Below are 144,179 nucleotides of genomic sequence, written 5' to 3'. Positions count from 1 at the left end.
AAGGTTCAGCGTCCTTGATCCTTTAAACAAACCTGTAGAGATTGTAGTAAAAGAAGATTTAATAACTCACTCAGGCAGTCTCTTTATTTTTTTTATTTGAAAAACTTACGGTATCTTGAAAAAGTAGCATGAACCTTGTCCACCAGAATATTTTCTTTGGCATTTGAAGCATAAATCTACTTAATTCTTATTAGTGTACAGGTTACCCAAAAACTCCCCTACGGAAAGTATTTGTTATAGTCTTCACCAGAAAACAGTATTGCGAAATTTTGAGATCTTTTGAGCTGTAGTCTCAACTCTAATCCTCAAGAAGAAAAGTTGATTATTATTCACTACCAATAGTAAAAATACCAACACTATCCCTAATACTCATTATAAAGAATTGTCTTTAAATATTTCACCCCTTACATGTGGAACCTGAAAAATCATATTTACTCTTTGGTTGTAGGTTTAATAAAACACTTCGAAAGTTTGAACATTATCGAGAAGTTATCTAAGATGCTAATCACAACCCCAACCTTCCTCAAGATCATTTCATTTTTTAGTTCTACTTACTATACCTGTAAGGTTTCCTTAACCTTGTTCGTCGAGGATGTATCAGGTATTTTGGGTAGAGTTTTAATATTATGTAATGAAGTGTCGGATGGCCTTTCCAATACTCAATGAACTCAGACCTTTAGTTAGAATAGAATTGCAAAATTGTGTAAACGGAAAGCTAAGGTCATCTGTTTCTTCTTGGTGGGTAACTTGTACAATGTACAGTTCTGTCAATAATGAAAATTTGCATGTAACTAAATTACCGTGCTTACAGGAAGTCAAACAAAGCTTTTACTCAATTTTGAGATGGTGTCTAGTCACACAGAACCAGTCAAGTTATACCGTTGAACGAAAAATAATCATTCAACGGTTATACGCTATAATACTGAAATATACCTATTCCATGATCCGGAATAAACCTTAAAACAGGAGACTATATGTACGAAGTTGACATTGCACGTATTATTTACGCGGCGTTTCTAAAGTTGGCTCGTTTATCAAAGGCCGTTGTTCGGTCCGTATAATTAGATTGATGTGCGGATGTTGATATCAGTCGGGCCGCCACTCGACTTCAAAGGGCCTGCTGAAGTAGAGCCACGCGGCAAATTGATGTTACATCAGCTTTGTGCATTTACGACAATCGTACAGCCAATTAACCATAATTTATTTACGGTGCTGCTTTTTATAATGTAATACTATAGTCGAGCTTCTTTAAAACACATTAACGAGGTTTATAGGATGCTATTTAAAATGTATAATTTCCTTTTAAAATCTTGCAGCCAAGTTGCTTATACAATGTGTCGACTTTAGTGACCTAACACATTTTAACGTTGTATTACATTGAACAGTGCAACTGCTGCAGTGCCTGTCAAACAGTATTGCACGTTTAATAAATCTTCTTTTATTAATACATCGAAACGAAACGTTACACTCACATATTGATTAATGATTATCTTGGTAGAGTTATAAATTCATGTGTAATGTCCGTTGATTTCAGCATCCTTTTTTGACCCATTTCAATACAATTTCAAGCAAACATATTTCGCTATTCTGTTTTCCGCCCATAGGCTAAAATTTTGCGCCGCTTTCAGATTGAAAATCAATAATCTTTATCAGGGCTGTTCACAATATTTGCTAATTATTATTGCTTGGCCTCAAAACGCGTTTGCGTTAAAGGATTTAAAATGTGGTGCATTTAAATATTTATCTGTACCGTAAAATTTAAGTTTCAACAGATTCCAATCTTCAATGCGTCAAAATTTTCAAAAATGTAACTTGAGCACCTTCTTGATTTTCATTTTCAACCCGTCTTCAATTTCTTCCATCAATAATAATTAATTTCACCTGATAATGGCGATTATCGCCGAAACTATAGTCGTGTTTTAATAGTACAACAATAAATGTATCAGGAAGGCTTTGAGATCCGATTTTCTTAATCTTTTATAACACTCAAGCCCATTCAGATGAACATTCTAGACAAAATATCCTAAAGGGGTCTTCATTTGCGCGTCTGCCCTATTCAAACGGAAATTCCACTTAATTTTCGAAAAACTTAAACAGCCAATAAAATTGACTAGCACCGATACTGGCCAATACACAATCCCTGGATACAGCACGTACACACTCAATTTTTCGAGATAAACTTGTTTAATTCTAACAATTTCTGCCAATGTATACAATTTTTTTAATGATCAAAATAACCACGTTATTTCTGAAACAATCACCTTTATCTTTCATAAATAAAAAGAAGACCTAATCAATCAACTCGAACTGTCATATTAGGGCTAACAAGCAACTTTATAACAAATGAAAATTAGAGATAGAACAATTTTTTAAACTTAAGAATTCTCAGAAATGCATTATCATTAAACAGAAAATACACAAATATAACCTTGACTACACGCTCGTATTGGGAAATTGTTTTGTGTTAAAAGGTAACCAGACCCACCATTAAACAAAGAAAACAAAATTTTGATGAACTTAATTAACATTTAAATACCCAAGTCCATTCTAAAAGAAGGGGTATGAAGCAAATAAATAAAATAAGTGCAAATAAAAATAAGTGCTTTTTTATTTTGTTACCTACTTATTGTTTCTCTGTTACGTAGATAGACACCTTAGTCATGACGCAAACAATGAGTTTATTTTAATTATTATACAAGTAGAGGTAAGACACGCCAAAATTTACAAGTCACAAAAATAATCTGCATAATCTATAATGGACCACACCAAACCTCAACGCTCCGAATAGTCCGTACATCATACTTCATACAACTAAAGCCAAGTCGTTTCCAAATTACATGCTTTAAAGTGCAAAATTTATTCAGTAACCTTTCATCCTGTTCTTTACGAAATAGCAAGAAACTTGAATTATCCTTGCAATTATTTTTGTGTTAAATTAAAGCTCTTAACTTCTCGGCATTTCCGTTATAAAATATTTCCTACATTTGCTAACAGCTAGAACAAATGATTTATTATTCTGCATGAATAGAACAAAGTGTATGGTTAGTAAACATCACACTAAAATTAATTACAGCTCTTTCCTTAAGTCGTAGATAAAATCTGAAAATCTGTCCTTTTGATTGTAAGTAATGCGGTGTTATTGTCACTCACTCGCCAACTTCACCTATCTGATGTTGCGCCATTTAAAATCGAAATAACTGAAATGTTGCGTTGCGAGCGGTCCATTTCACAGCACAATGTATACCATGGCAGGATGTAATTACCCCACGCTTGCTTCAAAGGAACTCCTTAAAAGCTACCATAAATTCTGGTAACACGGCACAGCAGGCTCAAAAGATAAATTGATTCAAATTCTTTGTTCTAATTAGAATATTTATAGTTCACTTTTTAAGCGTGTGGTGTTGGTTTCAAGCGAACCCATTTATAATAAAATCCTACATTAAAAACGAGGATTACTAGTAGCGACGACGTTTTACCTTACTTCGAAATGAGTGCGCGTAATAAAAGCGTCAGATAAACTTACTCGCTTACTCTTTAGAAAGGTTTTAGAAAACACTGCTCTGGAAAATCATCAGATAAACAAATAAATCAGGACTGGATATATTAGGGCACTTATTTTAATGGAATGCCCATTCATTTATCAAAGTCTCGGCAAGCCTCGCGCTCCGTGCTTGTTATGGAGACATAATTTATGAGAGAAGGAAATAGTTATTTCAATTTGAATCAAGTTTGAATCGGCAAAGCGTGCATAAGGGTGCTAAGGGCAGCCAAGACGGCCCGGCGAGGTAATTAAGAACTCGACTATGATCAATAGGGTCTAAACTCTGCATGCCCGCGGCGCTCGCCTCATTAATCCTCCGGTCCTTTATTAAAAGAATTGAAGAAATATGGGTGGAGCAGCCAGACATCCTCGTACCGATCTCTAACGCGTTACGTTTAATCAAGTGGCAAGGGCGCAATTGAATTAACGGGCTACGTGAGGGCGGAAACTTGTAAGTCGAAGAGCCATTAGTCTTTCAGAACAAATCAGCGCTTTGTCGCTCCATTACTAATTTCAGTTGTTATCCGACGTTTCTGTATGGCTCTTAATTCATCATCTTTTATATAACATTTCGAATCAACTTTGAAGTGTAGGGAGCAGCTTTTTATGACAATCAATGACATTTTCCCAATACTTATAATTTACTCCTATTTAATGGCAAGTGTAAAGCGAAAAATTGCAATGGGATTATAAATTTAAAAATTTCATTGAGAAAAATGTAGCTTATGAAGAAGGACCACTGTAATTAGTTTTTCAGTTGCTAATAACACAGAGTAAGTACTAAATAGGGAGATTGAACGCTTTACAAACCCGTGAATTTTTCCATTTTTCAAAAATTCTTATCTATCTTATCTTCTTTAACTTATGAAACCAGCCACTCTACTAACGAGGTCCAGTACCCAATGAACTACCGATTTTTTTTGCGTCAAGATTAATTTACTGCACTCAAATATTCTTGGTAAAGCTTAAATGTTTAATAAGAATGTAATTAACCATTTTGAAACCTGAAAAATGGACATGCGTTACGTAATTTACAAATATTTTTGTAAAATTACCTGTCATTTATGTTTTTATGTTTTTTTTTAAATATTCCTAAACCTTTTTGAATTTTGTGAGTGTTTGAAAACAAAAACACTTGTTAAATTATATATTTTGGTGTATTAAATCAAATACCCAAGCAGTAGGTAGGTATTTCGCCATTACGCGTCGTTTGGAAGAAGTTCTAGATTGCGAATTAGATACTGTAGCATCTTCATTAAGCCAAACTAGATTCAACGGTGAATAGTTTACGTTGGTAGTACCGTTGGTGGTCTGTGGCAGTATCCATCAAAATGAATCAAATAGGTATTACCATTGAGTAACTTCACTCAACGGTATTACACTTATGTAAATGTACAAAAATTACGATTTCATAAAAGGCATAAATTACATAAAAAAAACCGATCTCTTGTAAATATTTTATGTAACTTACAAATCGTTATTTTACAATACACATCATAGTCAGTGAAGAAGTGGGTTTCCCAGTGAAACAATCCTGAACAAATGTAAACCCGTACAGGGTGGGTGCCATACAGGCACAAAAGCCTATTTCTTGAAATAAAAACAAATGAATGCAGCCTTATTATGGGAAATAAAATGTTAAACAACTTTCATATAGAAAATTGTTGTATACATTCGATATTTACCGAGATATATACGATATTCCATACATAATGGGCACCCTGTACATAATCATTTCACTTCAATAACAAATTATTCAAGTAACCAATTCCGTATCATAGTAATATCAATACTATAACACTATAGTCCAAAACAGTAATCAAAACAGCTCGTCCTGTAAGACTTTGTTTCAAGAGAATCAATACAGTAAAGGAAGTAACTTGGAAATGTATAATCGATAAATGCAATAGAAAATCCTTAACAAGTAGTAGATATGGACAATGGGTCCACAAGCGGAATACTCGCTACAATAAATACATGCAACGATACAACAAGGGCATAAAGGTACACAAATAATGTAAGCTTAAATTAATGTTGAATGACCAACGTATATACGGTCATTAACAACCAAGGCACATTTTATATAAATTTATCTGCTTAAAAAAAGGAATAATCGAATTTCGGCAACTCGAAGTGGGTAATACTGCGGTCCTGGATGATGGATGGAAATCCACCACACTTGCCCAATTTGACGGTATCTTAATAGATCAAGGTATTAGTTTGTGGAATACTCAAATGTTAACGATGCTGTTTCGGTGTAGATAAGATATCCGGGAAAGAATTTTTTCAAATACCTACTATTGTGTATGTATACCTAAAACGGAACTCTACAATCACTATACATGGCGAATTTAGTCACCTACTCTAATTTTAAAGTGTAATTATCGTCACTCAACACGTAATTAAATCTAGATAGCTTAGTTAGAAGCGACTATAATTTAGAGTATCATCATAAGCATACTCGATTCCATTTAGTAAGGATAAGGAATGCAATTTTCACGTTATCTAGTAGTAGGAATATGATCTTCCGTTCGCAGACATGTCTACGTTTATTGGAACCATTTCCTGCACGACTTGGATCGTTACCGAACACTTAATTATGATTAATATCTCCTTTTCGTCGATATTGAACTCTATATTTCCATAAAGCCGATTAACGTCGCAATATCACGCCTATATACAACGCGCTTTTAAGAGTATCATAAACATCAAGAATTTAGGTAGCTCACAAAATATTTTACGAAGCGATGCTATCGCCTCCGTTATTTGCCAATAAAACTGGAGTTTGATAGTTATGAAAGTTGGGGAAAAGAACATTAGGGATGCTAATGAAATGGAAAACAAAACCATGAATATATCACCCAAGTCTCCTGCGCTATTAGTAGTTGTCACCATATGATTGATATTATATCCTTGTTACTTTTATTTTACATAACCATTGAGAATATATATTACATTCCTATTAACATTTTTACTCTCTCAGAAACCAGTAGATTGGTAGATACAAATTGCAACAAAAGGGCACATTTAGTATCACGAAGGTTAACATGTAATATGATGAAATCTACGTGATCAACACGACATTGGCAACTACATCGAATAGTTCACATAAGATAAACACCAAAATTGTTGTTCGTTTCCATTTTAAGCGATTTTCAGTTCGATTATGAGCTGTAAAACCAAAGAGATCCCTATTTGCAGTTTATTTGAATTACTCTTTCAGAAGGGGATATGAAGTAATCTTCACAATATAACGCGGAGGAGATTTTCTACGCTAAAAAATATTGATAGATTTTAAAGAACTTTATATTGGCTTTCATGTATCGAAAAACAGAGGGGTCGTTTAAGGCACCCCAAGAAATCCTTTTCGCATAAAATACATTTTTATGTTTTCGCATATTTCATAATTGATTACAGTAGGGGAGACATAACCGCCTAAATTGCCACATATTTCTTTTTTATTTTCCACGAAAACAAATGGGATACATTTATACTCAGATGAAGCGATTTTAAAATTGATTGTCTTTTAGAAGACACCTCGAAAATTATAGCCTACGCCACAAGAATCAGATAACGCCTCTCGCTATTATTAATTTGATCAATACCGTAAATCAAGGAACAGTATAAGCAGAAAGTGTGGATACGCTAGTCAAGTCGAAATTGTAGTTCCAGGAAACTATCATCATATTTCATGTGTATGTGGGCACAGAAAATGCATAAAATTGACTTGGACATTTTTGGCATAGCATTTTGATGGTTTTCCAACGAAAATGGATGCATTGAGGCTTGATCAAAGGTCACATAGTCGCCAAATATGTACAAATATCTTTTTTGGGAATCAAAGTGATGCGACCTCTTTTGTGCGTAATTGGTACACAAATTAGGATTTCATTACCTCTTCCTCAAAAACGATTGGTCTAAAAAAATCATATTTTTCTGATGGTAACCAAATTAATTGCTACTAAGCTACTTTGAATGACCTAGAAACAGATAAAGTTATTTGCAAAACGAAGAAATCAATTTTACTAATTCAGTTCTTTTGGAACAATGAAACCATTTTCCGAAAATCGGTACAACTGTAACGAGCGGTAATATTCAAGGTGTTCTTATTTTATGATCATATAAAAAAAATGAAGGTGATGACGATTTCTCAGAGATGAAACATCGAATAAAAAGTTAGAAGTGGCCATTTTGTGGAGCTTAAAAAGTGACAATGACAAAGTACCATTCGTTTTTTCTAATATCTTTTAAGATAAATACAAAAATTGGAAAAATTAAAAATTCGAAGAATTGCATTTGTTGGAAAATTTCGATAACGATAGACTGTCATTAGTGTTGGCATATAAACCTACTCTAGGTGGTGCAACTTTCTCCTAAGTTAAACCAACCCGTGTCTTTTCCCGTGTTCAAGATCACCATGCTGTGCATTATCTTAAACACGGTGTATACAGACCTGTTGTGTAAGGTACATGAGACACAGCCAGGCGGGGGGAGATACTGGCGAGTAATCTTATAGATAGTATGTACGTGCTTTGTCTTGTATTTGAGTCATTGCCGAACAGCAGTTGTTACTGTTAATAGCAATACTTGGTGGAAGCGGTCAATCGGGTAATTACTGGAAATAAGCTTGGAGCTAACGAATCTTGGAAATCACGAAAATGCCGAACGAAAGGGAAACGACAGCAACAGCAAACACGACGGCCATTCCATTCTTTGTAACAGCGCTAGCGTTATCTGTGCCCGGGAAATTTGATTTCTCGACTTCCGCAAATTTTCCAGTGTTGTTAATCGAATACAAGGGAATAAGAAGATGATAGGGCCACAGAAGGAAATAGCACAGTCAGGTAACACTGGAAAGGTCAATTCATCGAGTGAAGCTAATCGTCATGCGGATTTCGGGTCGAATTGCAGTTTCTGTGGTGATGGTAGGCATCGTGGATAGCAGTGTCTGGCCAACCAGGCAAAATGTTTACGCTGCGGCAAAAAAAGGTCATTGGAATGTTGGCTGAACCAGCAACGATCTGATAACAAGAAGAGGCTTAACTTAGTGCAAGAAGAGGAAGATGTTGAATCGTCACAGTTTATAGACTCGTTGTAAGTCCCATCCGTAGTCCACCGGGTGGCGACGCATGGTACGTTACGTAGAAATTACGGAATTACGGAATTAAATAAAATGTGTTCCGTTCCTAATACCCGATACCAAAAGTAGAAAGTACATTGGCAAAATTAAGAGGATCAAAGTGCTTTTCAAAGTTAGATGCGAATTCAGGATTTTATCAAATCAGAGCGCTTGCCTTTTGAAATTTCATGTGCTCCGGAGTATTTTAGTAGTAAATTTGTAAAAACAATTTCAAATATCAATGGAGTAGTTCATGTTGATGATTTGCTTATTCACAGCAGCACTAAAGAGGATCATGATAAAATTTTAGAACAAGTGCTTTCTAGAATAAAGGAAGAAGGGATTACCCTGAATAAAAATAAATGTTTGACAAGCGTGAATGAAGTAAAATTTTTGGGTCATGTAATTGGCCCCGGGGGAGTATCAATGGATCCAGAATGAGTAGTGGCAATTGCTAGGTTCCCAGAACCAACTTCAAAAAAGGAGGTTCGACAGGGATTAGGCATGATTAATTTTGTATCGAGATTTATTCCAACTAAGTCAGAATTGTTAGAGCCAATAAGTTTGTTGTTAAAAAAACGATAGTGCGTTTTATTGGGGCCAGGCTCAACAACGAGCATTAGACAAAATTAAAAAAACTATTTCAGCAAGATCTTGCATTAGCATTTTTCGATCCCTCAAAACCAACAATCATTAGTGCAGACGCAAGTTCATTTGGTTTGGGAAGTGTATTTTTGCAAAGAAATGCCTATGGGTCAAGAACTTTAACCTAGACAGAGAAAAGATGCTCAAATCGAGAAAGAGGCATTAGCATTAACATGGGCTTGCGAAAAATTTCAGGAATATATTATAGGTATTCCGGTTGTCTTAGAGACTGATCACAAGCCGTTTTTGCAAATTCTTCAAAGTACACAATTAGATAACTTAACACCTAGGTTGCAAAGATTCAGACTTAGACTGATGAGGTACGATATAGAGTAATACATACCTACTCCGGGTAAAGAATTAGTTGAAGCTTATATTAGATTGCTAATAAAACGCCCCAGCCAACACACTTACATTTAATAAACGGTTTTAAAGTGTTTTGAAAGGATAAATTCGGTATTGGTAGTATGGTATACGTATATAAACCAATTTTATTCCCTATGTTTAAAATACGATTTTTGTTCGTATATGTAAGCCATAGAGTTCACGTTCTACGTTGATAATATGTATATAAGTAACGTTCATTTAGCATTTATTTGATAAACGTATATACATAATACCACTTTGATTTACCATGCTGGAATATTGGTATATTTACTTCCTCCAAAATACGAATAAAAATTAGGCATATTCTACGTATCGAAATTACGTATTGTTGATGTCATAATCTAACAAAACTGGTATAAGAAACGTTGAAAATAAGTAGATAAATAAACGTTTTTAGTGTTAATCTGACAAACGTATATAATACGTTTTTAATTTACCATATCTCTACTGGAATATTGAGATTGGTATAAGGAATACGTATTTTATACGATCGCGTTCTTTCGTATTATATACGACCGCTTTATGCGTAAATTTATTTCTATAGACATTATAAAACTGTTTGGTTTGCACATTCCTTTACACTCACCTACGCATTTGCTTATGAGTTGTGTGATAGTTAAGTTCATTTCTTGATCCAAAAACGTTGCGGTATTTGGTAAGTTGACAATAATAGAATAGTTATTTACATTATTAGTGCGGGAACAGTTATTTTGCAGATGAGCGCGAAGTTTGGCTGCCCGAGTGCGCAACGCGCACGAGCGACGCATCTCGCGCGAATCAAGCAAATACTGTTCACGCACGTAACATGTATTCTATTTTTTGCACGGATTAATTAAATCGAATTTATATAAATTCAAATACTTTTCACGAGATTTTTGCGACTTATAATTCTTTTGAAAAAATCAAGTCCTCTATGCCGATAAAGTAGAAATCTAGAAATTTAAAATGTCAATTTAATGTTCAAAACTTCTGGTTTAAGCTTATTTTTGCCTGTGTACTACAGGGAATGTTGTAAAGTGTATTTATATTTTCTTTTTTACTCTTCCATCATACTACTTATTAGTTTATGATCCGCACTAAATAGATAATTTCGTTGAATTTTTAGGCACTAGTGCGCGAAAGTAGATAGTTAATTGTAAAATTGACGTTCCCGACGTTCGTGTTTTATTGGGAAAACGCGATTTAGAACGAAGGAGTGCAAAAATTACATTTTCTGATATTGATTTTCATTTGAACGTTGTAAAGAAGCACTATTCTGGACAGGAACCTGTATCGTCCTCGCAAAGTTGGCTACAGCTACTTTCAATAGATCGTAGCTGAAACTTATCTTTTTTGATCCTGCAGAGGGACGCTTCTACGACGTCAAACGGCACCATATATGCGAAGACGACAAGAATTGGAAACGACGCCTCTTATATGTACGCAAAAACCGAACGAATTAGAAACGAAGCTTGAGCCTGCAAACTTTACATGCCTCCGTATGGATACTGAGGCCCGTTAGCGGCGCCAATTACCGATACGAAGGAAGGAAGGATACCCAGGTTTACAAATAGGCAAAGAAGAAATGGACCCTGAATGTTTATGATGGACTTTGTAATTATTATACGATTTATATAATTTAGTTTTAGACCTTTCATTTGATTAAAAATATACAATCTACCAAGCACATATTGCATATAATTATTATATACGTTTATTAGCAGTACATTATCGACGAATTTAATACGAATAATGCGTAAGGATATTACTACGTATTCCGTATGCGAAATTGAAACGTATTCAGTAAACGCATATAAATCGTATATAAATGGGAATAATAAACACAATAATATTCTACAAGAATATAGCAATATCCGCCGGACATTTATACGTACTATACGAGTATACTAGTATATGATTACGTTTTTTAAACGTAGGGTTTTAGTCTACTATAAACGCGTTATATACGGAACTGTGTTGCTTGGGAAGTTACCAATCAAAGATAAATTTCTCGATAAAATTATTGAGGAACAAAAGGCGGATTTAGTATGTAGTAGATTAAAGGAATATTCACAAACTAAATGGCAAGACAAAAAGATCCTACCTGTAGAACTTTTCCCATATTATCAGTTTAGACATGGGATATCGTATAGTGAAAATCTTTTGTTGAAAGGGTCTAGAATTTAAAACTCGCCTTCATTACAGCTTCAATGTTTAAATTGTATAATGCAGGTCACCAACGAATTGTTAAGTGCAGGGAACGGGCAAAAATGTCAGTTTGAGGGATAGGACTGTTAAGTCAAATAGAAAACCTAATTAGAAATTGTCCAAATTGTGTAGAGGAAAGGATAAACATCAAGGAGACGTTAAAACAGACGAGAGCGTGTCAAAAAATAGCTGCAGACTTATTTAAGCATGATAATAGTTGTCACTTAATAGTCACAGACTATTATTCTAGATTTTTTGAGATATTTCAGTTATCAAAATTAACAGCTCAACAAATTATTTCCAAGTTGAAAGAGCTCTGCTCGCTATGGCATACCAGAAATTGTAAGATCGGGCAATGGTGGGCAGTTTAGGTCTGAATTTCAAAAATTTACCAATGAATTTAATTTTCAGTTTATAACTAGTAGTCCTCTCAATCAAATGGGCTAATTGAAGCAGAAGTGAAAATTGCAAAAAATGCAGGCATTCACCTTGCTTTGCTGGCATATCGCTCAACACCTTTGGAGAACGTTGACATTTGATGACATTTTGACATGTCCGAAAAACGGTGATAGCAAATAGCTCAAGCTAGGAAGGTAAAAATTCCTTTGAATGTAGAATACTCCGTTAGTAGTTTGGTTATGGAACCTTGGAACTAGGTGTGATTCTATTTTCATTACGTTTAGCATGTAAATCTTAAATTATGCGAATTAATTTGGAGTACATCCAAATCAGTTATTGGTTTCTATGCCAAACATTTCCGCGTATACTTTAGATTTTGTTAAAGTAATGTTTCCACTAAATCTTTGGTCAAGTACCAATAAATCAAATGATTATTATATAATATGTATAATTAATCAAATAAATGCGATCAGATTTAGAATATCTATACACACCGGGGCCACCATTGTATTGACCTATGTAAATGGTACCTACTCGTTGCAAAAACGACATGTAAATTAATGAACTTCGTTTTACCTAACGCCGTATCAAGTAAATGGCGTTCAATGGCAATTTGTTTATTTTCCCTTCGCGGTTGTTCGCGTGATTACTGAAATTTACGACTTTATTTGATAGTGTCGACAAGATATTTAATTAGAGGATCGATGTAGGTGCGGGCACTGTGGTCGGGTGCGGCCGAAGTCTACACGCTGGTAATTAAGGCGACACGAGATGAGACATTCGGCCGCCAAACAAGCGTGTTTCCGTTCATCCCCGACCTTTGAGGTAATTTATAGCTTAGAAACAGTTCGAAATCAAATTGCCCACATAAATCTCGACCGCCACCTTATTGATACGATACCGCAATAGGGAGACTATCGACTTGTTCAGTCAATTTAATCCGTTTGTTGGCGCAACCGAACTGGCTATAAATCACCGAAGCGGCATGATTCAATCAGTTTATAACTGTAAATCTATTTATTTCATTGCATCAAATGAACGTTGGCAAGTGACGATATTGGTCAAGGAATGCCAAGTCAGTGGAATGAAAATCTCGCATAGATCATTAGAAGTAAGTACTAAGTGGGCATTCTTTTACTGAAATTGAAGCGAATTTACCAAGCGGAATAAAACACGGTTCGCGAAACATTCCCTGAAGTAAATTTAATTGATTGAAACCTCGATGTGTTGCTAATGAAGGTTGGGACCGGTATTTCTTCTGATTTATGGCTACATACCGGTGGTCTGCCCATAATCGCCTACTTTAATGAAGATGACCATGCGGCCGCACCCAGTGATTAGAAGTGCCTCATCAAAATACAAAACATACAACGAAGTTTCTGTGTTCTAACAAATTTAGTTTTATGACGTATACAAATTATATCGTGTCCACGTACACTTTGTAATTGAATGTATTAATAAAAATTCAATTAAGCGCCATCGTTATTTAAATCATCCATTAGAAATCAACGTGGTAGTCATCTCAATTGTGAACGAAAAACGTTCATGTTAGAGGGGCACTACTCATTTCGTTACTTACATAATTATTCCCATTAATAATTCTTACCATATTTAAATATTACTAGCACTAATCACCCTTATAAACGATATGAAACGGAATATTAATTAGTGGGTCGTAGCGGTAGATTATTTTTCTTGGGCACATAAATCATGCTGATAAGTCACGCAGGGTATCAAAAGTGCCGAGTACCTAGCAATTGTTGAAATGGAAAGACTAAAATATGGTTTGGGTTTTATAAGGTCCAAGGTTGTAAAACATTAACTGAACAAAGGGCGTAATACCAAAGCTGCCTCGTTATCGGGATGATCATTATGTAATACGTACAATAAATGAGATCAAAAGCTGTTACGTGCTTCATAATATTTGCGAAATATACGTTACATGTACACTACTTCACAGTATGAAAAAAATGGACTGGGCAACGAGCAAAAAGCATACCCCCATATATCTAAAATTATGACTAGAAAGCACAAACGTAATAAATTACAAAGATAAGGTTTTTAAATCATAATTCTAATGCTTTTCTCCTACACGCAAATCATTATAACGTCGAATTTACATAATTATTCTCTACTTTTTTTAATTAAGATAGTAAACGCCTTATTTGGACTACACATGCGACTGTCATTCCATAATGAAGTTGTTAAGGATACCTATCAAACGGTACATGCTGGTAGATCACGCAATACAAGCTATACCAATTTATAAATGTTCCATATGGCACAGTAGCTCTATGAAGTTAAATTCCTATTTTTCGTTGTAGGTATACGATTTCGCAATGATAAATGGTTTCATTAGGTTGATGTTTAGTAAATTTATCCTTATTCCTTTCCTTTTATTGGCATAGAAGAACTCATTTTCGGAATACATTGCACCCTCATGACACGAAACATTGATTGACCCTTCCCGGATGTCTCGGATTAGAAAAATCCTGGTTAAAAATGGGAATCACGTCCTTACTACATCGTACTAGGGTAAGTTTTTTCTAAGTTGGAATTATGGATTATTACTATAATTGGCTATAATGGGTTTATATAGATCATGTCGGTCAATCGAATTGTACAAATTAGGGACATCTAACATCGGTTACTTGTAATGGTGTCATTAGTGCTTTACAAATTCTCAGAATATAGAACTTTGCGACCCAAAAATGTTCCTCACAAGTTTTTTTATTAGATATCGTAGAAAAAAACATTCAACCTATGGAGATATATAGGTAGGTATACCATATGTTAAGTTCCCAAAATGATAGTCATGTTTTTCTAAATTAGAACATTCTGAAAGGTATAACGGGAATTGCTGTTGGGTAAGATCAGCAACTATGCTAGCAAACACAGGTGCATCAGATCTGGTCACTGTTAAAAGAGCAGGTGTATGTCAAGTTCCATAGTAGAGACTTAGATTCAATGTTCGGTTTCCAAAAAAGTAGGAATTTATACACATATAATTTATGCTGATACAATGGACATGCTCTCATCATGTAGAACAAGAGGAAACGCGATTTCCATCGAAAAGAAACATTGGTTATCCCCATCCGGAAGTCTCGAATTAGAAAGATCCTGGTAAAAAACAGGACTAATTCATAAACTATTTTGCTATTTTGATATCTAGGTAATTACCATGCATGCATTCTCGCTCAGGAAGGTGTCAATGCGGTCGAAAGTTCACGGAAATTGACGAAACAGTTTAAGGAAGAGATGTTTTCAAAAGCTCGAGTATTTGCATGACTCAAACAATTCGCAGAGAGACGTAAGCGCGTCGAGAACGAAAACCACGATCTCCGACCGAGCATCGGTATCACAGGCAACAGTATTTGTCGCGTTTGACAACTTCTTGAGATCACTGAATATGCAAAATGATAAGTTATGGTAGCACTTTTTTATGACAGACAAGGTTAGAGTTGAGAAAAGTGTCTGCAAGGTGGGTTCCTCGCCGTTTGATGGGATTGTTCTCCAAGAAATCGCCCGTCCTCATACCGCAACCCTGACCCAATAAAAATGGAAGCAACTCGGTTGGAAAACACTGGAACATCTTCCCTATAGTCCAGACCTTTAACCCTGTGATTTTCATTTTTCGGACGTTCTGGGAGCTCAAAGATTCAACCATGACGCTGAGTCGGAAGCCTCTGTGCGCAATCGACTGTTGACACGACAAAGTTCGTGCTACGAAGACGGGATATTGAATTCTCTGGGAAAAATCTGTTTCGAAAGCGGGAGAATATGTAGAAAAATAACCTGTAATTGTTTTTTTAAATGTATAATAAAAAAATATTAAAAATGAAGTCTTGTTTACATTTGATTCACCCTCGTATATTGTCTCGATAATCACTATCTTAATTATTAATGCAATGACCACTCTATTGAACAAAACTCTTACCTTTGTCATGTGGGTTGGAAAATAAATTGTTCTTAGATTCTGTTAACTTTCTGTGTTTCATATCAAGGTAGTAGGGCTATAGGGCGTCTTGATAATTCTAGAGACGTCGCTACAGCTATAGAATTTGGCGTCCTTTATTCAAAAATTAATTACGATCCCACCCAGAGCTGGTCAGGGGAGTAGTATAGAACAACTTAAGACCTTCTGCAGGGGCACCTCTAAAAAGCATTATGCGGGTAGTAGAGGACTTAGCACAAGAGGGACAATAAGTAAATAAATAAATAAATAAGTAAATAAATAAATAAAATGAAAAATAGCAGTTATAATACCTACGGTAATTCTGTGTAAATTTTTCCGATATTTAGTATGTTGATCTAGTAAACAGATGCAAAATCGCTTAAATGGACAAAGAATTACAGAATTTTATGCAGATTAAGTCTTGTAGCCTCTACAAATAGCGAAGTTATGGTCAAAAACCGAAAAATGTCATTTTCGAAAATGTGTTGGCGTTCATTTATTTTCAAAAGTATAAAAAAATAATTGTTGTACTCCGTTGACTAAATCAACGTGTTTTGTCAATCATTTAAGGAACTAAAGTGTCAATGCGACGCGGTACAGAAAGTGACAGTACACACTGAATTGTCAAACACAATTTAACGATTAAGGGTTACTTTTATATGTACATTTTTATTTTTGCACCATATTTTACACCTTATATCGTTTTCCATATATCTTTTTGAATTTGGGAGGCAGTAGGTTTCCTTTTAGCTTCTTCTTCAGACACGTATACGATCATTTCTACGCCGCCCCGTAGTTTTAAACTAGAATATTTAAATCAAACCGACATTTATCATTATAGTAGGTATGAATGAATATAACTTATGGGGTAGTCCGATGTTTCCCGGGAAATTTAGTGCGCGAGCATACTGATAATATACCTATGTTACGAATTGTGTAATAATAATAATAATGATACCTAAGTGAGTTACCATGGCTGTTAAAGTTTGGCCGCTCATCGAATATTGTTTATTGGAGTCCTGTAATCAAATTTGGAAGGGAGGCCGGTGGATCCACCAGTATCTTCCGGTTTGATGACGTCATAAAGTTCGCAATTTCGATAATTCGGAAAAACGCTTCTATCTCAGTAACCACTTGTCTGATTTTCATGATCTTGGGCTCATTGGAAAGAAATTAAAATAAGACAGAACTTTTATGAGAAATGCAAATCGCGTTTCGCGAAAGGTTCTCGCTGAAATTTGCTAAAATTTGAAAAATTCGCGAATTTTTTTTTGTTTATGACACAGGCAAAACTTTATTAGAACTTGTAACTTACGAATAAACATTTTTATATCCTACTTCGCCTACGGTTTTTCGCTAAATTTGAAATTTCGATACTTATAAATCACGAAAGCATTATTGGAATTTGTTTCTTCCTCTTTTAAACCTAATAATCCCGACCAATTAAAATTGCTGCCATTATACTTACCGAGATGTAATCCGTTTTTTATAGAACATCAGCCACCCATATTTTACGTATATAATGTTAAAAAAATGGACTGCTAATAAAATAATATGCAAGAAAATACAGTAATAAGGAAATATTAACGTAGATTAGCAGCAATAAGTTCTGTACAAATAGTAAATTGTATCTTACAGGTCCCTTATTCTCTAACCCTATTGTACCACAACAGTGTAATATTTTTTTAAGTACCATGGGGTTCATAATTTAATGTGCACAAGAACATGTGCATAGGTGCGTGCATTTAAGAGATTTCTTATTACATCCGCATCGATTTGCACAATTTCGCTTGCAGTTGCATTTGAACATCTCTTGACAAAATTTGATTGATTGGGGGTTTGTTGTCCATATGGGAAGAAGCCTTCTATTTTTCTTTTGCCAGCCATGTTCATTTTTTTTTTCATCTGGATCTGGCGCGCTAATTTCTGCTTTGAAAGCCGATACCCAAATGCTTACCTAATAGATTGCTCGTCTGCAGTGTAGAAGTAGCGCATTTTTGGTCGGAGGAATCATTTCTGGATTCTGGTTTCGATGGTAAAATTTCCGTAGTCCATTTATTGTATCCGCTCCACCTCCATAGTAAAGAATGATGAACCAAAATAACCACGACATCGGCATCACACATTCGTACGAGTACTTACTGTTTTTTCTCCCTCGGTCAATGCATGTATCAGATCACATCGGTTTATGAGATCCCCATACTAAACATAGGAAAAAACTCACCCTGTATATTGGAAAAACAAACAAATGAATAAAGTTTTGAAACTTATGTGAGATTATACGTTTGAGTGTTGTGTTCAAAACTCGCAACTCCCATCACCCTCCTCCACCTGACGCTACACCCCTCCTCACCGTGAAGTTTGTCTCCGTTATAACGTTTTTAGCGTATTTTCCTCAAATTGAAACATCGTTATTGGTTGCACTTTGTCGTCCGTCCGTTCGTGACACGTACTCCTTGCACACCACTGAATCGATTTGGGCGATTTGGGGCTCATTTGAAAGGATTCCGTACACCCCGATATTTTTGGTTTTGCGCATGCGCAGTGTCAAAAATTTGGATTAACGCATGTGCAATGCATTTTTTTATTTATGAAGATATTCAAATGAACTTTATATGTAAACACTACGAATATAAGTATGATTAACGACATTTGCAAAATGTTATTTTAGGCATGCGCAATGCCAGCTTTCTTATTTATGAAAGCATTTAAATGAAATTTTATACATAGGCATTTGGAATAAAGACAAATCTAACACCAGTTGCAAAATTTGGTTTTACGTATGCGCAATGCCAACTCTCTTATTTATGAAAGCAGTAAAATGAAATATTATATGTAGGCACTTGCAATGAAACTAAAAGTAATTTATACCGGTTTCAATGTTTTTGTTTACGCATGCTGTATGTTTGATTTATGAATGTATTCAATGACATTTCTAATGTAGACAATGCGCAATGCTATTGCATAATTTGTTTCTTTCCTACATTTTTCGTAATATGTGTTAATATCCTACGTGCCCAGCGAAAAGAAATCCAACAAACCAAAAGTCATTAAAATCGGTACAGCCGTTCTTTAGAGATCTTTCTGTTTTATATACGAGTATAATCGTGAATTTTCCAAGTTTCCGGTCAAATGTTTTAATATCCTATGTCCTTTTCCCAGGGAAGACTGATCCAACAAACCCAAAATCACTAAAATCGGTCAAGCCGTTCTTCAGTTATAAGATTACAAACACATTTCGGTCTTCGGACTTACGAGCTACAGCCTTAATCATTCGTTATATTGAATAAAGTTTGAGATGAAAATTGTTTGATATTATATCATGCATGTTTTGATGTACACGGATATTTTTTCGAATGACGTCTTTTCAAGGTATGTTATGTTGAGCATATTTTTTAAATTGAACACCCTGTATTTTTTTTAGTTTTTTATGATCCTCTAGACGAAGTGCTTCAAATGGTATAGGGTGTTAAACACTCTGAGTTCCCACTTGAGAATATTGTGAAATGCACAAGATAGCGCAGCGAAGCGTGCTAGGCCTCATCATAGTAGCTGTAAAAATTGTGTTGGTTGTTATAGTATGGTTATAGTAAAAATGAGTGTTGACTTGTAATTTTTGAAAATAGGAAAATATTAAAATCGTTACTGAATCTTGTTTTTAACTTTGAATAATTAAAGAAGCCTCGATAGTGTACCAATTCTTCTGTCGCATTTTGTTTGAAATCTGCTGATTACAACAGTATGTACTTTTTTACGGGCAATATTAATTGATTTCTCTGAAACGAAACGTTATATTAAAAATCCCTCAAGGCTGTCTTGTAGAGCTCAAAAAGGGACAACGTAAAAGGCAGTACATATTAAAAGACACTGCATACGAGAAAAAAGGTGTACATTGCGCGAAGCAAATCCTCACCCTTTTATTGCTCGATGTTCTCAATCGACAACCACTTGGAAGTATCAAAATAAATTCATATATTCTTATATGCAGTGGAATCAATAAAATGTTAAATAAAATTATACATGAATCGGAGAATTCTACCATAGGAAATTCTTGCAGAACCTTACCTAGGTTGCAGTGCCATGGAGCCTAATAATCCCTACGCTCTGTACTCGTAGCAATATTGTCATCGTTCCCAGTTTTAGTAGATTAATTTTTTATGTCTTTTTGTTTGTTAAAAGGCAGTAAAAGTAACTAATAGTAGTACTATAAAATATTTAATCGCATGGCTGACTTGCTTGGCTAGTGTAATATATAAAACTTTCAAGACCAATAAATCATAAACGTCGTTAAAGTAGATTAATGCAGAATGGTCACATAAATTTAGTAATAGGAATTGAGACTACGTATAAAAATCGCTTGGGAAATCATTATTAACGATAGCGTGCTGAGCAATTTATCACTCTTGCTTCAATGACGTATGATAGATGCGAAGCAGCCATGCATTTGAGGCAAGAATCTAGCGCAAGTCAAGGGTGATCAGGAGTTATGATTTATGTGTGGAAATGTTAGTTGCTAAAAGATATAAATAATAATTCACGAAACACATCTGTTTGGAACGCATTCCAATTTCCTAGCGGATAAATGGGTGCATTGAAAGACAGCATTTGTCTTCATCGTGTAAATCAGTGCGAAAGGCAAACACAAACTTGAACGTATCCTCGAAACGGGTCGACAAGATAGAAAGATCGTCTGACAGCGCGCCAGAGTGATGAGCCCATACATCTTGACTTCCCTTCCAACTCTTCCGTGGACGGAGAAAAATAACCCTCATGCTTGCAAGTCAAGAGAACGGAGGGAAGTAAGCGAGCGCTCTAAAAGAAAACGTTCATCTTCCCTATTTATATCCGTCAAGATGACATGTATATGTATGGATGCAGACACATCTCATTTACAGAGCGGTATAATTCTTTAACACTTTACGTGAAAGTGGCCGTAAATCTGAATTTGCGCCCTGTTGTTTATTGCAAGCTGCCCGTACGGCTATATTTCCAGAGTTGATTTATCGGCGACGGCGTGAACTAGTTGAAGGATAAATGTAATGGATGAACCGCTAGTATTTATCTCAAACCAGACGTTGGCGTTGGTTAGGAAATTCTGCATATAAGCGCAAATGAAGTTTATTCCATTTGAATAAGTTACTCTAGAAAAGAGATTCATCCCTCTAGAATTACGTAACGTTGACAAATCACATCACGCGCACCCCGACGACAGTGATAAAGTGGGCGACAAGGCTCGACAAATGCGGGCAAAAATACAAGGACACGGCCCCTTCCTAATGACACCATTTATTTTCCTTTATGAGGCAAGCGACATCACAAAGGACCGACGACCACCAGCAATGCATTTTCCCAGTGTAGCGTCTGTTCACGCTCGGCACACTCATAGCGTATATCACAGGGACGCAGCTCTATCAGTGTCAACCGTAAACGAACAATAAGGCCATTACGACACGCTAATGGAGCTGCGGAAAGCTGGTCTATTTTAATTTAAAGATCACCCCATTAACGCCTGACTATGTGACTCGTCAGCCCACTAACATTTAGCTTTAACATACTCGTCTGCATGCACTGCCTGCAAACTACATTGCTTGGAGATTACATTTTGGTTACGCCACTCGAAAATAAATCACCTAGATTTATGCACGCAAGAGAAAGAACTGCGTGAACACAAACTCGTGGAATGTTAATAATAATTTCTTTTTATTTTGACATGAAACTTAGAAAGCAGCTGCTATTACGTACGATTTAAAACTCGGTCGTGTCATTTACAACGTAAAGCTATAGCGTTATGGCGTACAAGTGGTAAAGTTAATTTTGTTGTGTACGTGATGTCAATTTAATATGAAATTATCACATCCGTGTGCCATATAATTATTAAATATTACACCTAAAATTATAATTTGCTTTGAAATTGTGCTATGGAGCATACGCAATAATCACGTTATAAATAGTCACTTGCGGAAAAAAGACTCGTCAGAAATGATTTTGAAGATATTTTTATTTTTTCTACCTATGACATGTCATGGTTAAAGTATACACCAATGTAAATGCACAAGGGATACCATATCAAAGTGGCGTTGCAATACCACAACATATCAAATAAAATTTTTAACATTGTAAATGGTTATGCTTTCTCGAGTGTTTTCGTGTATGGATACGAAGTTATGAGTTTCGTTCAAGCTCCGAAAAGACAACATTGTTTTTTTAATAATAATAATAATAATAATAATAATAATAACTTTATTCCCTATAAAGACAAATATAACGCGTCACAGTCGCATCAAGTGACGATTGTACCGTACTCGGGAGCAATCGGTAGGTTAAGGAAAACTCGCGGATACTCACGATACGGTACTTCTTAATACTGCTCAATTGATTTCTTTCTAAAATTCTCGCATAGCTCATTTGATAGTATTAGACGCATGTGATTACGCTTACAGCTTAGTTTTCATAGACGCGAATTTCGCATGTTTAGTACAAAATGCGAATAAGTATTCGCAAAAAGTTGACGTATTTTCAACCACAAAACGAACGCTCGCACGAAATAAATGATAAATATTACGATAATCGCGTCTATGAAAATTAGATTTATTAACGAGCTCCTAGCGAGTTTATAATTTTGCGGTGTCTGTCCGTCTGTCCGTCCTTTAGCACGATAACTCATAAACGAATGGATCGATTACGATGAAATTTTGTAGGTGGATTCTTTATCAAATTTGTAGATCGGAGTTCGTGAATTGGCAATGTAGCCAAAAAAATAAGGAAGGCCCTTTTGACATCTCCGTGAGTTATGAACCAACCGAATTGCATGAAATTCAATATACGTATAGCTTTAGCCAAATAAAACGCAATTCCAAAAAGTTAGCCTAATCGATCAACAGCCACAGTGCCCTTTTCGCATCTCGACCATTTACAAACAGGATTGCAAACTTTCTTATTTATGAAGGTATTTAAATGAAAATTGATACATAGTCACTTGGAATAAAAGCAAATATAACGCCAGTTTCAAAATTTGGTTTTGCGCATGCGCAGTGCCAACTTTCTTATTTATGGAGGCATTCAAATGAAATTTGATACATAGCCACTTGGAATAAAAGCAAATGTAGCGCCATTTTCCAAATTTGCTTTTGTGCGGGATGTGCGTGCCCACTTTCTTATTTATGGAAGCAATTAAATTAAATTTCATACATATACACTTTAAATAAAAGCAAAACTAACATCAGGTTTAAAATTTGGTGTTGCACATGCTATAGCCATACCCAGGAGCTCGTTTTCTATATTTGTTTAGTTTATTATTAGAACAGTGATGATCCAATTTATTTGTATTTTACATATGGCCGTTATACCGTTGAGTAAAGGATTAGAATTACTCAATGGTTATACGGTTGCCATTTACAATGTCTCCGATGGTTTCATGTGAATTTTTTTACTAATTCCCGCAAATTAGAAAAAATAACTACATTAACCGGTCTGAATTTTGCTATACATGTTTATTGGTGTTTCCCATTGGAAATACCCGTCAAAATCGTTTGTGCTCAAGCCGCCATCTTGAAAAATAGGTGCACTTTTTCAGTTTTTTGCCTATATCTCGGCACTGTTACTGGTACGGAAAAATCGTTTAGATAAAAAATATAGTTCCTTAAATTGTAAATAGTTCAGTTGTTATCCGACATTGAATTGAGCTTTCGAAACTGTTGCGCAGATATTTTTTGCAGTATGACATGTAAAGATTATGAATAAATGACAAATGATGAAATTTATTGAAAACTGTGCTAGTATTTCTTATATATGTAAAAGTTCATCTATTTTTTTTTAAATTAAAATCTCATACTAACTCAATTCTCTGGTTGAAATCGTCGTACCCATGTTGGCTGGCAGGCATGATTAAAGGTTCCTCATAAAACTTTCGTCTTCAATGTCGATGTATGTTTGAGTTCAAACACGTGATACTTTGGTAATGTCCACAAAACTCTGCACGTTTAGTCCCCCACAAGATGTGCATCCCTTTTAACAATTGCATTTATTTATTTATTATCCTTCTCTTGTTTTGGGCCCTCAACAGGCTTGCGCCCAATTACAGAGTGACCCGCATAATGCTATTTAGAGGTGCCTCTGCAGAAGGTCTTAATTTGGTCTATACTACTCCGGTATTTACCTTACGAATTAGAAAAACTGCAGGAAATCCTAATTCGGAGTAGCCGGTAGAATGCTCGGAACTGGTCTAAGGTGATTTCCATCTCCGCCACAGATGAAAAATTCACCTCAACCCAGGTTCGAACACCCGACCTCCGGATTTATACCCCAACGCTCTACCACTGAGCCATAAAGCCGGTTGCATGATAATAATGAGAGCACTGAATCTGGAGCGGGTACCTTCCGTGTCCGAACAGGGCCTAGGAAATCATGGACTCTTCTCCAACCCCGACGGTATCTGCGACTTTTCTTTCATCCACCGATTGCGGTCGAGTACGGTACAATGAACACTTGATGCGACACCACTGTCTCCTTTTCTGCTTGACGCAACTGGTAACTTCACCCCCATATACAAAACATTTGCATTTCCAATGCTAAAAAATCCGCTGAATCCGAAAACCATAGTCCCCTTGGCCGGAAACTCCCGGAACATATTGTTATTAAAAAAAACGAAGAAAATAAGGTAAAATGTCGTTTATTTTCGCATTTGACTACAATTATCTCGTTATCTTTGCTGAGGAAAAAAATGAATAGAAATAAATTTGTTTAGAATCGAATTTTCTATAAGATACAGGTGGTATGGAACGTTCATTTTCAAATGTTTTTGTTTTATATGGAAACCTAAAAAGGTAATCCCGAAAGTTAATTCGGGTAATCTATTATTACTAAACAATGACAAAAGCGATCGCCATAAGTTTCATAGTCATTGATCAATTAAATAAAAAAATTAAAAATACGATGCTTTGTCTTTCAAACTGGGCGACCCCCAACAGCGTTCTCAATTTTTTTACAAATGGTGGAACCCTAAGACAACCATTTCCAAAAATTTTCCCGATGATTCTTGCAAATCGACGGACTGTGGGTTAAGTAACAAATGGATAACTCCCGAAATATAACAAGAAAGGTATCTATATAATAGGCTCTTGGCACCCTGATAAATAAAAATCGTACATTTTGGTCAAATAGAAACATAAAAAAAGTTCACCCTTTAAAGAATCGTTCGATGCGACCGGATTTACAAAATCATTTTTGGAGGTTGTCTCGAAAACAAATCCAACGTCAAAAGCTCGCGTACAATCGGATTTGGACGTATTTTTTTTTAATGTAGGTCTTTCCGAGAGCTTTCCATTCGCCTATTATAGATTTAAGTACCTTTCTTTTTGAATTTTGGAAACGATTCCATTTGTTAACTAAAAAAATTCTTCGGATTTTGAAAAAAAAATTCCGGAGTCCGTCGATTTACAAAAATAATCATTGGGTCAATTGTTGAAAAAGGTTGTTTTGGGATTCACTAAATGTAAAAAAATTGAGAATGCTCTAGGAGTCGCCCCGTGTACAAGACAAAGCATCGATTTTTTAATTTGTTTATTTAATTAATCAATGAGTATGATACCTACGGTGATCGGGTTTGTCATATTGTTTGGTCATCAAAAGAAGTGACCAAATACGGATTTTCAAAAAGATCGGATGAATTATGAATTATCGGATTCCTTTTTTATATTTTTCCGTAAAGCACAATAACATTTGAAAATAAACGTTCAATACCATCTGTATCTTATAGAAAATTCGATTTCAAACAATTTCATTACTCTTCATTTTTTCCCTTAGAGCAATTTTTATAGTTACGAGATAATTGAAATCAAATGCAAACAAGTTAAAAAGTAATCGTAAACGATTTACATAAAGCGCATTTCCACTTGCATTCATTTCCCATTTATAAGATGCAACTTCTGATAAAATCGTAAAAATCTGGCCACAAATATGAAAGACAGCGTTGCACATGGGCAATCCATTTTTGACGTGTTACTTCAATTTCAGTTTATGAGAAGAATTTCATTTCAATACTTTTCTAAATAAGAAAGTTGGAACTGCGCATGCGCAAACCTAAATTTTAAAACTAATGTTAGATTTTCCTTTGTTCCAAGCGCCTAAGTATCAAATTTCACTTAAATGGTGCCATAGATAAAAAAGTTGACACTGCGCATGCGCAAAAGAAAGTTTTGAGACTGGCGCTCGATGATCCTTTATTCCAAGTGCCTATGTATCAAATTTCGTTTAAATTCTTCCATAAATAAAAAAGTTGGCACTGCGCATGCGCAAAACCAAATTTTGAAATTGGCGTTTGATTTTTCCTTTATTCGAAGTGCTTATGTATCAAATTTCGTTTAAATTCTTCCATAAATAAAAAAGTTGGCACTGCGCATGCGCAAAACCAAATTTTGAAATTGGCGTTTAATTTTCCTTTATTCCAAGTGCCTATGTATCAAATTTCATTCAAATACTTTTATAAGTAAAAAAGTTTGCAATTCGGTTTATAAATGGTCGAGATGCGAAAAGGGCACTGTGAATTCGATTCAACTTTTGGCATTGCGTATTATATGGCTAAAGCTATGCCCATATTGAATTTCATGCAATTCAGTTCATAACTAACGGAGATGTAAAAGCGATCGAACATTTCTAAACGAAGTTATCGTTCACACGGACAGATAGATGGACAGACAGACAAAGGAACAGACGGACAGACCAGCATGCAGACGACAGATAGCAATGCAAAATTATAAACAATCTCTAGGATCGTTAATAAACGGCAAAAATGTAAGATTATAGAACATGTAAAAAACGGTTTTTTGTTTTTTTTTACAATAACTTTTTTTGTAAGCGGTACAGAAAAAATTCCTTCCTTGGTACAAGACTCGACACCATAACGAACCAAATAGGGAAAAAAGTAGAACAATAGCTCTTAAGATAAAGAACTAGTAGCGTCGCAAAACGAGCGGACGGACGGACAGACGGGACGGACAAGGAAATGGCCACAATTAGGCGCTATTTTTTTTTAATTTTTGTGGAAATGCGCTAAAAAACGGTTTTTTTTTTTTTACAATAACTTTTTTTGTAAGCGGTACAGAAAAAATTCCTTCCTTGGTACAAGACTCGACACCATAACAAACCAAATAGCGAAAAAAGTAGAACAATAGCTCTTAAGATAAAGAACTAGTAGCGTCGCAAAACGAGCGGACGGACGGACGGACGGACAAAGTGGCCACAATAGAGCATTTTGTTTTATTTTTCTGGAAATGCGCTAAAAACGACATTTTCTCCCTTTTTTCTGCGTTTTTTTGCTTATAATAACATGTTCCGGGAGTTTCCGGCCAGGGGGACTATGATTTTCGGATTCAGCGGATTTTTTACATAGAATACACTTAGTCTCGTTGAGTGAAATGACAACATCCAGTTTAGACTACTTTTTGAGCTTATTTGACTGGACTAAAACATAGTAAACGAGCTCTTGGGTGACTGAACATTTAATCAGTTCGTCCTTCTACCCCACGTACCGGACAGAATTGTTGTTGTACCCTGTACATCAGATATTAACACTAATAAGTAATTAACTACCATCAATATTATCTGACGTTTATTAGGCAACGCTGCGTAGGTATCATATCAACAAGCTGCTTCCTTGAAAAGGTGGCAATGTTTCGTAACGAGTTTAATAACCATCATCGAAAATATTCAGTGTACCTTGAACTTGCGGTGCACAAACTATGCTCCGCGCTGATTCATCCGATGGCACCTGTAGTTTGAGGTGCCAACCGTGTTCCAAAGTAATTAGAGAATAGTCGCTGCGGTGCTCTGATATTAGTGCACATCCTTTGTAGTAATGTTCTATTACTTCCTTATGAACGAAATGTTAGGAAAACGGAAGGAAAATGCACAGTTTGGTATTAATAGTATATTAAGATACAAGTGTATAATCAAGTCTTTAAAGCACGCGCAACGAGTTTAAGGGCACGACGCAAAGCGGAGTGCCTTTAACGTTGCAAGTGCTTTAAAGACCAATTATACACGTGTATCTTATAGTATTTTTTATTATACCTGCAGTATAATTTAAAAATAGGAAATACAATGAAATCATATTGACGTTATACTCGAATACATGTCTAATTAAGTGGGCTGGGTGTTCGTAATTTCACGATTGCCATGGAAATGTCACTTGACGTTTGCTTATAAAAATCATCGTCTTTGTGAATTAAACGATTTCCGTTGAAAAAGATAATACACCGTCCATTAAATCGATTGTTGTAAAATCTAAACACACGTTGGTAGGTGTAAAATCCAAATCCAGTAAAGCCTATTATAAAGAATATGAAAAGTTGTTTCCATGGATGAAATAGGAAGTTACTTACGAATAAAGTCTTAAATGCATCCATAATGCTGGAATATATGAAGGAAATGTCAAAGGTATTTAAATCTTCTATATTTTGGTGCATTCATTCAAAACTTTAAAGCAATGCTGCGATTAAAAAGTGGAACAGATTTGGAAGCATACCCTAAATTATGCGCGTTTGTGAAAGCTTCAACCAAAGGATAGGTACAAAAGCCAAAGAAATGTTCTGCATTTACAGAAAGCGACCTAAGAGGATTTTTTATTTCATCCAGATGACAGTTTCAAAAGTCATACTTGAAGTATCGTTACTTAGCAACTTTAAAGCACGTGTGTTTTAAAGGCCCTTTTTCCCACGCATTTGAGTGTTTAAAACGGAGATTGTGATCCAGGTATAATAAAAAGTATATTTTTGCTGTCTTCGGCAAGATTTTGAGCAACTAACGCCTTCGCTGACAGGGAAGAGCACGGTGGTCTTAATATGAACACAGAATTTAAATGACTTTACGATTACCTCATCAACTTGTTTTCTCCCTTGTTTTACAACTAACTGGTTTACAACATGGTGGTGTTTCTGTACTTGTCGAGTACATTATTTACTATAATTATTGTAGTATTTGTTTAGCATTAGGAAGAAAACAATTTCTAAAACGCCGTTTTTTTTAGCCACTGTTATTTCGCGGTTTTTTAACAGAAAAACAGTAACATGCCTTTATTAAAAGTAAAAGTATTGCTCGCGTAAATAACTACATTTCAAATTAAAAAGTTAAAGGTGAGTAAGGGGAGCCATATATTATCAGTAATAGCAATGCGGCAGACTTGGTTTACGAGTGTGACGTAGGCGGTAGGAGAAAATCTCTCGCTGTAAAGTTTAATGATTATCTGCTGGCCTCTAGCCGTAAGGTCACAGTTGGCAGCAACAAATTACATTATTATTCAGCAACACTCACACACGCTATTTTATTAAATATATAGTATGTTTCATGACACATTATGCATCAGTGGTCATTTATCATAGGCGAACACGCCTGCCAAGTGGTAATACAGTGATGGAGTGTGTATAATTACCGGTTGAGAGCTTGGGTGAAACAAGTAACGATTAATAGTTTTACACGTAGAGTGAATTATCTATTGAATTTAACGCGTATGCCTGCAATCGAATTGATAATCGTAATTTCGTACGCCAACCTTTTTAGATCTACCCACTTCCTTTTAAGTTTATACAACATGAAAGGAAAGTGAGAGGTACACATTGTTCCCAATGCACATTGTCTACACTCCTTAACTAAAAACTGGACTCAACTTGCGAAATGTGGCAAAATAGCAATAGTTAATTGTATGGTAAATAGCTTTTTCCTCCGCAGTGCACTGCACATTGACCAGCTGGCAGAAAATGCGATCCCGTAGACGAACGCTTGTAGAAAGACGAGGAGTGTACACTGTACATGTACCTACCGGGGCGATGTAATTAACAACTTTAGGGACGGGGCTAGATGATGTGGGTTCGGTGACATCTGGGTGCGATCCCCGAGGGTGTCATACTAACGTGGTGATTTTTCAGTTTTTTCCTGCAGTTTTTGTGCAATTGCTTTCAAATTGGTGTCGTCGGAAACATCTTGTAAGCGTACACAACTCCTGCGTGACGGAATTTTGTTTTTTCCTAGGGGCGAAATTAACCACGTTTTCCAAGGCGTGCGTGTTAGAGGGGTAGTCGACGTTGGGCGCCCAAAAGTTTCTTAGAGTACCAATAGCGGTCTCTCTTTCTCGTGTCACCAATAGAAGCTCGAGTTATAAGTGCCACAAAAATTATTTTTCGGAAGGTTTTTTGCTAAATCCACCAAAATGCGAACTACGGGTGAACGGGACGTGATTGTGGGGTCAAAACTTAAAACGCGAATTGCGAGTGAACGGGACGTCGGAAGTGGGTACCGACAAAGGGAATGTGGTACCCTCCGCTCCGACAAGATCTTATTGATGGTGGAGTCAACTTGGCTAATAGAATATTGATCTGTCACACAAAAATGTGCTAGAGTCCCTTCGATCTGACACGAACTACGGCAGTATTAAACGAAATAATGGTATTATATCCCCCCCTTTTGGTTTTATTCTGGGTAATGTTCCAGGATAAATCAACAAAGTTTGTGGTGGGTTGGAAACGGTGTTGGCTGGGGTAAGTTTCCTGGAGTGGCTGGCTACCACGGACACATTGGGCTACGGTTCCCTGGGTTGAGGTGGACTTGGCTTCTCCACTTGACTTTTAGCATTGGAAGTGGTAGGTTGCGGCACACTAACGTCTCCTCCCATTTTGCGCCAATTGGTGCTGCGGGTAACGGCCCAAAGAGATCTAAAGCAAATGTTGATAGGTCAAACCCATTTTAACATGGTCGGTGACGTTTATGTGTATTGTCGGTCTATAGAAATGAGCAGTGGTTCTTTGCACAGTCTTCCCCAATATCCACTCCATAGTGGCCGGTAGTAGGGAGGTCATGATTCTCACACAGAACATCTACCGCCTTAGACTTTGGAACAACTAACTGTGGATGGTCTGTGTCGGCATCAGTAGTGTACCCATTCCCTTATAAAACACCAGAAAACATCCACATACCCTCGATCGGTAAACCATGCGTGGTCTATTGAATTGGGATCATAAGCTTCAAATGCATCAATTATTCCTGTGGCAACAACACTGTACCTGTATCAGGGGCTGGTGATCACATTTAATTACCACAGACGATCCCTTAGTGTATCTTGGAAATCAGCGTCGACCAGATTCGCTCTTTGTACAGCAGTAGTTGACTTCATCAGGGGTTAGAAGCCGACTGATATCGGGACCCTCCCCAGGAGTAAACATGCTCCGATAGCGTAAGAGCTGGATTTGATGATGTATGGTAGGGATTCTCAATATGGGGGGCGCGATTCACAGATGTCTCAGCGTTCTCTTGAGATTCTCCCCATTTGAATATGACATTTCTAGGGGTAAGGAAATTAAAAGGTCTTGAAGCATCCGCAAAATGTTCAATAAAACGATAGAACCGTTTAGAACGTTTGCAAAAGCGTAGCTTCTAGTATGTTTAATATCGCACGGATCTTTCCAGGATCGGCCTGTATATTATCCTTGGTTAATAAATGTCCCAGATCCCGAATGGAGTCACACGCGAAAGTACATTTCTGACAATTCGTACTTAGTTTAAACGCGAGTAGTCTCTTGAATACATTTCTTGTTCCTCAAATTAGCTAGATGGAATAAGCCGATACAACGGAATATCGAAGGATCCTCAGTATTACCCTCACTTTTTTAACGACCATTTATAGTAACCTTGCAAAATACATAGGTACTATGCCATAAAAAATGAGTTGCTATCGAGTCGCCTTTGAAATTTTTGTTTACATGGAAAATCGTATTTAACTCTTAGACCTGTACTATATGGTCTAAGATTTAACTTGAACTTCCAAAGGCGACTCGGCAGCAACTCATTTTTGATCGCCCGTTATTATCGTCAAAACGATTCATCAAATTCATGTCTTTGGCATTGGGATATTGCTCTTAATCTTCTTCCCAACGATCTTGGTGCATGAATAACGATTTTGACATGTTCTGATCAAAATCCATATGGCCAAAAAAATGCATTAAATGATTCCTTGAGCATCGAAATAATGCTCTTGGTCTTTTTCCAACTATCTCAGTGCAACTTGGGTATTGTGATACTGATCTTAGTCTTTTTTCCAACGATCTTGGTGCGTGAATAACGATTTTGACATGTTTTGATCAAAATCAAGATAATGTGTTGGAAAGCATTTAAGTGTTATAGCGCACACGAACGGACTGACGAATGGACACAATACAAAACTATAATAGGATCTGAGGATCCTTAAGTAATAATGAGGTCATCAATATAAGCAAGCTCTGTTACGCGCGATAATCCCACTCGGAATCGATCTAGGAGTCTTTGAAATGTTACAGGCGCATTAGGCAATCCAAAAGGCATACATCGGAAAGGGAAAATACCAGAGACTTGTTATAACTAGACCCGCGTAACGTAGATTTTACTATAAACGCCTGTTGTCAAGATACGATAGGCAACCAACTGTTCATCGCGGGGCAGACGTACGTCCTGCAGCTTGCTTTAGCCATGTTTATTCTAAATTTTAGTAGCAAAAAAAGATAACATATAGCTGTTAACTATTTTAATCGAATTTGTTGGTATTTTATTTGAACTAAATTGGTATATAACTGCCTTACTCTAGTCCTAATTTGATTTATATGTGTATTTTGGTGGTGAACACGTATGGGAAAATATACTCTTAAAACTAAAGATGTAAGTAGTAAGATATGATTATTTAGCGGATTTTGATTCAATATAATGCCTATCCAAAAACCCAAATGGGCTGTAACTGTTATTTATTTTTCTAAGACTGCTGATAACCATTTTGTTTACAACGCGGTGTGGTGTGGATTGAATGAATAACCTGAACACATTTTCAGCAATTTGGCAAATTTTTAATGCATCGTTTGATCCGTACAACAATCCTCCCTTTAAACTTTTATTCGTGGAAAATCAGCATATTATTTAAAAATTTATCGACAGAGTAAATGTTGATACGCACAAGTTAACCTAAGTTTATTGGTTTATTCTCAACAGAAATTTATCTGTTCACTAATTCGAGCTAATCACGAGAATGATTAATGAACGGAACATCTAAAATAACAGCTTATTTCATTATATTGCATAAATCATCTCAGCGATTTTGCCCCGCAGTGCATTGTGTGTGGCATACTGTGTCGACAACACCTTAGATACGTTAAGCGCAGTCTAGTTATAGCAAGTCTCTGGAAAATACCGAAAGGAGTCATAAACCCTGTGTTATCCCGGTCCTCTGGTTTCACGGAGCCTTGATGAAAACCATATTGCAAGTCAATAGTTGACATGAATAAAGTCTGTTTTGCGCTGTGCAGCAGATCATCAATCCGTGGCAAAGGGTAGGTACATACCTATCAGGCGATATTCAATACGCATGCCCACTTTGTCTCTTTCTTCGAGACCAGTACCACAGGTGCGGCATAGGGGAAATCTCACTCCTCGATGACGTTGGATTCAAGTAGTCAATTCCTTCTGTGGTACAGAAATTGGAGTTTCGTTGGATAGTCGAATAGTATGCTATCCGTAGCGCGTGGGTGTGAATTTTTAAGGTCGAATCTTTCGGGTGCGAATGTTCAGGACGAATTTTCCAGGGCAAATATTCCAGGGGCTAGTCTCAGGGCAAGTTTTCTTAAGGAATAATACAAGTATAGTGGGGTCAGATTTTCGCAGCATTTTCGAGAAAGACAAGATAATTAAAAATTTCCACGAAGCCACGCCTACTAGGATTCTGTAGTCGGTCCGTGCCGTTAGACCATATTATTACCTTGCAGGATTTGGAGATAAATTCATTATTCAAGGAAGAAGAAGAGATGAGATGCGAGTATAGGAAGGTTATTGCACTCATTTAAATGATTAAATTTAATTCGATTTCTGGAAGTTTGTGTTTTCCCACTACTTAGGTACTAATTGACACTTGGTTAATTTTTTTATCATAGTATAGGACTAGGTTGTGTAACTCGTCAGTGCATATTTTTTATCCTCTTGTGAACTCCACGTTTTCCTGAAAACGTTTTGATATAATCAATAATCATTCGCATTTTTTCTTTATTTGTGCGTATCGCATTTGCTAAGATTAATTAGGTTTCCTTATTACATAATAGGGAAACGCTACTTACGCATAAGGATAAGTTTCATTATCGATGTGCTCAACTTTGGCAAATTTTCAAATTTTACTGACACATTTAAAAGTGACTGTGGATGTTGGCGCTGAATAAATTTCTGTTGGGAATTTTGCAAGTGGAAGGCACGTTGATAAACTGATAAATGACATTCGTCAACGATTAATCATAACTTAATTCAATAAAAAGCATATAAACTGGTATTTCATAATGGCTGGCTTTAAACTCTGACTGTAATTTGCATAAGCGGCAGCGGCTGTCACTCATACTATTCAAATGATCTTAATTAGTTGTACGGAATATGTCGGCGGTTATTATACTGACAATGTATTACCAGATGGATATTAAAGTGAACGCCGCACCCGGTAATTTTACAGGATTGTACATTCCATTATGTATGCAAATCAGAAAGTTGATAAAATGTAGATCCAATTTTTACTGGCTATCAACCTAAATCAGGATGGCAAGCTCTCACCGAACAGACATGTAAACTAGACAGTTAACTGACAGCTCGACGGCGCACTAGAGACAGCTGACAGTAACAACTTGCTGTCCCGCCACATTGAATATTATTAGCTCATGTTGATCATGTCATAAAACAGAAAATTTTATTGACGTTTCTTATATTTAGCGAACGAACTTGCCTAGAACGGACGAGGTCTACTTTCTAAATTAGACGATTGCGATGTAACAGTTTTATTGAGTCACATAAAATTACTATACGACGTTCCTACCGACATGTAAAAAAATCAAAGTGTATTAGATTTAAACGGACAACCTAACGTTTTTTTCAAATTTCATCACACCACAATAACTGCAGAGAAATTAAGACCTTTTTAAAACATTATCTTCATTCTTAACGAGATGAAAGCTACGATACCGTGTTGCATTTAGCTTCCAATAAAATTTCTAGCGTGACTGCCGTATAATTAATTACAGAGAATCCTATAATTATCCTGTCAACGTTTATAACCTTCAAAGATAATAAAAGCAATATCCTGGCTATAAATTATCTTTAACAATTAATAATAAATTTAATGAGATACTCAAATTGTGTCAATTATCCTTAAAGCTTGAAACGTGTACATGAGTCAGGCGGCATTAATAAACGCAATTAAGTAATGATTTATAATTTATTTATAAACGTGCAGGAAAAGAATTAAATTTCGTATTCAAAATCATCTACAGCTGTGCCGGATCTGTAAGTTTAAAAATGAGGGGTTCATTATTAACAGAAAAACGTCTGAAAATATATTCCAGAATAAGTGAACTATCAGTAATGAACCGTTCATTTATAAGTAAAGGCGTGCCTTTTTGAACAACATTATTAATAGTGTCAAATTGTTATAATACGAGTCAAAGGGGGAATTGTATGATCGTTATCTGAAAATTATTAAGTGGTAGTAATGAACTAATATTAGTACACAGGTAACACAATTGATAAAGAATATAATTATAACGGTAGTTTTTACAGTAAGATCTGAAATTCAAAATCTAATAAAACTTTAATAAATAGGCATATGAATTTAGCTGATTAATATATTAAGTAAAACAAAGGCGATCAAATTCCCATTGTCTTTACGGGTTCCTGGATACAAAATATTGATGTGATTCATAAAAAGAAATACAAGAAAATGTAATGCATATTTCGTGATCATGTAATAAATTACTGGTACATTCTCCTGTTCAAAATACAGACATACATCTCGAATAAGAAACAAAATTTTAAGTCAACCAAAGGAACGGTATTACTCAAATTAAATCCAAATCTCAATCAATAAAACAAAATAACCCAAATCCCTTGCTTGGATCTGATCCTTATTAATAAATAAAATACAAATCTGTTCATGCAAATAATTCTCGTAGGCCGATTCCTTCAGGAAAAATTAAAATTACTTCAAACAACATTAATCTGCAAATTTCTAAAAATAACCGACCACTTAAAAAATTAAAATAACTTAGTTATTGACGTGGATAAAATTCTCTTCTGTTAAGAATTGATCTTGTCTCTCGCGAATACAAAAAAATCATCCTCAAATTTCGAGAAAGTAATACTCGAGATTGTGGTTTATTTAGTCGCAGAGATGAAATGCCACTTTTCCACTGTATTGACCCAATTTATTTTGCAGCAAGCAAGGTGCGCAAATTAATTATCTTTAACATTTTACCGTTAAACGCATGGTTTATTTCTAGTTCCCAAGATGTAAAACCTTCACCTCCGAATAAATTGATTTTCTACTTTTGCTTAAGTACATTAATATGAATATAAGTTTAAATGGACTTAGTACGAATCAGGCCGCTAAAATGTTTATCTTCACCCTACATCTACTGCAATTCGTCTATCTGTACAAGTATAACATTACGGTTAACTACCAATTTGTCACGAGTTCCCTATACTTAATATGTTTTTACTTGCCTGTACTAGATTTCCGGAAGAGGAAATTGAGAAGCGAAGAATGCACCTTGAGGCTTGCGTGGAAAAACCCGCCAACAGGTATGCCGGCAGGTATGCCAGCGAATCTCAAACATTTTTCTATAGTGATGGTCAACCAAAAATAATTAATAAGCACTTACGAAAATAAACTATTACAGGCTAAGGGAAAACGTTTGTATGCTTTATTTTAGGTAGTTTTTTTGCGAAATAACACAAAATATAATTTGTTACTGAAACAGTATTCCATATTGCCATTGTTGCATGATTCAATTCCGTTTTGAAATAAGCACATTTCTTCTCATTTAACTTGTTTAACAATTGTTAGATCTCTATGCTATACCTACCTACACGGCAAGAAAGCCACCCTGTATATTCTTCCATTAATTAATTTACTGTGATATCGTTATCTATAATTTTATTTTTGATTTCTCCATTTCACTAAACGGAAATGTTGGTTCCATATTTCAATCACAGAAACTGCTCCAATTAATTGCAGGATCGGTTTTTCATGTATCCCTTAAATGTATCTGATAGATAATTTCCTATAGGAAATTAACTCTCAGATATAGTTAACGGTAACACAAGAAACCTATCTGTCACAGTTAATGTCTATCTCCGTTATCCGTGCCAAAAAATGTAATCTCATCGGAGGTTATGTATCAGATAAGTTTAACAGAAACATAACAGACGGGTCCTAAATCTCGCATTCGTAGGTTAAGGGGGTTAATCACAAAGGCCATTTGTCAGTATGTAAGGTTTCGAAGTCAATAAAAATTTGTAGACATTCCACCTGTCGAAATAAAACACCTCATTTCACAGTTTTAAATTACGTAATGCAATGCGATCGATAATTTGCAAAGAAAACGAATTGCGGGGTATAATAAAACACTGAAAATGGTGAGACGAAATTAGTTTTTAAAGTAGGTACATGGAACATGAGCGGCTTTCTTTCAAGTTGCACGATCAAAGTGCCTAGTTTGAATAGAGTCCCACGACACGGACAGGTAATTGACCATTGTGTGCCGTAATACTGAAACGGAAAAGAATCACACAATGCACATTTATTATCGGTCTTTTTCAGTAACCGTCATAGCGCATATAGCCACATCATTACACACGTCACCCACCACAATGCATTGGTTCTCTAGATAGCATAAAGTGTCTGACAGCTTGACAGTATAATTAAGATCTACACAATGCTACCAAACAAACCAATCATTAGTTTGAATTCGCGTGAAAAGACGACGAATAAACGTACGTAGCGCTGTACTAATTGCGTGAATAAGCTACTTACAATGAAAAATACAATTATAAAACTTTGTAATTATCATTTATGTATCTATTGGAACAAACGGGTTTGTATTGTTTGTTCTTTACACGGGCTCCATGACCCAAATATTTAATGCATTGACATAGTCTTACAGGCAGTATCACAGTTTTTTTTAGCGTATTTCCACAGAAATAAAAAAAAATGCGCTATTGTGGCCACTTTGTCCGTCCGTCCGTCCATCCGCTCGTTCGTTGAGACGCTACTATTTATTTATCTTAAGAGCTATTGTGTACTTTTTTCACTATTTGGTTCGTTATGGTGTCGAGGCTTGCACCAAGGAAGGAATTTTTTCTGCGATTACTAAAAAAGTTAATGTAAAAAAACCAAAAAACCGTTTTTTACATGTTCCATAATTTTACACTTTTGCCGTTTATTAACGATCCCAGAGATCGTTTATAATTTTGTATTGCTGTCTGTCGTCTGTTTGTTGGTCTGTCCGACTGTTCCTTTGTATGTCTGTCCCTCTATCTATCCGTGTGAACGATAACTTATTTTAGAAATTCCGATCGCTTTGACATCTCCGTTAGTTATGAACTGAATTGCATGTAATTCAATATGGGCATAGCTTTAGCCATATAATACGCAACACAGTGCCCTTTTCGCATCTCGACCTTTTATAAACCGAATTGCAAACTTTTTTATTTATAAAAGTATTTGAATGAAATTTGATACCTACATAGGCACTTGGAATAAATGAAAATCTAACGCCAGTTTCAAAATTTTATTTTGCCCATGCGCAGTGTTCCAACTTTCTTATTTAGAAAAGCATTGAAATGAAATTCTTCTTATAAACTGAAATTGAAGTAGCACGTAAAAAATATTATCAAAGTCCTCGTGTGAGATCGAAGGGACTTCAGCGCATTTTTGTGTGGCAGATTAGTATTCTATTAGCCACTTTTGACTCAACCGTGAATAAAAGATCTTGTCGAAGGATACCACATTCCCTTTGACGGTACCCACTTCCGACGTCCCGTTCACCCGCAATTCGCGTTTGAAGATTTGACTCCACCATCAGTAAGATCATGTCGGGGGCTACCACATTCCCTTTGACGGTACCCACTTCCGACGTCCCGTTCACCCTCAATTCGCGTTTGAAGATTTTTCTCTACCATCAGTTAGATCTTGTCGGAGGCTACCACATTTCCTTTTTCGGTGCATACTTATATTACACCCACATTTTGGTGGATCTCGATAAAAACCTTCCACAAGATAGTACTTAATTTTTGGGGGGCACTTCTCATTGCTCGAGCTTCTATTGGCGACACGAGAAAGAGAGACAGCCATTCGAGATTTGCGAAACGTTAAAACGCGTGACAGAATTCGCAACGGAAGGTAAAAGGTGCCCGAAGTTGACTACCTCTCGAAGACGCGCGCGCGCCTTGCAAAAGGTCGTTAATTTCGCCCCTAGGCCAAAAAACAAAATTTCGCCACGCAAGAGTTGTGCGCGTTTACAACATCTTTCCGATGACACCAATTTGAAAAGAATCGGACTAAAACTGTAGTAGAAGATAGGAAAAAACTGAAAAACCTTCACGTTAGTATACTACGCTCGAGGACGACGCCCAGATGTCGCCAACCCCACATCATGTAGCCCTGTCCCCAAGGTTTACAAATTACACGGTCTTGTAAATACACGTACACCCGTTGCCTTTCTACAAGAGTTCTTCTACGCACCCACATTTGCTGCCAGCCAGCCGACCAGCCAGCCAGCCAGCCAGCCAAAGTGAGATTAAAAGCTACTTTTTACAAATAAATTTGCAAAAATGCGCTAAAAATGGATTGCACATTGGCAACGCTATCTTTCATATTTGTCAATTTGTGACCGGATTTTTACGATTTTAACAGAAGTTGCATCTTACAAATGGGAAATGAATGCAAGTGGAAATGCGCTTTTTGTAAATCGTTGACGATTACTTTTTAACTTGTTTAATTTTGGAGAAATAAAACATCACGTACAATTTAATGAATTTATTTATTTTATGGTCTGAACCAAAACTATAATAATTTATTTAAAGCAACAAAAATTAATGTTATCAACCCAAACAGTGCTTCCGATTTTATAATATAACTTTCTAAGATGCGCCGAAATTTCATAATTTGGGTAAAAAAATTGCTGTGGCTAACACAGATACACCTGCGCATTCGCGAGTCTGCCCAAGCGCTTTTTAGCTCCCCCTTCTAGGTCTAAGAATATGTGTACCAAATTTGCTTGTATTCGGTTCAGCCGTTTAGCTGGGAATGAGAGCACAGACAGATCGACAGACAGAACGACATAAGCGAGATATTGTTTGATTCGGTTACCTGGTGCGACTTTAATACAAAATGTAATTGCTTTATTCTCAGAAGCATTTTTTATATATTAGCAAACACCGTAAGGTAACTCGTTTGAATTAAATCTAATATATATGTTACCGGCAAACTGCGAAATCCGGCATTATGCAAAATGCCTAGGCATTTCGCGAAATGACGAATGCAACAGTCAAAGTGAGAAACGGAGCTGCAGTTCGCACTTTGCCTGCCTCTCTTTAGGGATTTCGGAAAATGCCTAAACATGCAGGCAAAGTGCGAAGGCTTCGTCATTTCCCACAGATTGCGCATACAGCGTTGCCATTGGATGGTAAACGACGCGACGATTGCGATGTTATTTGAGTACTCGCCAAATATTGCGCTCACGTTTAGACTGCATTTCATCTATGGGTTTTCTGTTGAGTCAAGCTTTGGATTTACTGTGGAGAATATATCAGATGGGAGAAGGTACTAACGCGACTGTTTTACGTTTGGCACCGCTGTACGCGAAATCTGTGGAAAATATCCGAGCATTCTACCTTTGCCTGAACGTTTAAGCATTTTGCGAAATCCCTAAAGAGAGGCAGGAGGAGTGCGAACTCGAGTTCCATTTATCACTTTGCCTGCTGCATTGGTCATTTCGCAAAATGCCTAGGGATTTTGCAAAATGCCGGATTTCGCAGTTTTCCGGTAACATATACACAATGGAAAACTTCATCAAACGTTTCAACATCTCCTTTTCGTGCAAAGAGAATTTCCAAAACAGCCTCGTTCAGACAAAAGATAAAATAGACAATAACTAGATAAATCCGGTGTTTACAAATTAAACTACTTGCGATGCTTTTTTACATCGGCCAAACTGGTCGGAAACTTAAAACTAGAATCGTACCAATGTACCAAGTTAGATGCACTGGAAACCAAAGCAGAGATCGGAATTACCTTAGATCAGTTTCGAGCATTCTGTCGGCTACTCCGAGTTAGGTTTTCCTGCAGTTTTCCTAATTCGTATTAGTATAGAACAACCTAAGACCTTCTGCAAAGGCACCTCTAAAAAGCATTATGCGGGTCACTCTGTAATTGGACGCAAGCCTGTTGAGGGCCCAGAACAAGAGAGGAATAATAAATAAATAGGTAAATAAATTTGTGTTTTGGATCTCCATTATCTATACGGAATATGAAAAGTGGGGAATGCAAATTTGAAGTCTGCCTAAATGATGAAATCCTTGTAACATTTAAAGAATGTTTGCTCTTGTGAAAAATCAAAGGTAGGTAATAGCTGTCTTCGTGCAATATTGTTTAAGTTCAATAAGATGGTGGTACCACAGAGTGGAAATTAATTTTACTTGAATTTCTCTCATCAGTAATTAGAAATCAGTAATGTTTATTGTTCAACAGATTGATAATCCATAATATTATGAACATCACAAAAAGTAAATATACACTGTATCCAAGATGTCTCCGAAACCATAGAAGATACGACAATGGTCAAATTAGGGAAAAGTTGCTCAATTAAACATTTATTATCATGCTTTAAAGAAAACCAGAAATTTCCGATTACTTCCGAAGATATGCCAGAAAAACCGAAATTTAGCGATTTGATTTATATTTTTTTCTGATGTGTGTTGGAGGAACGTTTTCGCCCGAAGTACCACAAAAAAAATTACTGTGGCTAGCACAGATACCACCCACACATCTGCACACTCGTGATTCTGCCCATTTAGTTTTCCAGCAGTCAGAAATTGCATTGTTGGAGATGGGCTTCTAAATAAATTGGTCATATATTCCAAGCAATTTTATAAGTGGATATTTTCTATTGTTGGTTGAAATAAATCTATTCATTCCTCCATTCCTTTTATTTTCCAGTAAACTGTAAAGTGAATAACTAATAATAATAATATTTATTCCAACCTAGAAACAATACTGCAAACACAACAAACAAGTATAAATTGTGCACAACTCTTGTGCAGATAAAGTGCATTTTTTTAACAGAAATAGCTTTCGTTTTGACATCACCAATGGATATATTTCTTGCAGACGTCTCAATCATCCGTTGTGAGTACTCTCTTCCGACAATCCGTTCTTGAGGTATAAGGGAATATACCTGATCACGATAAGAGGTCGAGGAGGAGGGGTAGAAAGTAATTACTTTCGTTGAGACCTTTCATTAGAGTGCCAATGAAGGATAAAACTAGTTCCACTCTCTCTTCCCTCACCACCCCGTACTTTGATAAGAGGACAGAATGAAGGGCAGTAGTTGGTAGAAAACGGTTCCTTTCGTCGAGATCTTTAATTAGAATAAAATGAGAGATAAAATTAATTTTGACCCCCTCCCCATTTTAGGCCCCGTCGCTCACTGATCTCGAAAAAGAGTCGCACGGGAAAGTTATAGTTTGTACAAACCAATTTATTTCCATGGGACCTTTCATTAAAATACCATGAAGGGTAGAACATATTCCAAAGTTTAACTTGGCACCACTAAAGGCATGCGTATGCAAAATCTGAGACCAATTGGTTGTATGTAAAAGTTATGCACGTTTTACTTTCAAAAACAGCATCTCAGAAAATAATTGGTGGGGGGGGGGGGCTTTTAGACAGCGAAATTTGATGGCCGTCCGGCAGACCTTCAAGGTATAGGCTACCTACTGCAAAAAATTCAGCACATTTTTTTTAATTCTTAAAAAATGCGCTAAAAAGTAAAAATTATATAAAGTAAAAATTAAGGCAGTGCGAAAATAAACGAAAACTTATTTATTTACTTGCTACATCTGAACATGAATCTGGTGCATGGTTAGATGATTTACCTTCTGCAAATTTAGGAACCCTTTTAGACAAACCCTTTAAACAAGCCCTGTATCGCCCAAATCGGTTCAGTGGTGTTATAGGAGTACGTGTGACGGACGGACGGACGACAAAGTGCAGCCAAAAGCGATTTTTCACTTTGAGGAAATACGCTAAAAAGAAATCTGGTGTTCCTCCGCCTACAAAATACCTGCCATAAGATATCAGCATTGCTATACAGCGAGGAAACGCTGCTAGTGTTTTAGGAGCTTTGGGAAAAATTGACGGGATGCAATGGAAGCACTATTTTATACATATTGTAATTATAAAAATTTACCTACAAGTAGAAACCTAGCTAGTGTCACATGATATTACACAAATTTAATGCGATAGATTTCTTTATTAAGTAGCGAATTTTTATATTGTATAAAAATATTTCACTTAAAAATGCAAATTTAAAGATATTTTGAAAAAATTACCCATAATAAATTGTAACCATTTACCATCTCCAAAGAATTCCTGTTAAAATATGTGGGTAGTTATTTAGTTTGTTCAACAAAATTTATTGAATGTACAAGAAAATAAATGTGCTTTTTACAAACTGTAAAATTCTTGTCGGTTTTACGAGAGGAATGCTAATAGCTTGTCTCTCAACACATGGAAGCGCACGGGTTTATTTATAAACGTTTGAGTAAAATTGCCGGCTGACAAAATTATGTGAAAGTAGATGAGCAATGTACGTACGGGACCAGGAAGTGACGTCACACCAATCAGAATCGAGTATTTCGGTCACGTGGTCACGTGTGAGCCAATCAGAATGCAGTATCGGCCATTTTGTCTACGTCACATTTTGGATGTTTTGCGTCCGGGGGGATCTAGACCAGGAAACGCGTCACACCAATCAGAATCGAGTATTTCGGTCGGCCATTTTGTCTACGTCACATTTTGGGTTGGATCAGGAAACGCGTCACACCAATCAGAATGCAGTATCGGCCATTTTGTTTACGGCGTCACACCAATCAGAATGCAGTATCGGCCATTTTGTTTACGGCGTCACACCAATCAGAATGCAGTATCGGCCATTTTGTTTACGTCATATCTAGGTTTCCCGCGTTTATTTCGGGACCAGGAAACGCGTCATAGGCGGCGTCGAGGATTTGAACCATCGATACGTGAATTACGAATCTGCCGCTTTAGTCAATTGAGCTTATAATTAGGATGGGAAGTTGCAATCTCGCAATAGTGTTTATTTATAGCAGATATGATAAGACTTTTAAAGGTGTAATAACCATTTTATTTTAATGCATGTAATAAATACCTACATAATATTATACAAAATGTAATGCTAGATGTGTTGAAGTTACAATTATAATGGAGTACATCAATGATATTATATTCCTAGTGGAGTATGCTACATCGGATGCAATAGTTTGAAGAGTTTCAGGCATAAATAATAAAAAAAAATTAATATATTTATTATGCAAATTGATTATATTTTTGTAACAAATTATTAAAAGCTTCATCATCCTCTTCTATTTCACTTTTATATTTTCCAATTCAATTACTAGGTCACTTTGCGCATTTTTTAAGGTTTGTACAAAACGCTCTCGTTCCTCCCGTCTTCGCTGCTGTATCCTATCTTGCTGGCTTCTTGCGATATCGGCCTGTAGTACTTCAAATAACTCATCATCGAATATAACATCATTGATGTTCTCCATTATAATTGTAACTTCAGCATAGTTTCCTTAAACGGTATATATACCTACTTTCCTACTGATTAGCATATCCTGCTGATTAGGATATCCTGTTTACAACAGCGGATGTTAGTTTCCTGTTGACGTGACCGGACGCTGTTTCCTGCTGATTAGAATTTACCGGATGCTGCTTCCTGTTAACATGAACGGATGTTAGTTTCCTGTTAACGACCGGACGCTGTTTCCTGCTGATTAGAATTTACCGGATGCTGCTTCCTGCCGATGACCGGATGCTGCTTCCTGTTCCCGCCATTTACGTTTCCTGCTGATTAGAATTTACCGGATGCTGCTTCCTGTTGACGTGACCGGATGCTGCTTCCTGTTCCCGCCATTTACACTTCCTACCAATTAGGATGTTTCTAGGAGGGATGTTTAATATATAAGAGTGAGTATGCGTATGTTTATGCATATACAGATTGACATACATACATCGAACATCACAACAATGAATGCTGATTTGCTGAAAATTAACAGTAGCGGAAATGCAGTGGAAAGAACTATCATTAAACGTGGAGATATGGAAGTAGGCAAAATTTATGAAATCGAACGAATGAAGGCGATAATCAGTTCCTATGGACGTGGAATAGTGTGCGAAATTGTCGATAATATTTCTATTTTCCTTCCTCAGCGCATGGTGCGAGAAATGGACGATGAAATGGTCGATCGATTAAATAAAGTAAAGCTGGGAGTGGTGATGAATGGACTATCTACCAATAATGCATTGAAATTAGTAGAAATAAAATAATATATTTTTGAAAATAAAGTTTAATGTGATATATGTTGTTATTTATTTCCCGCTAAAAACGTTAATGACGTTGACGAGTGTTTAGGTATAAAAGTAGCTTGAGTGGCGATCGGCGTTCAGTCGCATGTCTAAGTGCATACGGGTGGTGTAACGATATATATTTGAAAATGTCCTCGATTATTGAAAATATCAACGCATCGCTCCAAATGGTTGAGCATTTTTACAAACACTATAATCCGAGTGATGCAGACAAAATTCTAAAGTTTATCAATATTATCAACATTAATATCAAGCATATCAAACTTGCGTTAGGAGGTGCAATATCGATTGGAGATAAACGACATCTTGCGGCGGTAGCTGGTAAAATGGAGCGCTACAAGTTGCTGATCAGTGAAATGGGTAAACCTATAACCGGCACATCGCTTGAGGAAGAAAAGAAAAATGTAGAGTGGAGGGATTTGACTACAGCCTTCAAGTCGAGGGTGAGCACCGGCATTATTATCAATTTAGGACATAAAACGCTAGGCACATTTTTCCATGATTGTTTTCAAATATTTTCAAAGAAAATCAAGGATATATTTAGTCAATACAACCATCCGCTAAAATTAAATTTTGAGTTTTGTGCCGAATTTGTTAAACCTGTCCCAAACAACGACCAAGATTTAGTATCTAGAGAATTTACTTTCTTAACCAAAAATTTTACTATTTTAAGTTGTAATTTAGAAGAACAAAACTTAAAGCAACTGTTTAATTGTAACGTCGTAGATTATTTAATGCGGCGTCTGCTTGATTTTGAAGAACAGGAAAGTGGTTGGGCCTTATCTAAGATTATTTCGTTAAGTGTGAATGCCAATAGTGCGACTCTAATAAGAGCGTCATCCTACATCGAGTTGCCTAATGAAATCAAGTCGAAGCAGGCGGTCATCAACGTTAAAAACAACGATGAGGCTTGTTTCGGATGGGCCCTATCTTCAGCGCTTTTCCCCTTGTCAAAACATTCCGATCGTGTTTCCTCATATCCCTATTATGCTCAAATCTTAAATTTCGAAAACATCACTTTTCCAATGACCCTTGAACAAATTCCTAAATTTGAAAAACAAAATCCCAACTTATCTCTTAACATTTATGGTCTCATCCGAAAATCTGTTTCGAATTACATCACGGCTCCTTTGTATTTAACCTCTGATAAAAAAGAACGTCATGTAAATTTGCTAATGATACAAGACGATTACGAAATCGAAGGTAACGTTGATCGTATCGTTGATGATCATCGCTATGATGTGGCTGTAAAATTTCACTTTTGCTGGATAAAAGATTTATCCAGATTGGCGCATTCACAATTAACGAAGAATCACAAAAAACTATTCATATGTGATAGGTGCCTCCACTATTTTAATTCTGAAACCAAATTGAGCAAACATGAAATAGATTGTAAGCAGATGAATAAATGTAGATTAAATACACCAAAGCCCGGCACAACGGTTAATTTTAAAGACTATCAATTTAAACAGACCGCTCCTTTCATCATGTATTGCGACTTGGAATGTTTAGTTCAAGAATATCAGGAAGATGAGACGCGCAACACGGTTAAATATAAAGAGCATAATGTGTGCAGCATTGCATATTATCTTCATTGTACATTTGACAATTCTTTATCAAAACTTCAAATAAAGAGAGGTGAGGACTGTATTAATTGGTTTACAAGCGAATTAGTCAAAATTGCAGGCAACTTACAACAATATTTTGATACTCCAATGCCAATGAAACCCTTAACCGATATAGAAATGCTGGCATATAATGCAGCTACTCATTGTCATATTTGCGAAAGCCCAATATTGGAGGGGGAGGTCAAGGTCAGGGATCACTCTCACTTCGGGACCGGAAATTGGAGGGGGGCGGCCCACCAGAAGTGTAATCTTCAATATAAGGCCCCCCACATGATTCCAATATTCTTTCATAATTTCAGCGGATATGATAGCCATTTTATTATAAAAAATATCGCTCAAGCTATTCCAGGCAGAGTTACGCTACTTCCTAAAAATAAAGAACGTTACATATCGTTTACCAAATATATGAAAGACACGGACATACAATTCAGATTTGTAGATTCATATCGTTTTATGAACGAATCATTAGACAAGTTATCTTCATATTTGAAATTTGACGATTTTAAAATTTTACGCAGCACGTTAAACCATTTAAGCGAGGAGCAATTAAAGTTGCTTATCAGAAAAGGCGTTTATCCATATGAATATATGAATGAGTGGGCGAAATTCGAAGAAACATCACTTCCAGCAAAAGAGAAATTTTATAGCAAGTTATCTCAAACGGACATTCCTGAATCAGAATACATGCATGCGCAAAACGTTTGGCGGAAATTCAACATTCAAAATTTAGGTCAATACAGCGATCTTTATTTGATAACGGATGTGCTTTTGCTAAGCGATGTATTTACGAATTTTCGCGAAAAATGCATTACAACGCATAAGCTAGAACCTGCATTCTTTTTTACTGCTCCGGGGTATACATGGCAATGCATGCTTTACTATACAAAAGTGAAATTAGACCTTTTGTCTGATATAGATATGATACTATTCATGGAAAAGGGTATAAGAGGTGGGATAACGCAGTGTTGTACGAAATATAGTAAAGCAAACAATAAATATATGGAAAATTATGATGCGAGGAAACCTTCATCTCACATCCTTTACACGGATATGGTGAATTTGTATGGTTGGGCTCAAAGCCAATGTCTACCCCAAAATAATTTTAAATGGCTTAGCGAATCAAAAATAAAATCATTAACAACCGAAACCTTAATGAAACTACCTGATGACGCAAATGAAGGTCTAATATTAGAGGTAGATTTAACATATCCGCAGCATTTGCATAATCGACATAAGTACATACCATTTTGCGTTGAACATAGTAAACCTCCTGGTGGTAAACATGTGAAACTGCTCGCAACCTTAACATCTAAATCCAAATACGTGATTCACTATCGTAATTTAAAACAGTGTCTGCAAGCAGGACTTGTGCTTGAAAAAATCCATCGCGCGATAAGCTTCAACCAGTCTCGTTGGCTTAAACCGTATATAGATTTGAATACAAGGTTGCGAGCACGAGCTAGTAATCCGTTTGAAAAAAATTTATATAAATTGCTAAACAATGCTAATTTCGGAAAGACGATGGAGAACGTGAGAAACCATCGAAATATAAAACTCGTTACTCGTTGGAATGGCAGATATGGAGCCAATTATTACCTTTCCCAGCCTAATTTTTGCAGTAGGGAAATTTTTGATGAAGAATTGATGGCTATCGAGCTATCTAAGGTGGAAATTATGATGAATAAACCACTCTATGTGGGAATGGCTATTCTCGATATTTCTAAAACCTTAATGTATGATTTTCACTATAATTTTATGCAGCGGCAATTTGATGATGATTGCATGAAACTCTTGTACATGGATACCGATAGCCTCGTATATGAGTTAATGTGTGATGACGTGTATGATCTGATTCGAAACAATATCGAGCGATTTGACACGTCTGATTTTGTTGAAAACAATGAATTTAACATCCCCAGATGTAATGCTAAGGTGATCGGTTTAATGAAAGATGAAATGAGCGGTAAAGTGATAACCGAGTGGGTGGCCTTGGCATCAAAAATGTATAGCTTTAGGACTAGGGATTGTGATGTTAAGAAATTGAAAGGTGTAAAGACTAATATTGTAAAGAATAGAATAACTTTTAATGATTATTTAAAGTGTTTAAAGAACCAGGACGTTAAAATCGTTTCCCAAAGCAGCATAATTTCAAAAAACCATAAAGTGTATAGCGTAGAGCAAACTAAAATTGCTTTATACAATAACGATGATAAGAGATATACACTACCTAATCAGATCGATACGCTGCCTTGGGGACATTTTAACATTCCCATTCAAATGGAATTAGAATAAGTAGTCTATTCATAACATTGTATTTATTAATATAAGTATAAAAAAAATTGTACAGTTATATGCAGTTATAGCATGGCTGTTTATCAATATATTTGTAAAATACATTTGCATAATAAATCTAATAAAGATTATACTAAATCTGATTTTTTAATCCACGAGTCATGTGATTTATCCATGCCAAGCCATCGAACGTAGAGCTGGTCTCCTTTACGACGTAACACTTTCTCAACAAGAAATATATCCGGATGAGCAGTTTTCTGCATTTCTTCCGCGTAGAATTGCCCCATTATTGGTTTACCAAATGAATCCTCCAATAAGTACGTAACGGGATTGCCAACTTTTACTTTAACCACCTTGAATAATTCGGTAGAAAAGTTCGGAGTGTAGCCTTTTGAAAACACCGATTTATACTTGGATATTCGTACAACGTCACCAATTTTGAATTTAGCTGGTCCCATTATCTTTATATTATGGAACATTGGTAAGTATGTCTTTGCAGCTACATCTTTAGGCTTCATCTTAATAGTCGAATGTCTCGTATTATTATAGCCTAAAGTCACTTCCGCTAGCACATCAATCCATTTATATCTTCCGCGAAGACTGAACCGCTTATATAATGCATTTTTGAAAGTTTTTATCACTCTTTCAACTATGGCCGCTTTCTTTACGCTATACGTAGAGTAATGATTGATGGTATGTTTCAGCATTAACTTTTCAAAATCCTTATTATAGAATTCTTTTCCTTGATCGGTTTGTAAATTGACTGGCACTCTTCCTTCGCACATAATAGCGGTCATGTTTTTGCTCACTTCACTAGCATTCTTCGATTTTAAGGGTCGCGTCCATAGGTATTTGGAGTAGCAATCAATTACGGTTAATATATATTTATAACCTCGATTATCTTTAGAATATCGCGTGAATTCGGCCAAATCAGCTTGCCATAGGTCATCACGATGCTTGATTATCGTTCTTTTTCGAGGAAAATTTTTTCTCGCCGATCTGTGCAATTCCTCGACGACGCCGAGCTTCGTCATCTTCCAAATCACTACCGATAAATGGCGGAGATTCACGCATAGTCAATGCGGCAAAGTCTGTCACCGGACTCATCCCTAGTTTTTCGCGAATTTCATCCAAGTTGCGCTCCATTTCATGCATGACATTCATATGACCATCGGTGATTGACTTAAACGATTTTACAAACATGTGTAGGTATCCATTTGTTACGGCATCGCCATCGTTCACCGGATCAGCTAGATGGGTTAGCCGATTACCACGCATATCATATTGTTGGCTTGCGGCGTTCCGAGTACTATTATCCACATATTGTTTTGTAGCAACATCGCTACCCTTAGCAGGATCGGCAACATTACATATTCTCTTGTTTTGCATATCATAATCATTAGCAGCGGTAAATTGCAAGGTATTCTGTTCGTTATATAATCTTGAGGACGAATGTCTTCCGAATTTGTCAACGCTCATTTTCGGACTAAGCAATTATACCTTCTTCTCGGAGCTCCTCTTCAATGCTTAAAATCTCGTTGTTGTGTCCGGTATGACCGGCTGCTTGCGATGCGTGTAACAGTCTGAGACGCTCGACTAGTTCGTGGGGAGTATTCCAGTACACGTACTCCTTCTGTTTATTATTAACCTCCTTCACACCTGCTCCAAAATGTTCCGATAGTAGCGGCTTCACGATATTAACGTATTTATGCGACTTAGTACCCATGATTTGTTGTCTAGGATCGTAGTTCCTTTTGTATGCGTTAGTAGCTAATAAAATATCTTTATACGATTGACTATCCTTGAAGGAGTAATTATGCGGCTTTTTAAGCACGAGCAATTCATATAGCCCAGGAGTGCCGGTATAAAGTGTATTTTTTATGTTTATATCGGGCCCTTCAAACTGCACTATAGAATCTCCTATAGCCCACTCTTTGAATTCGGAATCGTATCGAAGTCCGTGAACGTGATCGACCTCTCCCGTTGCATCCTTAATCATCCGGTCGATATAATGGCGAGGTAAATGATGATACTGGTCTAAAAATTGCTGATCATCATGTAGCTGTGATAAGTTGCTAATCGATCTAGTAGTTTCCACCGCTTCATCGTTTTCTTCTTCGTCAAGCGCTATTTCGCTAATATCGGGCGGAAAACTAATTCGTTTACGAACTGCAGTATTTTCGGTGCGTCGAGGCGTTGCAAATTGTTCTTGCATTGGAGTTGATTCATATTCAATTTTATTTTCAAATTTTGGCGTTAACGCTTGTTTTTTCAACTCCTGCTTAGCTAGCGTCTTCAATGGGTCAACTATAGGCTTATAAGTCTCTTCCACTAATCGCAATGTTTCGGTTTCGCCTCTTTTAAGAGCCGCAAGCTTGCGTTTTATTTCGCTACGGGTTTTAGTTAATTTTCTTTTAATTGCCTGATCTTGCGCGTTCATCTTAACGGCCCGCATACAATCAACTAAACTGATTATCGATGAAAAGTGCTTCTAATAGCAGTCCAAAGGCGGTTCATATCGGTGCAAAAACGGTTCGTAGCAATCAAAAGCTGTTCAATAGCGGTCCAACATCGGTTCAAAGCTGTCCAAAACCGGTTCAAAACAGCTCGAAAGCGGTTCATAAGCGGTTCAGAGGCGGTCCAAAGGCGGTTCATAGCGGTCCAACATCGGTTCAAAGCTGTCCAAAACCGGTTCAAAGCAGTTCGAAAGCGTTTCATAAGCGGTTCAGAGGCGGTCCAAAATTGGTTCAAAGCTGTCCACACCGGTTCAATGATGCTGTTCAACAGTAGTTCAAAGTTGTCCAAGTGCGATATAACAATCAAAACCTCGTCGATATCGGCCATAATCAAAGTCCTTTACAATACACATGAAATCGTGCTTATGCATCCAACACTTTGAGCCCATTAATTTAAACTGCTCAAAGGTCATGTCGCTACCAACATGCTCATCATATACATGTTTCAAATTTATATAGTCTTGCTTAAATAGGACAATAACGTTTACATTATCGCGTATTAGCTGCTTAGGTATTTTGGAATATGTCTGACAAAGATAGAACGAGTCCACACCAGAATGTCGTCCTCTGCAGAAATAATCCCTAATTATATCTTGATTTAGACACGCAACATCGTCAAATATCATTATCGAATTTTTGCTAATCTCCTCTAGAGTTATTACGTCATCCTTATCACTATAAGCATTATACTTAATGCCTTTAATGGGTTTAAGTACTTGTTCCAGATATTTATACTTCGGCTGCTCTAACGACTTGGAGTATACATATACATTTTCAAACTTCAGACCATTCGCTGCTTCTAATAAACTTATCATCGCATTCGTTTTTCCGGATCCCGATGGTCCACAGATGACCGCTCTAATTGAAGCCGGAAATAATGAGCCGTGTTTCCCCGACACTTCCGATTCAGTATACAAATCATGATCCTCAACATGCAATTGCTGAGGTTGCTTCATAAACTTCATTATTACTCGATAGTTTGAGTTATACTGATCAGTTCATGGCCGATCGCCGAGTAGGAAAGGGGTTTATAAACAGCTTGATAAACAAATTGCCGGTGGAACTTCATATCCCCGGATATCAATACTGCGGACCGGGAACCAAACTACAGCAGCGTCTAGCTCGGGGTGATCAAGGAATAAATCAGTTGGACGCTGCATGCAAGCAACACGACATCGCATACAATCAATTCAAAGACGTTGAGAATCGTCATCGGGCCGATAAAGAACTTCAAATTCGAGCTTGGGATCGTGTAAAGGCAAAGGACGCTAGTTTTGGAGAGAAAGCAGCAGCATTAGCCGTAGCTGGAGCAATGAAGGCCAAAAGGAAGCTTGGCATGGGAGTAACACGACGTATCGCAAAGCGCGGGAAAAAGAAGAAGACTTGTTCGTTTAGAGGCGGAGTTTTAACGCCAATTCGAAATTCAATAAAAGGCCTATCATCATCGGCAAACTTGAATAAACTTATCAAAATAAGTTTGTTGGCCGCCAAGAAAGCGGTTAAAGCTGCAGGCGGTAAGCAAAGAGTGAGAGTGCCGCGAGTGATACCAATACCTAAAGTCGGAGGTTTTCTTCCGTTCCTAGTACCGCTCTTTGCCGGTCTTTCAGCTGCGGGCGCAATGGCCGGTGGAGCTAGCGGTATAGCTAAAGCAATTAACGATGCGTCGGCCGCGAAGAAGCAGCTGGAGGAAAATAAACGGCATAACATGGCAATGGAGGCCGCCTCGTTGGGTAAACAAGGCAGTTCGCTGTATCTTCAACCGCGTAAGACTGGATACGCCTTATATTTAAAACCATATCCGGCAAAAAACTTTTAAATTTGCCGCGAAAAGCATTAACGGACTCGGATCTTGTAAAGTATGCGAAAGACGTACCCTTCTTCAGAGGAGTGTTTATGCGTGATAAATTACCGCGAAAACCCCATTTAAACGAGTGCGCTATCGTAAACCTGGATGATGCTAAAGGAAGAGGTACGCATTGGGTTGCTTTCAAGAAACGCGGCATGAAGGCAGTTTACTATGATAGCTTCGGCGACTTGACGCCACCAATAGAAATAGTTAAATATTTATCCGGATGCAACATCATATACAATTATACTAGGGAGCAAAATTATAATACGCTGATATGTGGACATTTATGTTTAAATTTTCTGTATAATAAATAATAATTGAACCTAGAGTTTGTTTACTTCATCAGTCATGTCTCAAACGTTCACCTTAACAGGTGCCGGCAACGTCCTCAGCACCTCATATTTTCCGCCGATCGAACTAGACCGCAATTATCAATATGGATTAGGGTTGGTTGGCTTTTACGGCTGTAATTCTATACGCAATATATTTGAGGGAAACAACAAATTTTACTATGCAGCGGCCGATAGCATCTTCAAAGAGATTACCATTCCGAGTGGCGCGTATGAAATTGAAGAGATCAACAGGATTCTACAGCATCATATAAACGAACCAACCAATTCGATGGACTTTATGTTGAGACCTAATAATAATACGCTAAAATGCGAAATGAAAACCATACACGATATTGACTTTAGGAAATCGAACTCCATCGGTCGCATGCTCGGTTTCTCTCCTAAATTGTATAAAGGAGGTAGAACCCATGAATCTGATCTGGACGTGCAAATAATCAACGCTACTAATATACACGTCGAGTGTAATCTAACGGGTGGAGCATACAGAAACAGTGCGCTATCTCATACAATCTTTGAATTTGACGTACACGTTGAGCCGGGCTATAAGTTAATCAAGGAGCCGGCTACGATTATATATTTACCGGTACTCGCGCATCAAATAGATAACATAACCTTGAGGTTAGTCGATCAAGACGGTCATTTAGTAGATTTCGGCGAAGAAAGAGTGACTATTCGATTGGAGCTGAAAAAATATGGGACTTAAAATTTTCTGTAAGCAAGGTTCTTCATTTAGTCATCCATCGTCGGCCATCGACGCAACAATTGCTCACGGTGCATTAACCGAAGACGACGTACAGTTTTTGCAATATCTCGGCTATACAGTACTAAGAAAAGATGGAAGAAGCATTAAAAAACCTATTCACGGGCGTAAAGTATGAAGACATGATCGTGGAATGCGATCGCAGAACATACCATCCTTATACGACAAACGCTTATGGTAACTCCGATGAGATTAATCTCGTCATACAGAAAGCGGATCTCATCACGGCCACCTACGATAGCGTTATATATTTAGAAGGAACGCTGAATCCGACTACCGCAAATAAAGCTTACGATTTCACCAACAACGCGCCGCTCTTTCTCTTCGACGAAATTAGGTTTATTTTGGGTGATCAGGTGATAGAAACTGTTCGATTACCCGGAATAAACAGCACCATCAAGGGGTTTTGCTCATACACATCAGATCAAAGCAGATGCTTATCGCATGCAGGTTGGAGCCCTTCCGGGTCTCCTCAGATACTAAATAGCACGAAGACGGCTTTCTGCGCTTCCATACCTCTAAAGCATGTACTCGGGTTTGCCGAAGGATACAGGAAGCCTCTAGTCAACATCCGTCAAGAACTGATATTAATTCGTTCCAAGGACGATAGTGATTGCTATAAAGGCGAGACTGAAGTTAAGATTAATCTTACGAAGGTAACATGGAAAGTTCCGTACATAATTCCTAACGATGCTATGAAGTTATCGATCTACGGGAGGATTAACAAGAATTCGCCGATACAAGTGGCGTTTCATGCGCGCGACCTTTACGTATACCCAACCTTACCCAGCACCAGATCATTGGTTTGGTCGGTAAAAAGCAGCACCGGTTTTCAACGGCCTCAATGGCTACTGATTGCGTTCCAAACTAGGAAGCGAAATAACAAAGAAGCAGATGCGAGCGAGTTTAACCATTTAAGCATTTCCAATATAAAAGCAAACATTAACAACCGAAGATATCCGTATGAGCAGCAAAATCTGGTTTTTACCGATAACAAGTATGTGGATGCTTACGAAGAATATTTAAACTTTCGTAATCAATATTACGACTCGTCGCAGGAGAGCTCCCTTCTTAGCTACAAAGAGTTCGAAAAGCAGCCTATCTTCATTATCAATTGCACCCGTCAAAACGAGAGCGTCCATAACGTGGTGATCGATTTGAAGCTGGAAGTTGAAGCATCATCTGCATTTGCAAATGAAACTATCGCTTACTGCGTTATTTTACATGATGCATTAATCGAGTATGAACCGTTCACCGGCATCGTACGCAAAACTTAATTATAGTTCACGTAAAAGTGTAATTAAACTTTATATAAATGAAGAGTGTCAGTTTTGACGAATCAAAAAATAAAATTTATATCTTGCGAGTTTGGTCCTATGCTCACAGAGAAGCAAGAAAGGGTCCGTGGGAAACTGTCGCATTAGATAGGTACCGCTTCAAATGTAAAATAGAACGCATTGCAGCTGTTTTGGAGCCCATATTATGTAATCGTATTAAGATGTATCAATTGCAATAAAGTAAAAATGATTGAATTTGGTTGTTTTATTTAAAAAAAATTACTGAATTACATGAGTATTATAAATATAATAAACGTTAGATAAAGCGCAACAACAAAGTGAGCGCACATGATAGTAGCAACATGCTTCTAATTTAGGTAGAGCTGGTTCTTCTTCCACCTCGGTGACATTTTGCGATAGAGTTTTTCGAATGAAATCGGCTTTTTCTTTTCCTTTAACGTATATTTGGTCTGATGATGATATTAACTGGCGAAGTATAATTGGAAACATGTAGGATGGCGTATGACCATGCTCCCATTTAATTCCGTGATGGTTATGAATTAGCCAGGTAGCTTGCCGTTGTAAATCGGTAGATAAGCTATTCCACGGAAATGGAGGCCTGAACATAAAATGAGCAACCTGCTTGCCATTATAAATCGCCAGTTCTTTTGGTATAAATACGTTTCTTGATGTTTTAAAGCCTTGTACATCGATTACAGTCTGCACCATTATGTCGTTGAGAGAGGATTAAGTATTTATAACCTAATTTTTAATTCATTTCAATATATTCCCCCACTACCACATCCTTATTAGTCCTCCAAAAGAAAATTTTGAATCAGTATAGATTTTACAATCATGCAAGCTGCAGTTGTCGTACTGAGCTGGTTTTTCTGTATTAGTGCTAATGCTGCTGCTGCTGCTGCTGATAATGTTGACGACGGCAGCGATACAATCAGTGAGCGTGAAATCGATATGGCATATAGTCATCTCACCAAATATGGATATATAAAGGAGCCTGGTGAAGGTGAATCAACTCAAGATAATCGTACAAATATCACCGTTAACGCTTTAAAGAAATTTCAAGAACTCTATAAACTACCTAGTGATGGCAGATTAAATGCCGAAACATTACAACTCATGTCTCGACCTAGATGCGGAAATATTGATGACCCAGCAGCGTATATGACTCATCGGTATAAATGGACAAAACAGACTTTGATTTACTATATTTCCAATATGCATGACCTGCACATTTTACAGATGACGGATAAAGCATTTCAAGTTTGGGCGAACCACACAAATTTGAAATTCAAATATAGCTCAAGGAACCCAGACATATTAATATCATTTCATACCCGAAAGCATGAGTTCGCTTCACCACCATATCCGCAATGTGCATTCGAGTTTGATGGATTGGGCAATGTATTAGCCCATGCATACTTTCCCTCCAGAGATCAGAATGTTGTTGAAATGCATATAGATTGGGAAGAACGCTGGCATGTAGCAGATGCAAATGCACCTCCCCCCGGTTATTCTAGTTATTTCCAAGTTGTCTTACACGAAATAGGTCATACTCTCGGATTACACCATTCGAGCGATGAAAATGCACTCATGTTTCCTTATTACAATTCAAATATGATCACGCTACATGAGGATGATATAGCTGGAATCCGAGCACTATATCCTAGTGATACTGCTGGTACCCCTTCACCAGAGAATAAAACTTATCATCTTTCAACGCGTATTAAGACAACTACACCTACTCCCAAGACTACTACTCGCAAGACCATTAAACCACCTGACCTGTGTACCATTCAAATCGAACACTTTTTGATTCTAAACAAACGACTTTATATGTTTTATGAACATTGGGTTTGGATATCGGCGTTAAACAGCAGCAAAGTGGAACCTGCCAAGAATCTGCTTGAGTGGTTAACGTTTCTTCCGGCATCTTTTAAACGTTTGGAAGCGGTATATCAAAAGCCTAACGGTGATGTTGTCTTCTTTAGTGGCGGTCGCATATACATAGTGCAATTCCCTAGTCTGCAACTGCTACCAGGATGGCCTCAACCTTATAGCCACTTCACAATTCCCAACAGCCATAAAGTGAATGCTGCAGTTAACACCTATACCGGACGCACGCTTATTTATCATGGTGCAAATGAACTGCTAGATTTGGATGATTGTAGTCATCGGCCTAAAAATCGCTTAATATATGCGGAAACCTTTCCGGATATTCCGGCTAAGATAACTTCTATATTCAAATACATGGATGGATACCTATACTTTATCACCGGAAATAAATTTCATAAATATAGTGAATATACAGGTCGTGTAATTCAATCAGGTGACATTGATCTATCCTTATTCAATATTCATTGTGCTAATAAAGGCGTATTGGAGCAATTATATAATGTATTAGCTAAACTTTTAAAGTTTGATAAACATATTGAATTGTATATGCGGCATTAGGTGGATAATAAGTTGATGTGTATCCATACCTATGAATAAATAAAAAGCATTTTTATGTTAAAAAATTATTTATTTTAACATGCTAATTTTACTAACAACCGTATTTATAAATTTTCGAGGGTGAATGTTTACAATTTCTGTTAGAAGAGTCAAGTCTTGCAAATTATCATACTTTTCCTTCCAACTGCTTAGCGATGTTAACAATTTGAGATTTTGGCATATCAATTTCCCTCTCGATAAAATGCTCTCTTCGCTAGTAACACCTTCGGTATGTAGAATTTTTGCAACCTCACGCGTAAAGTCATCATAAAGACAATACATCGCATAGTGGTTGGCAACATCCAATTTTTGAGTAATTACTTCGGAAGCGATAAATATCATATCGATTGCTTGCTTGGAAAATATTATAGATTTATCTGATTCGCTTATTCGAATACATCCGCCGTCTTCTTCTTCTTCCGCTTCAAGTATTATTATTTTGGACTCGGTAAAAATTTCATGCTTGCTCCTTCTTTTAGGCGTACACTGCACCATATGTTTAATTAAGTGTTCAGTTTTAAAATTGAATATTTCTTTCCATTCGCAACGCTCAAATTGTAAATACTGGTCATCATAATGCGGAGGACATGATATTTGCACGATGGAATCGAAAAAGTACTCGTCCAGTGTAACGCCAACTTCGAGAATAATGCCTCCGTCTAAGAATAACGACCACGAAGATATTAAGGTTTCCTTTCCTATAAACATACATCTTTTGCTTCCACAATAATCGGCGTTATTCAATGCATACCTTGCTCCTCTTTCGAGGATTCATTCACCGATAATTTATCCAGCGAAAGTGATGACTTTGCATCATCTTCGCTACCCCACGAATCTTGCGATTGTTGCTGTATTTGTGCACTCATCTCGATATAAATCGATTTTTTACTTTCTTATTACTCTTATACCTGCTCTTAAAAGTACTTCTGGAGGGGATTTGAAGAAATCCATCATGCGCAGTGTATCTTAAAGGTGTAGGTATAAAACGGGGATGCTAATGTTCATTTCGGTCCTCATATCGAACGATAATGGATCGAATACTTTACAACATCGCTAGGCGAGAGGCTCAAAAGGAGTCTAATTATATTGAGACGAAGAGCGAATTGTTAAGTTTAAGTGTAAATGACTTATTGAAAATATGGATCAAGATTCCAACCGTATTTCAAAGAGATTGTGAGCTGCGGAATCGAATACGATGTACAAAACACTGGAATCAACCATGGCAGCGCACCCACATCGATGGTCCAGCGCCGTTAATGATTTATTGTAGAGATTGTATTATGGCGGAGCGCACACAAAAAACTTTGTAGCTTCATAATTTCTAGCATTTTGTATATGTAGATATTTATTATATTAATTAAAATAAAATGGTTATTACACCTTTAAGCGTCTTATCATAGCTGCTATAAATAAACACTATCGCGAGATTGCAGCTTCCCATTCTAATTATAATAACAACTAAATTTCGCACGCTGTTACTCTATACCTATAGCAGGTAGGGTTAGCTGTAGCTCATATGTGAGTATCTAACGCGACCCTCTACGCCCCTGCAATCGCGCGCCCCTTTTAGCTCAGTTGACTAAAGCGGTAGATTCGTAATTCATGTATCGACGGGCATCCGTTCATGTTAACAGGAAACTTACATCCGGTAAATTCTAATCAGCAGGAAACAGCGTCCGGTCACGTCAACAGGAAGCAGCATCCGGTCACGTCAACAGGAAACGTAAATGGCGGGAACAGGAAGCAACATCCGATTATCGGCAGGAAGCAGCATCCGGTAAATTCTAATCAGCAGGAAACGTAAATGGCGGGAACAGGAAGCAACATCCGATTATCGGCAGGAAGCAGCATCCGGTAAATTCTAATCAGCAGGAAACGTAAATGGCGGGAACAGGAAGCAACATCCGTTCACGTCAACAGGAAGCAGCGTCCGGTAAATTCTAATCAGCAGTATGCGTTTCCTGGTCCAGAAATAAACGCGGGAAACCTAGATATGACGTAAACAAAATGGCCGATACTGCATTCTGATTGGTGTGACGCCGTAAACAAAATGGCCGATACTGCATTCTGATTGGTGTGACGCGTTTCCTGATCCAGAAACACCGGAAGCAAAACACGCAAAATGTGACGTAGACAAAATGGCCGATACTGCATTCTGATTGGTGTGACGCGTTTCCTGATCCAGAAACACCGGAAGCAAAACACGCAAAATGTGACGTCACAAAATGGCCGACTCACGCGCTCCCATTGGCTCACACCGCACCACGTGACCACAATACTCGATTCTCATTGGCGTGACGTCACTTCCTGATCTAGAAGTCCCTTTGCTCATCTACTAGTATAACCCGAACTGTCACCAATTGAAAATGTGTGGCGAAAATTATAGAAATCTTGAGCGACATCTGTGTGCCATCAGGTCGATAAAGGATTAGTCACCAGTCACCAGTAATAAGGAATGAAGGCGGATTCTTTTCGGCAAATATGATGTGTTTGTCCGAAAACTCTGTAGAACGTTTTTGTTTGTTAAGTATATATTTGAAGTCTGTTTTGTTTTTGAATAATTATTATTGTACGGTTTGCTCGTGGATTTTTATTTATTTTACTTCATAATAAATCGTATGCGTATGCGTTTAATATCGGAATCTAAGTTCCCTTTTACGAGGTGTAAAGGTCTGTAAGTGCATTTAAAAGTTTTCAAAAGTGGCCAGCTTTTAAAAGCTTTCAATAGTCTATACGAAGTTTTCAAAAGGATTTTAGGCCTATGTCTAAAAATCTGCATGGAAGAGTCTTCAATGAGCTTCCAAGAGGATGTTAAAGTCTCTTTAAAAATCATTAAGAGCATTTAAAAGTCCAACTTTGAAAGTGTTTGAACAACCTTACCAATCGCAAACAGCATTGTGTTTGAGCAATATGCAAGAAGAAACTTGCTAAGCAACATCAAAAAGGGCTCATGATTTTCAACCTTTAGTCTTAGTTCACCTGAACGTACCTACACGTAAAGCACACGCCCTCGTTTATCGGTCATACATATCGGTATGAAGTTATTTTTGGGTTCAACCAAGTGTGAAAAATTAGCCTTAGCTACTTAGAGAAACATGCTCAACCGCCAACGAGATTCTATCATAACGTGCAACATGCAAATACGTACGCTACCTGCAATCGCTCCGGAATTAGACACCTCACGCAAAAGGCGGTTAATTATACAGCTTTTCTGAGCGGTTTGTAGTAATTATTAACATCTGTACTGTTAATTGCGTGCTTTACAAAACGTTCAGTAATTATAAACTCCAAATTATTTTTTAGCGGTAAGTATTTAATTGTTATGGTAATGAAAGAGGCTACTACCACGCTCATAGCTCGGCTCCCTTGCCAATTTTATGTGACAATAAAATACCTGAATTTTGTATCTACTTAGCTGTCCGCCCCCCTTGAATATATCAAGAAGGATACAATGCAACAACAAGCGGGCGCGAAGCGGAATTTGATCGAGTCAACAGCAGAATATTCGAGACGAATTGTGCAGTACACATAATATAAACTGGATAGAGTACGTACCCAAGAAGGTAAAAATAAATGGAACGTTATACTCGAATACATGTCTAATTAAGTGGACTGGGTGTTCGTAATTTCACGATTGCCATGGAAACGTCACTTGCTTATAAAAATCATCGTCTTTGTGAATAAAACGATTTCCGTTGAAAAAGATAATACACCGTTCATTAAATCGCTTGTTGTAAAATCTAAGCAAATGGTGGTAGGTGTAAAATCCAAATCCAGTAAAGCCTATTATAATGAATATGAAAAGTTGTTTCCATGGATGCATATGAAGTTACTTACGAATAGTCTTACATGCATCGATAATACTGGCATATATGAAGGAAATGTCAAAGGTATTTAAATCTTCTATCTTTTGGTGCATTCATTCAAAACTTCAAACAATGCTGCGATTAAAAAGTGGAACAGATTTGGAAGCATACCCTAAATTACGCGCGTTTGTGAAAGCTTCAATCAAAGGATAGGTACAAGCCAAAGAAATGTTCTGCATTTACAGAAAGCGACCTAGGAAGATTTTTTATTTCAGCGCCAGATGACAGTTTCAAAAGTAATACTTGAAGTATCGTCACTAAGCAACTTTAAAGCACGTGTGTTTTAAAGGCCCTTTTTCGCACGCATTTGAGTGTTTAAAACGGAGATTGTGATTCAGGTATAATAAAAAAGTATTTCGCACACATGACAAAGTTGAACTTAAACAGCAAATTTAATTAACAATCGGTTCAGTTATAGAAAAAATATTGTATATAAGTGATATAACGCTAGCGCGAAGTTATTTCGCGCATTTGACTCATTATTAAACTATTAACATAAACTCGTGTCTAAAGTGTCGTTTATAAAACTTGATACATAATATACTATTTATAGTATATAGTACATTGTTTTAATTAAATACAGTTACTTTCTGGATTACATTGTCTTCAAATCTTCCCGCTCCCGTGGTCCACCTTGTATTTAATTAAAGTCCATACTTAATCTTATCTTCAAATTAAGCAAAAGATAACGTCATTATCTCGACGCATTTCTTGTTTGTAAAGTACTTTACGTGTGATTTGCTCGCGTTGTGCCTCTTTCAATCAACTCGGTGTTTTTTTCTCATTCTGCAATTAAAGTCAGATATGGGCTTCGATCAAGGCTAATTATATGAAAATGCAGAAAAAATGGGATAGGTTCAAAAGTTCGGTTAATATGAACGTATGGAAGGAAATGTGCGAGGCTGCAGTCTTATACGGTTATCACCCCACTATGTTGAACCACGGCATAACTTTAATGTTGGCGAATATGCCCAGAGGTGCGCATATTTTGTATTTTTATCGCTTTTAGGGAAAGTTTCAAAATCGATCATTTCCATTATCTAATCTATATTTACCAAATAGCAGGTGAAAAAAGGTTTATCTTCATAGGGGATATTTATTACTTATAGCAATTAAGAAGTTGAAGGGGACGAAACTCTTACTCTGTTCTCTTTTGTTCGTAGTATTCCCAAATGTACCATCGCAACCCGGAATGCCATGTCAAGGAGAGGATCGTAAGTAGTTTTTATTTTATTAGTTTAGTAACTAGTTTTGTTTACTTTTAGTTTTATTAAGTTTCTAGCCTTGTTTTAGGGCTGTTTTATATTGAGTGTGTTGTAATATACTCATGATGAAATTGGTTGGTATAGCTCACAATGGGGTAGCTTGATCAGGAATTGTAATCTCTTTCATACTCACCTAATATGAAATGGTAGTGAGGTGAATTTATTACCTATCACCTCTCACGGCCCCGCCTTCTCCACAACAGACAATAATTATTGAAAACTTATTACATATTTCATTTTGTTTGACATATAACATAATGGTATATTATACAGGGTGGTGACTTGCGTAACGCATCATAGGGATTTCAATGTAAAATTCATAACATGCGATTATTGGCTCCCCAAATTATTTTAGAGCAAAAATGTATTAAGGTTTTTTGTAGAAAAAAAATTTTTACGTCAATCAACCGTATTACTTTTCAATTTTTTGCATAATAAAAACGGAAAATTGGAAAAATAAAACCCGCATCTTTGCAATAATCTGTGATGCCATGGAATTTTATAATACAACAACTACGCCAATATCCGTCATGCCATGGAACGTCAGCTATAAAACAAATCAAATTCCATCAAAAAGTATTATATTTAGAACAGCGAATTCAACATAAAGAAAGACTAAATTACTGAAAAGGGTTTCCTAATATAACAATTTACAATAAATGTTCGAATAAGTCACCATTAACTACAAGACAGTAACCAAGTCGATCATAAAATCCATTTCGAACTGCTGCTAATATTGATAACTGGATATCTTTTTGTTTTAGAAAATTCCATGGCTTCACAGATGATTGAAAAAGATGCGGGTTTTATTTTTCCAATTTTCCGTCTTTATTATGCAAAAAAATGAAAAGTAATACGGTTGATTGACGTAAAAAATTTTTTTCTACAAAAAACCTTAATACATTTTTGATCTAAAATAATTTGGGGAGCCAATAATCGCATGTTATGAATTTTACATTGAAATCCCTATGATGCGTTACGTAAGTCACCACCCTGTATACCGCGGGACTGAAGTAGTACTTTTAATTCTGAAGGTAAAGTTTATGGCCCGACCGAAGGGAGGGCCATAATTTACCTGAGGGATTAAGACCACTACTTCAGTCGCAAGGTATATACGATATTTTTAGTACTTCCGAAACTGAAACAGTTAATATGTATATGGAGTTAGAGAACGCGTTCTTTCAAAAAATCGCATCTTAACAAGTTAAGCTGAATTTATAGTTCCGTACCCGCAACGCCGTACCGTAACGTTTGGAATTGTGGCGTGTGAACATTTATAGTTCGCGTTAACGTTGCGTTAGAACGGTTACGGTACGTAGGAAATGCCCAAATCTTATTTCTTACGGTAAATCGTGCTAACGCGTTTGTCGTCGGCAATACTCGGATAATTCAAACAGTTATTGACACTTTGTTGGTTATTATTATTTTGAAATGCACGTTACTCTTACTGACAGATGACATACAATGGCAGATGTCGTTTCGCACTAATGCGCAAGCTCATCTCTTACCACTACGGTAACTATAAATCGTATAATTTTCGTTAACGTAAGATTTGACGGTTCCGTTCTTACGTTCTTACGGCTACGGAACTATAAATCCGGCTTTACCATAGGAACGTTGCGTTGGTGCTACAATCCGTATGCTATGGTAACAAAAATAATTTGGAAACTGTCATTGCTAGTGTCATAATTTTGGTGGTGGGTGACAAAGCTGTATTTGATATTGATAAAAAAGCATCCAAAGTAGGTAATAGTATATTAAAGTACAAGTGTCATTTGGCGAAGATTGTCGCACGAGGTAGTTTGCCGCATAAGCCGCGTAGCGGCGAATGCGGTAAAAGCCGAGTGCGACAAGTAGTCAAATGACACGTGTGCTTTATACTATTTTTTCTATTTCGACTTTTAAATAATATATACAAATTATAAATATTGCCTTTAGGCGTTGTTAGGTAATTTTAAACTATCATTCAGTGTATGTTGGTAATAGACACAGTTCATTTATTTTCACGTTGGCTAACCTGATTCCTGTATTTTCAAACTTCAAATTTTTAATTATTTGGTCATAATTCCATTTTGCGGCAGTTATGATGAATACGGATGACAAACACGTCTCTTGTACAATAAATTGTCATACCTTTGTTTATTTGAAATTTAGTTAAAAAGTCCTCTCTCGTACTTTATTTACACGTTACAGATTATGTTTAGTTTTGATTTGACGGATACCGATGACGGCAAAAAAGCGAGGGGTACCAATCCAACAAAATAAAAAAAAGAATACGTTTCTATTTCTTTCAGCATCATTTTTGTCTAGAAACGCACGCAAACTGGACCAATCAAGTACGGTTTCGGTATTGTTTCCACATCGAAATAGAAAAAGAATATTTATACCACCGAAATCCAAAAAACTATATGAGCAGCACTACGATGCGTTTAAGAAGTAGTGCCGCATACAAAATGTGGAACAACCTACTGAAATTGCCTTGTTAGTAATTTCATCCTTCCGGGATTTTCGTCCAAATTTAATCCCGGCGGGACAAAAAGTGAGACTTCAGTGCTTGTCATAATGGAGTGAAGTTGTCACTTTAGTCTCGGAAGTACGAAAAAGGTTTTCTTATAAACATTTGAATTGGGTCGAAAAATCGGAAACAATTATGATAGTTTTGGGTAGTCTTACCCACATTTCAGATTGAAAACAACAAAGTCGCAAAAAATCGGCTCTAGCAGCAACAAAAAGAATTTGGTTTCCAACTACCAATCGGAACTTCATTCTTTTGAATTTAACGGTGAACATTTCATCTGTCTTTTACTGTGCCTGCTTTTTTCTATTTCACTGTTTTTTTTAAATTTTGTACTTGCACCAAATCTTGAAATTTGTATACATGGGAAATAACGGCAAATTTGCTGCACATCGTTTTGTTTGCCGATGGGAGGACGGACAGACACAATAACGCGTTTTGGATAACATTTTTCAACTTTTTTATTTGCTACTCCAAGAGTCCTGTCCTATATTTTTTTATACTACTTTGAATTCTAATCTGTTGTAACGAATTGTCAAAAGAGTTTGGTTTTTTTTGTATTTACTGGAAATTTGATCATAGGATTTTCCCAAAAATATCTGCTTAAATTGTAATCATGCATCCTTTACTTTTAATACATTTGCGCTTGCAATCAAACTGATAAACTAGTTTGACCTCTACCCCTCTCTATTCTACAATTTTGTGTTTTGTAGTGCAATAAATGAGTTGCTCGGTCATAGACATTAAACTAAAATGAATTTGAAAACGTTTGTGAAATGCTGTAAATTTTTTTGTGCGTCACAAATTAAAACGAAACCAGTTCATGGTATAGGATAAAGTAACCATCCAAGGGTTCTTATTTACTGTTTGTTTACAGGTAGCATTTACAGAAGAGGAGCGAGACGCTGGAGGAAGTTGTACAGAGTGAATGGTCACATATTTCAAGCAAAACGATTTAATAGGGTACGTAATCGAGTGTTCTGTATTTATTTGTGATGAAGTGGTTTGCAGAGAGCTTTCTGTGCGTTTTGCCATGATAGAATTTGGGGTTTAGGAAGACAAGGCTTCAAATGTATTCAATGTAAGCTCTTGGTTCACAAAAAGTGCCACAAATTGGTTCAAATTCCCTGTACCAATGAACATATCGAGCCAATTATCAAGGAAGATCACAATGGAGAAACTCAAGCTGTCGGTATAGCACGAAGCGAACTAATATCTGAACTGAGAGATTTTCCTGAACCACCACCTGATGTTACAGGTGAGTTCAGTTCGTCCTCAACGAATTGATCTCCATGTTGTGTTTAGGTGACTCAGTACCAGTAGAAGATCCTTCCAAGGTATCTGATGAGGCGCTCGAACCAGGATCACAACGACAATACTCGCTCAATGATTTTGACTTAATTCGTGTAATCGGCAGAGGTTCCTATGCTAAAGTTTTAATGGTGGAATTGAAAAAAACTGGTAGAATTTACGCAATGAAAGTTATTAAAAAGGCTTTAGTAACCGACGATGAAGACATAGATTGGGTCCAAACTGAAAAGCACGTCTTCGAGACGGCGTCAAATCATCCATTTTTAGTTGGTCTCCATTCTTGTTTTCAAACACCTTCCAGATTATTTTTTGTTATTGAATTCGTGCGCGGTGGTGATCTTATGTTTCATATGCAACGACAACGGCGTTTACCGGAGGAACACGCCCGGTTTTACGCCGCTGAAATTTCACTAGCTCTTAACTTTTTGCACTGCAAAGGAATTATTTATCGTGACTTAAAGCTTGACAATGTCCTGTTAGATCATGAAGGTCATATCAAGCTGACAGACTACGGTATGTGTAAGGAGGGAATACGGCCAGGCGATACCACTTCAACTTTCTGCGGAACTCCGAATTATATCGCACCCGAGATTTTACGAGGTGAAGACTACGGATTTTCAGTGGACTGGTGGGCGCTTGGTAAGCCAAACTGGGTAAAATTGTCGTCAGGAATTTTTAATCGTCCAGTTATATTAGAGAAATTTACCTAATACAAGCAAAAGCAAGGGACTTGGTATGTATATTGCTTACAAACTATAGTTCTCAAAGTCGCTATCTTGCAAAATTTAGTAAAATGCCATCATTTACCGCTTAGCTGTAAAGTTCAGTATTGGACCAATGTCAAACGAAATTGTCCGCATCTTAGCTTTCGAATATGCGATCGCTTCTTCTAAAAGTGATCGCGCATGCGCAAAATAAATCATTTTTTTAAATATATCAAATCTCTAGTAGTTCAATTAATATAAGTGAGGTATGTAACGGGATGATAGATTTTTAAGACAATTAGTTAACAAGTAAGTAATGAGAGCACAGTGATGGTCAAAATACAATATGTAAAACTATTAGCAAATTTCTTATCAGCAAATTCTTTTGAAATGTAGGTATCTAATGCCATTCTAAACTAAAAGGATGAATAGACAAAGGTACTTTGACCATCACCGTGCTCTCATGACTTATATGTTACATCCTGTTACAAGTACTTTCTTTATGGCATTCTGCGATTGGTTCGTTGTGATGCCAAAAAATGCTGGAAAAATGTGGATTTATTTTGAAAATCGTTCTATATAATATTCTATTTAATAAACCTCTATTATTATTCTTATATTTTTTGGTATCCCTGCTAGTTAACGGACTGTCTCAAGATTAATTAAGTGACATTCAAATATAAGATTACGGAACTGGTAGTCGTAAAGTTTAATGCAACTCACAAAAGAAATGACCCCAATTCGTCTCGATTATACAGTTAAACTCTCAGTTTACTAGGAAAAAATGATGGGCTCAAAAGTAGGGGTTGTTTGAATCACCTTGTAGTTTTTGAGTAAATGGGAACAAACTGTTCTTTGAATGAATGGCACTTTTAGCAAAGACTTCTGTTTTTGAGGACTTTTGCCTTATTATTTCAGCATGCTAATCCTAAATATGACAAGCCAAGTCTCTTTGCTGGCACAAGTTCTTATGTAATCTGTGTAATAAATTGTCTGGACTATAAACTTTACTGTACACGCTTAACTTACTTTTAGGTTGTATTTTTGTGTTGATTAATTTTAATCTACAATTAGGAGTGCTACTGTATGAAATGCTTGCTGGACGATCTCCATTTGATATAGCGGGCGCTTCGGAAAATCCTGACCAAAATACTGAAGACTACTTATTCCAAGTTATATTAGAAAAAACAATCCGTATTCCTAGGTCCCTTAGCGTTAAGGCGGCTAACGTTCTTAAAGGGTTTCTTAATAAGAATCCGGCCGATCGACTGGGTTGTCATAGCTCCGAATCGTTTGTTGAAATTACAAGTCACCAGTTTTTCAAGAGCATTGATTGGGATATGGTATGTGTATTACTGTGCTTTTTTTGTTCTGTGTGCCATTTCTTTATTCTTACAAATGAGTAAACCTAAAGTACACGCTTTCTTATGGAAATTTCGTTCAATGTACTCACTCTGGGCCCAAATTGTATGAGAAACTCGCTTTTGTTTTTAAACATTCACTAAATTTGAGAAGCTCGCTGTGACGGCCAAACGGTTTCATATAGTAAAATTCTATTTGCACCTCTGACTCCAGCATTCTGAAACTGGGAGAAGATGGACAGTATTTTTGTTGCTCTAAAAAAGCGTTTATTTTGCACCCAACCTTATCCTTTGTTATTGTTCTTCTGTGCGTCTTGTTGTAAATTAATGTTTTCTGGTTAATTACAGCTAGAACAGAAACAAGTACCACCCCCATATAAACCAAGATTAGACGGTGACAGAGATTTAGCGAATTTCCCACCCGAGTTTACCGATGAACCTGTACATCTCACTCCGGATGATCCGTAAGTTTAAACTGTACCCTTAGTCTGTCTGAATTACTAATTTTTTGGTTCCCAAAAGGCGCGTGATAGAAAAAATAGATCAGTCCGAGTTCGAAGGTTTTGAGTACGTCAATCCATTATTAATGTCCTTGGAAGACTGCGTGTGACATCACGAGTTATGTGCTTTACACCCCAAAAATTTACCACCTCCTCCCTTACCACGTTTTCCACCACCTGTTTTCCCTCCTCCGCCACCACCCGAGCTAGAGGGATACGACGTCAGTTTAGTGCAAGTCGATATTAGACCAAGTAAGTCTATTTTACAAAATATTTTTTGCCTTCCGCTAAATTAATCGAATAGTGCAAGAAAACAAGATTTTTGATACAATCTGCATTTAGTTATTGTTTACGTTTGATACAATTGCATCTACTGTATTTTGATGCTTGCGCTTTTTGAGAAAGTGGACGTTTCCACTTTCGAGTTAAAAATTCTAAAGTTGATGATGAAGGTAATGTAGATCAGTTTTTCTGCTCTTTCATATTGCACGTTGGGTATATACTTTTGTATATAATATAAATAGGAGGATAAAAACTCTAGGAATTGGGTATTTTTAAATAAAGCGAATAGGGCAATTCTTTAGGTCTTTAAAAAAATGTTACTCAAATGTATTTATGTAATATACTAAAATACATAGCTTTTCGGCTGCAGCTTATGTAAAAGGGAGCAGCTAGAAAGAAAATTTCAAATTTGAGTATGTTAGGAGATTATCAAATTGGAAGAACAATATTACAAGTTATTGACTTATATAACAATATTAAAAATGTATTTAAGTCTAAATTAAAAGCGTGGTTTATTTTATATGATTAAAAAATTCTTTTACTCATGAGATACAGATTTATTTGTGTTATTTTTATTGATTAATTTAGACTTAAAAGCAATAGGCATGGGGATCTGTCTTACCAGAAATTATGTGATGTATTTTTTTGTCTTTCAATATTGCTCCAAGGTAGATTTTTTGGTGATATTTAGTATTTACATTTAGCTTGTGCTTTTTTATTTAAGAGTTTTTCACCGTTTCACACATTCCATAAAGTATTCATTCTTAGTATTGCAATATTCAGTATTTCTAATTATACCATGTATTCGTACCAATAAGTTAAACTGCGATTTCTATACTTCATTTACAGTATTTATAATAAATATTATTTACAATGAATTTGTTTATTTTATACTATTCTTAATATAACCCTTTCAAATATGTATGATGCATCTTGATCCTTTCTCACAAAACCACTGGTAGTCAGTCTTCTTTCTACTAATATTAAGAAACACCTCCTCGATAACTGCTTCCAAACCCTCCAGTATTTCTTCAACCTTTTCCTAATTTTCCTCTACCAAAGCAATGTCGTTAGTCAACAAGCTCCTTGACATCTTCTGTCAATACGTCCATCACCAGGTTGGGTCGAGCACTGAGTGGTAGTATAAAGCGCCACTCTTTTTATATGTACAGTCAAAGGCACGTCAAATATCCTTTCACAATTGGTTCAGTAGAACCTACGTATTCACATGATTGTCAAAATCCGCAGTCGGGGTTGTGAGTGTCTTTTGGTTCGTGCAGTGTCGCCAGTATTTTTGTTTCGAAGTGTAAATTTTGAATTTTTATTCATGACGTTGTGTTCTGGGATTTGTACATGAAAAACCGGGATCGGGGACAGTCTCGAAAAATCCCGGCCATGTGGCAATCCTAAATTGTCTATGAATACCACCAAAACGATTTCAATAATAGTATATAATGGTATTAATAATTACTATTAAAAATACTTTTTGGGTTTTGGCATTGAGAATTTCTACCCTGTATATATTTATAAATTGGGGTATCATAACCACAAAAAAAACCACTATCAACGCTACAACATAACCTGAAACTTGAAACGAATACAGCTAATGATGTGATGATTTGTGATTGAACTATAAGCAACAGTGTATTCTGTATATTATTAATAGTTCAATGTGTGATACTGATATCTAAATAAATAAATACATTCCACAAAATGACCGGGGAATCTGGAGGATTTGATATTTTAGAAATATACAAACAGATTTCTACAAAGTTAAAGAAGTAAATTGTACCCACATATACATATAGTGTGTACAATAGCTTCATTTTAGACGTTTTTTGCGTAAACCCAACGTCACCGATGCCTGCGAATCTTTTACTACCTTAGGCCGACATTGCGAAACTGTTGAAATGCCTGTATACGCAGGAATGTGTTGGATTGCCGCCGCACGATGTGAGGGCTCATTGGGCAATGTACCAGGTGAAACGTCGTGTCTCATTCGTTCGGCACATAACTTCATGTCTGCTCAAATTAAGAACAAGTCATTAGGTTGTCAAAGTGTGGCCACCGAAAATTTACAAGTAAGAATTTCGGTCACAAATGAGATCCCTTAATTACAACCATTGCAGGCGGCTTTAGGTTGCTACACTCATGCTCGGTCGCGATTACAAGAGACTTGTGCATTGCATACCGGCATCGATCTCGAAATAGCAGAATCTCTCACAAAATTAAATGACAATTTAACCACAGAAATGTATTTGAAGGACGCCATTGATATCTCAGAATATTCTTTGTACACTCGAATTCATTGCTTGCAATTGCTTTCTTCAAATGCGATAGAGCGGAGTAAGTGGCTCAGATTTTCTAATGAGAGATATAGATTTTGGTGTTCCAGGCGATTACAGCTCAGCGTTAGATGCAGTTACTGAAATAATAAACCTACTTAAAGATGTTCCAAAGACTGGTGTTAGATCTGATATTTTACTGAATTGTGAAGTTACTCAAATCTTTCTGTTGTTGATTTTGAAACCTTCGCACCAAAAGTTGACTCCACAATTCGCCAAAACCTTGGAGAAATTTACGTGGGGCGATATGAATGATCTCAAGCTGAAATGTAAGTTCATTTACGAGCATGTTACAACTGGTTCCACCCATCTTTTGCTTTAAAAATACAGTGCATACATTTTAACTCAACATACAAATCTTCTATGTTCAATTGTTAAATACACAACTCAAATGCCCCTAAGATATGCAACCAATGGTATCTACTTTCATCTTTTTCAAATGTTTATCAACAAACGTCAATATCTCATAATTATGTTTTACTTAAATTAAGATTATTAATTATATTCTTAATAAAATGTATGCAAAAGAAGAAAAAACAAAATGCACGGATTAAAATCAAGTAACGATTAGTGTCTGTGTCTGTGTCTGTGTCTGGTGAAGTGTTATGTAGGGTCCTAAAAAAAAAAATAAAAATCACACACGTACATTGGAAATCGAGGGATAGTATGTAATTCATACTTACCAACATAGGTATTGATGGGCACAATAGCCAACGCTATCAGGAAAGAGGAAAACAAAACAAAACAAAAAAAAATCATTATAATAATTCCTGTAATTTTTGCGTTTGGGTTGAATATGAGTGGGTTGTGATAACGTGGTGTGTTTCTGTGAAGAAGGAGTTTTGTGTTTTTTAACTGTGCTAGGACGTGTAACTTTATTGGGTGGACCTGTCTTTGTGGTGCGTGTTGCCTGTTGCCTTACTTGTATTTATGGTGTTTCTTTGTTCTTGAGGTTGTATTTGTGTGGTTGCTTGGGTTTTTGGTGGAGATCTTGCAGTATTTTGTGAGCCTGTGGTGCTATTAAGGTTTTTGCGCTTAGGTTGTATACGAGTGGGTTGTTTCTGAGAAGAAGGAGTATTGTGTTTTTTAACTGTGCTAGGACGTGTAACTTTCTTCTTTCGGCTGTAAATTATTATTATTATTATTAATTATAATATGTTGGTGATTGTTGCATATTTAAGAACTGAAGATAGGAGTTTTGTATGTTCAGAGCAATCTACGCACTAGCTACATTTTAGTAAGAGGTGAATCAAAATATGCTTCTAAGCAGTTTTTTTATGCATGTTATTACAATATTGCATTAAGACTACAGAGAACAAAATAGCAAAAGACGCCAATTTTGGGACAATTAGAGAGAAAACATTAATTGGGTTCTCAATTTGAAAAAAAAAAGTTTATTTATCCTTAGTTTTAGCCCTCTCTATCGCTCAATTTTTGTGTCTGTTTCTTTCTTAACTTTGTCTACATATTTTTATTGATGGTAGGTATTTTGAAATATTCTTTTAGCATACATGTGTGAAGAACTACTTTTACTTCTGCAATCTCTAGTAATCACATGTCAAACTAGTGATACAACAAGTTTACCGCATTTAGAAAGTCAGCTTTGGTCGTTTTTATCAGTTGACCAAAAGACTTTGTTACGTACATTAGTGTTTATTTATTTGTAAGTGTCATATTTCTTTTAATAAAATGTTGATAAATTGGAATTTTTATTTAAATGTTCAAGCAGAGTCAGTTCTATTCTAAACGTGAAGGTAACGAGAGCTAAATAACTGTTCTGGTCAGATCAAGATCCATAATTTCAAACAGTTCCATGATTGGGCTACTAGTTCAAAAGTTATAGCCCTTTGAATTTTTTTCTAGTCTATAACTTTTGATTGACAAGTCTGATCGAAAAAGTTCGAATTGTTTTGGATTCTACGCACCCAAATTAATAAGAAAAAGTGTTTTCCCGAGAAATTTTGGTGTAGTCGATTTTTGGTAAAAAAGGAAGGTAATACACTGCCTTTTTTTGAGCCCCGAACAAAAAATTGTCTCAGATCGACCCGGAAAAAAGATTTTCTTATAGAATGTGGCCTGTAGAATCCATAATTTCAAACAGTTCCAAGATTGGGCTACTAGTTCAAAAGTTACAGCCCTTTGAATTTGTTTCTAGTCTATAACTTGATTGAGAAGTCTGAATAAATGGCAGTTCAAAATGTACGGAGTCTTGCAAGATCTGTAGAGCAATTGTAGTTTAAAGGCCCGGTTTTTGAATAGATAATTTATACAAGTACTTGTGCGCCATCTCCTTGGCAATCGATACACTTTCTATCAATAATAGTTTTAGAAGTCTAGTTGAGATGTCGCCACGTACGCACCTTCTTTTGAAATTTTATTTGAATTTATGCGATTAATAGCAACGTTGCACTTATTATTCCTTAAATGCAGTGCCGTTTTTAAGTTTTTCGAGGCCCTGGGCCATTCGTTCGTGGAGGCCCTCCTTACCCTCAATAAGAAGGGCAGATTGGGGAGATTCAAGCAAATCCCTAATTTGAATATGGGCACTCGATATTTGTGTAGCCTGGCTTATAGGCAATACATCATGCTCAATGAACAGAAAACAATTTTTTGCAATTTGTAACTTCTTATGCATAGGAGTTTATTTAAAGCCCTTGGAAGAACAATTCCAACAACAGGTACATTAAACTGAACCGTTTTACAACAACTTTCACACGAGGATCGCACAAACAACACATTTTTTCGTGATTGCAAACTGCGTAACACTTTTGCCTTATTTTGCTGCCAATTTCACTACCGTTTCTATAACCGTAGTTCTATCAATAAACTCTAGCCTCAATTCTTTAAAGAATAGCTTCGCACCATCGCCAGCTGCTGCAATCATGTAATCGTTCCGATTGTAACCTTGAGAAGTTTGAATTGATTAGAATGGGTTTTCTGCGAGTTCTCCATGGTGTCCTCCTGTTTTGGTTACAAAGCATTTCCCTTTTCAATTTGTGTTGTCTGAATTCAATGCTAACGTTTCTCATCCATCGAGAACTACATGTCTTCGATTGCACGACCCAGAGCAAACAGCATCATATTCCGCAAAGGTTGACTCTGACGCTTTCCTGTCACTCCCAGTAGCCAGTTCCCTAATTTAAACCTGTAAGCGAGAAAGGAATGATAACAAAGTTTAATTTTTGACTATAAAATAAACAAACATTAATTATGCATTTGAGGTTAAAACTTCATATATCTATGGTTTTTACAAACAGCGCTCCGACATCTAACGTTAGTTTCATAAAGTACATTACAAAATTAGTGTGGCGACATCTTTGAGGTGTAAGTTCCAACTAAAATAATGGTGGTAATAAAGTGTCCTGCATTTAGCGATAAAATGTTAGTCCCCAATAATAAAGACAGATGTCAGCACAATGTATTCTGCTTTGATTATTTTAATATTAACCAAAAACTCAGGCAAGGCTATAAACATTTTGGGATTTGTGCATTTCGCTGTCAAAGGAGTAAACCACGAAACTCGAAAATTAAACATTTCGCTCCTGTATTATAGCCTATTCCTTTGCGTCATAGCGTTTTTGGAATGCCAAAGGACAGGGCGGGTAAACGGACGGCCGTTTCTAGTCTATAACTATAACTTTTGATTGAGAAGTCTGATCGAAAAAGTACGAATTGTTTTGGATTCTTAGCACCAAAATTAATAAGAAAAAGTGTTTTCCCGAGAAATTTTGGTGCAGTCGATTTTTGGAAAAAAGGAAGGTTGTACACTGCCTTTTTTTGCCCCAAAAAAAAATGTCTTAGATCGTCGTGGAAAAAAATTTTTCTTATAGAATGTGGCCCGTAGAATCCATAATTTCAAACAGTTCCAAGATTGGGCTACTAGTTCAAAAGTTATAGCCCTTTGAATTTTTTTTCGAAATTGGTTTCTAGACTATAACTTTTGATTGAGAAGTCTGATCGAAAAAGTACAAATTGATTTGGATTCTACGCACCCAAATTCATAAGAAAAAGTGTTTTCCCGAGAAATTTTGGTGTAGTCGATTTTTGGTAAAAAAGGAAGGTAATACACTGCCTTTTTTGAGCCCCGAAAAAAAATGGTCATTTCAGAAACTTAAAAATATTTTCCAGATTTTGCTCGTGGCCGTTTTAGTAATAAATTTTTTTACCGCAAGCCTCTACGATGGATAGATTCTCAGATACAGTACCTCGCATTCTTAGTTGGCCACCCTGTACATATTACCGAAAATACTAACTTTTTTTTAAATGTGCTAACAGACCCCACGAACTTTGTACCATCTTTGGGAAATCTCGTTTTCTAGGATGGAAGATACACTGGGTTTCGGAGACTGCGCCTCACTTCGCCCTATTATTCCGCTCTCGCATGGGACAGAAACGATCGGTTTCGCCGGCTGCAGTCACGTAAAGTTTGAAAAACGAAAATATGTCCGTAACTCGTAAAGCCAAAACTGTGCATTTTTGCATAAGTCTATAGCAATATTTTTAAAAGCAAACGTTTACGCAATGATTACTATCACCATAGTGTAAGAATAAAATACACTATGCTATCACTAGCTGGGAAAATGCGCACAAAAAAAGAAAAAAAATTGAATTGAAAAATCGTGATGCACTAATTGTTTTAACAATATGTAAGTATATTGAATGCACCTTATGATGCTATACAATGCCATTTCATAGTTACAATAGAATTTATCACATAAATACTGGAACAAACCCTGTGGGGAAATATTTGTATAAAAACATTAGAAAAATAGACACTTTGTAACAGAATATAAAGGATTTTCCTTAATAAAATTGGTTTGTAATCATATTCGTTGCATTTATACTGATGAGCAAATATCTTCAAATAACATAAAGTGTGTAGTTAAAGGACGGTACAAAAGCACACTAGTATAGTTATGTCGGAATGCTACTTCTAAATGTAGTTCGGATTATTCTGTAGCGTTATCTATGATTTGTAATAACGGCGAAGTTCTTAGAACAACTTCGGCGGTATCATTCCTACCTAGTTCTTGTAAGTTGGCTATTAGCGCACCTGAAACCAGACGAATTAGTAAATGAGATTTGATGAAATTTCAAGTACCAATGGTACAATCGGTTAATGCAAGTAAGCGCATTGTGCAGCTGTGACTGTGTGAATCTGCTGTGGCAATTTTTTCGGGTTCCAATCCTAGCCGCAAGGCTAATAAGCACCAGTCACGTCCATGAGAATGGGGAGGATCTAAAAGTCTAGCGAGCTTAAATTTTACAGCTATAGGTAAATGCTGTACTTTCAAAGAACAACCCCAATGTATCTTACTGACAAGCTCAACATCTCCTGGAACTAAGCTGTCACATTCAAATTAAAATGGTAAGAATACGAGGTACCAAACAAAGCCAGTGTAATGACATTTTCAAACTTTTCAGTTTCAGTGTTCTGCAAAGTTATCTCCAAAGTAGATTCGCTCTCCAGCATTGCAGTGGACAACAGTTGAGATGGATACGCATACGGCTCAATGCAGTGAATACGCAGTTGGTGAACGCTTAGAATATGGCGTTCCATAACCAATCCTGGACACACTCGTGCTATTCCCTACGGCACTTCCTGTAATTAATGGATTCAAATACTTCACTAGCATACCTGTAAAACAGTTTCAATTACATTCTCCAAAAAATAGAAGCAGTACTGGGAGGTTTGCTGGGGACCACGAATTTTTATCTCAATATATTGAGAACTCCGTTCATCTGTGTCTAACGTAATGAGTGTTTCCAACGCAATGGTGCACAGTTTCGAACCGTGATGCCACTGGTACAAATCAGTATCATTATCGTTGTTGCAGGAATTAGCAATAGCAGCACGTCGCAATTCAATCTTAAACCGCACTTTTGTTAGATATACACAGATTTATATAAACACAAACCTGTATGTGGGGAAATATGGAGGTGAATAAATGATGACAGTTTGAAGATGCGTATAAACGTACTCCTCCGTAACATGCGCCAGTAGTGCGATAGCGAGGGTCTCCGGAATCCCACAATCCTGGCAAGGTTTCTGTTTGATTGTAGATGGGAAATTCGTATTCAGTTTCTCCATCGACTTCACACTATGGTCAAACTTGCTAATCATACAAAGATATTCCTCTACACAATTTTTTTAAATCCAAATATAATTATGTCCAGAAGATATTGGGTTCACTGAGAGTTATGCAAAAGTAGGTATCATCAATGTTAATAACAGAGAGAATGTTAATAACCAAATAGTTGTAAATTTACTAAAAAATGTCCCAAAACTACATTAGACATTTCGACTTTGCTGAAACACTATCAGTGGTTATATAGAGAAGGTCCTGGGCCTTTTCCGGCTACTTGCAACGTTGGACATCATAAGGAGCAGCTCAAATAACCCCCTTTGAAGTTTAAACAAATGCATTATAACCCATATTAGGTTAGTCCCTTTCAACAAACTACACGATTTATGTGTAGTATTACAGAAATACACCATTGACTTTCAAAGAATTCCTTTAGAACACTTCCAATTATAATTTATGAATGCAAATTGAAGGTACGCGACCCAGGTTTAAGATTTAACACTTAATGGTGCAGGGTGAAATGTACAGTATGCTTGGATGGCAAAACTGACGTGACTAAAAATTGAAAAACGATTAATTTTTTTATTTTATTGCCTTTATTTTATAATGGGCGGAGTGTTAGCAATTTGCTACTCTTCCCACTCAACCCACTATACAATCACAAACAGCCTTGCCTTACCTGGGATTCGAACCCAGGACCCTTGTAGCCAATAATTTTTATAGGGTTGTGCTTTCTTGAAACACGGGTTGGTAGGTGCAAATTAATGTGCTCTAAATTGCAAATGCAAATTACAATCCTGAAAATGAGGACCTGCGATTTGAAATTACACTTGAAATTGTAACGGACGGTAATTGTGACTCGGGTTAAAATTAATTATTTTTTGCTCTATACTCTGTAAGTAAAGGAAATTTGTACACATAAAAGACTACACTATCGTTCTGCGCAGCTATTGAAGTGCAGGGAATTTACACAAGGAGGCTTGGTATAACGGCACGCGTTCTCGATTTCCCAATATTTCTTATTTGTTCTGTTTTGAAAAGTGTAATTACAGGTAAATAACGATTTTATTCTTTCTTGTACTAATCATTAGCTAATCTTTAAATTTCGTCTCACAATTTGGTATTATTTACATTATGCAGAATGTTGATATTTGTAATGTTGCGTTGTACACGTGGGTATGCCTTCATATTGGCTCATATGAATAAAAGGGAGCATATGCTTATACTTGCAAAATTCAAAGTAAATACTCGTAAGTGCCCCTTCACACTGAGATGGTCAGCAGCGCTGCACTGCGTCCCGTCCCGCTGCTAAATCTCCCAGTGTGAAGGGGCAGTTACGAGTATTTACTTTGAATTTTGCATGTATATAAGCATATGCTCACTTTTATTCATATGGGCCATTGTTTTATAAGTATTTACTTATGCATTCACGTGGGTAAGTTTATTATTTACGATTCGATTTAACTATTCCTTAGAGCAAGTATACCTTATTTATACAATCCGATTATTCGCTGTATTATACGTTGCTTCCTGATTTCGTGCGGACTGCAGATCTTGTGTCCTTAGAATATATGAGAAGGGGGTCCTTTAATTTGACGTTTCCCTGTAAGAGTTGTTTATAACTATTCCTTGCAGGAAGCAGCTAATACATACAGTGTGATTATGTGACTATAACATACATTTTATATTGTGTTTTTGCGACTAAATACACTCCCGCATAGGTTTCAACCTTCATAATATCCCCATCTCCTAATGAATTTCTTTATTCAATCCCATAGGTTTTGTGATTCAATTAGTTAGAATGTTAGATATAATAAGTTTATTATCTGATGACAAAAATTTCGTATGGCGAACTGTACGTTACATTTCTACGTTATTTTGCAGCCATCACTTTGAATTGAATTGAATTAAATGCACTCTTGATCACCTTTGCATTCCATGGTTAACATCTAGCAATCTTTAAACTGCATCTTATTTCACATGCTAGGATCACTACTTACATAATTAGAGATAAGCGAGTGACGTTTATTGACCTGGTACGGGGTCCGTTTCTCAACAAAATGACATGCGTTGTTATGGTTGATTTGGCCAGTATTAATTTTTTTGGAAAATTATTTCTAACACAAACCTGAATGCATAATTCCAACGCTTCCATCAACTGCAAGGTACCGAGCGCATCAAACTGATTGAAGGAGGCTTGAAAATCATCCGGCGTGTAGACGCCAGTGGCTCGAACGTTAGCTAAAAATTCAGTCGACAGAAATTCGCCAATTAATTGCAAACCAAACCAAGCGAGGGAAATCACGACCAACTCATTGATGCAAAATATCTAAAAAAAATAGATCGCAGTCACCTTCTAGATAAATAATTTGCGCTACTTACTTCACCCATATTATGTAGCTGGTGAAGGAGTGCCCGAATATGATCATCAGAAGCTAACACGTTCACACTAGTCCTAACTAAATCGTAAAAGGCTTTTCTGTGTATAACCGGAAACTGTTCATACTCTTTTCGTAGGTGTGCTAACCATGATAAAGTTGATTCAAGTAACCCCGTCCACATGCCGATTGTCTTCTACAATAGAAGTCAGTAAATTTCCAACACTTTGCTTATAGCAATAAGCTAGCCTCTAAGTTGTCACGCTTTAGTGTTAAAAGCATCGATTTAAGATGTTTGAATGGTTGAGATGCGGGCACGTTACTATCCATCACAATGACGCTGGGATGCAAGTACTGCACATCAGGTATTAATTTTTCGACAGTTTCAAGAGTTGTTTGCGCGTCAGGCGATACCCATTCTCCTTGTTGATTTTTGATTGCCCTTGTTGAATCTACGTGAGTAGCGACCAAAACGATCGGTCCTACCTTGACTAGAATTTGAAACTGAAGAACTCGATACTACACGATGTACTTATACTCACATAAAGACCATTCGTGCGCTTCCCTTGCCATAATAAAGTTAATCCAGAAACATGCCTGCTGTACCTGCACTACCGGACTATCCTCTAAGTTGAATAAGACCAAAGTTAGCGTTTGAGGTGATGGGTGCAAAAAGTGGTGATACGTGGGAAAGTAATTTTCTTGTCCTGAGAATTCCCATACAACTACGTCGCCCACATTTGATATTTCCAACTAAAGCCATACGAGGAGAATTGATTAATGCACATACTTAAAACTTACATTCTGAATATGAATTCCTTTAGTCGACTTGTAGGAAGCAGAGCTCTCAAACGTTAGCGAATTTTGACGTGACGTTACATCCATTTCAATTTGCGCGCTGATGGGCGAAGAAGGCCGCGCTGTAACAGCGAATTTAAATCAAACTGATAGTACTCGGCGAAGATCTGCGTACATTTATTACTCTGAAGCGAACCTGACCGCCTAAACAATGTAGAAAATAACCCGGCGCCCAGTGACTTAATGAGTGATGTCTTGCCGACACCACAATTTCCAAAAACGCGAACGATAAGGCGTACGTATAATTTAGATGTAGGGACCAGTTGTCTTGCGTATGTATCACGTTGCCCCGTCGCTCGTAACTTATCCAAAAGTTCGGCAATTTCGTTGTGTCCATATTTTAGTGCTGTAATATCTGCGCGTATATTATCACCATAGTGAACATCTAAATTGCAACCGGCAGCACACAAACACCTGCGATGAGAACATTTTATATTTTTTTCTCACTTTAAAAAATACTATAGGTAGATTTAAATCACTACGTATGTGCAAAGAAGAACCTATTTTTGGCAACCTAACAATAAAAATATTTTTGAAGTGACTACTTCTTATCCTCGCGGAATATGTTTTGCAAGAGAGTAAATTTATCACATCCGTCACGGGACCCTATGCGGAATGGCTATCTTTAAAGCGAATTGGAACGGAACTATCTTTCAATGAGAATGCAATTTCCTTTATAAGATCATACGTAACGAGGTCCATCAGGCTAGCTTGTTTCACCTGAGGTCCCCACACAAGGGAGGGGGACTACTGGACCCAACGAGCCCAGGGCCGTCGCGTATTGTAATACAATAGGTTGAAAACTGGAAATGGTTTGTAAATTTATGATAGGTAGCTTAAAAAATTCTCGTCTTCTAAATCGCGAGAGGTAAGAGTTCTATATGCAGTTGGAGGATTATTTAAACAAAATCAATCAAAGAAACAAAAACTTGGTGCAGTACAAATTTGTACCTTTTTCAATACGAATGAATGAATTGATGAATTCAAAGAGAAAAACTGAAAGAATATGAAGAGATTTGAAGAACACCAGAAATTCACAAATTTGAAAGATGCCAAAGAATCCGAAGCGTATGAACAATCAAAGAGAAGAATTGAAAGAACGAAATGGCAATTGAAAGGCTCACCAGCAATTCATTTTTGTGCCTCGATTTTTACATGTTTTATTGAAATCAATTTGATTAAGTACATGATAATGATTTCACAGGCATCGAATATTTTACACGTTTTTCAACGAACTTAGTGAATAAATGATTTTATGATCAAAACTCAAAGATACAAAATAATGTTTCCATATGTCTCCAAAACCATATTTAGTCCTGGGGGAAACAGCCAACTGAAATTTGAAATGTTCAAATATTATACCCTCCTATCTAAAGGTTTCAAGATACCCTATAGTGTACCGTTAGTCATTCTAAAGCTAGCAAAGCAATGGAAATTGGAATGAGGCTCGGCAATACATTTTTAATTAAGTCGTTATTAATAAATTAGTTATCACGTCAATATTGGTCCTACTAGTATGAGGAACATTTTTTACGTATAGGTACCACTGATGGTGTGGACAATCTGTCAAGGTGAAACAACTTGAACGACACACAGTACCTAAATCAACAATACCTTACAACGTGAGTATGGCCATTCTTTGCGGCTAAGTGCAACGGATATAGACCTCTAGAGTCGGTTATTTCAAGTCGACAGCCTAACGCACAAAGAGTGTGCACAACATTTAATAAGCCGAATGTACAGGCGATGTGTATAGGACAATCTTCGTGCTATAAAGAGCATTGAAAAATGGTTCATAACTGACAACACGTACTTACAGTATCTTTTAATTCAAAATTTGCACCGGCATCCAAGAGTAATATCGCGATGGTGCTGTGGCATTTACGTAATGCCAAATGTAAAGCGGTATCGGGTCCATTATCCAGTTGAACACCGCTATCAATCAAATATCTAAAAATTACCAACGGACCCATCTTTTACAAGTGAGAAATTATTTTATTTACCTAACTTCCTGAACATTTCCCCAATGCGCGGCTAATTGTAGGGGCGTAAATTCAAATGATTCAGATGGTCCGCAGGATGATGCGGGGCTGAGAGGCGCACTCATATTCGATTTCTTTTACACACATCGCCTAAACGCGTACGTGGGAAATTAGAGTCAAGAATCTACACTATACATTCTTGGTTGGATGTTGGCGTATACAAAATCAATACAGAGCAAGAACGTAAACCTTGGGACAAAGGATAGCACATTCCCGCTCTCAATTCGTTTTAGAATTGTAGTATAGATAACTTGCCTTGAAAATATTGGAGTTGCTTATGAATTTCGACGTTCGCGTTTTTTCTATAATCATTTATTGTTCGTGACAAGTGCATAGATAACTGTATTGAAACTTTGTCATTTGTATTCCATTACTATTTTTGTATATAACATTAAAAAATAATCGCTTGTACCTCGGCGCAAAAATATTAGGTGATGAAAGTTGCAGAAATATAGTTTACATTATTCGTTTTCAAAAACTAATTTCATATTCGTGATTTTCATGTTCAAAAACCCTCAGACGCCTACCAAATTTTGTGGAAATCAGAATTTTTTTCGCACGAAATTTTGCAGTCTTATGTTTTACCGAATTTATTTAAAAAGACTAAATGACACATTATTATGGCCACTTTTTTCGCTCTTTTACACACAGAAGTTATAAGCCTGTCTCCATTGCCGTTTCTATGCTTTTGACCATGTAGACTTATGACTCTGGAATATCCGCAGCCCTTCTTTCCATCCCACTATTTAATTAACTGTCCACAATTAAATAACTAAATCTTATTGCTATAATTATTATACGACACCTTTTGCATCTGTAATCTAAAACGGATTTCCATATCGACGTACCATGTATATGATCACATTATGCAACATTGACAACTGAGTTGAGGTTATGTTGCTTGTAAACATAAATTTGTCAAAATTTGCAATGCAAAAATAATTTCATATGTATTAACAATATTCGTGTAGACCCGTTTTAAAAAATAGTAAATAGAACGAGGAGAATGTCACGAAGAAGCAGTAATCCTGTCGTTTTAAGTTTCCATGATAGTCTCCTGCGATTGTCGGACATTGAATTACTTAGTGGACATAGCTGGCTAAACGACAGCATTATATCATTTTATTTTGAATATTTGGAGATTAACCACTTTAGAAAAGATCCCATTTTGCTATTTGTTCAACCGCAAGTCACCCAATGTATTAAGCTATCTCCCAGTGCGGAAGTAAATGTGTTCCTGGAACCGTTAATGTCAAATCGTTGCAGATTTATATTTTTTGCACTCAACGATAACGAACAAACTGAAGTTTCTGGCGGTTCGCACTGGAGTTTATTAGTGGTTTCCCGTCCAGAGAGAATGGTGTTTCATTTTGATTCTTCGAAAGGCACAAACTGTCAGCAAGCTATGGAGTTTGGTGCAAAGGTGTTGCGATACTTTGGGGTGTCTTCATACGGTTTTCGAGAACCCTTATGCTTGCAGCAGTCGAATGGGTACGATTGTGGTATCCACGTCTTATGTAACGCTGAAAACGTCGCTGATTTTGCATGTCGAAATCAACAGATTGACGGATGTACTGCCCTGAAGGAAGAGATTGTACAATCTAAAAGACGCAATATGTTGAATCTTATTTCAAATTTAACGAAAGGCTGAATAAACCAATTGTTGCACTTAATTTAATTTAATATTAAAAGTATTGTTATCGCTAATAATGTAAAGTGGATGAAAAAGCACTTGCTATTTTGAGCAATTAGTATTTGAACTTGGAATTGCACTTCATATTAGGAAAAGCATTTCAACATTACTTAAATATTTTTAATAAATGACGTAAGAATCTAGTTTTGAATAAATTTTTATAAAATGGGTCTTCTACACCAACAATCTCAAATTCCAGCTTCAAATTGTTGATTTGGAATTTCAAATTTACTTCTTCACTACTACTCACCATTCCGTGCTTCAAACCCTTGTGCCTTCTTTTTTACATCTCTTTTGCACCTATTCTTTTGTCTCGTTCAGGGTTTCTTTGCCATTTTTTTTCATCACGCATTCTGCACATCCGTTCTACACCTTCGTGCCTCTTACTTTTCTTCGCGCATTTTTCACGTAGAAATCAGTATATCTAGGCCTATGTCGCTCTATCCTGCTTTGTCTCCATCTTTTTAACGCGTTCACGTTTTCACGCTTCACTTTTGTGCTTGCTTTAACGCTCCTATGACACTTTTCACGCATGCATGACGCTTTCTTTCTTCTTTACGCGTCTTCTACCTCTCATCTGCTGTGAATCTACATCACGCCTACACATCCCTTTCACACCTCCGTGTGGGGTTTTCCATCTATCTCCTTCACCCACTTTCATGCCTGCTTGGTGCTTCAAACTTCCTCCTTCACGAATTCATCACGTAACCTTAGGGCTCCCTTCACATCTCCAACTGCCTGATCGCTCCATCACGTATCTATACGTCTTCTTCACGTCACCGTTATGGTTTCTAAACTCCAAATCTTTGTTCTCGTTATTACTCACGCGTCACGCATGTGTGCTTCACGTTTTGTTCACGTCTCCTAAGTGTGTGTTTTGTGCGTCGCCAAGGCATATTCCTCGCCAGTGGCCAGTGTTTAACTTTAACATATCCTTTAACCCTCTCCGGCCACCTCTCGTCACGTGTGTTTCAACCACATATAGTCTACACGTGATCCACCAACATGTCGAGCACGCGGTTCCGTCACGTCTACCTACTTTTTACGCACCGTGACCGTTCTTTTCTTCTGGGCGTTTCTTTTATTCTCTTCCTCTTAATGTCTCATTCGTACCTTCTTCGCGCCTCTCTGACGCTTTTTTGTGTCTTTCACGAATTCTTCACGCATTCACTATGCCTTTTTTTTACATTTTCAAGTCTACTACAAACCTTTCTCTACGTCCTCTACAGTCTACACATTTTACCTTCGCTTATTTACACTACCTTCCAATCTCCTCCGAATAGATTTGTTTTATCTCACCATCTACGCCATGCTGTTACAATGCCAAAAAGGGTGTTGGCACAAATATAAAATGCGAAGGCTCGGTAAATCAGTCAAAGCAGCCGTAGGTATTGGGCGTAGCTCACAAAATTTAATCGAGAAACAAAAGAAGGTGTACCGCGGTAGGCCGGTAGGCGCCACTAGGTATATTTAACCGTGGGCACTTGATGGTAGGACTTAACAGCAGAACAATGGTAAAGAAAAACAAAATCATTAATTGTAATTTGGTGTGATTGGTGCACTGTTACTATGGAAAAGACGTGTTCGTCTCAAAAGTCAAATTTAGTAAATAATTTAGCCCCATATTGCGTTGCGTTGAGTTTTCCTGGGCGAGGTATGCGAATATCGTACTTCTTGCGATCCCGTTAGTTTTACACGCGTAGGGGTGGGAAAGAATACCTCCACCGCAGAGAGTACTGCGTTTCGTAAAAGGCGCCTAAACAACTGCAGTCGACCAGCTCACGATGAGATTGGGGCTGTTGGGGATTCTTCTCTTTGTTCTGATATCTAGGTTCTAGGAGAGTTGGAAGAATCGGACTGCACCTATATGCATTTTGGTTGACCGTACCACTCGTTTTGTTTATAATACTTTACCATATCAACTCTCCAACTGCACACACAAGCGTCACCCCTCGTGATTTTGGATTTAGGGATTCTTTCTTTCTTATTATTTATTCTTATTCGTATTGAGAAGGATGTAACTTTTGCGGCATACAAAACATTTCTGTTGCTTTCATTGACTTAGATCTTTGAATATAAATTATATTCAAAGCTTAGATTAAGTAGGTAGTTTAAAGCAACGCTAACGGCGCACACAAGAGTCACACTTCGCGGGTGAGGGTATACAAAATATTCCTGGTTCTTTGTTTGATAACTGCGCATACATACGACTCTCGCGATTTTGAGTTTCAGAATTTTTTAGGAATTCGATCTTATTCTATTGTTTTTTAATCAAAACTCAAATGTAACACCCTTTAAAGATATTTAGGTATACCTATCTAACCATGAAAATACAAAATCAGTCACCTTGTTCTTTAAGAGAAACTTTCATTCTCAGGGTTGGCACCTAGAGCAAAGGGGCACCCAGGCAGAACCCCTTAGGTACGTCATTAGTGTGCATATGGGAATCCATATTTTCAGTCTTCATTAATAATGATCTCCATGGTTCCTTTTCATGTAATTCATAAATATTTGGATCATTTCATGGAAACATTAAAAAGAAAGTATGTAAATGACCTTAACATTACCTACACCTTTCTACTTGGTATTGGTAGAGCAAGAAGGAAAGTGATATGGTAATTAGATAGGTACCGGTATAAAATCTCTGGAAATTTACGAAAATAATTGTAAGATCGTTCTAGAGAAAGTAACAAAAATCAATTTCAACCGAACTGTAGGCGTTTTCACACCTGTAACGTAAGGTATCATATCTACGCCATCCACTAGAAAGGAAATGTATACGAATTGGACATGTAAGTGGTAAAAAAGAAGGCGCGATGCCAAACTTTGCATATTAATAAAGACAACTAACTAGGTAACGGGATAATGTTTATAGCTCGGCGATGTTGATACAATTTTGCAAAGAAAGTTACCCAACAGGTATTAAATACACATCCATTAAATTGCTCATCGCGAAGTATCTTAAGGTTACTGGGTAGTTTAGGCGTGAACAAAATTAGGTGGATACTTAGGACAATTTTGGGTAACGTCGTTTTTAAAAACAATTACGATTTTTACACATATCGCGTGCGACTTCTGCAACCAACCGATAGCGCTGCGCGCCCATCTTTGTATAGCCTACATAAGCACACTTTTTCTTGTACTTAAACAACTGACGGTAGAAACCTCATTTCTCAGTCAACACATACTATACTACATGTAATGAAAGAGGAAGATCATTCAGTTTATTTCATGCTAGAAGACCGGCAGTGAACGGCAATTCTTTTTGATTGTAGCGCGTCCGGATCTATACGCGTAATATCTGCGATATATTATTCACATTTTTCGCACAAAAAAATGATGATAAACTTACTCTTTGCGATTATTATTAAACAAACCGATTTTGAACGGTGATTTGGGTGTTTAAATTATTTTCGCCCAAGCGAAGAAAATGATACTTCTTTTTGTACTGGTAAGTCTTATATTTCATTTCTTGAAACCCTCTACTAGAGCATTTAGCTATCACTTGTACTTGCGGATAAATGCAAATTCTCACCTTGCCAAAACAAACATTTTTAAATAAACTCTGATAGGTACGCCCCCACTAGTTCCAAAATGTTTGTTTCTTCTTTAATTTTGCTCTTAGCAACTACATGCGATCAAAAATGAGTTGCTGTCGGGTCACCTTTGGAATTTTTGTTTATACATGGGAAATCGTACTTAACTTGAACTCCAAAGGCGACTCGACAGCAACTCATTATTGATCGCTCGTTATTACACGAGTCACGAATTGAGACGAATAAGTAATAGGTATACTAACAACTTTACATAATTTTTTGTGTAGGTTTTTTCGTATTTTGTAAGAATTGCTAAAATTGTGGTATAGAATTTTTTGAAAATATTTGGGAATAGTTGCTCAAAAACCTAGACAAAGTACTATACATATAATAGAATTTTACGTAGAATCTAAAAATTATATATTATACAGTGTTTCATTAAACATAAGCATTAAATTCCAGTATTGGAAGTGTCACCAAGTTGAAAATATTTTAGATAAATTTCTCTTATCGACATTAGCATGCTGCCAATTTTTTGAAAATATTCTGAGGTACGTTTTTCGAAATATAGGTAACCGCCGTTCCTCATGGAGCACCCTGTCTACCTTACCTATCACTGTCTACAAAATTTTTATACAGTGAAGTTCATATTAAATGCTGCTTTTTGTTCATCCATGGACTCTACACTGAAAAATAAGTTAAGCTTGTAATTACATCCCTATAAACAGTTTCTGTAGAAAGAGGAACGAAACGAAAATTTTAAGGAACATTTTTACTTATTAATTGGTTTTGGATAAACAGAACCATGAAGAAATAAATGCTATATTGCCGAAGAAAAAAAACCCAAATTTATCGTTAAAGCATGACCAAAAGGTAAGTTTTTTTTAAATTTTGATAATCCTCAAATGTCAAATTTATTGTTTTTTACACAATAGCATTTGTTTCTAATGCTTTGATAACTTATAATGTAAAATAGAGAATTGCTGCACAATTTCCGTTTTGTTTCATGTTCTGCCAAAACCGTTCATGATACACATTTAATTAATTAAAGTTTCTATTATTTTTCAGTGCAGAATCTAGTGTTAAAAAGCCAAAAGGGGTTCTATAAAAAAATTCTTTATCGTATTTTTAAAAGCTGCCAATTTTACATGAATGCCTGAGCCTGAGCTCATCGTATACGTTTGTTGAAAAATAGCTATTTGTGTATTAAGAGCGCAAAATGATATATAGTCGATTGAAAGAGACAGTTGACGCGCGACGAAGGAGCGCGGCAATCTCTTGAAATCGACAATCAATTTGCGCTCGAATTACACACAAGATTTTTTCTACAAAGTAGCAGGTCACATACCTACTTATTTCCAAAAATTTAAATTTTTCACTCAATCATAGATTATTTTAATCTTATGCCCAAATGAAAGATGTCATTTACTCGTTGTCATTGGATACACTGAGAAATGCATATTTGATTTATAGTTAATAATTGGGAGAGCGAGCGTTTTTTCTAAGTATTTTGTCGCTTATAAGCGACAAAGTGACATTCCTCGAAAAACATGACGTTTGCGTTGTCAAATACGAGCGCAAATGCCTACTTTGGATATCGATTGTAGAAAAATGTTGTTTAGTAATCATAGGTTTTAAGCATAGGCCTGAAAATAAAGGATCTGTTTTGTTTGAAATTTATTTAGATATTCAAATAATGTGAAAACCTTTTGGTTTAGTAGTATGATCGCAGAAAATCCTGTACATAAGGTGTAACAATGAAACAAGACAAGCATGTTGGGTTGTTTTAGGAATAAATAAAAAAATAAGTTCCTTTGAAGTTTTAATTTTTTTGCCAACGACCGTGCAGGAGGCTGGATCTTGCAGCTTTACCTATCTTCTTTGGTACGACCACAGATAAACGGAGCTTCGTTTATCTGTGGTACGACATTTCTGATTTTGTTCTTTTGTATTAAAAGGATCACAATCTATATCATGCCAAAGGGCGCCTTTGCTCTGGGGGTGGTTGCCACCCCATCTCGGGGGTCTTTACTCTAATTTAACCATAGGAATAGATAGGAAAATTAATCCTACGCAGAGTGTTCTACATATTTTTAGCGCATTTTTTAAGAATTAAAAAAAATGGGTATTGTTTGCGTTTTGTCCGTCCGGACCCACTTCTGCCGTTTCTAACTAGGTACTTTTAGGGGAATGGTCCTAGGGTCCTGGAATTTTTTGCAGTAGGTAGCCTATATCTTGAAGGTGTGCCAGACGGCCATCAAATTTTGCTGTCTAAAAGGGGGCCTTCCCACGAATTATTTGCTGAGATGCTGTTTTTGAAAGTAAAACCGTTTTCTACCAACTACTGCCCTTTTTTCTGTCCTCTTATCAAAGTGCGGGTGGAGGGGGATGGGGGAAGGGGTGGAACTAGTTTTATCCTTCATGGTACTCTAATGAAAGGTCTCAATAAAAGGAATTAATTTCTACCAACCATAGCCCTCCTCCTCGACCTCTTTATCGTGATCGGATATATTCCCTTATTATATCTCAAGAACGGATTGTCGGAATAGGGTACTCACAAAGAGCGATTGAGACGTCTGCAAGAAATATATTCATTGGTGATGTCAAAACAAAAGCTATTTCGGTTAAGAAAATGCGCTTTATCTCCACAAGAGTTGTGCACAATTTATACTTGTTTTTATAAAGTTAATACCTAGGTTAATACTTTTCCAATTATTCGCCACCGAAAGTTTTTCATAGAAAGTATCAAAGAAAACGATTTTTTACTGATTGCATGAATTATGATCGAGTTGTGCCTTGTTATAGGTTAGCCAAATCAATAGTTTCCAACTTCTTTTTTTGTTTGTGTGTGCCGTAAATCGTTGTATTCGTAATAACAAATGTTACTCAATACAGTATGTACTTTTTTACGGACCATATAAGTTATTCCAAAGACAATACACCACAATTTACAACTTTTAGGATTAGATAAAAACAGATACAAATATTTACAAAAAGCAGTCATTATCATATACTTTATATGGACGATCTAAAACTAGGTATATGCGAAATCCAAGACCCAAATTAACAGAATATTATCTAGATCTGACAGTAGACTTCAGTCAATCAATAACCATAAACCGTGGACTTTGGTATCGATAAATGCAAAGTTATACATCTACAAAGAGGAATGCTAAAAGAAGAAGAAGGATATCAAATTAACAATAATCAGATAGGTGAAAGTTATAAATACCTGTGAATTAGTCAATTAAGAGATATCAATCACATGTCAATAAAACAAAAGCTCCAGCAAGAATTTCAAACAAGACTCAACTTAATTTTAAAAACTTTTCTCCATGGAACTTCCAAGATCAGGGCAATTAATGAATATGCAATACCGATTCTCACGTACCTGCTCCCATGGACTTATTAAATGTACACCTACAGACCTAGAAGAAACAGAAAGAAAAATTAGAACAACTATGACCAAACACCGACACCATCCAAAATCTGCAATAGAACGAATCACCTTACCGCCATCACAAGGAGGATTAGAAATAATAAATTTGCGTAAGCTATGCGAAACTCAAATAAACAACTTAAGAGAATACTTTTACAAAAAAGGCAACGAAAATAATATGTTTAAACCAATTTGCAAATATGATGATGAAATAACACCGCTAAATTTATGTACTGAAAACAGAGTAATATAAGCAGAGATTCAACCAGTTGAAGCAGAATTACTAGTATGGAGGCAAAAAAAAACTTCATGGTGCCCACCCAATCTATCTCAACCAAGAATAAGTAAACAAAAATGCCTCAAACGGCTGGCTCAAAGATGGATCACTCTATGGCTTCATGATGGCGATACAGATAGAGTTATGAACACAAAAAAATATTGCAGATATATCCTCAAACATCAAAATGTATAAGTAGATGACAGATGCCGAAGATGCGGAACAGGCAAAGAGACAATTGAACATATAATAAGAGGTTGTACTACCCTTGCACAAATTGACTATACTCAACGCCATAATAATGTAGCAAAAATTATACACCTGAATATAGCAAAACAACTAAAACTTTTAAAAACTAATCTACCCTATTATAAGTATGAACCAACAAATGTTTTGGAAAATATCAACCATAAGCTATACTGGGACAGAGAAATAAGTACAGATATAAGAATTCAAGTTAACCGACCTGTATTGTCACATATAACAAAACAACTAAAGAGGTAGACATAATTGATGTATAGCAGTTCCACTTACAAACAACATATGCAACAAAAGTAAATAAATACCTACACCGAATTATCCATAGAAATAAAAGAAATTTGGAATTTAAAGAAAGTTAATATAAGACCATTGTCCATTAGTAATATCTGCTACTGGTATTATAACAAAATCTTTAATAAAACAAATGGAAAACTTGCCAATAAAAAATCTGACATCATATATTCAAAAATCTGTCATTCTGGACACTTGCCATATTGTAAGAACGTTTCTCAATACAGAGTAGTAATTAGGTACTACCATTGAATAAAAACACTATTTATTCAATGGTACTACACAGAAGAACTTGGCGTTCGATGTGTACAAACACCAACTATAAATCGGTCACAAAAGATAATAATAATAATAACGATTTTATTAGATGTACCTACCTAAATCTAAAGCGGAGGGTAAGTCCAACTTAATCCCAAATGTCCATTTAATCTGCCTCTGAGAAAATCCTTACTGAATGTTTGTTCCGTAACAAAAGTCTAATTGACTAAAGAGGTAAGGTTTTGAAGCGTTGATATCATCCATTCTAGTCTAATAATTGTCTAGTCGTTGTTATTATTACTAAATAGAGAACTACCGTTAAGAGAGACTGATGTGTTAATCGCCGGTGAAAAATGGCAAATTTACAATATAAAACGCGCGCATAAGACCCTTTATTTTATTGGTTTTTTTTTTAAATGTGTAGGTATGAATTAAAAAGAACAATAACGGTGCCTTTACTTTTCACAGCCAGCGCGATTTGAATAATTTCCGCGCAACGTGCGTGATTACAATTTGCAACTATTTATATACATGCTGATTTTGATCGCACAATAGATGAACAAATTAAAAATGTTAAAAAATTAGGAGGATTCGCCGACTTATTTAATATGTGGGAACTTCACTGCGGTACCGTTGGATTAAGCTAAAGAGTCTGCATCAGTCTGGGTCGGTAGGTTTTAAGATTTCTTTCATTAATAGCATCGCACTTTTTCATTCATCTAAAGTCCAGGTGTTAAATAAATAATTACAAATATTGGAACCGGTCTCGCTTCCATCCTGGGGCATTTTCTTAACCTGTCATAGGTACTATTGTAATTTTTCGGTTGGCCCTTTTTGATTTTAACAAGAAGCAATATTTTTTTAGGCGATATTGTATCGGTAATTAATAAGCAACAATTAAATTCGAATTAAACCGTGAAAGCAATAGTAAGGTGCACATGCACATCCCACTGACACACATAAGTTATTTACATTTACATACAAGGCCAAGGATATTTGTATAGGCGCTGGCTACTTACTACGTGCCAACAATTAACGATATCGATTTAAAAGACCGTAGAGCCTGCCTGGCTCATCCACTACAATTCGAAAATATTTTTGGAGAAATCATCGAATCGAATTACAGTAAATACAATTGTCAAGGTCTACTTACTTTCTTCCTAATACCCAATCTATATTTAGTTCACCAAAACGAAAATAATATCGAATGAGGTAATTGAATTGTAATTATAATAAACTTTCTTCGTTACTAAATTAGATTGAATGTGTAACAAATAGGCTGAGAGCACCGTGAATAACTTTCTATTTAACAGTTTATAATTTAAAATGATAAACTTTTTTTTAAATATTGAGCACTGTCACGCCGTATTATGTATATTAAAAAAGGGCTGACGAATATTAAATTACGAGAACAGAGCACATCTTTTGAAAATTAAGAAAAATTCGATCAAAGGGTTCGTTTTTAATGGATATTCCATAGAGTATAGACCATAAGAAAAACCAATTTGATGGGTATGTTCGTAACCAAGGAGTGGCCTCACCACCTAGAGCTTGTCCCCTCTGGAACCTATGGCTAATTGTTTAATGATTTTTTTTTACAAAAAGCAAAATATGGCTTTATGGTTCAGTGGTGGAACGTTGGGCTATATATAAATCCCGACGTCGGGTGTTCGAAAAATATATTATTTGTTTAATATTACAAGTGTAAATTATGAATAGCAGAGGACTCAACATGGACCTCGGAAGACCACCTACAGATAAAATGACTCGATATGATTCCTGGTTAATTAGTATTTGATTATTAAGGTTATCAAAGACCTTAGGGAAGTGAAGCAAAATCAGAGATCATAATTTATCGGTCCAAGGCTCTAAAAACGTTGCCCGTAACAGTGAAGTGACACAATTTTATCCTTTTCGAAATCCAGATTGTGTTACTGGTAATAGGTATATCAAAAGAGGTTAGATATGTGACTTCACCTGACCATGGCCAACAATGGCAGTGTGCTTATAGGACGGTGTACTCTTTAACAGGGGAATAACTTTAGCGCTTTTCCAGGCTTCTATGGGAATACTCGTACAGACGACTACATTATATTTTAATCATTGACTGATGATCAACTTTGCGTAAAACATAATTACCTACTGAAATAAAAATCAGTTTCAAAACGACTGAAATACGTCTATAGAAGGTTTCTAAAGATTGCGTTCAGACACCCAGGTAGTTTTTTGTTTCAAGATTTTTGGAAATCTTTTAAAAAGGACTCTAAGAAGTTTTCATATAAGGTAGAAAGTTCAATCGACGTTTGTAGTAACGCACTTTAAGATTTTCAACAAGATTTCTACGAAAAAAGTACTTTAATAAGGGTTCCTGAAAACGTCTCCAAGATTTACGTTTCCCAGAGCAAAAAAAAATAAAATGCTCGTAAGAAGCAAGTTTTTGAAGTGTAATTTTAACAAAAGAATCCTATTTTTTATGTTATTGTAATGCAAATTTAATTACGTGATTTATTTATTTACAATTATAACATTATTGCACACACACATTTATAACATATAAATTTATCAAATATAAGCGCGAACTTTCTAATAATCACTCCGCAATCGATGTTGGAAGTTTCTGGAAAAACTCACGGAATGTTCTTGAAGAGTCTAGGAGGCGTATCATATTTCAAGAATGCGTCGCATCTGCTTTTCATTCCTTATCGCCTTATATTTTATCGATTTGATGGGGCCTGCCGGCGCTTCGATATCTGGGATATTCGTTTACCTAGTCGAAGATTGTTTAGTCTGACTGCTTCTCGACGACCCCAAAATCATCCACGATGTCAATTGTGTTTAATGGGTAATCGCCAACTATTCAGAGTGACTTACGCACAGAAAGTTCTAGAATAATTTCCGTCATTATCCGTTTAGAGTTACAGCATTGCAAATAAAGTTTGGGTACTTTTTTCCTTATACCTCACCCCTTTTTTGAATAATCTTGCATTGCTAAAATCATTTTCCTTTTTCAGATGTACACAACGAAATGTTTATGTTACGGATTCGATGCTGGTTTTGATCAAGCAGCCTGCGGAAAGCCGTTACGTGAAAGTCGTCATTATAGACCTCCCTGCGATTTGACGCAGGAGACCTATTGCACAAGCGCAGGAAAATCGTATCCATGGCAGGCTGTCAAACGCTTTGTAAAAGAAAATCAAGGTTTAATGAAGAGAATGTACGGAGATCAACGCCACATCGCCGTCCTACAAGAAGAACTAGGTAGTAACGAGTTTGCGGATTTTTACAGCCATCCACATTACAGGGATGTAAACGAGGAGCTGAACAGAAACGAGCTGTACCGTAATGATGAAAAGGACGAAACGTCACCTCGTCACCTACACAACGACCCAAAGGTGGACGATGTCTTAAACACCAAATTTATTTACTCCGAAGACCCGATTGTGTTTAAATCTAAGGTGAATCTACCATACTTTCGACCATTAACAACTCAAAAAATTGAGATAGAAATTGCTCGCGAGAATACCACCCTGACCAACACCACAGTGCCAACCACAAACCCTTCTTCAGACACAACAACAGAAACCATAACCACCGATGGAGGATCCACCGTGGAGTACTCGACTCCGACAGAAAAATTCACCGAGATATTTACGGAAGGAGTACAAAAAAAGGAAACGGTGGGAGAAGTGCTCTTTCAGGATATGGAGGAACCCCCAAAAAAGACAAACAACCAGATTAATTTCAACCTGAAGGGAGTGTAAGTATTTTATCCTTTTGAATGTGTGCCCTAGTTTTGTGTTTAGAAATGCCTGTCCCGTGAAAGAAGAGGTGGTAGCGCCGTTTTGGGCGAATAATACCAGGGGAGAAGTTCTGGCACTGCTAAACTTATATCCCTTCGAACAATACGTTCATTGGGAAAAGTGTACATTCGAGCACAGGCAAATGTACTGCAGGGATGGGTGTAGGTGTGAGCAGCAGTATCGGTTACATCGATTACTGGCGTATGATCCACATAATGAGTGTAGGGGAATATTTTCAGATTGGTTTCGTTTTCCGTCTTGCTGCCTTTGTAAATGTTATAATATTCCACCAGATGTACGTGTGACGTCTAGAAGTCCAAGAACAAGGAACAAAGAAGACGATTTTAACGAACTGCCTAATTTTCTAGGGAGATTTCAAGAAGAATTTGGAGAAGTTTAAGTTTTTACCGATTTTGTTTAGCTTTAGTAATCGTTGTTAATCAAGTTACTGTAATACCTATCAAAAAGGCTCGTGTTTGTACTAAGTAATGCTATTCTTTGTTATCGTGTCTACGTTTTAGAGTTTAATAAATAATAAATATAGTGCTATTATATCGATACTTTGTATATGCATCTGACACGTCTGGCCATACTGATAATAAGGGGGTGCGCACATTGAGACACACGCGACGCACGCACCCACCCTAACCCACGGCTACACACGATCTGTGTATTGTTGAAATTACTAAACAAATCTGTGTCTCAGACACTGTGAGGCGTCAGATATGAGTCGTATCTACATTGTGTCAATATGTATTTGCTCATTAATTCCGCGTGTTTTGCCGTGGCTTGCGTTGCGTGTGTCGCGCGCGTCTCAATGTGCGTCGGGCCTTAGACAAAGAAAGCACCAACACACATTTTTGTCTATAAATGTATTTAATATCATTTTTATGGAAAGCTTCTAGTATAGATATTCTGTGGTTTCTGCATGCGGCAAATTGAACTATCTGCAATCGCGACGAAAAATCTCCTGCTTAACCTGAATTTTGACCCGCTCGTAGTCTTTTGGCGAGAGGAATCTCTCAGTGTTTATAGCAATCCTTGGAAATCGGGTTATTCAGAAACCATCATTACATCAAATATTTAAATGTAGTACCTACTGAGTTTTTACCAAACTTCACTCGACGATTCTTTAATTTTCATAATTGTTATTAAATAAGTTACGTACTAGCATTGAGTATTCACTCAACGGTACTAGCGTTCGCTTGAGAAATTGTTTTGATAGCGCGATCTTCCATTTCTCCAACGGCAAGTTATTCTGTATGAAATATGTTCAAGGGAACTGTGAAGGGAATACTGAAGCTTATCTTATCCGAATATTCTGCAAAAATGAACGCAGATGTGATGACATTTTTGGGAAACTTTGAAAGTTTTTATTTCTCGATAGGAAATATTGCATTTTCGTTGCTCTAAAATGTATCTGTGTTTAATATAAAACTTTTAGTTGACTTAAGTGTGTTTAATAGTGCAAAAATACAGTACAGTCAAAGCTGCGTGGAGAATTATATACCTATTCTTTCAGAAAAATACTGAACCTCAAGAGATATCTGCAAATGAACATACTTTTAGCGACTACCTTTTTCAATCTACAAAAGTTACTTTTCCAAATAATTCCTATGCAAATATTGATCCGACAAGAAGGGAACAAAATTTCTTTTTATAAAATGACTGTTTTGAAGTTTAATTAAGAATATCATTTACACCTCTCGTTTTCTTTTATAGAATTACAGAACAACAAAATAGTGCTAACAATTTTCGACTTTGAAAAAATCGATAAACTTTGAAAAGCATTATCTCGTAAACTATTACGTCTATAGGAACGGTTGTAGCCTCAAATTGTAAACAATTTAGTCTACTTTCAAAGCGTATTCAGTAGTTATTTTCGACAAACTGGTCTTTCAGGGTTAAAATCGTCAAAATCTGAAAAGAAAACGAAAATTCCTCGGTTTTTAGTATATTTGACTATGTTGCGTTCGCCGTCGAAAACTTGAATTATACATTGGGTTAACAACATAAGCAATCCCACAAAAAATCAGAACTACCGGATTTGACGCATGGTCTGATGTATATAGTTACTGGACTAATATACTCGTGAAGTTAAATACAACAAAACACAAACACAAAATTGAGGTTCAAACAGATTTTTAATTTGAGAATACAACGCTTACACGCTTGAATCATGAATGTTGGGTCCCTTTCTAAAAATTTGAATAACATGAAGGCACAACATTCAGGAATTGGGTACTTCATTATTGGTACTCCAATCTCACGGGTTCTGAAACAACGAGGACATTTTTTGTGTGCGAGGTGAATTCGAGTTTTAATAAAGAAAGGTAAACACACTTTTAAAATTTTATTGACAATTTTTTTGATTTCAAAGTGGCTTTAGAATTAAAATTTTACACCAAAATATTCTCCATACAAATTAGTACATATTATTTAACAATTACATAAAATATACTGCCTAAATATACAACATACAAGTATAAATATATAATAAATAGAAAATATTTAAATATAAAGCAGGCACATTTTGGTTTAAGCGTTTGGTATCTGTTGTAAATGCACCGGCCCGTTTTTAATTATTATTATTATTATTTATAGTCTATTTGGCAAGCAGCTGAAGATTTGGGTGAGAATGGAAAATAACATAACCACTGAAGCCTGTCACTCGTCGAATGATTTGTATTAAATTGAAAACATTCATTTGGCTCAAATTTGTTTCGTAAAGTGATGAAAATTCGTCCCACAAAAGATCATTTGAGTATTTGATATTGACAAGTAAAATGAATAAATGGTTGCAAAAATATATCATAAGAGATTTTTTATTAAAACTGTTAGGGTACAACCCTAGTTAAAATTGTTCCCCGGTATACCACTAAAATGCTTTTGAACATTTTATACCTGTCGGACTGAAAAAAGGCTCATTGTAAGTTTAAAAAAAAATATCCCAACAGGTTTCATATGCTGCGTAGGTCTACATTTTGTTCTCCTGGTAAAAAATGGATGGACGTTTCACGATATACCAACTAATCATCATGCATTACAAATAAGGACACTATAGTACCTAGTTGCGTATTTAAGTAAGGCGAGTCCCATTTGAAATACCTATCCGTTTAGCCCACCTCGATTAAATAAATTACAAAAATATAGGGAATAATTAGGCAGGAAAAGTTGGGCTGGGGGCCCGGGACACTTCGCCGAATGCCCACAACGCCGACACGATTTTTTGATGTTCCAATCGCCGATTAGGGACACTACGCCGACGGATACTACGCCGACCGCCACTTCGTCGACAAGTCTGCAAGGGACACAACGCCGACCATGCCCACTTCGCCGACCGTGCCCATATCGCTGAAAAGTGTACAAGGGACACTAAGCCGAACGTGACCATAACGTCGACTCTACAACAGTTCTTAATGAAGCGCGACGGTGTGCAACACCAAGCAAGTTTTGACGTTAGGTTATTGTAGGTTTAGAATATTTTTTTAACTTTTTTCGAACTACAAACTTATACGAAAAATCTTAATGAAACTGGACGGAGTGTGAAACAAAGCAGCTTTGGATATTAGGATGTTTGTAGGTTTAGGGCATTTTTTAAAATGCAAACTCATACAAAAATTCAAGTGAGTATGAGGGGCCTGATATTTCGAATAGTCGACGTTGTGGTCACGTTCGGCTTAATGTCCCTTTGCACACGTTTGGGCGATGTGGGCACGGTCGGCGAAGTGGGCATGGTCGGCGTTGTGTCGCTTACGCACTTGTCGACGATGTGGGCACGGTCGGCGATATGGACCATCAAAAAATCGTTTCGGCGAAGTGTCCTAGACCCTTGGGCTGGTCCCATGTTTCCATGAATTTCATCGTCAGTTACCTGTATTTAGTGATGAGGCCAAAACAGCAAACAATCTGTAACAAACAACAAGGGTCAAAACACACCTTAAGTGTAGGAAATGCTCTCTTCGAATTTGTAGTTTTTGGTGTTTGTTACAGATTGTTTTATATTAACGTTCACAATATCTATAAAATTCATCCATAAATTGAATTAATACCCAAAGAATAACATGTTGCAATGATAAGCTACCAATGCAGACCGTCGTTGTAGTCACACTAAACGCATTTATCACCTGAGATAACTACATTACTTTAATGTTCATTACTGCTTGCAAAATTGTAGACACATCACAGATGTTTAATACGTATAACGTCAGTATGTATACTTACTATACGTCTACTGTAGGAGGAACCCACCCTCCGAAAGCTCGTTCAAGCTCTTCTGCAACAGCAAAACACAACCTATCATTGTAATTGTTCGCAACAACTTGAACTCCAATTGGAAGCCCGTGAGAATCTAAGCCTAATGGACAGTGAGTTGCAGGGAACTCTAAAACATTCACAATGCCGGTATATATAAAATTTAACGGTTTAATAATGGGCTCGTTGTGATAAGGCGCCGATGTTGGATGCGTTGGAAGTATCAAAACTCCATCATCACCCATTAATTCGGAAAGTTCGCGCTGCAGAATCTTAGTTTCTTTCACCATGTACATATGTTTTGAGTCGCCCGGTTTTGGAGAAAATCGATCTAAAATTGTCGTTACTATCGCAATAAACGTATGCTTGGAAACCCTAAATAGACACTTGAGCAATTCAAGCGATACGTTTATGCTGCCATTGAGATTGGTTAATTGTTCACCGAATCGCGGCCCGTCGTCCGGTGTCATGCCAGCCATCCACATCCCTACACTGTTTCGGAAACGGCTTATTGCGACTTTTTGAGGTACAATCTTATGTGCTTTGCAAAAATGTGTGTTTATTTTGGTAAAGAGATGCCTTATATCTGGGTTGATGTGGGACACCATTGTACAGTTCAGGTCGCAGTCTTGATAATAGATCTTGATGTTCGTGATTTCGGTTTTATCATCAAGCCTCAATTTATCAACCGCAGACTTGTCGACGATTACTTTAAAGATAGGAAGTATATCCTTGGCACGACGGCACATGGGACCAATACCAAGCATTCTTTGTTGTATTTGGGAAACAGGAGTTGGGTACTGCCCCTTTTGCGATATAATTCCCTCTGATGGTTTATGACCAAATATACCGTTGAAAAATGCGGGCATCCTTATGGAACCACCGATATCGGACCCAATTCCAAAAGTTGACCCAACTGCCGCCTGTATGCATCCTTCCCCACCGGAAGATCCGCCCACAATCCGATTTGTATCGTACGGATTGCACGTGCGCCCATGGAGAACATTTGCGGATTCCCACCTGCAACATTTCCATACCAAGCTCGGCAAGCTCTTGGTTTAAATAGAGATTACTAACCACATGCATAATTCCGAAACGTTCGTGAGAGCCAAAGGAATAGCACCAACATTACGCAGTCTCATAATCACATCGGCGTCTTCTGCGGCGATTATCTTTTGTCTACAGTAAAGCCCCGATGTGTGAATCATTCCTGAAATTATTTTAGAGTCACTGTATGCTGGTACATACACAACATAGAGACATAAAATAATTCATGTTTTACTTAAACTACAACAAAGAAGCTGTTTACTTCGTCAGAGATAAAAATAGATGCATTTTATTTTAATATCAAGGCTAGTTGACAAAAAATTATACAAAGATATTACATACATAATATGTAGAAATACCACAAAATCGGACGGAATTCAGATAAAAGTTGAGGAATTTATCATCTAAAAAAATGAGAGTTCAAATTTTATTGATTGTACGTAGCAGAATTTCTCTGTTGCATTTTTGCGAGATTGCGAAATGTTTATCTAGTGAAAGTATTGCCTTTTATCGACAAATAAATTAATCGGCTCCGGCAGTAATTTTTGCATTATAAATCGATTTGTGATTATCATGCGATCGAGTATAACTTCTGAGGGAAAACAAATCGCCTTGTTTGTAAAACATGCTCAATTTTACCAATTGACTTTTTCAAACAATGCAAAACTGTAATAAACCGTGCTCAAAACGCCCAAAAATATTTCAAAAAAAGATTACTAAAGAAATAGCTATGGAAAATTGTTGACCCTCAAAACATTTTCCAGTTACGGTATAAGCGGAAGACGCGAAGAAATCTAAACGGTCTTTGAGAACCCCTAACAATTATTAAAAGTCGACTAACTAAAAGCTCCTAAAGGGCTTTCTATGACTTGCAAATAGCTTTCGATAAAATTATTAAAAATGTTTCCAAGCAGACTCGCACAAGATTCCTATAAGAGCATTTTTAAAACACTCGTAAGAAGATTCCTAAACAGATTAGAAATAAATTCCTAACATTTTTTTATTTTTTATTTCTGTAAGATGTTCAAGAAATTCCAAACAGGTTTCTAAAGACATTTGTAAATAATTTGAAATCTAGGAGTGTGTCCAAATAAATTCACTAGCTGTTTCAAATACCTAAGGGGTAAGATCTCTACCCCACCAATGGTTTCTGACTTTGAACGAATAATTTTATGGGTACGTGGGCTATTCTGGGGGAAATCGACTATTCGATATTTCCCATCGCATATTTTATTTTGTTCCAAACTTATTGTGTTACATGGAAGGTCGAAATTCCTCCCAGTTAGTGTTACCGCAGATCAGTACATAAAAACATCCTGATCCTATATTGTGCCATGCATGGCAGTCGATATTACACAACCGATCGATTTTACCCTATTTTCTTTTAATTTCTAATAGTATATTATATACCGCGGGACTGAAGTAGTACTTTTAATCCCGAAGGTAAAGTTTATGGCCCGATCGTAGGGAGGGCCATAATTTACCTGAGGGATTAAGACCACTACTTCAGTCGCAAGGTATATACTCGTACGATATTTTTAGTACTTCCGAAACTGAAACACTTAATATGTATGGAGTTAGAGAACGCGTTCTTTCAAAAAATCGCTGTTTAACAAGTTACCATAGGAACGTTGCGTTTTGAGAGAGATTTGCTTGATTTGTGAACCGGAAAAGTAGGGGACGGCCAGGATGGCTGTTCCCCTGGCTGTGCCTGTGTATCTTGGATGAAGAGATTTCTAAAAAATCCTAACAATTCTTGAGGATTATACCGAGTAGATCTCGAAAAAATGTTTAAGTGCATTTTTTAAGAATTAAAAAAAAATGTGCTATTGTTTGCGTTTTGTCCGTCCGTTAAAAATCGAGAAGGTGTCTAAGGTTGGCAAATTCCTTCTAATAAAATTCATTCAATCACTTCTAAGATTTATATTAACATTTCTTAAAATTTCTACAAAGATTCTCTCTAAGATTCGCAAGATTTTTTGGAAAGATTGCGGAGAAACCTGCCCAAATAACTTTCTAGGAATATTGCTAAAAAATTTCTAGCAAATTTCGGTCAAATTTCTAGTCCGACCTCCGATTTCAATATAATATATGTCTAAACATTATTCCGTGTGAAGGGTTATTTATGACTTTATAAGTTATACGGTTCACATTTCCAATGTCTCTGATGGTTGCAAGGATTGCGAAATCTGTGAATTTTTTTACATGTTTTCTTACTGTAGAACCTAATGATACCTGCTGGTTTGTCACCAGAAACACGAAAAATTCAGTAAAAAAAATTGAAACTGTTACCTTTTACAGCAATGCAATCTTTGGTGGTAAACGGCACCCCCAAAAATGGTTTATTTAGGGCAAGGTCATTTTCTGATATCGTTCCACTCCTTATCAGCTCGTCGGCTGCCTGCGCCTCCTTTAGGGCCTCCTCAAATCGATTGGCGACAACGCAATTCAGTAACGGATTGATTTCCTTTATTCTCTCGATGAAGGAATTCAGCACTTGTACACTTGACACCTAAAATAAATTAAACGATAATTTCACAAAGGTTTGTTAACGTTCAATTCAATTTAATTCTTAACCCTTGTTGACATTTTTTCATTGTTACCTAATTTACTCACTAAAGTTCGTTAAAGCCATAACGTATTGTTACAGTAAACTAACTGACAATCAATTTAAAGATAATGCTGCATTTGGAACAAGCAAGCAGTCAATAAAAAATTTCTGTGCAGGTTATGTATGTGAGAAAGGGTGGGACATAAGTGAACCTTGGCTTCCCAATAAAGCAATGATCAGAGTACGTCCATGGAAGTGCACATAAAAAATGGGACAAGCGACTTTTTTGGTGTGCTCTAAATTATAATTTGCTGTATTTTTAGGTAATAGATCAGAAGGCAGCGTACATACAGGGTGATTCCTATAGTACCTGCCACCGTTTGGGAGCGTATAGGGGGTGCCTAGGGGAGTATTTTGATATAGGACACTTGGGGTCGGAAATCTAAAATAAGGGCGCCAGAACCAAATTTATCTTCTGGAATTTCACGCCTGTATGTAGGCAACCCAACCGACCGACGTTTCGCGCGGAGCGATGCAGAGCGAGTTAGCGCGAGGAAGCGACATGGGAGGGAAGGAGGGAAAACGACAGTCAAAAGCAATAACGTTTACAAGTGTTCAACGTGGCCACCGTTGTTCTCAATGCACTTCCTACATCTAGCCAACTATTATTATACTATTGCCATAGTGTTTATTCACTTGATACGCGTCGTTGCAGACGGGATTTCGTGGGTTTAAACAAAATTCTGATCAAGTGTCAGCCACACATCGCCGCCTGAGATCGCTCCGTGTGCACCGCCGGCCGGTTGGGTTGCCTACCTACAGGCGCGAAATTCCAGAAGGTAAATTTGGCTCTGGCACCCTTATTTTAGATTTCCGACCCCAAGTGTCCTATATCAAAATACTCCCCTACGCACCACCTACACGCTCCCAAACGGTGGCAGGTACTATAGGAATCACCCTGTATAGTAACTAAACCATAAACGACAATATATTCGACAATTCAGGCTGAAAGTACGTTGAAAACTAGTAATAAAATCACTCGTCTACCAGTCGTAAGTGGAAGCATTAACTTGGGGCGGCGCTGAATAAGTGACTTCTGTAGGTGATCAACTACATTACTAAAATACGCGTATAAGGGTCACAGAAAATATTTATATCCAGAAATCCCATTTTTTTCATAATTTTCAAATATACTATGGCAGACGATTTCAAGTGCAGCCCTGGTGGGGAAAACACCCCTAAACGAAACCATGAGGACCGTATAAAAATTGTACATAAAAAATTCCTCTTTTTGTCACTACTTAAAATATATCCTGGTAGACGATCTTCACGAAAATCTCCCGAAGATTTATGAATTTCTGTGTGATATTGGAAAAGAGACCTACCTCAATCTATATCTTGATGGTAGCGTCAATTGTACTTACATTTCCCAAACCAACAACAGCAATATCCATACCGGAAGCGCTATTAATTACTTCGCTACTTGTTCGTAGTTTACCAAGATGGTAAATTATTCGAGAATCTGCCTCTTAGGGGCTGTAGCACAATTCAGTTTTTACCACATCATCTTCCCTTGCCACAAATTTATAGCACTTATCTTCATATGTGGCAAACACAACTTTCCCTCCAAGTAAAGCACAACAGGTCTTTTTTGCCCACGAACGGTATAAGTAATCTACGAATATAAGAGAGGCTTTGAAACTATCACTGCGAAGTGCTTTTATGAAATTTGCAGGCTGTTTCTTACTGGAACCAGGAAGTGAGTAGGATTGTGATCTTGCCTTATTAAGCGGCAGAGCAAAGCGATGCAAGCTTTATAGGGGAGTCGAGGGTGTTCGTCTGTCCGTCTGTCCGTGAACACGATAACTGTCAAACGCTTGGACCGATTTGGTTCAAACTTTGCACAGTTGACCTATATGCCACAAGCTACGGTTCGGCAGTAAACATCTCACTCGTTAACGTAAACCTTGATTTACCATACTCATATGTAAATAAACCCATAAAGAGCGTTTAAAAAAGCGGCAGAGCACCTCGGTGTGACCTCACGGAGTCATTGGATTTGACCCATAGACTTGTTACATGTGGCATATAGGTCAACTGTGAAAAGTTCGAACTGAATAGGTTCAAGCGTTTGGCAGAAACAGAGAGACGTGCCCCCAAGGGGTCATTGGATTTGATCCATTTTCAATAGGCTTATTACGTGGCATATAGGTCAACTGTGCAAAGTTTGAACTAAATCGGTCCAATCGTTTGACAGTTATCGTGTTCACGGACAGACGGACACCATCGACTCCCCTATAAAGCTTGCATCGCTTTGCTCTGCCGCTAATAACTATTATTGTCACACTGATAGATTACTAAAAAGCCTACTACTACTCTCCTGCAGCACCTGCATGAATGGTCATCTGCCCGAAGAGTAAACTAGTGGTGCTTGACTTTCTAAAATTAAACATAAATATAAATGCACACCGAAATATGACAAAACAGCGCTTTTCCCACGGCATTCCTGCCTTTTTTGCTTAATTTGTAATTTGAATATTAAATTTCCTAGTTGAACCATTTTTAAGATTATGAGACAGTAGCTCATTTTTATTTTCCGAGGCGATTTTTGAAATAACCATAATGTACCCGCCTGTCAAACCATTCTAATTTAATTATCTTGAATAGGGAGAAACCACAGGTGAGAAAATAAGGCTTCACTATCTTGCATCACTAGGGACTAGTAATTAATCACCAACGCAGCCGGATTAATTATAGGTACCACTCACCAAATTGGTAACTTAACTTGGTAATATCATTGAGTAATTAAAACGTTAATATCAAATCGTGCAGGCGTTGGGGAGTAATGTAACATCACGCACATGTAAACGTGCATATGTAAATAAATGGAATGAGATAAAGTTAGTGTTAATGTGTTATTGTTTGTTTGTTCTATTTCTAACTTGATATTTTATATACACTTTTACATGTAAACCTTTTTTGACAATTGTAAGTGCTTTGCACCGTAACATGAACATGAATAAATAAATAAATAAATAAAATAAACCAATATATAGTAATTACATGTCACAACAATGGTTATTTATCGCATTTTTAAAATATGATGTTATAAAGGTGTTTTATTTCTATGTATTACTAAACATTATCATTTAACTTGCGTTCAGTAAGGTAAAGAAAAGTAAAGATAGATCCGTTTTTTATGCCAATAAGCTAAAAATTTATCTTAGACGTTATCTAAAACTATTGTACAAAGTCGAGTAAGGATAAGGTCGAACATTTCAAGGCAACAAAGTGTTGTTGACCATGGTAAAGGAATTAATTGAATTTTTTGCTAAAGTACTGTAATGAGGCAAACATCTTTTGCTCTTCTCATATAATTATTCATTATTATGCATTAAGCAATAATTGGTGGAGGGAACAAAATTAAAGTGGGGTGGGGGTTGCTTCATTGCGATTCTTCTTTAAGTTTTCAACGTTATTTAATCTAGACAGCCTCCCCCCAATTTCCTCTCAAACCTCGCTCAAGTTCATTCACGTTCTACTTAACTTTCACTGAATTTCCTTTTAAAAAGTTAAAATTCTTTCCTTTTTTTCTCTTAGGGTTCTTTTTTCTCTCCCTTCTTTTTATGCTTTTTGTAAGTGTGTGTGAATTCCTTGTAAACAAAGTGCTTCTCAAGTTCTCAAATCCCGTTTATATTCTCCTCAAGCGTTGTCCAAGTTATTTTCAAGTTGTTTTCGGGTTCTCAAATTTCTGTCAGTCAATTCATTCTTTCCCCCCAATTCCTCGAGTCCTCCTTCATGTTTCCCTCAACTTTCCCGTAAGCTCTCTTAAAGTTGCTCTCAAAAAGTTTTCACCAAATTTGCTTTATCCTTTATCCCTCTTAAGTTTCCCCTAATTTCCTTGTAAGTCGCTTTCAAGTTGTTCCTTTTATGCTTCCTTGCGTATATCGAAAAAAGTTAGTAAAGATGGGGTGTTTTGTTGTCCGGAAACGAATTGTAGTTTTTTTAGATTTTTTACGAACTGTATTTGAGTCCTCCATTTTTCATTAAAAATCTCACAGACACACACACAACTTCGTAGGGATGAGAACGTTTATTTGCACCGCTATCTTGAGGTAAGTATTTTGAAAAATCCTTTCCTTAAACGGAACATACCAAAAACCAGGGAAAGATATTAATTCAATCTTTCTAAGTAGTATGGCTTTTAAAAAAATTAGTGAAGAACCGCGAATTTTGGATCTTTGGTTCCTTTGGAAAAAATGTTAAGTCCCACTTGGAACCTAACTTTTACATCAGTATTTAATATCAAAGGCAATAATTACTAAATTACTTAAGGAATTACGAGCATTATTGCCAAAACAGGAGATTCAATTTTTGGTTAAAATGTACACCTAATTCCAATAGCGAATTCCGTTTGATACTTCTCCACGCCCTTGATCAAATTTATAATTTGATCTTTCAAAAAAACGCAGTCGTTTTGTTCGCCTAACCATCAGAATTCTTTCAAAACGAAATTTTATAAAATGTAAGAAAGAGAAATTTAATAGTTATTTATGCAATGAGTGTATAAATGAGGCGTTTTATTGGTGAGTGAGATGTTCGAATTCGAACGAACCAATAATCGCCGATTTATACATGAATTGCATACAACGTTTTTTCGTCGACTTCACTGGGGTAGGTTATTTTAATTTCAACTACAAGAAATTACAAACGAAATTATGAGCTCGTACGATTGTTCACTAAATTACAGCTATTGTCGTTGCTATAGTAATGTGTTGTTTTATGCTGTACCGTCAGTACTCGTAATCATAGTGGAAGATTATGTTGCTTGCTCTGCTGCGGAGGCGATTTTAACATTATATCCACTAAAATCAAAAGAAACTTATTGGAACGGTTTCGATCAGTTCGGCAATTGATGAATACAATGAATTTGTAAGGAGATATTTCCGAAAATGTCACGTTGACATTTTACCTTGAAAAGGTATGTGAAATTAGAATGTAATTAATTCTTTTGCAACTGTACTAAAGTACGTGTATTAACAGTGAAAGATATGGAAATGTTCATCCCTGTGGTCGACGTACTCAATGTTGAAGGTAAAGTAACTGAATACCTTAACAGTACCTTATCCGAGGAGCTACACATACATACATCAGGATATGCTTTGCTGAGATCGTTTGGCGACCATACTGGCTGCTGATCTCACTACGTTAAAACCGAGATTAAAATGGTTAGGTGGATGGAAGTTCTCAGCTGTTGCCGAAAGTGAATTGTTACATAATTGTCATTTCCCTTTAATAAAATGGTTGTTATGTATAAGTGGTTGCTAACGATTAATAAGTTTCATCATTGTACTCGTCACTAAGGAGTAATTTATATTGTTATCGAGAGGTCGACGAAAAACAATTTTAAGTGATCTCACTTGCCTGATCTACAAGTAGTGCAAAATTTTTCCATTCAAGTACTATATAGATCTCCTGATTCACATGGTAAGTACCGTAAGTACAAACCTCTCAAGGCTGATAGCGTGCTAAGTGATACTCAAGCAACTTCTCGTACAAACTTAGACTTGGACAACAGTACAAGCGTAAAAAACTTCAGGTCTTAGTTCGACTTGATTAAAAAAATACAAGAAACTGCTGTCCAAAAAGTCCAGTTGTTGTGCGTAGGTACGCTTACGGAGTGCCCTACTCGGGGCGGAAGCGTCGTGTCTTACGGCAACATCCCGGGCCGCCCTTGAAAAATGTAGCAAGTAAAATGCAACAAGAGGAACATCTTGTGAAGACATTTTCCCACAGCAACAATATTGCAAGCACAAGGAGTTGTTTTATACTAAACTGTTGTTTAAGAGATTGTATTTTCATTTTCAAGCTCTTGTTTACTTAAGTGAAAATCCAAGATCTCACCATAAAATGTAATGAGCCAATTATTGTCTGAGAACGGTAACCCTGCTTATAACATTTTTTGCGCGATCGAAATTAAAAATATACAACCATATTATATAAATATGCACTAAATCGAAATGATCGAAGTGGTAGGGTGTTTATTATTTTCTCCAGTAGGATCTGATATTACTTACCCGGTTACATTTCTCTCGATGAACATTGATCAACCGCAATTGGACCCGATTTTTTCGAAACAAGTATGAACTTTCGTTATACTAGTACCCACTTGTGTTTGTCCACCAATTCGTTTAAGAAGGTACATTCGTGGCCAAAGGAGACGCGTTTTGAGAAATTAGGAATTCATTAATTCGTAGAAGTAGTATATAATCAAATAATCAATGGTCGAAGTCAATTCTCTCAATCGGTTCAGTCGTTTAGTCAAAAAGTTGTGAGTAATTTTTTACCCCGCAATGCAATACCCCGTTACTAACGTGCGGGTGGTAAAAATGTACCTAATGTGCAGAAGGAATTACCTACACTTGATCCCTTTCTTTTGTTCGACATAGTGCATTTGTCCTTTTTTCACATGTTGCCCATGGAACTTTTTTTCCTTACACCACAATTTTATGTAAATGTACGAAACAATCTGTAATAATACTCTTTTGTAGCAAAATGGAGGCCCGTTGGCCACTCTTGGCTAGGACTAATTTTTAAATTTACTGTATGAGCACCTGAACGCGCGCAAAAAATTATGTAGTGCGTAGCTGTAGCATACGACCATTGAATAATAATTATTCAATGGTACGACAGTGAACTTAAAATGTTTACCAGTTCGAAAACCTTGATTGTACTCCCGACGCTGATCCACGCGAAGTGCAAAATTATATCTTGCAGTAGGAATTTTGGGAACATGTACGAAATTTTATATTGAAAAATCGTAGATAATTTTTTTAAATCTCATCCTCATACGTTGCGGTTGAGAAAAGGAGAAAAAACCGGGACCTTTGGGGACGTAGTTCCCAACTACAACCGATTCCGTAAAACATTCTTTTGTGCGTAAATGTATTTGCTAACAGCATATTTTAGCAACCTTTGAATACCTACTTGAATACAAAACACGATATCACGAGACTTTCCGGTCCATTTTTATACACTGTGAAAACAAGGATATATGCAAATTTCTAGCTCTCCCTCTTTTAATTACGAAATTCCAATCAATCAATAATGGAAATACTTCTGTTGCCTTTACCTTTTGGTGGGATCGAGGCATAACACGTCTAAATTACGTTTTACACATCGGAATAGCTTCCTTCTTTCTTTTGTCAAATTTGTAGGTGTGCAGAAAACCTAATGAAATAATAAGTTGAGCTTGTTTATTTCTGGTCATGCAGAAGAGCAGAAGGAATGCTTAGCAAATTTCTTAGTTTCAAAAATTAAAGAAAAAATTTACTCACTTTTCTTGTTCTAATTTTATACGCAACGGATGTGACCGATTCCAATAAAATAAGATCCTTAATAGGGGGCATTTTTTGTCCGGTGGTCCCATAAGTTAACTTAAAAATGAATCTCGCCACCAGTTCAATGAAACGGTGGAGTATATTTAGGGTCGCTTTAATGTACTGCTTCATTAGTTTTTTACTCCCGCTCATTTTTGTTAATTATCAACGCGTTGTCACTAATTACTACTTTTGCGTGTGCCGAAGACGTACGATATGATGTGATGTTTGATACCGTCGGAGATTATTACTGAAACTCCAAGCGTCGTCTCTCCATGCCATAATTCCATTTCTAATTAAGTTGCCGACTTCATTTGGTGGTGGTGGCAAAAATGAGACAGAAATACATACCTATCTCTTATTGCTATAACGTTTATCAGACACTTTTTTACCTTCTGAAATGCGTTTGCTACTTTCAGCGATAGAGAAAAGTCACTATTTGACTTTCTGCCAATTTGGAATTGACATTTTGACAAAACCGAAACACATCGTTAGCATGCCTTGCTATTATCGAAAACTGTTCCGCTGAGTGTACAAAGTACAAACGATTTCTGTAGAGCGCAGTCCAGTGGATGCCTTTCTTATCTGTTTATCTGGTTCCGAAAACTTACGGACATCTCTTGGTTTCTACCACAACTATTTCAAGAATGTGCCACACCTAATCACTAAATTTATCGAATATCCATCATTATAAACCCACTTACTGCAAAACTGTTGGATCCGTTTCGTATTTATAACACAAATTATGTGCAAAGTAGACGTTAATTTGTCATCTAAAAGGAAATCCAATTGATTTGTGGCACACGCATGCGTGTTGTAAATTTTGGGACGCGCGCACGTTGTCAGTATCCCGCACGTATTTGCCGAAAATGTTGCAAAATGAGTGACTCAAGTTTTAATGCACCTAAAAAATTAATAAAACATTTATCGCCTATACGCATCTCTAAAACGAGTGCAAGTAGAGGCCTTGTCCCGCCGGTTTTGCAGGAGGTTGGCAAACTTGCCGCTGGTGTCGCTGCTGTTGCGACAGGATCCGCGACCGGTAAGTTAATTTTTCTAGAATTATTTATGGATCCCTTGTAGTATGAATTTGTCGAGAAATTCTCGTCTAGACGAGATTCAATGCTGTTATATGGGTTGCGTGGTCTTTACGATTTCATTCCGACCTGTATAAAAAAAAGCAATGGCAACAGCAAAGAGTAACTAATAATTTATTAAGTATTCTTGGATAATAGCTATGTTTTATTTCTTAGGTAAATAAAAAATTAAAAGCCACTAAGCCAAGAATGTAAAAAACTTGAGAAGTTGTAGATATTCATGCGCTCACCCTAATCAAAGGACTCTTACGGTACGGTCGTTCACTACCTATTTAGTTTCGGGACAGCGTTCAGCATGGTCTTTATTCTTTAATACTACAAATTAAATAAGATGACCTGACACCTGACCACATTACAGGTAGAAACCCCGTATATTACAACCGTTCTCAACTCCCTTACATCGATTCGCTTTTTAGCATTAGTAACAATGTATTTATCGGTAATCGTAATATGGTCTTTCATATTGCAATAACATTATTACTTAGGTATGATCCTTTGTTTATAAGCCATATGAATTGAACTCGGAATTGAACTATTTATTGGGAACTAAACTATAATATGATCAGTTGAAATATTCCTATACCTACCTACTGCCTTTTTATGTTTAGTAATATATTTGTTAGTAAGATTTTTTTCATTAAAAAATATTATTATTCAAGAGTGTGACTGTTTGTTTGTAGGACTAATGAACTATTTATTTAATGTGCACTAACCTGTTTATTACCGCCTAATAAGAGACATCATACAGTAAATATTAAAGCACTTGACCCTAAAAGGGTGTTTTAGTAAGATACAGCGAATACAAAGTTATATAAAAGGGATAAAAGCAAAATAGACTTTTGTACGTATATAATTTACCAATTTTTGTATTTCACTTCATACCGTGATCATAAAGAAAATTGTATTTCCTCTATGCCGTGACCCATATTTAATTTGGAAATTCTAACATGCCAAAGTTTATTTTTTGCGCGATTGGTCATTTCTGACTATTTACCATGTGTGTTTCCATGACAGTACGTAGAATTTACCAGTTGCTATGATTACGACGACGCCAAAATTACTTACCGATCTATAAACAGAACAGCAAAAATACTTACCGAAGCCTTTTTAAAAACAATCAGTTCAAAATCAACAGTCTTACATAACATTTAGTCTTTAATTATTGTTACATTAAACCCACAATTTGTGCTGTTGTTTCCTATAGAAAGAACACGTTCTTCATTTAAACCTGAAGCAATAGAGATCAATGTGTTTGAAGATGCGCTTTCGTTTTTCTTAACACATTCCAATTACAATTTTGTTCTGTAAAGAATCTTCGACATACCATTCGGCCACCGGGGAATACCTCGCTCATAAAGTCATAAAGGAAGTGCAAAGCTAGCAAACTACATCGGCACATGCACAATTTTATGAAATTATTAATTTCAATTTTGACTGGTTATACCTAGTGATGTACACCATACCACTTCGATCATTTCGATTTATTTTGCTCGTTAATTTAGTGCATATTTATAATTTTAATCTCGATCGCGCAAAAAATGTTATAAGCACGTCGAACGTTAAGGGTTACCGTTCTCAGACAATAATTGGAGTCGTCGCTTCGCTCCTCCTCCAAACAATTGTCTTCGAACGGTAAAAATCCCTTACCGTTCTCCATACTTAATATACTATTTCAAATTATATTAGATCTAGAGGTATCTATACCGAATACGTCATATCTGAAATTAAAAGCTGATCATAATACAAAAATGGTTTATTAATATAATAGATATATCAATTTACACAAAACATTGTAAAATTAAAATATTGTATAAAAACAAATTAAGTTAGAAAGCGATTCTGTAGTTTTCCGGCACATTGACATTTCTTTACCTACCACGTAGAATATCACACATTAGAATATCAAATGCATTTCATTACATCAGTATCTTCAACTTCAAAGGCAAAAAATGCTCGTTAATGCTTATGAACAAGTACCTACGTATCTTAATTATTGAGAGTATCAGTATACACCATAACCAAAATGTTTCGTTTCAACCAATAATAAATCGCGTTTCATATAGTGAGATGAATGCATTGCAATTGAATTTAATATTAGGGATTCATTTAAATTGTGGGGAATATCGAGTATCTTCAAAACTAGACCAGAACAAGACTTTTGGTACTTTCTGATCTCAATATTAAAATCTTTCTGAATGATAAATCTGAGATCTGATGTTTTATTGACGAAAATCTCTGGAAAAAACTACATTTACGATATTTGGATTCAAATTTAAGGATGGAAAATGTTCAAGTGGTGTTATTTTCGATATAAAAGGAAATGGCAACTATTTTCACTCGCTGCAAAACTGTCACTTTTCTTTACTTGTAAACAATCTACTACGCATTCCCTGATGATAATCTAGAAATACTCACAAACAAGATTCGACTAGAGCTTAATTTTTAATGTATATGGTGTGAAATTAGCTGAATACATATTCAAATGTAATTCCAGATGCTCTTCTGATGAAACAGTAACCGCTTTAGGGGTTGATTTCATTCCTTTAATCCCCTTGCAAGTCGATGAGAGCCCACAGTGATTGCGCGTTGGAGTAAATAATTTTATAGTTATGCGTTCTCCTCCAATGCAGACCTTAGTGATGAATTTTTAAACACTTTAGGGGTTGACTTAATTCCGTGAATTTCATTGCAAATCGATACGACCTCACACTATCGTTTCGCATTGGATTAAGTGCTTTTATACTCAAATGTGAAGATTCTTTTCCACTGCACCTTAGAAACACTTTAGGGATTGATTTCATCCCGTGAATCTTATTGCAACTCGTGCACAAGTTTAAGATTTCGCATTTCGTATTACACGATTATAAAAGGCGGTTGCAAAGCATTTTTATGATCAGTTTCTGCCCTCCAACTAAAACCTTTAGACAGGAATTTCAATGGAGAGGTTAGTGAAATAACTCCGCTATAACTTTGTACTTACTTGTAACTTGTATTTACATATTTTCTCGATAACAATATTTCTTTTTCTGCCGTAAAATTAATTTTGAGCGTTGCGAATTTTACATGAGCTTTGCTTGTATAATTAAGCGCATGTTCCCTCAAGCCTCAAATCTGGGATAGCCTACTTTGAATGACCGTTTTCGCTCCGGTTGCAGTAATCCCAATGTTAAACCTCCCCAAACAATTGCTATCTTCATCGATATCCTATACATTCCAGTTTCATTCCAGGTTTAGTTTAATTTGATTTGTTAGATACCAGTACAGGTGGCATACATCTCTATAAAGTCACATACATTTACGATGATATTTTTTGAATTGATGAAATAATTATTCTCTTTGTAGGAAGGTGCAGCACAGTTTTTCGTATTGTGAACCAAATGTCCATTAGCACTAATGAAAAAGTAGAAAACGGCCACAACTTTCGTTTCATATAAAGCTTTTTATTATCTAGACACAAGGAACATATAATTGCTGGGAGTTGTAATGGTTGTAGAAGTGCTTCCTGACTTAGAAGTCACGCATTACAACTTGTTTTGTAGTCGTTATATGTTGGTTAGGGAGGTTTATCGCTATCAAAATAGCTCGCGTTAACGAGCCACGGTAAATTAATTTAAGAGCCGTCCTGAAGTTAGAAATAAATGAAATGGATGAATGAATTCTGCCTCTTCTACCCATAAATTTTGTTTTAAAATACACGAATAATAATTAGTGAAATTTGTTTTACTCTACTACAAGGGGCCTCCAAAGAAATTAAAAAAAGATGGTATAATATCCTTCTTAATAAATGAGTTTACCAGGAGAAATTAAATGAAGGAGTACCTACTCACTCATTTAACCTACTTCTGGAAACTAAAAATGTGCGAGTATTACTTTTAATCCTCTTAGTAGCCTCCGTCCGTATGATCTCACAATTTAATTACCTATCCTTATGAACATGATACATATAATATGAACTTCGCCTTTCAAAGTTGTGTTTACTAAAACTATTATATTACCGCTAAAGACTAATAGTAATCATTTTTATTATAGGTATTAAGCAGCGCTTATAGATTTGTTTCTGACATCAGGAAGAATTGGAAAATGCGAAAGACTCTTAACAAACTGAAGAATAAAGAATCAGAAGAATTCGAAAATGAAGAATGTTAAGGATCTGACTTGTTTCACGAACCAAAGAATCCGAACAACTCATAGTGATACGTTTCTCCGAACTCAATCCTAATTTTTCGTTTTCCACGGATTATTTGGACTTATCGTGCCCTGTAAATTACTGAGACTTTCCTTTGAATTCTTATTCGAGTTCTGTTTGGTACTTTGGGTTCTTCAAGTGTCTTTTCTTCGAATCATCCGACTTTTCTAATTCTTCAGATTCATCCATAACATTCTTGAAATTCTTTGGATTTTTTTGTTTTTCCATAGGTACTTAATTTTTAGGCTTGCATGAGACCTCACAGTTGCGTATTTTTAAGTCATCCGATGGATATTTTAATTATCTATCCGAGGATGTTTTTATTTTTCCGGTAGGATGAAATAGGGAGCAGGAATTGCCGAAACTGTATTTTCCTATGTCCCGCCGTCAACTTTCCACCTTGCCACTTGGCAACTTAAATATAATCAAATTTCTGATAATAACAAACCCGCACGTTTGTAAGGGAGGTATTGCAGTGGGGTAAAAAATGACCCCCCCCCCCACTCCCTTTACGGAAATACACGTTTTGAAGCACAAGAAATCCGAATCAACCAAAATCTCGAAGATATCGATCGGTCTGTCTGTACTCTCAGAAAACTTTGGATGATAAAATGGCGACATGTGCTAAAATTTAGGTTTAGTTTCCCATACCTATGCTATATATCAACTTAAGTGCACCCACTGTACATACTATTATGACTAATACCAATACCCCTATTCAATGCTATTATGTTCTCAATTTATAATGGAATTAAGTCGAAAAATTTAGCGCGCTGTTACTGAAAAAAAAAGGATTGTCAATTATTATGTTTAGTTAGTTACTCATTTATTTTCACTTTGGATATTAATTTTCGATAATAATAATAAATTCGCTGATCTTGTGCGTTAAGATTAAAGTTCACTAAACTAAAGACATGTGAAGTTAACTAATAGCATTGAATATCCAGAGGAGTTGTATATTCAATGCTAATAGTGTGCAACCTCAACATACACAACACATACTTTCGTGGGTTAATATTCCGTCAGGACTCAGGAGAGATGAGATTCTAACAACAACCCAACTTACACATTTAAAACATGTTAGTGTTCAATTAAATTGTAGATTTGGGAATGCCAGAATGGAGATCCTTCCACATAAAACAAATGACCCCTTCACTACAGAGTAAACATACAGTAACAAAAATAGCAAAGTTTTCTATATTTTCCTCCGCTCCAGTGTCTTTTTCCATGCTTTAAAGCAGTAAGCAATGTATTCCCGTTAAAAATAACACATATGGCTTGTGCATATTCGCACCTTTTGATCCCTTTTTGCAAAATAAGTCCTTCTTTGGGTTTTTCAGATTCGTCAAATTCCTCCGCATCTTTGAGACTTCTTCAAATATTTTAGTCTTCAGACCCTTTCGTATATTAGACTGTTTCCAATTCATAGCCTGATTCATAGTGATCGTCGAATTCTACAGGTTTTTTAAACCCGTGAGCTCCTTTAGTTTAAATCGACGATTCTTGGGACGCTGCGGATTCACTAGGACCTAGGTTATCCGAATTTTTAACGTCATTTAGACTTTTGTAAGAACGATATTTTTTTATGGTGGTCCTTTATAATGAAAAAGTCGAGGAAAAAGTGAAATGTCAATGCACCCCTATTTGATAAATGTGGCAAGCTGCCTGGTCATTACCTCGTAGTTCTTCCCACTATTAACTTCTCTCACTCGAATTAGTTCAACTGTTGATTGTTAAAACTATTTATGTGCATAAGGTTATGCATATTCTGAAGATTCTTAAAAATCTTGCAGCACATAAGAATTAGGTACCTAATTAAAAATCCTAAAAATTGGTAAAAACTGATTACATATGGAGTGACGTGTCGCACTGACTAGGTACCTACTACAATAAATTTTTCCGTCTGCCTGCCTGTCCGTCCTTTAGCACGATATCTCGTAAACGAATGGACCGATTACGATGAAATTTTGCAAGTGGATCTTTTATCAAATTTGTAGATCGGAATTCGTGAATTGGCAATGTAGGTCAAAAAATAAAGAAAGCCCTTTTGACATCTCCGTTAGTTATGAACCGAACTGCATGAAATTCAATATGCGCAATGCCAAAAGTTGAGCCTAATCGATCAGCATTCCACAGCGCCCTCTTCGCATCTCGTTATAAACCGAATTGCTAACTTTCTTAGGAGCTTTCTTATTTATGAAGGTATTTAAATGAAATTTGATTCATAGCCATTTGGAATAAAAGAAAATTTAACGCCAGTTTCAAAATGTGGTTTTTCGCCTGCGCAGTGCCAACTTTCTTATTTACGGAGGGATTTAAATGAAATTTGCTCGGAAATTTGATACATAGCCACTTGATTTTAAAGCAAATTTAACGTCAATTTCAAAATTTGCATTTCCACATGCTATACCCGTAGGTACCCAGGAGCTCGTTTTCTATATTTATTTACCTACACGTTTATTAGAGATGACGGTTAATTTAAATCAAAAAATGAGGTAACAAATGCAGTAGATAAATCATGGCCAACCAATATTTTACCAACTTTTTGGATTTATTAACTTAACTTTTAAAAAAGGGCTTAAAGCACCGCTAATCTAATGCCGATTTTAATAATTATCTATCTGAGGGAGTTTTTATTTTTTCATTACGTCCAAATGGGGAGCAGGAATTGCCGAAAATGTATTTCCCCTGTTTTTTTCCTGTCCCGTCATCAACATTCAACTTGCCACACTGTATATATAATATACTATGCGATCAAAAATGAGTTGCTGTCGAGTCACCTTTGGGACTTTTGTTTACATGGGAAATCGTACTTAACTTGAACTTCCAAAGGCGACTCGAAAGCAACCCATTTTTGATCGCCCGTTATTACATTTTACTTAAAACAAGAAAATGGTTCCATCAGATAGGTACGGCCAAGCGACGGTCCCCTGCATATAACGATCTAGGTACTACCATTGAATAAAAAGTGTTTTTATTCAATGGTACTACCAAATTAATTATCTTAAGCAAATATTCCATTTTTCTTCTCCGCCCCCGCTTCGTTTGTAAAACGGAAACTTAATTATAAATTACACACGCAAACGAGCGTGTTTAGAAATTAGTTGGATACTTCACAGAGAGATAACTAAAAAAAAGGACAATAATAATGGTTATTGAATAAACAGCACGTGGAGATATTTAGATATATCGAAGAACGTTTAATTAAGTTTACAATGATCAAACTTGTGGCACATTAGCAACTAATTAAATAAACGATTGAGACTAGTAATCAGTATGTAGTAATTTCAAATTGCGACAATATTTAATTGCATAAGTTCAATATTGGGGGGTGGAATTCGTTTAACCGTAGGTGTTCCTTTAGGTTCTGATCGAAATGAAAAAAGACCAGTTTTAATGGTCAGTAGGGGTTGAGATCTCCTTCACTTCCTGCTCTACAGCATGAACTTGATCTTAAATTGCTTTTGTATTCGTTTTCGACCATTTCTTTTCTTTTGCATTTGTTCTGGACGCTTCACTAATTTCAGCGGTATTTGCGGTTGATCTCACTTCCATTTCCTTGAGTAATTGAAGTAATTTTTCTTTCATCTTTACGATTGTGGAGCTTGTCACTAGCATACATTTTTACACAACTGTATCAAAACATTAATTAACTAATGTAATTATATTTGCTTAAAAGAGACCCCTTCTCGTATCTATTTCTTATCTTTTGGCGTATGTAAATTGTTCCAGAGAGAGCTAAATTATACGGAACGAATCGTATCAAATTCGTACTATCGCGAAATTTAATTAATAGTTTACAATAGTGAACGGTCAAACATGATAGATAGGATTCAGCATCAATCACATTGTTTGGTAGACACTGTACAGTGTACAATTGTACCGTATATTTAATATACATAGTGGTACCTAGCGCGACGCAGTATAGGGATTTCAATGTTAATTTCTTTGTAGTCAATTACTAGCTCCCCTAATGATTTTAATCGCATCACAGTCGCATCTACTATTAAGTTATCGATCACGATGAGAGGTCGAGGAGGAGGACTATGGTTGCTAGAAATCAATTCCTTTCGTTGAGACCTTTCGTTAGAGTACCATGAAGGATAAAACTAGTTCCACTCCCCCTCCACCTCGTACTTTGATAAAAGGACAGAAAGAAGGGCAGTAGTTGGTAGAAAACGGTTCCTTTCGTTGAGACCTTTAATTAGAATGCAATGAGAGATAAAATAATTTTTAACCCCCCCCCCCCCCCCCCGCAAGGCCCCGTCGCTCACTGATCTTGAAAAAGAGTCGCACGGGAAAGTTATAGTTTGTACAAACCAATTTATTTCGATGAAACCTTTCATTAGAATACCATGAAGGGTATAACTAAAGTCACTAGATATAGAAAGTACCGCAATCATCCGCCATTTTTGGGCAAATTTGCTGCCAACTTAAAAAAATTGACAAATAAAATCTGAATAGCTGTAATTTTTTATAACCTAACTTCATAGTACTGTCATGTTTTATAAAAAATATATACAGATATCTCCAAACAGGTGGAACAATCCCTAACATTAAAGTTACTAGAATCTGGTAACTTCCGCCATTTTTGGGCAAAAATCATGCGTTCTCTCTCTAACACGCGAGCCCAATGGATTGCGGTACTTTCTATATTTAGTGACTTTAGGTATAACATGTGTTCCCCCCCCCCCCCCCCCATTTCCTAAAGTTTAACTTAGCATCATTAAAGGCATGCGTATGCAAAATCTGAGATCAATTGGTTATCGTATGTAAAAGCTATGGACGTTTTACTTTCAAACACAGCATCTCAGGAAATAATTCGTGGGGGGGGGGGCCTTTTAGACAGCGAAATATGGTGGCCGTCTGTCACACCTTCAAGGTATAGGCTACCTACTGTAGAAAATTCCAGGACCCTAGGACTATTCCCCTAGAAGTAGTTCGGTAGAAGTGGGTCCGGAAGGACGGACGGACGGACAAAACGCAAACAATAGCACATTTTTTTAATTCTTAAAAAATGCGTTAAAAATCATTGGGTGAAACCGGCATTATAGCTCAGTCGTATAGAGCGTTGAGGTATAAATCCGGAGGTCGGGTGTTCGAACCTGGTTTGAGGTGAATTTTTCATCTGTGGCAGAGATGGGAATTTCCTTAGATCAGTTTCGAGCATTCTGCCGGCTACTCCGAATTAGGTTTTCCTGCAGTTTTCCTAATTCGTAAGGTAAATACCGGAGTAGTATAGAACAACTTAAGACCTTCTGCAGGGGCACCTCTAAAAAAGCATTATGCGGGTCACTCTGTAATTGGGCGTAAGCCTGTTGAGGGCCTAGAACAAGAGGGACAATAAATAAATAAATAAATAAAAGATCCGGAGATCTTGCAGACCAGTCAAGTGTATAATTAGAACCTATGACTTTATTGGAAAAAGTGTGATTTAAAAATTGGCGCACATCGCGACTGCTGTGTGCAGGACATCCATCCATTTGGAACCAAATCTTTTGATTGTCCCTAGCAACTTCAGCCACCGCCGGCCCTATGTCCTCTTCCAATCACTGCAAGAAACGGTCTCCTGTTAAGTTTGCATTTATGAAAAACGGTCCTATAATGTGATGTGATGACCTAGCATTCCCGCGATTGTAGTCATGCGTTTGTATCTGATTTGAATAAATTTGTTGATTAAGAAACAATTTCTAGAGTACTGTGGCAGATGATTCGCCAGGAAGCTATGACTGAAACATTTGATGCAATGTAAATTTCCCTATGGCCCATTTTAAATAACTCAACGCCTTTACATTGTCGTATGGCCCATCTTAAAAAAAAACACCGTGTATAATGTGCCTATTATACCTATGGTTTGTTTGGTATAATGCAATATATTATTCCCTTAGGGAGTAATGACCAGGGATTAATAGCTCTACGTGTACTATAGTGTAAACGTCAAGCGCGTTGTGTAATTGTTTGTGTGTAATTTGGATTAATATGAATAAAATCTCAAGTTATTAAATTAGTCGTAGATAGAGTATATTACTCGCAATAATGGCTATTATACTATTGGAATTTTACTCCCTCGCCGCTGATGCGGCTCAGTTCGTAAATATTCCTCGAGAATAATAGCTATCATTATTGACTCGTGTCACTCGTGATATAATCTACTCTAAAAAAACGTATTTAGACTTTTGCTCTAAAATGATTAGGGGAGCAAGTAATTAACTATAAAGAAATTACCATTAAAATCCCTATGCTGCGTCGCGCTGGGCACCACCCTGTATATATAAAGACCAATCGCATACATGCTGAAAGATAAGCCTTATATACAGAAAACGTTACGGGAAAACAAATACCTAGTAGCCACCCCATTGAAAAGCTGACATTTTCTTCTATTCTGTTTACATACATTGCTTGAAATCCTGCAAAGTTTTATATTCAAAGATAAATTGCCAAGACATATACAGAAAGAAAGTGGTATTGATGTCGATGACGATTCTTAATAAATCGACGTTTTACAGTAGGTATTAAGTTCTGTCTGTAGTAGGTATAAAACCTGAAAAATAGGTTTGATAGGTACTTTTTGCACTTTGCATTTGCACTTAGGTACCTCACATGCGCTTCACCAATAATCAAGTTTAAGTTTTTTAGTTTTTACCTTTTGTATTACCTAGTTCTTAAGTTCAGCATGTAATGTGCATTTATTCGTTAAGTGCTCCATTGCAATTCGTTGTTTTTATCTGTTGTGGACCCAGTAGATACAGCTAGAATACTGGCACTAAAGGAGAAAGAATCTGCCGCCTGGTTACATTCATTACCGTCAACTACCATTGGCATACAAATGATTAATTCAACTTTCCTAACTTTCTCAACATGGACTAGGTTGTACGAAATTTATTTGTTATAGTTATTGTTTTCTTTGTTACACAATTTTAAATATTTCGTTTAATAAAAAAAAACTAACTATTTCAATGTTGATGATAAATTCATGTCTTTACAAAATTCGAACAATGTGAACTTAATCCATGGTATGTTCCTTTTTTGCGGTTTTTATAAAACTAAACGTGTTTCTCAGTTTATTACACTTGTGATGTATATGAACACTCAGTAAACTTTGCCGATTTAGTTCTTGCAGTAATTACAGACCTAATGCAATTAATACATTTCAGCGGTTGTGTCGTGTCAAAAATATAATCTGGGCGGTTACTAAGACGTTTCGTTAAACATTTTTTAAACTCGACCCATTTTACTAGTAATTTACAATAGGAGCTTCAGAAATGTTAGGGTAATTTCTGAACAGGTCTTTCTAATTACAGCTGATTCGCATATTCATGATAACGTGAAATCTCTGCAAAACGCACAGTAGCGAAGACTGGAGCTGGGATAATACGAGTCATATAAAGATTTGCTGAAGTATTAATCCCTGGAATAATCTGTATTTATGAAAAGATATACACCACTTGTGGTTCTACCTTTTCCGTACTCCCTTATCACCGCTGCGAAATTTGCTCTATATATACGTAGATCCGAGAGCCGCTGAGCAGTTGACGCATCGCGGCGCTCGGCGTCGGTCTGATATGACGTAACATGAACACCTTTGACGAACCTTTTTCAAAATTAAGTTTTGCGTGTTGAATAAATTAAGTTAAAATTTCATCTTGTGGAAGGTTCGCAAACAACATTTCGTGTTTTTCCCTGCTAAACGAATTTTTAAGATATTCTTATGCCGTGCCTTTCGTGTTGTTGGAAAATTGCAGAAGAGGATAAAGCGGATATTGCTGACGGTTCAAGTAGGTTAACTAAATTTGTTAAGCCCCTTTTGCTTATAAATTAAATTAGTCTTCAATGCTGATCGAGTTACTTGCAACTTTGTAAGTATTTAACGCGTTGACAACATGAACTATTTGATTAGGCTTCCTCTTCCAAGCTCTACACTAATTGTAATAGTCTCAGTAACCTTTTATATGTTTTCTGTAATCATAATTAATAATAATTATAGACTAATTTGTTTTTTTTCCCAAGATTGTAAGCAAATTCGTCTTGAAAAGAATGGTAGGCCTTTTGGATAGTTCGGCAAGGCAAACACCACATTTACAGAAATTATTCCTCGCCACATCTTAAAAGATTGCTGTAAGCTTTTCCCCCCAGAATCTTGTTCGCTAGAATGTATTTTGCTCCCCTGGGGAACTCACTGAAAAGATAATCTACACTAAAAAAGGTTCCTTTCTTGTATTCTTTTCTTTTATGAAAGTATTTCTCAATAAGTATTTTATAAGTATTTTACTATGCATTTTAACATCATTTACTTATTAAAAAAAGGATGTTATAAACATGTATTTGTACTTTCAGGGTGACATATTCTGCCTTCTTCACATCGTTTCGTAACCTCATCGAGCACACAATGTCGGGAATGTTATATTCTCCACCGTGCGTGATATGAATACCTACCGTACAAAAAATAAAAAGAAAGAAATTCAGAATTTCAGTTAGGAAAGGTACGCATGCAGTAGTGCATGTTTATTAATTATTTTTATTATTTTTTTATTAATTTTAGTTCTGAACTTGAAAGTCAAATGTTTCAAATTTCGAAATTGAAATTTGTAGGCGCCACCTCGAAAGGAGACATAAACGAAGTTAGGAAGAGCCTTAGTCATAGCTTTAACTTGAAGCCCTTGGAGCAAGAGTGTTGGATGCAGACAGAGACCTTATGTGGGTTGCAGCAAAATTTCCAACAAGTTGTGTAGTTTCAAGTTTCCAATTGAAAGTCTTAAAATTTGGAGATCGAAAGTATCTAGAAAATACCGCGATCTTGAAAGACAATTTCAAAGACGAAGTTTGAAAGATGACCTTTCAATTTGAATCTACAGTTTTAAAATTTGGATGGGGAGAGGTGCCCAAAAATTTTGTTTAGGATTCGAAATCGAAACTTGTAATTTTGAAATTTGGAACACCTTGGACTCTTCAAACTTGAAACCCTAAATTTAATTTTCAACAACAATTTCAAGCACAGGTCGTAAATACAACTTTTAAAGCTGAAGTTCTACTCCGAAAATCCAAATTTTTTAGCCGAAAGGATGGATAAGAAATAATTTCAGCGGAAACCGTGAATATAAAAATGTTAAGTTAAAATGCTGAATGGCCCTTAAAAATACTTCAAATGATTTTGAAATGAAATTTAGAACTTGATCTTTGAAGGCTTTAACAGTTTTAAATTTGCCGCGTGACTTACCCTATACAGAGAAACCAATCCTATAAGAAAATTTTTTTTCCGGGTCGATCTGAGACAATTTGTTTTTCGGGCCTCAAAAAAAGGCAGTGTATAACCTTCCCTTTTACCAAAAATCGACTAGATCAAAATTTCTCGGGAAAACACTTTTTCTTATTAATTTGGGTGCGTAGAATCCAAATCAATTCGTACTTTTTCAATCAGACTTCTCAATCAAAAGTTACAGACTAGAAACCAATTTCGAAAAAAAATTCAAAGAACTGTAACTTTTGAACTAGTAGCCCAATCTTGGAACTGTTTGATATAGTAAATGTTGATTTGAGGCGATACAATCCTGTAAAGTAAAAGGCCAAACCACGTTAATTCGCAAAACATACTTCGCATTGATAGGAAATACAAATAAGCTCAATGTATGAGTGACCTCCAGGTGCTAAAAGAAATTAATTTTGACAATTCAACTCATGTATAAAAAATCGCATAAGCCGCAGTGCAATTGTCACTTTGACAGCGGCAAAAGTTACCTGCATCTTTTCCAGCGACAAATGCACTAGTGGTTTTTTCACTATTCATTTTCGAACCAATTATCGCATTATCCTTTCCCATATGACTAGTTTGACGTCTGTCAATAATTGATTAGTTTCGTGAATTTCTTGTTCGTTAAATTGTCCTGCCGAATTACACTCGAGGTTTGTATTTAAACCGAGTAAATTTGGGTTGTTGCAACTCAAATCTGTATCCTTTTAGCAATTGAACTCGAAAAACTGTCAACCTAAAAATGCTCCACCTGCGGTGTCGCATCTTTATCAGTTGACAGTTTTTCTCGTCTAATTGCTAGGCAACAGATTTTCATTACCTAAACAACCCAAATTTACTCGGTAAAATACAAACCTCTTGTGCAATTATAAGTGAATAACTATTACCCAAAATCGTCCTGAAACCTTCATTTTCATGCCTACTTTCTGTCAAGAAATTTTAGTTTCCATGACAGAGGCAATGCAGACTACGTTTCCTACCGCTCGTCACTTTACTGGCCGCACCGTCACTTTATCGGCCGCATTTTTGACATTTCCAAACGTCTATAATGACTCCTGTCATCACTGACAGATTGACATTAATCAAAAGTTCTATATAAAAATTGAAATTTTATATTAAAATAGGATTTCGGGTAAAATTTAATACAAAACTGGACAGTAAAATGACACTACATGACTCGGAAATTAAAGTACTCGACCCCAAGGGGCCGAATACTTCAATGTTTCCTCACCAGTAATGTGTCATTTTCCTAACTTTTATGAAAATAGTTATTATGTACCTACTTCTATATTACTTTAAAAAAGTGCTTTTTCAGCTCGCTTTTCTGCCTTTTTCCACTTGTTTCTATTATGTCTATGGTTCATCTAAGCAAATAATTAATGAGTTTGTACCGCTTGACGATGCGCGTATGCCTTAATTACAGAATAACACACACACACACACACGCACCCTCTCTCCCTCCCTCCCACACACACTGACACACTTTTCCCCGTTTGAACGAAAAATAATGTTTTTAAAGTTTCAAACCATGGACTAATTGCACTATTAGTTTTTTTAGTCTATGTTCAAACTAAGTTCTCTATGACTCATCGCATACAAACCCCAATTACCGTGGCTTGACATATTGAAACTAAAATCGTTTAGTTTCTAGTGTCTAATCATTGATTATGGGTTATTAGAAGCCATTTATGTAGAAGACGGGGCTTTTAAATCGAGTTAAAAGGAATTTTAGGAATAAGTATGATGGCTCACACAACTTGTACTTACAACAGATCAAAATTTCAAGTTCAAAACGTGTCATAAACCTCAAAAGTATCAAAAGTACCAAATGCCTTAAAGATGTGAAAAATGTCTTAAGTCTCCACTATTTGAAAAGAGTAAAAATTCTCAAAACTCAACCGTTTTAAAGTGATCATGTCTCGGAACTCAGAAGTCTAAAATTTTCTGACATTTGCAAGACATTCCGCGATTTATAGTACAGTTATAGGTGAGAATGCTAACTTCAGTTTTCTTGTCATAAAAGTTTTAAATTACATCAACAGGTTATCAAAAAGCACTGAAGGGAACACAGTTTTAACAACATCATGAAGCCTATTTTGTCTCTAGATCGAAAGCGCAAAATTTAATGCAAATGTGAAAATACGCTTTTACAAGCTGACCGAAACACACGCCGGAGTCCGTACTTCTTGATTGAAGTTCGATATTTATTTACCACTGCAGCTCCAGCTAGAGTCCTGAATGAGTCTTGAAGCATTTAATAATTGATACTGTGTTCAAAGATGTATACGTCTCCGTCAAGACTTCCTTTTGCTTTTTTAATTAATGCACTTAATATTGTGTTTTGAACACCGTCCGGTTTCGTGTTATCGGGAAAATTCTCTACTCGATGAGATTAGGTGCCCACATTTGAGATTTCCGCAGCGCATCTTTTTTTCATGGGAGAGATTTTGCGACTTTTCCGTGCACAAAATTAACGGACGGACTCCTACATTCGTTCACAATCGAAATTGCCACGTCAAAGCTTAATACGGGAAATCTCCGAAGAGCTTTTTAGGGAAAAATTTTCAACCCCATTTCGATCCCTTGGGTTTTCCTCAATTCTAATAGCGAAGATTGAGTCGGTTCAGGAAGGCTTCGATACACAAATTAAGGAAAATTGTATACTTTCAAGGATAATTTCCGAACGGAAGCGATTGTTCACGATTGTCGGCAAACTTTGCGGGAATCGAGCTTTTCGCTCTTTCTCTGCTAACAATCCATTTTCCTCCTTTAGATCTAGGCTATTTTATTTAGTTTGGGGACTATCAATAACCTTAACTCCCGCCGTTTTTGTTTTACTTTTTTTCATGTTGGCGTTCAGATTTAGTTTTACCTTTATTTAATCGATATCCAATTTTTATCTGGAAAGTATTCGAAAGTGAATGGAATTTTTATAGGTCCAAAATGCCAAAATGTTCGGATTTTTTCAGTTTTTCGCTTGTGCCTGTGCCAGCTAATGAAATGCTGAATCGAACTTCTCTTGAACCACAAACCGCCAATGTTTCAGGCAGACCAATCCGAGTCAAACGCCTGCCAGCATATACCTTCAGGATTATACTCGTTATACTGATTCTTAATTAAATGGGTTCACATGAAAAATTCCAAAATACTTTATTAAAGCAATTGGAATCGCTTATTTAATACACAACAAGCACGAAATGAAACATTTTTGAAAAGCTGTCGAGAAATTCTAGAAATGCACAAATACACTACAAACCATTCACATTAGAATGCGAGTTGGAGTTTTTTGAAATTTTGCTAAAAATCTCAGTTTTTGGAGTCATCTTGTTAGAAATTCTTTTATGTCAACTATGTACATTAGTACAAATCTTCCCGGGAGTATAAAATTACTTTGTTAAAAATTCAGACAAGATTTTTTCGGAAACGTTGACAATATTCGTTAAAATTCTTGAAGATCCTATAGATAATACGAATTTCTTTGATTTGAAAAATGTTTGAGAACGGTTATTTGTAATAATCCTTCTAGATATATTGAACAATTTTTTAGGACCAGTTATTTTCAAAAATCGGTGTTTTACTAGAATTTTTTGTAAATTTTTAGCAGTTTTACTTGACACCTTTTTGCAAATGTAAAATTTTTTTTGGCAGTCTTCCGGGTTTGTTTTAGAGATCTTATAAATCTCGCTAAACACTATCTAAAAAGTTGCATAAAAAGATTTGAGGAATCTTCTTCTTAAGATCTTTTAATTTCGAATATGAGAATATTTCAATTCTTAAATACTGGAGACAACGAGAAAACGAGGTTATTGCTGTTAGTTTACGCGACGGTCGAAAAGCGTATAAGAATGTAAATGTAAACGCACCAATAAGATACGACGCAAGGAACTTGACGCACGTATCGATCGGTACGTGAAATAGCGGAGTACGACATCAACGAAAACAGAACTTTAAAAAAAGCTAAAGCTTCGAGTTATACTTAAAAAACGGTTGCAGCCGACCGATTGACTGAACAGCCAAAGTGAATATATAAGCGTTACATTTTTTTCAAAATCCCACTAAAAAGTTTTGTTGAAACTCGAATTAAAAAATGAAGCACTGTAGTACAGCGAGGCTTTTTGTTAAGGTTCTCTTCCTATTATAAGTTTCTACCTCGGTTTCTACGGGTAAACAGGCTTTGTAAGCTTTTATTTTTTTCAGGGATTTTTTAAAATTTTGTGTTACATATTGTGTTTTGGAATAAATTGAAACATTTGGTATAATTAATGTTGAAACATCCTTAAATAGGATTTATCAATTCGTTTCAATGAGTAGTATTTTTATAATGTTACGGTTACTTATAACCATCTATAACTCCTATAATGCGAGTAGGTGTAGTTTAATGCATATTAATTTCTATATAGGTACCGTTTATCGTCGCTTACGAGATATTGAGAGTAAATGATTGAGTTTGCAGCATGTAATGATTGATTATGAGTCATTTTGAAATTAGTCATGTATAAGAAGATGGGTCTTATAGCTTATATAACCGCGTTATAACCGTTTCAAAAGTTACATATCCCACAAGTTTCAAATAACTAAAACCTTCTGAAATAACTAGTTTTCTGCTTATACCGCATCCTCGTTAGGGGAAGTTCTCAGAGGACTCATCAACAGTCCCAATGTTGCAACGAGAGTAGGTATCAAGAGTTTTTTCCTTTGAAATCTTAAACTCTGAACTGACATTACAATTTAAAAAGTCTCATTATGTCAAGGCTAAAGGTTTAGAATACTGAAAAATCTCTCTGTGGTGTTAACGTACTTTCGTGCTTTGCTTTAGAAGTTGAATAAATAACTTCGTTGCAGGAAACCCCCGAAACAAACATGCACTACAACCGGGCCACTCACTCATGGACTGGATCCGACTGGGATCGTCGGGAAAGGACCTCACTGGATTTGGAGCTCGAGCAGGACAACTATCGGTGAGCGCTAAACAGTTCGATTCGAAAATGTAACGGAAATTTTAGGTTACACCCCACCAGTTGGCTCAACATAATCAACTGGACGATGCATGGCTAGCAATACGAGGAAAAGTTTATAACGTCACCCATTACTTACCATTTCACCCCGGTGGAGCAGAGGAGTTACAGAGAGGAATTGGAAAAGATGCCACTACACTTTTTGATGAGGTATCAGTCACACTTTAGATAAAACCTTTGTAAAATCGTTTCTTTTAGGTACATGCCTGGGTGAATTACGAATCCCTTTTACAAAAATGCTATTTAGGAAGGTTGGTATCGGTGGATCCTGAAGTGGATACTCATCAATTGTTATTTGGAAGCCAAGAGTCGCCCAACAAGAAAAAAAACATTCCCTCCAAAGTGATACTTCCAAACAAAGTTACGCCGATAAACATTGAAGAAACCACCCAAGAATTAAACCCATGCCCAAAATTCGATTGGGTCCAAAAAACCGATTATATTACGTTGATATTTTACACGGGTCCGCTATCTAATGCCAAAATTGAGATACAATCCTCAAACTCTACGAATGATTTGAATGTTTGTTTAACTTACGATGGGCAAGTATTCGCTAATGAAATTAGATTTACTAAGGAAATTAAATGGCCTGGCCAGATAAAGCTCAATTATGAAACGGGTAAAGTCGAAATGCAACTTAAAAAGTTGCAAAGTGGCATTTGGGACACTTACGGGACACTAAGACAGACGACTGAAGTGGCCTCTATTAAAGTGACAGACAAAAGATGTAGATACAGAATTGTAAATAAAATAGAAGTTAATTACAACACATCTTTTCTTGAATTGGAAAGATGTGATGATACTAAATTAACCGTACCTATTGGTAGGCATGTAAGGGTGTTCTTGACCGTGCAAGGTACGTGTTCTTGGCAATGAAGTGCGCGTAAAAGAAATTTGTTTCAGATCAAGATATCTCTCGCAGCTACACGCCAATTCCAAACAATGTTCTTGTTAAGTTTAACTCGCAAAGTTTGAGCGTCGATAAACTGTGTTTAATGGTAAAGTCCTATTCTAACGGAATTTTGAGTAACTATATCTGCGGGAGAAAAAAGGGCGATGTACTAGAAATTTCGGATTCGCTAGGATCTTTTTCTCTTAAAAGTTTAGACAATCGAGAAACGTTTCTACTGCTTGCTGCAGGCACTGGAATCACGCCTATTTTGAAGGTTCTCTTATTTCTGTTGGAGAGGAGAATACGTAGATGGTAAGTCACGCAAAGCATATTCCGAATGTTTAAGAAAGGATCCAAAGCAACCATGCAATACCAAAATAACTTCCGGTTAAATTTTGAAGGGCCATTTGCTACTGTGCGCTTACCTTTCGGTTTATTTTTAGGGTGTACACGTGTACGCTTGTTATTTTTTTTGGATAGCCTTGGTTGAAAAGAACATTTTATCGGAAAAGAAAAATTGATTATCAAGAACGGAAGACGGTAAGTTTTCCAGAAATCGAGGAAACTCGTTTTACCATCTTTCCAGCGAGGTTGTGTTTTTGATAGAATTGCTAGGTGGTTATACAATTGCTGAAATATGAGCCAGGTTCTGCGAAATTAAAATGTCAAACTAGTTATAAATGATACAAGTCCGATGTGAACATCATAATGAGACGCGTGTAAAAAGCACGAATTCTTTCTATTCTTCCTCTTCTTTTCAAACAATTTAACGTATACAGAGTTAGGTGTTTTTAAGTGGACCATTAGAAGTACCTATCTCAGGAACGGTTTGAAATTTCAATTCTATCCTTACAATGGAGGGTTTGTGAGAATGTCAGCGGAGGTATGGTAAAACCTGAGCTGCCTGCGGAAAACACAGCTGACGTGGCAGCGTGGATACGTAATGACCAAAAAGCTCGGTCGGATAGTATTTTGTGTGTCAACACGAGCAAACTCAATCAGGTAAGGAATTGCCTTAGATAGCGTGAAATGTGGACACGTTTGGAAGAAATGTATCAGTCAAAAGCTCCTGCATGAAAGGCTTCCTTGTTGAAAAAGTTGACAAAATGTCAGATCAGAACGACGTGCTTACACATCTCAATAATTTCTTATATTTAAAGCTTACTGGAAAGATTCAGGATGACGAAATGTAATCCAGTGAATCTTGGATTACAGTTAAAAAGAAAAATTAATTTCAATCTGATGAAGACCTGAAGGTTCTGTATTGTGAGTTAGTTGGAGCTCTTACCTAGGTACTTGGTTTGTTTCTACATACATTCGCTAATGTTACTTTACTTGAATTCTTCTTCTTATTCATCATTTCGTCTCGTTTTATTCCACTCGTTGGGTTGTGAAATCACCCAACCCTAATAATTTATTTCTGCAGTTCTCTGGTTTTTTTCTTATCTCCCTATTTGTTTTCCATACTTCTGATATATATGACAAGCATTCTATGTTCATTATCTCCATCCTAACTGTCTACGCCTTGCTTCCTTTTCTGGGTTATCCTGCGCTCTGTTGCTAGCCCCTTTCACTGTTTCCCACAAATCGGTTCTGTTTTCCATATTTATACCTTAATTTCCATAATTTTGTCCATCATTATCTTAGATCAATTTTGCTTTCCTCTCATTGTCATAATTATATTCGCTAAATTGCTAGTCTCTCTGGCTCTGACCCGAAAATGATATCGTTTAGTCTTTAATTACATTTTTCTGCCTAACACAGGCATTCCAATTGTACTTTTTTCTAGCAATTCTAGTTACTATCATTCCGTAATGTGAGAGTGTAGAATATTTGCAGTGAATATTGTTTTTAAGAGATCCCTTTAGACCCTTTACTTGGAATTTTAAACTACTAGTGTACAATTCTAACTTTTTTCCTAGAATTTGTAACGATTCTCTCGACCCATTAAAGTTTATCCTGGAAATTGTAGATTTTTCCCGGCCATGAGGACGTAAGAGGGTCAGTTAATATCCTTTTAAGGGATTACAACTTTTTCGCACAACTCTAAATTGCTTGCTTACAAGTTTCCCTTCATTTAGAATCTTTTGGTGTAGTTGAAGTTTTTTCTTACAATTCCTTGTTCCTTATTATTCCTTGCTATGAAAATGTAGAAAGACCGCAGTGAATACATTGTCAAGTTTTTTTCCTGAAAATCGTATCTTTTCTCGTATAATCGAAATTTTCACTTTCTGAGGTGTTGCAACCTTTTCCTTACTTTCTTGACTAATAGGTAGCTTACAATTTAACATTTTTCAAATAGTGAATTTTTCTTCTTCCATTTATAAAGATATCGTTTAATATGAAACCGTAGAAGTCATTTTCAAACGAAATGTTTTCTTGCACACCACTAAAGTAGTTTGGACGAAAGCGAAAGCTTAAATAAAATGAATAAATCTAAAACCAACAATCTGTACTTTTTACTACCCACACTTTAGTACGGGAGGTATTGCGTTGGGGTAAAAAATGACCCTCCACTGTTTAGACGGAAATACCCACACGTGTTGTTGAAGCAACAGGAATCCGAATCAAACAAAATTTCGATGATGTCTGTCTGTCGGGTCGGGTCTGTCTGTCTGTTGGTCCGTCTGTACTCGCATATTCTTAGGCATAAAATGGCAGAATCGCGCATGCGCAGGTGGGCGGGTGGTATTTGTGCTAGCCACAGTTAATTTTTTTGAAAACATTCAAATTTTTGGTAAACAGTTTGAAATTTTCCTTTATTTTGTAATTAACGTAGGTATGAAACGTAGGTAGAAACAAATTGCTAACTCTGTACCCAGTGTACAATATATAGGTTGCTATGTTTTGTCTATCAAAAGGAATTAATTTCTACCAACCATAGCTCTTCTCCTTGACCTCTTGATGTGATCGGGTATATTCCCTTATACTTCAAGAACGGATTGTCGGAAGACAGTACTCACAAAGGGCGATTGAGACGTCTGAAAGAAATATATCCATTGGTGATGTCAAAACAAAAGCTGTTTCGGTTAAAAAAATGCGGTTTATCTGCACAAGAGTTTCCCGTACGATATTAGGAATAATAATTCGCCTTTGAATAACTCCCCTTCATTTTGTTACAGCAAAAATGTGACACTTTTATTCTTCAACAAGACAGAAAAGGATATATTACTGAAAGATCAGTTAGAAACCCTTCACAATGAAGATAGTAGGTAAGTATACCCCATGAAAGCTAAATAAAAAATGTGATGGCGATGGGCGCGTTCCGATTGAATTTGTTTTGTGTCTGCAGGTTTCGAGTGGAACACATTCTTTCACAAGCAGACTCAAACTGGACAGGACACAAAGGGAAAATCAGTAATAACCTTCTTCGCGATAGTATTGACAAACATTTATTAAATACTGTGTATAAAGAAAGTGATATTTTTGCATGTATTTGTGGACCAACACAATTTTCGCACTTAGCGCAATCACTGCTCACTAGTACAGGTTTTAATCGTGAACAAATGCACGTGTTTTTAGGATAGCAGGAAACGGTTGTTGCACATATTGTGATTAATTTAGCAATGTTAGAGAAATTCTTGCGCCAATTCTTGCTACGGGTGTTATGATTAGGGATTTTTGGATCAACTAGGGACTTACCAGCGGTGGAATTGGTTTGTGAATCAATCGAACCGCCGCGCCGGACTCGACCCGTGGATTATACTCATTAAAAATGCATCTACAGATAGAGCTTTCGCAGCATCCACATTCAACATTTCGAAATAACCTTTGTCCTCCCTTTTTCTCGACATTTTGCTAAAACATCAGCTCAAATATGGTACAAGTTGGCTGTTCCGGCATTTGTAGGTCGAATTTTTATCATACATTTTCGCATTACCTACTTGCGATGTAAATTAGGCAGAAAAATGTGATTTTACACAATTGCAATAAAATGGACAAGAATCGCTTTTAATCTTTACAGTGCGTTTGATGGTTCTTCTATTGCCATGTACATAACTAGCAGCTGTCGTGTAGATGTACTAAAATTTATGTAAGTAAATGATTTTCACTGCTATTACGTAAAGCACGGTGCATCAGTGTAATCTCGTAGGAGTCTTTAGGAGGTTCTAAAATTGTGATTGTCAATGGAAGCAATTTTTTAAGTATGCATACTTTAATGTGGCACAAGAACCAACTATTGCTTTTATTGTTATAAATATTAATATGTAACATTTTGAAAATCTATCGTATTCTTAATATGAGGAAATGTCTATTTTGTAATAGAACTATCTTGGTCAATAAAGCGAAATGTGGTTTTATAAGTTTTCCATTCTAGTTGTTACTGAAATTCACTCCAATTTATTGAGGACAAATTTCCTTTAATTGGAAATAACTTGGAATGTATGGTGGACATGCAGCCAGGTCTCCAAACAAAGTGATGTGCAGGTGTTGTCTGGTGTAGAAGTGGATGTGGTGAAGATGAATATGTTGGAGCTTGGAGCCACGAGCAATTTTGTGAATTCGTTCAGATGGTTTTAAGACGCAACTGCATTTTCGAAGAGAGGTGGGAAAAGGACACAGAAACAAGGCTTCGATTTCTTCTCACCATCTTTCGGCGTTTTCCGTTAAAGTTGTCTAAGGAAATTTAAAAATCAGATGAATTGATCAGCACTTCACATCAAATTTTCTCAATATAATAGATTTAAAGCAAATTAATTAAGTTAACAGGGTTGAATAAAACTTTTATTTGTTACTCAGTTGTAAACGTTGATTAACAAGACAAAACGCAAACGGGTAAACGTCATGTTTAAACGCTACTGACTTGTAAAACTGACAGCAGACTTGTAAAACTGACAGCAGACCTGTAAAAATTTTACAAGTTAGTAATCTAGTAATTTCATTGGCCAGAATTAATGCGAAGTCTCTGTTACATGGATAACATGATATTTTAGACATTTCTTCAAGATCAATTTAAAAACTAATTATTTACGTTTACTATTGTTTACAAATGAGTAACAAATAAAATATTGTACATTATACGCCAGGTAATAGTTTTTACTGGCTCTAGGAGATGACAAGCTCGCCTAACGGCTCGCTAGTCAACTTCTCCTATCGCCAGTAAAAACTCACTTACCTGGCTAATAATGTAAAATACTATAAACCTCTCCCATAATTCATTGTTTAATTGTTTTTGACAAGGGGTTTACAAGGAGCTACACCCCTTATCAACTGCTTCGTTTACATTATTAACCATGAAATGCTTAGGTAAATATGAGGGAGATTCATTTAGGGACACGGTCAACTCGCCACCGACCGACTAGCCAATGGGACAACTCGCCAACGCGACAACTCGCCAACGGGACAACTCGCCACCGCGACAACTCGCCAACAGACGACTCGCCACTGCGACAACTCGCCAACGAAATATTTTTCCCTGTTTAATGTGTCATACAAATGCATCCCACAAATGCAATAGTCAATTTCCACAATGTTGTAAAAAAAGTTTATCGAAAAATTGTAGTCAATATTTGAATGAAGACCCAACCGCCTATACCTGCTTCTATTACTGCATTTTGATATAAAATCTTCTGAAAATTTATTATTTAAACAGAAAATTTCACAATCACATCGTTATTTGAACGACACATTTTGAGGCCCTAAAAAAAAATTGTCTCAGATCGACCCGGAAAAAAATATTTTCTTATAGAATGTGGCCTGTAGAATCCATAATTTCAAACAGTTCCAAGATTGGGCTACTAGTTCAAAAGTTACAGCCCTTTGAATTTTCTTTCGAAATTGGTTTCTTTTCTAGTCTATAACTTTTGATTGAGAAGTCTGATCGAAAAAGTACGAATTGTTTTGGATTCTACGCACCAAAATTAATAAGAAAAAGTGTTTTCCCGAGAAATTTTGGTGCAGTTGATATTTGGTAAAAAAGGAAGGTCGCACTGCCTTTTTTTGAGGCCCCCAAAAAAATTATCTCAGATCGACCCGGAAAAAAATTTTTCTTATAGAATGTGGCCTGTAGAATCCATAATTTCAAACAGTTCCATGATTGGGCTACTAGTTCAAAAGTTACAGCCCTTTGAATTTTCTTTCGAAAATGGTTTCTAGTCTATAACTTTTGATTGAGAAGTCTGATCGAAAAAGTACGAATTGTTTTGGATTCTACGCACCAAAATTAATAAGAAAAAGTGTTTTCCCGAGAAATTTTGGTGCAGTCGATTTTTGGTAAAAAAGGAAGGTTATACACTGCCTTTTTTTGAGGCCCTCGAAAAAAAAATTGTCTCAGATCGACCCGGAAAAAAATTTTTCTTATAGAATGTGGCCTGTAGAATCCATAATTTCAAACAGTTCCAAGATTGGGCTACTAGTTCAAAAGTTACAGCCCTTTGAATTTTCTTTCGAAATTGGTTTCTAGTCTATAACTTTTGATTGAGAAGTCTGATCGAAAAAGTACGAATTGTTTTGGATTCTACGCACCAAAATTAATAAGAAAAAGAGTTTTCCCGAGAAATTTTGGTGCAGTCGATTTTTGGTAAAAAAGGAAGGTTGTACACTGCCTTTTTTTGAGGCCCTAAAAAAAAACTGTCTCAGATCGACCCGGAAAAAATTTTTTCTTATAGAATGTGGCCTGTAGAATCCATAATTTCAAACAGTTCCAAGATCAAAAGTAGAAATTGGTGTTTTAGTCGAAATTCTGACAGCGCCAATCGATAGCGCCGCTCGAGACCTTCTGACAAACCTTAATATCTCGAGAACGGTGCGTCGTAGATATGCCTTCCGACCCCTCGTTGGAAAGGTATCGACCAGCGCTATCGATTGGCGCTGTCAGAATTTCGACCAAAAATTCGAGAAAATTCCCCTAGAAAATAACTAAAATGTGCACATCATGGCGGCGCCCATGATAGGAATCTTTGTTTTCCCTCAAATAAAAAGAAAAATGGAGGGTGATATTTTCCCGCGGTTACTTAGCAAAGAGGAAAAAAAATCGTGAAACAGTTTTAAGGCAATAGTCCATGGTTTCCCGTTCAGTGTTTCCTGGGAAACCATAGAGCTAAAGATTATGACGAGCGGAGGGGTTTTGGTTTTGTATCATCGGGTATAGCATGTCTCTAAAGATGCACAGGTTACATTCTCATTTAGATTAATTTAAGGATAATATGGGAGCTTTTTCGGAATAACAAGGACAACCCTTTCATCAAGACATAATGGAATTTATGTACGTTACCAAGGCCAGTAAGCCTGGAAGCATGATGGAAGATCATATTTGGGGGGTTGATGAGAAAAACTTCAGTTGAACATGACAAAAACTGTAAAACTGTTCCATTTTTAAACATTTAGACTTTAAGACAAACAGAATATAAATGTAGGAACGTTACCTTATAATAAACCATGCGTATGTAAGTAAGATTTTATAGGTAGTTTTATTTTTTGGTTTTTTTCATTTTTTTCGCACAAAAACAAATACATAACCTTTTTTTTGTTCTAATTCTTATTTGTGGCTATACAAGGAACAGAAATAAGGTATAGGTATTATGTCCCATGCGCAAAAATGCTGTAGACCGCCGGTGTTATGAACGCTTTCGTTAGGGGGGGCGGTGAGAGCGTACAATATTTGATGAAAAGTAATTCCGTTCGTCAAAATTCTTTATTAGTGTACCACAAAGAACAAAATGAGACGCTTATTTTCCTATCCATCGTATAAAATAAGACGAGAACAATTCAGCCAAGCACCGTTCAAAACAGACGATAAACTACCGTAAAAGTTGCACTGAAAAAAAGGCAGTCGGGTAGTCAATAATATAAACGAAATCACCAGAATGAGGTGAAATTACGGAAAACTACCAGATAAACACAGTTTTCCTGCCTCAGTCGGCTTTCTGAAAAGCTACCCATATAACTTAGTATAATAAGAACAAACATTGGTCGGGACAATAAAGAGAAACTCTTTTCAAAAGGCAGATTTTCATAAAGCCGTAAACAAAATTTTTGCTCTAAAACTAACTAAATAAAAAAACTGACAAAAAGAAACTTTTTTTAACAATTATTGCTTTCAGATACCTACGTCTTATACAGCACCGAAGTGCTTGCTATAGAACTAAATTTGAAGGTACATGCAACGATTAAAATGTTCCTCTCATTTAATAGCAATTTTTATCCAGAAAAAAGTATTGGCCTTAATGAAAATTGAACTTTTCCTAGTATCTATTAGAGATGTTTATAGATCCATTACTTTACAAATCTCTAAGCTGGTAATAAAATGCCCTTATATGGTACTTTAAAAGTCGGCGTCTTTAAAATAACATTTCGATTGGAAACAAAAAAGGTGATCGAATTTAGATAAAATGCTAAACAACTCCATCAAATACACGCGTATAAAACCGGCAGAATGCCATCTTTAGCGATATCAATCGTACTCAGTGACACTAATAATGTTACGTGCTGGGGAAAGAGAACGTTCTTCAACACATAAAACCGCATTTTTATGGGCTGTATTTACCGATTTACAATTTTTTCACCTTTGCATTTCATTATTTATTTCTCTCTGGCGTGATTCTAAGGGTTTCCGATTACCTTACCATCGAGTTGCTGAATATTTGATGTGACAAGCAAGAGACAAAAATTGTTATCGATTCTACCTCGTGGGTCATACGGACGACGGCTGCATGCAAAATTTTCTAGTGAACGTTATTAGGCACGTAAGATTAACATCACAGAGAATTTGTCACGAACAAAATAGTACCCTCTCCGACAATAGATTGCCTATCCTGGAGTGGAGTGGAAATGTAGTGGTTTTTAGATGAACTCGTGAAGTCTACTTCAAGCTTTTTTCCTTTAGGATTGTTCACCGAGAAAGCAAAAATAGTATATTATTCAGTGAGTATCTAATGGCCGCCATACCTCATCACAATAAAGGCATTCGAAATAATAGAGTAACAACGAAGAATACTATTATACGTATTTGTGCTCAGTTTTAACAGCGTTTGCAGAAGGATTAACGGAATGCGAGACTTAGGTTAAATAAGAATTTATAAGAAAAACTGCGCGTATTTGCCTACAGAGAAGAAGTGGAATTAAATGGAAACACAGTTGGGAAATAATACGCTTCCTCTTGGTTACCAATTTTCCTTTGTTGAAAATCCTGTTTAAGGTAATTAAATGGATTTTTTGTTGAATAATTTTTTTGACAATCTCGTAGAGAGAGGGGTGGCATTTTCTTTATAATAATTTTGTATCAAAGGCAATTTTCGTCATAAATTTCTTGTATAAAAGGATAATTATTTGTGACATTGCATTATACGAGTATTAAAGTCAACTTTAATACTCAGTTTAACTTTTGATTTATACGTCATAGCTGAAGGCATGAGGCGAGATAACGTCAAATCTGAAAGATTTATGTATGTTTTTCTCCTGACTGGTAAAAGTAAGCAAGGAGGGCATTTTCAAATTGTTTTTGAATGATTCCAGTTTACGAAATGTATGTACACGTTTTCGTATCTTTATATGTACTTCTTTGACATTCTCTGTTGCTTTGGTACTAAAGTTAAATAGGTACATTATTACGGCCAAATAAATTATTGTATAATAATAAAAAAAGCTATGATTATGGCGTATGAAATTTAAAATAGAATACGGTAAACGCGGTTTAGAACACTTTTACACTATTTTAAGCTTAAGACTTTGAAGAAACCATTACAGAATTCGAGTAACGATTACCATTCCTTTTTGTTCTTACATTCGGTTCTGTACTGGAAATAGCGACTCCGAGTACTTTTTCTAGTAGTAGTAGCTCATTTCGATATTAGACTTCAACCGAAGAATGAATGAAAGTACCATTTTTGTCTTAACGCTTCAACGTAGTGAATTGTTTTATGTGCTGTTATCGAAATAGGATATGCGGTGAAAGTTTTTAGATGTTTATAGATCGAGAGCACTAGTTTTCAAAGTATCCCTAGCTTTTAGAGTGGAAAAAACGCAAAATAAAACAACGATAAATACTTGTATCACCTAAAATGTACCTAAATGAAATGTAAAGGACTTATATTGCGCTTCCGAATACCTTGTTCCTTTTCCCGTTTTTTACTAATTATTTTACGTTGGAGCGTTTGGTTCATTTAATTAAGCCTGCGAGTTATTCTTTCAATTACGCGCAGCTAAAGTGAGTATTACGCTTTAAACCCAAGTTATAAACGAATGCGAGTCGACTATACCCCAAGTCTTGGTCTATCTGCAACTGAAAATTCGATTTTTAACCCACTTTATACAAACGTCCCAAATTTCAATATCACGAATCCTACATAAATGTAAATGACTTTTAATTTGAGTGCTTATTACAGGTTACTGATTGAAACTTCATGAAGCATGGATGTCGCAGTAATCAGCGAACTACACTCAACAGTAATGATTTCGTTGACTTTTTCAGTATCTTGCATGTACCTATTGGGAAACAATTACGGATATATTTCTGAAAACTGTTTATTCAAAGAATCCACTTTAAAGGAAATCGCAACGTACGATAAAACTACAACCGTGGAGAATCAACAAACCTATCATCATCAAATA

At 36.3% G+C, this 144,179-nt stretch overlaps 10 protein-coding genes across 19 annotated transcripts; 7 read left to right on the top strand and 3 right to left on the bottom strand.

The window, feature by feature from the left end:
* The first annotated feature begins 45,840 nt into the window (after window positions 1-45,840).
* Window positions 45,841-49,632, top strand: LOC116159295. Its single transcript, XM_031472254.1, has one exon. The coding sequence runs from the start codon at window positions 45,841-45,843 to the stop codon at window positions 49,630-49,632; it is 3,792 nt and encodes a 1,263-aa protein (XP_031328114.1).
* A 5,552-nt stretch (window positions 49,633-55,184) lies between these two features.
* Window positions 55,185-56,387, top strand: LOC116159273. The gene has a single exon (XM_031472228.1). It carries the CDS (start codon window positions 55,185-55,187, stop codon window positions 56,385-56,387), a length of 1,203 nt encoding a protein of 400 aa, XP_031328088.1.
* Window positions 56,388-58,923: 2,536 nt separating this feature from the next.
* On the bottom strand, window positions 58,924-59,793 carry LOC116159477. Its single transcript, XM_031472454.1, has 2 exons — window positions 59,650-59,793; window positions 58,924-59,596 (listed from the first exon to the last, which is right to left on the bottom strand). Exons 1-2 carry the CDS (start codon window positions 59,762-59,764, stop codon window positions 58,929-58,931), a joined length of 783 nt encoding a protein of 260 aa, XP_031328314.1. The 5' UTR covers window positions 59,765-59,793; the 3' UTR covers window positions 58,924-58,928.
* A 3,710-nt stretch (window positions 59,794-63,503) lies between these two features.
* On the top strand, window positions 63,504-70,886 carry LOC116178907 (atypical protein kinase C). The gene is made up of 8 exons (XM_031498564.1): window positions 63,504-63,741; window positions 63,928-63,978; window positions 67,422-67,507; window positions 67,556-67,802; window positions 67,850-68,494; window positions 69,634-69,902; window positions 70,269-70,384; window positions 70,443-70,886. The coding sequence occupies exons 1-8, from the start codon at window positions 63,594-63,596 to the stop codon at window positions 70,528-70,530; spliced, it is 1,650 nt and encodes a 549-aa protein (XP_031354424.1). The 5' UTR covers window positions 63,504-63,593; the 3' UTR covers window positions 70,531-70,886.
* Window positions 70,887-72,255: 1,369 nt separating this feature from the next.
* On the top strand, window positions 72,256-74,753 carry LOC116178959 (factor VIII intron 22 protein-like). Its single transcript, XM_031498627.1, has 5 exons — window positions 72,256-72,483; window positions 72,534-72,783; window positions 72,832-73,048; window positions 73,098-73,316; window positions 74,554-74,753. Exons 1-5 carry the CDS (start codon window positions 72,416-72,418, stop codon window positions 74,712-74,714), a joined length of 915 nt encoding a protein of 304 aa, XP_031354487.1. The 5' UTR covers window positions 72,256-72,415; the 3' UTR covers window positions 74,715-74,753.
* A 2,937-nt stretch (window positions 74,754-77,690) lies between these two features.
* LOC116178870 (death-associated protein kinase 1-like) lies at window positions 77,691-84,619 on the bottom strand. 2 transcript variants are annotated; one of them, XM_031498512.1, is made up of 14 exons: window positions 84,373-84,619; window positions 84,187-84,304; window positions 83,984-84,138; window positions 82,485-82,783; window positions 82,313-82,431; window positions 82,054-82,264; window positions 81,761-82,002; window positions 81,516-81,707; window positions 81,262-81,462; window positions 78,966-79,148; window positions 78,686-78,916; window positions 78,433-78,637; window positions 78,149-78,382; window positions 77,691-78,100 (listed from the first exon to the last, which is right to left on the bottom strand). In XM_031498512.1, the coding sequence occupies exons 1-14, from the start codon at window positions 84,474-84,476 to the stop codon at window positions 77,997-77,999; spliced, it is 2,598 nt and encodes an 865-aa protein (XP_031354372.1). In that variant the 5' UTR covers window positions 84,477-84,619; the 3' UTR covers window positions 77,691-77,996. The 2 variants fall into 2 exon arrangements, with proteins under 2 accessions (XP_031354372.1, XP_031354364.1); XM_031498504.1 differs by having other exon boundaries at window positions 84,187-84,319; window positions 84,373-84,617.
* LOC116178941 (protein spaetzle 4) lies at window positions 80,113-98,508 on the top strand. 2 transcript variants are annotated; one of them, XM_031498616.1, is made up of 3 exons: window positions 80,113-80,185; window positions 97,178-97,923; window positions 97,970-98,508. In XM_031498616.1, exons 2-3 carry the CDS (start codon window positions 97,178-97,180, stop codon window positions 98,364-98,366), a joined length of 1,143 nt encoding a protein of 380 aa, XP_031354476.1. In that variant the 5' UTR covers window positions 80,113-80,185; the 3' UTR covers window positions 98,367-98,508. The 2 variants fall into 2 exon arrangements, with proteins under 2 accessions (XP_031354476.1, XP_031354469.1); XM_031498609.1 differs by lacking the exon at window positions 80,113-80,185 and adding an exon at window positions 89,302-89,555.
* On the top strand, window positions 85,297-86,247 carry LOC116178966 (sentrin-specific protease 8). The gene has a single exon (XM_031498638.1). The coding sequence runs from the start codon at window positions 85,418-85,420 to the stop codon at window positions 86,060-86,062; it is 645 nt and encodes a 214-aa protein (XP_031354498.1). The 5' UTR covers window positions 85,297-85,417; the 3' UTR covers window positions 86,063-86,247.
* A 3,050-nt stretch (window positions 98,509-101,558) lies between the features above and the next one.
* LOC116178915 (fatty-acid amide hydrolase 2) lies at window positions 101,559-114,043 on the bottom strand. Of its 4 annotated transcripts, none has more exons than XM_031498590.1 (6): window positions 113,902-114,043; window positions 113,156-113,855; window positions 105,560-105,779; window positions 103,298-103,430; window positions 102,191-103,240; window positions 101,559-101,875 (listed from the first exon to the last, which is right to left on the bottom strand). In XM_031498590.1, coding segments are annotated over exons 2-6 (1,599 nt in total). In that variant the 5' UTR covers window positions 113,351-113,855; window positions 113,902-114,043; the 3' UTR covers window positions 101,559-101,874. The 4 variants fall into 4 exon arrangements, with proteins under 4 accessions (XP_031354450.1, XP_031354443.1, XP_031354434.1 ...); XM_031498583.1 differs by having other exon boundaries at window positions 101,559-103,240; window positions 113,156-113,505; window positions 113,549-113,855; XM_031498574.1 differs by having other exon boundaries at window positions 101,559-103,240; window positions 113,156-113,489; window positions 113,549-113,855.
* Window positions 114,000-137,941, top strand: LOC116178881 (cytochrome b5 reductase 4). 5 transcript variants are annotated; one of them, XR_004146909.1, is made up of 8 exons: window positions 114,000-114,239; window positions 132,567-132,682; window positions 132,728-132,889; window positions 132,938-133,595; window positions 133,643-133,943; window positions 134,075-134,633; window positions 136,754-136,843; window positions 136,924-136,943. XR_004146909.1 is itself a non-coding variant. In XM_031498542.1 (8 exons), exons 3-8 carry the CDS (start codon window positions 132,611-132,613, stop codon window positions 137,156-137,158), a joined length of 1,518 nt encoding a protein of 505 aa, XP_031354402.1. In that variant the 5' UTR covers window positions 114,044-114,239; window positions 126,815-126,960; window positions 132,567-132,610; the 3' UTR covers window positions 137,159-137,941. The 5 variants fall into 5 exon arrangements, 4 of the variants coding, with proteins under 4 accessions (XP_031354386.1, XP_031354402.1, XP_031354393.1 ...); XM_031498542.1 differs by lacking the exon at window positions 134,075-134,633 and adding an exon at window positions 126,815-126,960 and having other exon boundaries at window positions 114,044-114,239; window positions 136,924-137,941; XM_031498526.1 differs by lacking the exon at window positions 134,075-134,633 and having other exon boundaries at window positions 136,924-137,941.
* The last annotated feature ends 6,238 nt before the right edge of the window (window positions 137,942-144,179 follow it).

Source organism: Photinus pyralis, unplaced genomic scaffold (assembly GCF_008802855.1).
Source record: "Photinus pyralis isolate 1611_PpyrPB1 unplaced genomic scaffold, Ppyr1.3 Ppyr1.4_LG1, whole genome shotgun sequence".
NCBI classification, from domain to species: domain Eukaryota; kingdom Metazoa; phylum Arthropoda; class Insecta; order Coleoptera; family Lampyridae; genus Photinus; species Photinus pyralis.
The sequence above is the reverse complement of the archived record's forward strand: the minus strand, read 5'-3'. Positions and strand labels throughout refer to the sequence as shown.

What these genes read in the sequence shown, in the direction of transcription:
- LOC116159295 (XM_031472254.1), top strand. Translation starts at nt 45,841, where the DNA reads ATGTCCTCGATTATTGAAAATATCAACGCATCGCTCCAAATGGTTGAG.
- LOC116159273 (XM_031472228.1), top strand. Translation starts at nt 55,185, where the DNA reads ATGGAAGAAGCATTAAAAAACCTATTCACGGGCGTAAAGTATGAAGAC.
- LOC116159477 (XM_031472454.1), bottom strand. Translation starts at nt 59,764, where the DNA reads ATGAGTGCACAAATACAGCAACAATCGCAAGATTCGTGGGGTAGCGAA. An exon ending in ATCCTCGAAAGAGGAGCAAG is followed by an intron (nt 59,597 to 59,649) that starts GTATGCATTGAA and finishes GTATGTTTATAG; the next exon opens with GAAAGGAAACCTTAATATCT.
- LOC116178907 (XM_031498564.1), top strand. Translation starts at nt 63,594, where the DNA reads ATGAAAATGCAGAAAAAATGGGATAGGTTCAAAAGTTCGGTTAATATG. An exon ending in AGTGGACTGGTGGGCGCTTG is followed by an intron (nt 68,495 to 69,633) that starts GTAAGCCAAACT and finishes ATCTACAATTAG; the next exon opens with GAGTGCTACTGTATGAAATG. An exon ending in AGAGCATTGATTGGGATATG is followed by an intron (nt 69,903 to 70,268) that starts GTATGTGTATTA and finishes GGTTAATTACAG; the next exon opens with CTAGAACAGAAACAAGTACC.
- LOC116178959 (XM_031498627.1), top strand. Translation starts at nt 72,416, where the DNA reads ATGACCGGGGAATCTGGAGGATTTGATATTTTAGAAATATACAAACAG. An exon ending in TGGCCACCGAAAATTTACAA is followed by an intron (nt 72,784 to 72,831) that starts GTAAGAATTTCG and finishes CAACCATTGCAG; the next exon opens with GCGGCTTTAGGTTGCTACAC. An exon ending in GAATGATCTCAAGCTGAAAT is followed by an intron (nt 73,317 to 74,553) that starts GTAAGTTCATTT and finishes ATATTCTTTTAG; the next exon opens with CATACATGTGTGAAGAACTA.
- LOC116178870 (XM_031498504.1), bottom strand. Translation starts at nt 84,476, where the DNA reads ATGAGTGCGCCTCTCAGCCCCGCATCATCCTGCGGACCATCTGAATCA. An exon ending in TAAAGCGTGACAACTTAGAG is followed by an intron (nt 81,708 to 81,760) that starts GCTAGCTTATTG and finishes CTTCTATTGTAG; the next exon opens with AAGACAATCGGCATGTGGAC. An exon ending in ATTAACCGATTGTACCATTG is followed by an intron (nt 78,101 to 78,148) that starts GTACTTGAAATT and finishes GTCTGGTTTCAG; the next exon opens with GTGCGCTAATAGCCAACTTA.
- LOC116178966 (XM_031498638.1), top strand. Translation starts at nt 85,418, where the DNA reads ATGTCACGAAGAAGCAGTAATCCTGTCGTTTTAAGTTTCCATGATAGT.
- LOC116178941 (XM_031498609.1), top strand. Translation starts at nt 89,535, where the DNA reads ATGATACTTCTTTTTGTACTG. An exon ending in TGATACTTCTTTTTGTACTG is followed by an intron (nt 89,556 to 97,177) that starts GTAAGTCTTATA and finishes TTCCTTTTTCAG; the next exon opens with ATGTACACAACGAAATGTTT. An exon ending in AATTTCAACCTGAAGGGAGT is followed by an intron (nt 97,924 to 97,969) that starts GTAAGTATTTTA and finishes TTTTGTGTTTAG; the next exon opens with AAATGCCTGTCCCGTGAAAG.
- LOC116178915 (XM_031498590.1), bottom strand. Translation starts at nt 113,350, where the DNA reads ATGAGCGGGAGTAAAAAACTAATGAAGCAGTACATTAAAGCGACCCTA. An exon ending in ATAAAATTAGAACAAGAAAA is followed by an intron (nt 105,780 to 113,155) that starts GTGAGTAAATTT and finishes AATTTATTTTAG; the next exon opens with GTGTCAAGTGTACAAGTGCT. An exon ending in AGATTGCATTGCTGTAAAAG is followed by an intron (nt 103,431 to 105,559) that starts GTAACAGTTTCA and finishes AAATAATTTCAG; the next exon opens with GAATGATTCACACATCGGGG.
- LOC116178881 (XM_031498526.1), top strand. Translation starts at nt 114,005, where the DNA reads ATGCGTGTTGTAAATTTTGGGACGCGCGCACGTTGTCAGTATCCCGCA. An exon ending in CCACTACACTTTTTGATGAG is followed by an intron (nt 132,890 to 132,937) that starts GTATCAGTCACA and finishes CGTTTCTTTTAG; the next exon opens with GTACATGCCTGGGTGAATTA. An exon ending in GGTGTTCTTGACCGTGCAAG is followed by an intron (nt 133,596 to 133,642) that starts GTACGTGTTCTT and finishes AATTTGTTTCAG; the next exon opens with ATCAAGATATCTCTCGCAGC.